This window comes from Myxocyprinus asiaticus, chromosome 11 (genome assembly GCF_019703515.2).
Source record: "Myxocyprinus asiaticus isolate MX2 ecotype Aquarium Trade chromosome 11, UBuf_Myxa_2, whole genome shotgun sequence".
Taxonomy (NCBI): domain Eukaryota; kingdom Metazoa; phylum Chordata; class Actinopteri; order Cypriniformes; family Catostomidae; genus Myxocyprinus; species Myxocyprinus asiaticus.
In genome coordinates this window covers 42,696,559-42,822,123 of record NC_059354.1, presented here as the reverse complement: position 1 = coordinate 42,822,123, position 125,565 = coordinate 42,696,559, and the positions used below count along the sequence as shown (strand labels likewise).

At 38.7% G+C, this 125,565-nt stretch overlaps 2 protein-coding genes across 5 annotated transcripts; both read left to right on the top strand.

The window, feature by feature from the left end:
- Nucleotides 1-5,403: 5,403 nt before the first annotated feature.
- LOC127447927 (tissue factor pathway inhibitor-like) lies at nucleotides 5,404-37,141 on the top strand. Of its 2 annotated transcripts, none has more exons than XM_051710149.1 (6): nucleotides 5,404-5,674; nucleotides 23,283-23,483; nucleotides 30,177-30,347; nucleotides 34,553-34,639; nucleotides 36,474-36,653; nucleotides 36,919-37,141. In XM_051710149.1, exons 1-6 carry the CDS (start codon nucleotides 5,593-5,595, stop codon nucleotides 36,984-36,986), a joined length of 789 nt encoding a protein of 262 aa, XP_051566109.1. In that variant the 5' UTR covers nucleotides 5,404-5,592; the 3' UTR covers nucleotides 36,987-37,141. The 2 variants fall into 2 exon arrangements, with proteins under 2 accessions (XP_051566109.1, XP_051566108.1); XM_051710148.1 differs by having other exon boundaries at nucleotides 5,407-5,674; nucleotides 23,280-23,483.
- Nucleotides 37,142-38,770: 1,629 nt separating this feature from the next.
- Nucleotides 38,771-101,741, top strand: LOC127447918 (calcitonin gene-related peptide type 1 receptor). Of its 3 annotated transcripts, none has more exons than XM_051710122.1 (13): nucleotides 38,771-39,132; nucleotides 87,589-87,675; nucleotides 88,760-88,913; nucleotides 89,152-89,265; nucleotides 91,799-91,911; nucleotides 92,011-92,102; nucleotides 92,203-92,329; nucleotides 92,835-92,988; nucleotides 93,105-93,165; nucleotides 94,305-94,371; nucleotides 94,936-95,154; nucleotides 96,996-97,037; nucleotides 98,818-101,741. In XM_051710122.1, the coding sequence occupies exons 1-13, from the start codon at nucleotides 39,064-39,066 to the stop codon at nucleotides 99,034-99,036; spliced, it is 1,518 nt and encodes a 505-aa protein (XP_051566082.1). In that variant the 5' UTR covers nucleotides 38,771-39,063; the 3' UTR covers nucleotides 99,037-101,741. The 3 variants fall into 3 exon arrangements, with proteins under 3 accessions (XP_051566082.1, XP_051566084.1, XP_051566083.1); XM_051710124.1 differs by having other exon boundaries at nucleotides 39,078-39,132; nucleotides 87,589-88,622; nucleotides 98,818-101,740; XM_051710123.1 differs by lacking the exon at nucleotides 38,771-39,132 and adding an exon at nucleotides 53,615-53,691.
- Nucleotides 101,742-125,565: the final 23,824 nt, after the last annotated feature.

Below are 125,565 nucleotides of genomic sequence, written 5' to 3'. Positions count from 1 at the left end.
ATATATATATATATATATATATATATATATATATATATATATATATATTCAACACAGCATTCTTGCCAGCCTAGCCAAGCACCTGACAACAAACAAAGCTAGTAACACAGCTCGACACAGCATGCTCCCATTCAACACATTTAGCTGGTCTGACCTTAGCCCGGAGATAATCGTAATCATGGAGCCTTCGATCACACAATTCTTAATTCAGAGAAGTGAATGAATGAATGTTGCATTTATATAGCACTTTTTTGGACACTACACTCAAAGCACTTTATGCAGTGAACAGGGGACTCTCCTCAACCACCACCAGTATGCAGCATCCACCTGGATGATGCAACAGCAGCCATAGTGCACCAGTATTCTCCAAACACTAGCTAATGGTGGTGAGGAGAGAGTAGAGATATAGAGCCAATTTATGGATGGGGATTATTAGGAGGCCATGATTGAGAAGGGCCAATGGGGGTAATTTGGCCAGGACACCAGGGTTACACCCCTGCTCTTTACGAGAATTGCCATGGGATTTTTAATGACCACAGAGAGTCAGGACCTCAGTTTAATGTCTCATCCGAAGAACTAAAGCTGCCATCCACTGCGGCCCGTGGAAGTGAAGAATCGTGGCGGATGAGTGACTATCGCAATCCTGAGCTCCAGGAAAACAGGAATGGCTGATCATGGTTGGGGTTGCAAGCGGCCTGGATTTTGAGGCTGTACGGTACATGGCTAGCTGTCAACAGAGCTGCACCTGGGTACGGGATATGTGCCATATCACCCTGTAGCTCAAGATGAGTTGCCCACTGAAGCTAAGCAGGGTTCAGCCTACCCAGTACCTGGATGGGAGACCTCCTGGGGAAAACTAAGTTTGCTGCTGGAAGAGGTGTTAGGGAGGCCAGCAGGGGGTGCTCACCCTGCAGTCTATGTGGTTCCTAATGCCCCAGTAGAGTGACAGGAACACTATACAGTAAAAAGGCACTGTTCTTCAAATGAGATGTTAAACTGTTAAATGTCATCTATGTAAAGAAGCAGATTTATTTCAGTCCATACAGCACATAGCAGCAATTTTATGCAGATGTTAGGAAATATTCCAGCTTCGGCACATGATTCTGCTGTGCATCCTGAGTTAAAAACTACGAATAAATAGAATACTTCAAATCAGCTATTAAATCTGTCAATAATGGTATCATAAATTCTACCTATATTACGCAAAGCAATTTCCTGGCTGGTATCCAACTTTTTCCTACGTCCTGTGATGCTTGGCGAGAAACATGGGCATTATTTCTGTTATCAAGTAAACAGCTGTTTTTGTGGTGTACGTCCATTCATTCTTTCATTGCGGTGTTGGGATTTTGAGGAGAGCGTGTGGGATTTCATGAGGACATACTTTGTGTCATCCTGCATGTTCAAATCAGACAATGAGGAGGAGCTGTGAAGTTCTCATCCTGGGTATTTAATCGCTTTTTCAAGTGTTTTATATCGGTCAGTTATTTACTTTAAATCCGCACGTAAGTTTAAACTGTTCGGCGGGTGATTGACTGGTGAGAGGTGGAGTTTTGCTGCCATCTAGGACGAATCAGGACAGTGTTTTAAACCTCAAATGCTAAGCAGTTTTGACTACCTTTTATGTGTTTTTTGTGACCCAATGGTAAAATATTTTGGCACCCTGTTTACATATATATTTGGTGCTGACCATTTGCCATAGGATCATCAGAAATGCATCTTATTACCAGCTGTAAACAGGGTCTCAGATGACTGCAGCCAGAGCTAGGGAATACCATAGAACGACTTCTGGCGGAAGTTCCAACCACTTTGTTTCTCCACTAAGATTCCCAGGAAAAGGTGGATAGCTTATGCACGTTCTAGAGATTGACAGGTGATGTCCGTATCTAAAGGTGATTGGCTCTTTAACTGTAAAGCGGGACTTCCCTTCTGCATCGGTTGACCATTGGGTGTTCATAGCTGCTTGGTTGAGCGTTCCGATTAATCCCATTCATTTTAATAGAGTGACATATCTGCTAAATAATCTCTATAAAGCGAAATTATTCAGTGTGCATGGCTCATGACAAGATATTACCATATCTTAAGGTGATTGGCTTACATATAAGGAGGTACACCTTTCACATACATGGGCCACCGGGTGCTAGAGCTCCATTGTTGGGCTTTCCAATCCTCACTTTAATTTTCAAAGAAGTGGCCCATCTCAGCTAAATTGTCTCTGGTAAGACTACCTTCAGATGCAGCAGCCATGTATATTCAATACACAATCTAAGTGGCAGGATTATTTAAAACAATTGCAACTGACCTCATGCCAGCTTGCCAGCTGAGGAATTGTTACCCAAGTCACTAAATGGATAATATTCAAGATGTCTCTAAGAGATCAGGCATGATATACTTCATAAGATCCACAGCACAAACTCCAGACAGCATGCGTGGTCACGACTAGGTGTGGAGAGAGATTGGAGTTTTATTAACTCAGATCATCAAGGTCGCCAGGATGTCAGCCTTCCATGACGTCTACCTCATCTAACTATTTTAATCACTTAACAAATTGACCGCCTTCAGCTAATCTCAACTGTTCACACAACCATGCTTGGCATTAATTAGCATGGAGCATGCTAATGTTAGAGAGTGAAACTGTAGAAACCAAGCGAACTCAACCTATATCGGCGCATTCAATGACTTGAGTTCCGAGAAATTATCAACGAATCCCATGACTATACAGTGGAGACCGTTCCTTCTCAAGAAACACTCTTACAGTGCTCAGTGCAATCCCTAACTTTATTATATTAAACCTTGATAGTTCGTCGGAAAGAGGAGGTGTAAATTTTGTGCTTTTAGTCATAGATCCCTTTTAAAATGAACTTGTATTTGTTTAATGATTAACTTGTTTTGACATGACATCTAAAATCTCATTGCTATTACAACAGAAGGCTAAGTCATTTCCATGATTCAACTTTTATTCGCTTTATTATTATGCCTATATGGTCAAATGGTATGCTACCACATCAAGCACATTTCTAAGTTAGCCATAGCATATATTTACTGATTTTATTCAAGTCAAAAATATTACTTACTGTGATATGCCTGAATCAACCTGACTACATTAGGTTACAACTAAAAAAAAAAAACAAAAAAAAAAAGAGGACCATAATTTAAGGGGCAGGGGCCGGATTTACAAAAATATTTATATGGAAAAAAATAAAAAATAAGAAGAATAAAAAAAGTAGAATATTTGTAACTTTTTTCTTATGTTCGAAAAAAGAATAAACATTTTTAGAAGATTTTAATTCTTATTAAGAATAAGAAAATAAATTAAAACAAGGTTGTTTTAATTAAAATAAAGCACTTGGGTTAAAAGGCCCTGCACTTGGGGTAAAAGGCCCCCAGGGGGTTTGTAGTATGCTAATATTCTGTAGACATAGAGGCAAGATGCTTTTTTGAATTACAAATTAAGATGCTTATTCAAAATAGCCACTTCAGAAAGGTGTTCATTTCAATCACACTTAACATTTTATTACATCTCAAGTATTCTATAAACAAATGAATATCCAGTGTCATTGGATCAGTCAAAGTGAGCTTTAAAAATTCTTCATAACAAATCTATTCCCCACACTGAAGGAAAATGTGTTTTATGGGGGGCCTTTAGCCACTGCAAAATGGGATCTTTTGACCCCAGATATTATCCATTCAATTATTAGACAGTTATTGAAAAATTTTTGATTTAATCACTTTGAACAAAACTTAAAAGAACTAATAATCATTTAGTCTCAAAGTAAATGTGATAAAACTCCATGAATTTGCAACATTTTAAAAATGATCAGAAATGTATGAATTAAAAAATCAACCTTTGACATTGCACGCAATAATCTCATGAATCAGGGAAATTTTGAAGTATATAGTGACAAAAAGTCCTGTGTTAGTTTTTGTTGCAATTTAGTATTTTGCGAGAAAATAAAATAAAAGGTGCCATTTACCCAGTGGGGCTTTAGCCCTGTTGTACCCTAAAATATATTCTGACCTATTTACAGTAAAACTAAATTCTGTTTCTAGAGCTAAACAAATGTTTAATTTGTTTAAAAATAGTAAGTTTAGGCTGAAAAACTCCCTTTGGTAGTTACTTGCAGATTCCTTGATCCGTTTTTCCAGACTGTGGATGCCTGTTCACTTCTGTTTTTTGTGTATTTCCATAAACTATAGGTATAAACCTTATTGTGTTCACTCCTTGATACCCAGCACCAGGAAGATGTATTTTCAATGTCCTCTCATGTAGAACTTGGAACAAAAGCACCAGTCAAGAATTAGTGACATCCATTCATAAAAATGGAGGTTCTCAATTTGCCAGCTTCTGGCAAATCTAAATTGCAATTAGTTGTTGGCTTTAACCTGGCATATGTTTTTTACTGCTGAGGTTGGAATAGCTGACATAATTGCATTGGTTCTGTGTGATTAAAGAATGAGATTTGCTGGGCTTATTAGAAAAGATATTAAAATTAAATCGACTCCGGATGAACAAGGAGCCTGGAAAATCAGTAAAAAAACAATTGTCAAAATGTTTCATAGGCCACCACAAATCTATTTACCAAATGAATATGTTTTGGCCATTTTATCTTACTAAATACATAGTAATAGCCTTTTAAAGGTGGATTGTGGTCTTGCCATGACGCTTAGTTTACTGAAACTAGACTTACTCTATATTCTTTAGTGACTCACTGCTTGTGCTTGGCCTTTTGAATAGATGGTCTGTAGTTATCTTTCAAGGAATACTGATTCACCATGAGAGCAAGTAATCCATCACAAGCAGTGATTCTCCATCAATTAAAATGGAATTAAGACACCTCAATCCACAGGGACACAAGTACCAGAAATCTAACCATGAAGTAGGCGCAAATGTTGCAGGCAATCTCGAAGAGTGCTCTAAATGGCTTTTAGAAGGTTGAAGTATTTACTCAGTAGTGGGAGATCTATAATGCATTAAGTTGTTAAAGGACATTTACAGCAGTTTATAGAAATCCCTCTCTCCTCAGTACACACACTTTCCTAATTTCTTCATGTTCCTCTTGTTGCATTTTGAGCACAATCATCTGTTTCACCATTTTTTGATCTTACTCCTTTTCTTTAAATAACACCATAGTTTTCTTCAAGATTGTGATGCATTCATTTCTAAGTTAGCCAACTAAGCAAAACATTTGACCATATAGGCATAATAATAAACCGAATAAAAGTTGAATCAAGGAAATGACTTAGCCTACTGTTGTAATAGCAATGAGATTTCAGATGTCATGTCAAAACATGTAAAGCCATCATTTAACTTATACAAGTTCATTTTAAAAGGGATCTATGACTCAAAGCACGAAATTTACACCTCCTCTTTCCGACGAACTATCAAGGTTTAATATAATAAAGTTAGGGATTGCATTGAGCACTGTAAGAGCGTTTCTTGGGAACGATCGGTCTCCAGGAAGTGCGTGACGTTTACTTAATCATAGTCATTGAATAGTAGGAGTAGATGAACAGTTGGAGTGCAAAGTCCGCAAACCAAAACACTCGCTACTGCAAATTATCCTCAAATTATAAGCGATTGTCTCATCTGCTGGAATGGCTCCACTACTGAGCTCGTCATGTAGGATGTTGCTTTTCTTGCTTCTTGTTGGAGTATGTTTCACGAAACTTACAAGGGGTAAGTTAATGGTATTACTTTTTTCATGATAATTATTAAGATTGCATTAACATAAGGATGTTAACTTAATCTGAGATGTTCTTAACGCGTTCAAGACGGTTTAAGGGGGCGTTCACACCAAAGACGTATTTTCTTCCCTCCCCGCTGTTTTTCAATTGTTTATCTATGTAAACATGTGCTAGTGGACTTGTTGTTGTTTTTCAGCTTCTCGCGCAGAAGCGCCCGTTTTTAGACGCAGTGTCAAGTTAAAATAACTTAAACTGACGCCTCCCGAGACACACGCGTTCTTTTCTATTCGTTACGCGGCGTCTATTCAGCGCAAGGACGGTCGGTCTGAACGGCCCCTAATGATAGAAGCCTCAATTGCGCTATTTAAACTTTAAACGCAGCTACAAAAATTACGAGCGTAATTAATTATTTAAGGTCAGATCTTGAAAGTATAAGCCCTCCCCTAATACGACCACTGCTATTGTCATGAGCTGTAAAAGCTGTTTGAAGTCAAATCTCATACAGTATTTCAACAGAGATAAAATTACTACTGTGGATGTTTTTAAAAAGTACTACAAAGAAGAAAGATTATGAAAGTTAAGGAAACTATTAAAGTGTATTTATTTGCTCTTTTTTTAGACAATGCATGTGTAGTTAAATTAATTGTTTGTGAAAACTGCGAGATTGCATACTAGATATTAGATTTCTCATAAGTTTCCCAGTACCAGGAGCTCAGCGCCATGGTGGCACAAAACTCTCAGCTCAACTGTGATGATTAGGATTTAATCCAAAATAAAGTTCAGGTTTCTTTTTTGTCAACACAATTTAAACCACAATTTCAAAGGTTTACAGATGGCTGTGGATGGTGAAACTCAAGGATTGAAGGGTTTAGGGGCATTAAAAATGCACATGAGCATATTTGTGACCTCTTTTGTTTTGCCTGCTGTCATAAATATGACTATCATATTCTAACTTTTGGGAACTGGAGTTTAATGTTTAACTTGAATTCTGTTGGTAGGTGTATTTAAATATCACAATCTCTACAATGCAAACAAGCCTGTGCGATTTGACAGACAGGCTGGTTTTAATATTTCTATAACTACTGATCTCCTGGCAGTTTCACGTACAACAGCCTATAGAATTTACTCATAATGGTGCCAAAAAAAAAAAAAACATCCAGTGAGCAGCAGTTCTGTGGATGGAAATGCCTTGTTGATGAGAGAGGTCAACAGAGAATGGCCAGACTGGATCAAACCAACAAAGTCTACGGTAACTCAGATAACTGCTCTGTACAATTGTGGTGAGAAGAATAGCATCTAAGAATGCTATTCTGAAATGCGGGTTGGCACTGTTTTGGCGGCACGAGGTGGACCTACAAAATATTAGGCAGGTGGTTTTAATATTGTAGCTGATCGGTATATATATATATACGTATACACTACCGGTCAAACGTTTAGAAACACTTACTCATTCTTTATTATAATTTTATTTATTTTTTCTTTTTTTTTTTTCTTTCACATTTTAGAATAATAGTAAAGTCATCAAAACTATGAAATAACATAAATGGAACTATGGGAATTATGTTGTGACTAAACAAAATCCAAAATAAATCTTAACTGTGTTATATTTTAGCATCTTCAATGATGTCACCCTTTGCCTAGAATTTGCAGACATGCACTCTTGACATTTTCCCAACTAACTTTTTGAGATATCACCCTGGGATGCTTTTTAAACAGTATTGAAGAAGTTCCCATCTATGTTGGGCACTTATTTTATGCTTTTCTTTATTATTTGGTCCAAGTCGTCAATTACAATTTTTTTTTTTTTTAATTAAATTTTAGCTTTATAATGAAATAAATTAATATGATGGCACAAATATATTTTTGTCAGCAAAACTAATTTCAAACATTTAAGCATACGCCTTCGGATCAAAAGATTTTTAAGATCATGAGAAACATTTCAGTCAAGTGTTTCAAAACTTTTGTTCACACACACACACACACACACACACACACACACACACACACACACACACACACATATATATATATATATATATATAGCTGAAGTCAGAAGTTTACATACACTTAGGTTTACATACAATTAAGTCATTAAAACTCATTTTTAACCACTCCACAGATATCATATTAGCAAACTATAGTTTTGGCAAGTCGTTTAGGACATCTACTTTGTGCATGACACAAGTACATTTTCCAACAATTGTTTACAGACAGATTGTTTCACTTTTAATTGACTATATCACAATTCCAGTGGGTCAGAAATTTACATACACTAAGTTAACTGTGCCTTTAAGCAGCTTGGAAAATTCCAGAAAATGATGTCAAGCCTTTAGACAATTAGCCAATTAGCTTCTGAGAGGAGGTGTACTGACTTGGAGGTGTACCTTTGGACGCATTTTAAGGCCAAATGTGGGTCAAACGTTTTGGGTATCCTTCAACAAGCTTGAACTGGTGTTTGTAGGAGGCCTACAAACCCTCAGTTACACCAGTTCTGTCTAGAGGAATGGGTCAAAATTTCAGGAACTTATTGTGAGAAGCTTGTTGAAGGCTACCCAAAACGTTTGACCCAAGTTAAACAATTTAAAGGCAATGCTACCAAATACTAACAAAGTGTATGTAAACTTCTGACCCACTGGGAATGTGATGAAAGTAATAAAAGCTGAAATAAATCATACTTTCTACTATTCTGACATTTCATATTATCAAAATAAAGTAGTGATCCTAACTGACCTAAGACAGGGAATGTTTTCTACAATTAAATGTCAGGAATTGTGAAAAACTGAGTTTAAATGCCGAGGGAGCGTTCGATCCGGTGGCGCTGGAGCCTCGTGTCAACTGGCAAATGGAAGAAACGGCTAAGGGGTCCAGTGCCGTCACCCGGCATCACGGACAGAAGCAGGACAGCGGGCCGCGGACCACTCGACGGCACATCTGGGGCCGGCGAGCTGCTCTCTCTCTCCTCTCTCTCCCCTCTCTCTCCCCTCTCTGCTTTCTCTCTACCTTTTGTTATTCCCGCCCCCCTTCCCTTTCTCCTCTCTTTCATCCTGTTCCCCCTCCCAGGCATGCACAGGTCAGATCCGGAGACCGCTGTGACCATTCGATGCTCCCTCCCTAGATATGGGGGGGGGGGAGCAGTAGGTCACAGGCCGGAGAAATCCCTGACCTGAGTTCGGCGATGGGAGTATGTGGTGAGCGGGGAGGAGCTGAGCGGCATCTGGGCAGAGCGAGGCCAGGAAGATAAGTGGCGAATGACTTTCACCTGCGTGCCACACCGGTCTCGCGTTCCAGTGAGGGTTGGTGGGAGAACTTAAGGAGAAGAGACAGCGGCAGACGAGAGAGAGAGACATGTGAAGCTGTCTGTGTGGGTCTGCATGTCAGAAGCGCGGGTGCTGAAAAGCAGTGCATATGTTGATTGTTCAGCTGAAAAGTCTTATTGTGGAACGCTGAAAAGTCTTCAACAATAAATGTCTATGTGCTTTGTCAACCCGGTCCCAGCTTCCTCCTTTCCCTCGTTAATTGTTACATTGGTGCCAAAGCCTGGGAAGGAGGAGGGATGCGCTGTCGTGGAATCCTCGCCACTGCTGTCCGCCCAAAGGAGCAGGGGATGGAGGAGTTGCTGCCGGCCACCTGGAGCGGTGGAGCTGCTTCCAGGGGCGGAGGGGCTTGCTCCCGGCCGCCAGAACACGGAGGGGTGTTCCATCCACCAAGGGTCGGAGGACTCGCTCCGGTCTGCCCGGGGAGGAGCGGCTGTCATCTGCCAGAGGGTGGAGGAGTGGTCGAGGACCAGGCAACGGCGTGTTGGGGAACCGGCGAGCATTTTTTTCTCTCCTCTCTCTCTCTCACTGTTGCTCCGCCTTTCCCTTTCCCTTTCCCTTTCCCTCTCCACTTTTCCCTCGCAGTCGCAGATATCACATACCCTCGGCGTACACATAGCCCTTCCAACCGCTTCTGTTTTTTCCACACAATCTATTCCTCCTGCCAACATCCTTCCCTCTGCTTCTTCTTATCCATGGGCCACTGGAGTGGATTCCCGTGTGAGGCTGCCTCTGCTGGAGAACCATGCCCCAGACCCATTCCCCTCTTCACTTTATCCCCCTCCTATCTATCATTCTAATCTCCCCTACTCCGGAACAATTCCTTGCGCGTGGCTGCCTCAGCAAGCGATTCCGGTCCCAAATCCTTTCCCAGCTAATCCCAACTTCCCAGCTCGCCAACCCACATTTACACTTCAAACAGCCATACCTCTCGCTATTCCCACAAACGCAGCTGTTACAGAACCCCAGCCAGTGTCCAACCACCTACGCTCTCAAATTCTAGCAGGTGCAGACACAGACCTCTCTTCTTTACTTTCAACAATTCCTCACGACAGTACGGCAGAACCATAGACTGCAGCAAGTTCTCAGTTAATCTAAAAATTCCTCCTGCAGCGTTTCTTGCACGCTCACCTTCGCCGAATTTTGTATCGCCGTTATACTGAAGTCATAGGCTCCATGTTCCCACTCAGATGGCGCAAGCTTAATGATTATCTATCCATCATCGCTGAACTGTCACTCTCCTACTCATTTTTTCATGTACCACAAGCTTTTTTCAGCTATATGTGCAGCTATAGTAGCGCAGTGGAATCAATGCCAGTACTGGGGAGCACTAGATTTAGATCTACATAATAGAGTGTTCCTGGGATGCAGGAGCATTTCATGTGCTGTCTGCAGGTCGACCGAACACCAAACCACGTCCTGCCCTACAATCACACCCCCCCAACCCATCGCCACAGCAAACAAACCCACTAACTACGTTCCTTAACCCAGCAGCAACCCGGCAGATTCTTCCATCAAAGACTACAAAGGCAGAACAGTGAGCTTTTCAGCAAGCAAACAAATATGCAATAATTTCAATGATTTCAGATGCCACAAATCACTGTGCCACTTTCTGCACATAACAGATCTCTCAGCCCCCCCCACATCCGTGTATCAACAGTCTCATCTCCATTGATGAATACTCTCTCCACTATCACGATGTCGATCAAGGAATTCGTATTATAAAAAATTAGGCAGGGAGGCATGGCTTGCTAAAGTCAACCTAACTTCAGCATTCAAAATTGTGCCCCTGCTCTCCGATTTCTGTCACCTCTTCGGTGTCCACTGGACAGAAAAATTTTACTTTGCCGTCTGCCTCACTTTTGGTTGCAAAAGCAGCCCCAAGATATTCGATAAGCTTTCAGAAGCGATCTGCTGGATTTTGTCTAATAACCACTCTGTGCCTTACCTCATTCATTTGCTCAACGATTTTCTCACCGTTTCGCCTCACAATTCCCCCCCAGCTCTCCATCTCACCATAGTTACAAAGGTGCTCTCCAACTTGGGAATTTCTATAGCACAAGAGAATCCATCTAATTTCTAGTCATCCAACTTGATACAGCTAAATTTCTTGCTTCTCTTCCTAAAGAAAAGATCGATAGGATTATTTCAATCACTTCAAACATCCTGTCAAATCCAAGTTGCTCAAAGCATGATCTCCTCTCCCTCCTCGGCCATCTAAACTTTGCCATGCACATCATTCCCCACGACCGCCCGTTCATCTCACACCTCCTCTCTCAAGCCTCTTCCATTCACTCCTTATATGACATTGTGGTCCTGGACCAAGCATGCCAGGCAGACATACAACTATGGCTAACTTTTCTCAGCCACTGGAACGGCATTTCCTTCTAGGTCACATAAACTACAACACATAGAGGCTGTATCAACTAGATATCATATTGAGACTGTGTCTGTTTCCCGAACTACCAAACATAAACCCCTCACTAAATCATTAAGGTAAAATTTGATTAAGGTCAAACTTAAAAAAAACAAAAAAACAATTGAAGATAAACATCATATAAAGATAGGGATACTAAACATTAGATCTCTTTCAACAACAGCACTAATTATAAATTAAATTATTACAGACCATAGTTTGGATATGGTATGGATGTCCCCTTTGCTAACAGTAATGCGGAAGAGCCCTTTGTGGAAAAAAAAAAAAAATTCTTACTTTAGTTTGGAACAACACTTCGAGTGGCTTCAGCTTCCCACAGTGCTCTTTAAGGGTGCAAAAATGCCATTTGAAAAACGCCCATGGTCTCTGATATAACTTGCAAAGCAAATTACCTAAGCCATTCCTAAGAACTGCATGCAATATCTTAACATTGCACAAACAATCAGTTGTCAAGATAGTCAACTTTTCATGACACTGTTCCAGTGGTGTGAATGTACTATGGAAAAACAGTATTGATTTCTCAGTTTGGTCAATACCTTGTTGGGTCTGTTATGATCTTATCACATCATATACTAGCACATGCAGTGGAGTTCTGCAGTCACATCTTCTGCATTGACATTTCAAGCACTGAACTGTATTCATGCATGCATGGATGAATATTAGGTCTCATCTTCCCTACGACCTTAAAACCTTTCCTAGCCGTAATTGATGATATTTTGCTACATTGTGTTATTTCAAGGGTAATCTTTGTCATTCAATAAAAGGCCACTTTTGGGTTATATTTGCGTTCCTGTGAAGTTTTCTGACTGTTTGTGTGGTCATACATTATGTGTGGAGATGCATTTATTTTAGAGCTGTTGAAATTAACACATTAATGCATTTGATTAATTTGCAAAACAAACCCATAAGACTTGTGACAAAAATGTCATTGCGGCCTATGTAAGATGGAATTTAATTGCCACAGAAGCACGTCAGCCTTTACCCTCACCTAAAACCCAAACACACGATACATAACACTGATGAGGGATGGAAGCAGCAGGTTAGCTTGGAGTTCTCCCGTGGAAAGTCTGTCAGCTATTACATGCACAGCAAACTAAAGCTGCATTCACATGACTCACTGGAGTGAAGCATCAGCGTTTCCCTGGCGGCACGTTGCACTTCTGTCTTACCGAACTATTTGGATAAAGTATGATTACGTGGGCAGTGTCTTCTTTTCTTTTCTAAGCAGGAACTAAATGCATTTTGAAAGGAAAAGAAGTATGTATAGTCAACTTTTAGCACTTTCAAAATCTGTGATTAACTATGAAAAATCATATGATTATTAATATACAGTATAATCAACTGACATACTAAACTAAAACTAAAATATTATAATCAACTGACAGCACTAATTTATAAAAATAATGAATCTAATGGTGGGTAATTTACATATTATATTATATTATATCATATCATATTATGAAATAAGAAGGAAAGAAATATAAAGAAATAAAACAAAGACAAATCACAAATGAGTAAATGAGAAATTTCTGTTTCTTCTAGACAGTAAAGACCTAAAATGAGAACAAATAAGAGACTTTTGCTGAAGTCTCCAGCTTCTCAGATTTTTCTCCCAAGATAAGCATGTAGAAATCTCTTATGCATCTTATATATTTAGAAGTGATCTCAACAAAATATTTCATCAAAATTTTAAGAATTTTAGGAGAAACATCTGAGACAAAATTGATACTTTAATTTTAACAAGACCCCCCTCTAAGTCTCCTAAGCAATGAGAGAGCCTCAGATCAGTAATATTTTACTCTTGAAGAGTAATAAACCTGAAATAGCTTTTGGTAATTAGGACAATAACAGAAGCAATAGGTATTAAACCTTAGATTTCATCAGCCTGTTTGTTAATTCCTCAGAGGTGTTAAGCATTAAACAAGCAATCAACTGCATTTACATGTTCTTGTAGGTTACAAACCATTATTTAATAGGAGGCCCTTAAACATCCAGCAACCATGCTGATGTATTTGCCCTACATGTACACCTGCCTGCACACAGTTTACCTTAAGGTGCGTCATTGTGGTTAGTAGGAGATCAATGGTCTTCCTATCAATTTCCTACTTTCAGTATTGTGTTGAGACTTACTGCAGCTTGCAGGGAGAGATAGAGAGAAACCAGTTCAGCCTTTTACCTTAGGCGGTTAACTTGCAATTCCATAAAAAGTTATCTCTAAGTGAGAGCTTATAGCATTCCACATGATGCTTTGGGGTATTTATCTCCTCTCAGCCATATGTTTAACGTATGTCCACATCAGGAGCTCCATATGGTCCAACAGACTGGTGGCCACACACTCATTTAAAGAGCCAGAATCCTCTCCTGCAGTCACCTGTGGGCCTGAGGATGATTAATTGGGGTGAACAGGATTTTTTGCTTCAGCGAGCTCTGAACTGCAGACCTCAGATAATTGCATGAGGTGACAGTGAGACGGATTTTCAGTCCCACAAGAGTTTCATGGGATCCAATACTATGTTGTTTACTGGGTCATCCATTTCTTTTATCTCTGAAAGGTAGTAGAATAAATAAGTTCTGATCTATCAGGGATTTTTATTTGTCAAAAATACCCAGGCCACTGAAGGAGTGGAGGATTTTGCAGATAAAGATGGTCTGCAATGACACTGGCAAATTAGTTCTAGACCTTGATCGAGTCTAGACACCTGAAAACAGCTAAATGAAAGAAAACTTCCCTGCTAAAAAGATTCCATACTGGCCATAACTGTTTTTTTGCAGTTAGTGCAGATCAAGAGTTTGGGCACTAGTTTATGCTGTTTAACAGCAACACTTAGCTGATGATGTTGGTCAGCCAGCACACCAGAATCCCGTGGGTGACTGTGATGTGGCCAAGTAAGACATGTTCCAGGATTAACATCCCTGTTGGCCCTGGAACAATATTCCTCTGAACCATTCAGATTGTATGGCAAGGGGAAAGGGTTAGAGAAAAGCTTACAGCTGAGTTACCATTCTTACCAACCTTTAATTGGCCTCATTTTAGGGGTAGTTTATGGTTAGGGTTGGGGATAGGGTATGTTTCTTTGACAGGAATGTTGTTCCAGGACCAACAAAAGATGTTGATCCTAGAACAGAGTTACCATATCCCATGATGGTCAGCCAGCAAACCAGCATCCAAACCACAATGTATGCTTGTCATAAAGCACACGCACAAAACACAACACATGCTGGGTCAGTACCACTGCTCCTTATACATTTACATTTATGCATTTAGCAGACGCTTTTATCCAAAGTGACTTACAGTGCCCTTATTACAGGTACAATCCCCCTGGGGTAACCTGGAGTTAAGTGCCTTGTTTAAGGACACAATTGTCGTGGCTGTGGGGATTGAACCAACTACCTTCTGCTTACCAGTTCAGTGCTTTAGTCCACTACGCCAACACCACTCCTCCACTATATACATATTACGCAGTCTGCGTAAGGCACCAACTCCTCGTGGAGCTCTGTGTAGGGCATCGATTTGGCCAACGCCGGACCTGTGCTGGGTAGACAATAAGTCAATGCACTTTATCAGTCTAACCTCTAGATAAACTAATCAAAACACCCATGTACTGTAGTTTTCTCTCAGAACTGCAATTTATGGAGTAACTGTATGTTGTGTAATGCATCATATTTATTATCAAGATAACGGCACAACTACCTTGCCTTTTCTTTTCCTTACAGTTTGACCTTAAAACAAGTCATCAACCAATACATGCAGCTAATTCACATCAGTTCAACAAACTTGAACGTGTCATAAACGACTGATGTTTCCCAAACTCTTAGTGTACTAAGATGTGACACAATTTTAAGTGCATCAAACTTCTGGCACCACTCCACTATGGATTCCTGTTATTCAGTACCTGTTGAACTTTGTAACTAAAAAAAATAAAATAAAAAAATACTTGTTAATTTAAGGAAATGTAAAATTTGCAAATTTATTAAAGAGAAAAAACTGAAATATCACATTGACATAAGTATTCAGACCCTTTGCTACGACACTTGAAATTTAGCTCAGGTGCATCCCATTTCTCTGGATCATCTTTGAGATGTTTCTACACTTTCACTGAAGTCCACCTGTGGCAAATTCAATTGATTGGACATGATTTGGAAAGGCACACACCTGTCTCTATAAGGTCTCACAGCTGAAAATGCATATCAGAGCAAAAACCAAGCCATGAGGTCAAAGGAACTGCCTACAGAGCTCAGAGACAGGATTGTGTCGAGGCACAGGTCTGGGGAAGACTACAAAAAAATGTGGCTGCATTGAAGGTTCCCAAGAGCACAGTGGTCTCCATAATTATTTAATGGAAGAAGTTTGGAACAACCAGGACTCTTCCTAGAGCTGGCCACCTGGCCAAACTGAGCAATTGGGGGAGAAGGGCCTTGGTAAGAGTGGTGATCAAGAACCCAATGGTCACTATGGTTGAGCTCCAGAGATCATGTGTGGAGAAGGGGGAAACTGGCAGAAGGACAACCATCACTGCAACACTCCACCGATCTGGGCTTTATGGCAGAGTGGCCAGACGGAAGCCTCTCCTCAGTGAAAGACACATGAAAGCCCACTTGGAATTTGCAAAAAAGCGCCTAAAGGATTCTTAGACTGTGAGAAACAAGATTCTCTGGTCTGATGAAATGAAGATTGAACTGTTTTTTGCAACTGATGCAAACTCAGAGACATGGGATTCTTCATGAGCCACTGTTCAAAGCATGGGCTCAGGATGGAGTTCACCAAAATTACCTGCCATAAGCTTCCAGCCAGACTGCGATGCGCCTCACTGAATGATACCTACAGTATATCAGCTTGAACAAAGGAGGGACAACACTTAATAAAAAAAAAAAAGAAAAAAAAGAAAGAGCTACATAGACAATTGATTAACCACTAACAAAAGTCTTCACCGGCCAAAATCAAAGGACAATGCATCTACGTCTATTTCCTCTGTTAATATGGGATGAATTCAAGGAATTTAGCACTAAAACATATAGTTCATACAAAATCATTTTGTATAACCATTGACCCACAACACTTACTTAGTTTACTCATTTTAACCACTAATAGTTACAAACATGACTAATATTGGCATTATATTTATTCCTTTTCTGTTATAGCATAATTTAATATACAGCTGCTTTGAAACAATGGCTGTTGTGAAAAGCGCTATACAAATAAATTTTACTTGACTTGACTTGTTTGGCCTCAATTCCAAGTGTCATGTCTGGAGGAAACCAGGTACTGCACATCACCTGCGCAATACCATCCCAACAGTGAAGCATGGTGGTGGTAGCATCATGCTGTGGGGGTGTTTTTCAGTGGCAGGGATGGGAGGCTGAACACAGCAAATGCAGATATATCCTTAATGAAAACCTGGTCCAGAGTGATCAGGACCTCAGATGGGGCCAAAAGTTCACCTTCCAACAGGACAATGACCCTAAGCACACAGCCAAGACAATACAAGAGTGGCTTAGGGACAACCCTGTGAATGTCCTTGAGTGGCCCTGCCAGAGCCTGGATTGAACCCAATTGAACATCTCTGAAGAGACCTGAAAATGGCTGTCCACCTATGGTCCCCATCCAGACTGACAGAGCTTGACAGGATCTGCAGAGAAGAATGGCAGAAAATCCAGGAGTGCAATACCCAAAAAGACTTGAGGCTGTAATCGCTGCCAAAGGTGCTTCAACTAAGTACTGAGTTAAGGGTCTGAATACTTATGTCAGTGTAAGTATGGCCAAAACAGTGCCAACCTGCATCTTAGAATACAGAATTCAGTGTGTGTGTGTGTGTGTGTGTGTGTGTGTGTGTGTGTGTATATATATATATATATATATATATATATATATATATATATACACACACTGCCGTTCAAAAGTTTGGGGTCACGTACTCATTCTTTATTATTATTTTTTCTTCACATTTTAGAATAATAGTGAAGTCATCAAAACTATGGAATAACAAAAATGGAATTATGGGAATTATGTTGCGACTAAACAAATCCAAAAGTAATAAAAAATATGTTATATTTTAGCATCTTCAATGTAGCCACCCTTTGCTTAGAATTTACAGATACGTACTCTTTGCATTTTCTCAACCAACTTCTTGAGGTATCACCCTGGGATGCTTTTAAAACAGTATTAAAGGAGTTCCCATCTATGCTGGGCACTTATTGGCTGCATTTCTTAATTATTTGGTCCAAGTCATCCATTTCAAAAACTTCTTTTTATTTTTTTAAATAAAATTTTAGTTTTGTAATGAAATACATTATGTTGGCACAATTATATTTTTGTCTACAAAACTAATTTCAAACATTTAAGCATATGCCATCAGATCAAAAGGTTTTTAAGATCATGAGAAACATTTCAGTGAAGTGACTTCAAACTTTTGAACGGTAGTGTATATATACAGTTGAAGTCAGAAGTTTACATACACTTAGGTTGAAGTCATTAAAACTCACTTTTTAACCACTCCACAGATTTCATATTAGCAAACTATAGTTTTGGCAAGTTGTTTAGGTCATCTACTTTGTGCATGACACAAGTAATTTTTCCAACAATTGTTTACAGACAGATTGTTTCACTTTTAATTGACTATATCACAATTCCAGTGGGTCAGAAATTTACATACACTAAGTTAACTGTGCCTTTAAACAGCTTGGAAAGTTCCAGAAAATGATGCCAAGCCTTTAGGCAATTAGCCAATTAGCTTCTGATAGGCTAATTGGCTAATTAGAGTCAATTGGAGGTGTACCTGTGGATGTAATTTAAAGCTTACCTTCAGCCTCAGTGCCTCTTTGCTTGACATCATGGGAAAATTCAAATAAATCAGCCAAGACCTCAGAAAAAAAATTGTGGACCTCCACAAGTCTGGTTCATCCTTGGGAGTAATTTCCAAATGCCTGAAGGTACCACGTTCATCTGTACAAACAATAGTACGCAAGTATAAACACCATGGGACCACACAGCCATCATACCGCTCAGGAAGGAGACGCGTTCTGTCTCCCTAGAGATGAATGTAGTTTGGTGCAAAAAGTGCAGATCAATCTTAGGACAACAGCAAAGGACATTGTGAAGATGCTGGAGGAAACAGGTAGACAAGTATCTATATCCAGTGTAAAACGAGTCCTATATCGACATAACCTGAAAGGCTGCTCGGCAAGGAAGAAGCCACTGCTCCAAAACCACCATAAAAATTCCAGACTACAGTTTGCAAGTGCACATGGGGACAAAGATCTTACTTTTTGGAGAAATGCCCTCTGGTCTGATGAAACAAAAATTGAACTGTTTGGCTATAATGACCATCATATTATTTGGTGGAAAGAGGGTGAGTCTTGCAAGCCGAAGAACACCATCCCACCCAACCATGAAGCATAGGGGTGGCAGCATCATGTTGTGGGGGTGCTTTGCTGCAGGAAGGACTGGTGCACTTCACAAAACAGATGGCATCATGAGGAAGGAAAATTATGTGGATATATTGAAGCAATATCTCAAGACATTAGCCAGGAAGTTAAATCTCTGTCGCAAATGGGTCTTCCAAATGGACAATGACCCCAAGCATACCTCCAAAGTTGTGGCAAAATGGCTTAAGGACAATAAAGTCAAGGTATTGGAGTGACCTCAATCCGATAGAAAATTTGTGGGCAGAACTGAAAAAGCATGTGTGAGCAAGGAGGCCTACAAACCTGACACAGTTACACCAGTTCTGTCTGGAGGAATGGGCCAAAATTCCAGCAACTTATTGTGAGAAGCTTGTGGAAGGCTACCCAAAATGTTTGACCCAAGTTAAACAATTTAAAGACAATACTACCAAATACTAGCAAAGTGTATGTAAACTTCTGACCCACTGGGAATGTGATGAAAGAAATAAAAGCTGAAATAAATAATTCTCTACTATTATTCTGACATTTCACATTCTTAAAATAAAGTAGTGATCCTAACTGACCTAAGACAGGGAATGTTTTCTACGATTAAATGTCAGGAATTGTGAAAAACTGAGTTTAAATGTATTTGGCCAAGGTGTATGTAAACTTCTGACTTCAACTATATGTGTGTGTACATAATGTAGTGTATATTGGCATGGCCAAGTTACTGTGCCCTTGGACTCTGGACTCTATCTATTGCTGATTGAATCAGATAAATGGAAGCATTACTTAGACTGGTAGAATCATACCCTTTGGCTATGAGTCAGACCATGCCTTTGGTGTAAGCCTTTCTTCCTATGACCAACACCCTGTACCAATCAACAAAACAAGGAAGAGAATAGCTCGTAATATGCCACATAATGAAAAGGGGGTGCATTTAAAACTGACTCACTCGTTACTAATTTACAAATGTCTAATATTGTACTGTGCCACTCATCTTTATAAAGTGTTACAGTTCAATCCACTGTTAGCTGTATTATTCACTGCACTGTTGCTCAAGTAACTAACAACAAACCTTAAGTAAACATGATATGTTGACAGTAACAAAGATATTAAAGGGATAGTTCAGCCAAAAAAGAAAATTCTGGCATAATTTATTTAATTCTCTTATAATTAACCTTATATTGCGCCAAACCTGTATGACTTTCTTTCTTCCGTAGAACACAAGAGATGTTAAGGCAGAATGTTAGCCTCAGTTACCATTTACTTTCATTATCTCTTTTTTTTATACAATGAAAATGAATCTGAGGATATCTTTCCTTCTTTTCGTGTTCCACACAAGAAAGAAGGTTATGCAGGTTTGCAAGGGTGAGTATGTTATTGATGACAGACTTTAATTTTTGAGTACACTTTCCCTTTAACATTCATTATAATGATCCTTCTTCTCTTTTATGAGATTAAGAGTTCCTAAATGTTCTACTCTTTTGAGATAGTGACTGATGTGCTGAATTCCAGCTTGCGATAAAATCAACACCTCGCATTCTTGACAGGTATATAAACAAGCAAGCAAGGGCTGAGTCTCGACATGGGGCAACCTGCCCAAGCGCTGCATTAGCAATGAGCTATGCAAAGCACCAGATGTGGGTAGTTCTATCCACTATCCAAATTGAGGTGTGTTGAAGCTGGAGTCAAGCAGTGCAGAACATTCCAGCTTGGCTGAAAAAAATAAAAAATAAAAAAAAACGCTGGCAGCTGAAATTTTAACAGCCTGATATGTTATTTCCATCAGTTCTTTCCGTTGCAGACATGACTTGTTTTGGAACTTTACAGGTCCAACTGCTGGCTTGAATAAACCTTTTTTTGATACTCAAAAGGTTGCATGTTTTAAAGTGGTATGTTTAAAAGAATTGATTGTCACACAGCTGCAAAAGTTTGTTGCATTAAACAGCTGTTTTGTGTATTGATATGGAGAAGAGAACAACAAGATGTTATTATGTTGGATGTTAGTATGTAGCTGGATAAATAGTTTCTCCAAGATAGCAATGATATTAAACAAAGAATAAATAGATTAGACAATGGATCCTTTTGTTGAAGTTTCTCTTGAGAAAAAGACCCCAGTAATCTCACATGTGTTAATTTAGAGTTTCAGAAGAGATCCCAACAATGTCTCATAGTACTGTGCTCAGATTTGCCAAGATACCAAAACAGAGACCATTTAGCCTGAGACGGAGCACTTGTATTAATTTAAAAGGTAGAAATTGGATTGCCCAATATGTGGCTAAGGGGTAAAAGAGCCAATCACCTTTTAGATACAGATATCGCCTGTCAAGGCGTGCATGAGCATTAGCTTGACCAGCCTGGAAATTAGTGTTTTTTAGCATGATCTGAGATAAAGTAGGTCAATGTATTATACCACTGTTGCCAGATTTTACTGCTGATTTGAAATATGTTCTTTGTTCATAATCTTGACCAACCGTTTTGAAGATTTCGGTCTTTTCCTATTGAAATGGATAGGAGCTGTACATTCATGCCGCTTGTATCACAAAATAGCTGCCCAGGAGCGTTCCCAAGATGGCCACCAAGTTGACTGACTTGCCTTGAAAGGGACTTTGATCAAAGTCTGCAATCAAAAAAGTTGGAGATTGGTCAGGCGAGATACATCACTGTTTACTCCTGGTCACTTAAATGCATGTCCCGTGACCACTTGTGTTCAGATTTCGAGGATTCAGATTATAACAGGGCAATAAAGTCAGAAATGACAAAGAAAGTGTGAAAGAACTGCCGCACTGTTTCTCAAAGATGCAGTTGAAATTTAATCTAAGCACAAATGCAACATTTAAAGCAGAATTATCTGTTTTAGTGGAATGCTCCAGATGGGTGTGTTTCTTTTGATATCAGACATGTTGAGGAAGATCCACGAAGTTCTTGTGCTTTGTCTGCTTTTCCAAATGTTCAGATCAGACGGTTATTTCCTTTTAAAGCCGTGCGTAACAGGCAAAGTTTAAACTCTTGTTTCAGCACAGCGGTTTATTGACAGGTGAGGGTGGTGTCAAGGCATTTTACTAGCCTATATATTTTCCCTTGAGAACGGAACCCATGACCTTGGCATTGCTAGTGCCATGCTTTTTTAGTTGAGCTACAGGAACAGGTCAATTCTGGATCAATATGTTGATCTAAAAGTAGTATGTTCTAGATCCATCAGTGAAAAACCTATAGGAGTTGCGTCTGATGCATTTCCCATAGGCCAAAAATACTTTTGTTTTGTTTGCTTGTGTGTCTGCACTACTGTTAAAATAAATGTACATTTTGGTGCCTTGAATGGCATGCAATGGCAAACCCTTGAAGGAAAGAAGTAGTGTATGGGTGTAGATTAGTCTTTCCGGCATATGTACAAGGAATAATTTTATCAATAGTCCTCTTCCACCAAAGGGCAGTAGTGAGAAGTATTTTAGACTGGCTGGAGAGCAGTAGGGCCAAGCCAAAGGGAGATGAACATCAGGATGTGACAGGATAAGTGATTCAACTGCCAGCAGGATGCTGTCACTCGAATCCAAGACCATCTGTTACTTAGTTTGTGGCACTGATTCAGTCCTTGTTGTGTGAGAAGGAAGGACCACTGAAAGATCACTTTACTCAGCATGCCTTTGTCTTAGAGCAGTTTATTGTAAAACAAATAATTCAGAATCTAAATTCTGATCTGACAAGCCGCATTTGAGATTCATCTTGAAGATATTCACATTCTCGGACACTGAAATTATTAATTTCTATGCGTATGTTTTGAGGCCACTGCAATTGTGTTTTTTTTTTTGTTTTGTTTTTTTTGTTTTTAACGTGATGTCATGACGGTTATATTAATGCCTTCATAAAATTCAGTTTCCAACTTCTAATAACTAGCTCAACTAAGACATTAACAGAAGTCGAAAACTCTTACCAAACTACATTTTACTCTTTAATGAACATTATTGGTGTATTTTATCATAGTACTGTTAACACTGTTTTGTAAAAGCTTAATGTTGTGTCTAACAACACCCCTTAACTGTGGTAAAATCACGTTAACGCGGCGTCTTGTGGCTTATTGCTTTATTATGATTCACTCTTGGTAGGGATTAAGTGTCTATTTCTGGGCAAAATGGGAAAATGTTTGATTTAAACTGTCATAGTTTATCAAGTAAGAGCATTTTTATCTTCCTTGTTGGCCTAAGAGTGGAACGGTGTAGGTGGTTCAGTCTGATATAAGCAAGTGTTAAAAAAAAACATCAAGGGCTAAGCTGTGATAGCCCTAATATCTAAAGAACTTCATGTCAACAAAATGTCTTTAAGCAAAGGTGTTGGATCTATTAAAGGCAGTTACTTTCAGATCATGCCTGAAAGCACTTTTACCCTTAGGTGAGAGCTTACAGCAAGCTAAAAATGACCTCACTGAGTTTTATGAATTTTAACGTCTGGCCTCCTTCCACCTTCAGCAGATGGAGTGAGGTCCGAACTCAACATCTTTCATCACTCATGTGCCCTGAAGAAGAATGAAGGGCCTTGCAAGGCAATGAAGGACAGGTTCTACTTTGACATTAACACAGGTCGCTGTGAGCCCTTTGAATATGGAGGTTGTCAAGGCAATGAAAACAATTTCGAGACCCTGCAGGAGTGTGAGGAAATGTGTCTTGTGAAAGGTAAGGCAATTTGTACCTTACTTGTGCTCTTTGATGACATATAAACAAAAAGAATAAATATATCAATGTTTGTCCTCAACAAATAGAAAATGTGTCAGAACTTGTTTAAAATAACCTTTAGATTCAAGAAATATTTTAAAATTAGGAAGTTTTTTGTGTACCTCCTTTTGCATTTTCACTCATTATATTGAATAGCCTGATGCAGAGTCATCTCTCATGACTGTATTCCACACAGACTATAAAACAGCATTCTGGATAAATTAATTATAGCTTCTAATAAAAGCAAAGATTGCTAATATAGATTGATGCAATAACGTACAAGAATATGTTGCCCTAAGTGCTGAAAGTCTTTTATTAAATGATTTCTGCATAATGAAATTATTAAGGACACAAACTTTCATTATAACATTGCTGAGCAAATTTATTAAGTGCCATCTTTTATCTAGACGATATATGTTACATTTTAATTTTACTTAATTTTATTGTGGGAGGGACAATCAAATATTTAGGCAATTATTGTAAGCATTTCAACCAAAAATGAAAACTCTCCCTCATGTTGTTCCAAAAATGTATGACTTCCTTTCCTCCATGGAACACAAAAGGATGTGCCAAGCAGAATGTTCAGTAAATGGTGACTGGGGCCATCAGCCCTTTACATTCTGTGCAACATCTCCTTTTGTGTTCTGCAGAAGAAAGTCAAACAGGTGTGGAACAACATGAAGGTGATCAAAAAATGAGTCGAATTTTCATTTTGGGGCAAAATGACCAAAGTTAAGCCATGAAACTCTATGTGGTTCAAGCTGATAGGTTCTTTGACTAGTTATCTGTTAGCCAAACGGCTCACTCATATGTGACATGTTAAGCCAATCGGCTTGGTCCTTTGACTTGTAATCAGGTAGCCAATCAACTTGCGTCTCTCTCTATGTCAGACATTTAAATGGCTCAGTTTTGTAGATAAGCTAGTTTCTCTGCAGCACGCTGCTAGAGTTTTTCACTGAAATCCACCTCCACCCCAGCTTCACTTGTCTAGATCTGCTACATGGGGATTGTTTGTAATGTCTATTTGTGCAGCAGCATGTCATGCATTCTCGATGCAGCAGGTCTTGCATTTTGTCTAATTGTGCAGCAGAAGCAGCATGTCCACATAACTCTGTATGTATGTGTATAATCTAGCAGTAGTAAGTTTTCATACTTGCTCTTCTGCAGCAGCAGCAGCAACAGCAGCATAGCAGATCTAGCCCACCAAGACCAATGTCCTATCAATATGTCATTCCTATATTTACATGCAAACATTTTCTGAGATTTATCATGACTGAACTGTCCCTCTACCTTTGGTTGAAGTTAAATTAATATAATTTATTGGTTTAATGCTTATATATATATATATATATATATATAGAGCCATAAATGCATTAATACATGCTTTTGTAGCCCTTCAAAAAAAAGTTTTAATTGATACAAAAGATGTTTCATCTTATTCGCAATATTGAGTTTAAATTTGAATAGAAAACCAAAAATGGAAATTGCTCAAGGAAACAGAATCAAATTCATGGCAGCAAACCACAATCAGACTAGAAAGGGTTCTGTCCAGAAAGATGAAAGATATAATTTAAACAATCTGATTATTTCTGCAAAACAAATTAAGAATGCTTGGCCATTTTCCAATTAAAAAGAGGACACATGTGCAGTAAAGCCAGGCCACATTGGATTATTTACAGCACTTTGATAGGGTGAGTCATATCTCATTACAATTTCCAGCAGGGGTCATTGTGAATTTGACAGGCCCCTGCTAAGTCTAAACTCTATAGCCTCCTGTTAGAGGTCACCATAATAATAATCACAAAACAGACTTGGCCATGTGACTGCTAAACAAGCCACAGAGTGGGAAAAACTGAAACTTTGCAGCTTTTTTGGACAAACACCTCCAAGGACATGAGCACTCAGAAAAGCCTGTGAACCAGTGCCAAAGATCCCCCATGGTGGGAGAAGAGGAAACTGACTGCTGTGTTTGGATTCATTTCTTCTGGTATCTTCACCACATGTCCCTGATTATTTTCCAGCTCTGCCAAGTCAGTTTCTAATTTCTGTGCCCCACCCAACTTGCCTTTTCTGGTACTAGAGGAAACACTTTAACCTTTTATACATATGCTGTAAAGATAATCTTTTTAAAAGATCGGTTTCGAAGGGAATCCCTAAGGGCAAGTACAAGATGTTAGACAATAAATCACTGACAGTGGGGAACAAGCGATATCTGTCTCCCTCTAGTGAGTCTAATGGTCAGTACACTTAAGTGAGGTTTGTTTTTGTCAACCTACAAATGGATTACTGAATAGTTGTCTCTTCATATTAAACTGGTATAGTTTAGCATTGAAAAAAAAAAAAAAAAAAAAAACGCTACTGGCGCAGAAATGGCACATTTCTCCTTTAAAGTCATAATGGTGAATCTCAAACAGTCCTGTCCTTTTCAAATGGAAAACAAGCAGTGAGGGACACTAGTAGGATACCAATAAAACACAATCTCCCAGCCTAAGTAGCACCCAAGAGTCTGTTAGCGCCTTTGAATTATTAATTTCAGTAAATTTTTTGTTTATTAGATTCACCCCATCCACACGTTTGAATGCTAGAAGAGGATGCATATTACAGTGCATCCGGAAAGTATTCACAGTGCTTCACTTTTTCCACATTTTATGTTACAGCCTTATTCCAAAATGGTTTAAATTCATTATTTTCCTCAATTCTACAAACAATACCTCATAATGACAACATGAAAGAAGTTTGTTTGAAATCTTTGCAAATTAAAAAACAAAAAACAAAAAAACAAAACCACACACATGTACATAAGTATTCACAGCCTTTGCTCAGTATTTTGTTGAAGCACCTTTGGCACCAATTACAGCCTCAAGTCTTTTTGAGTATGATGCTACAAGCTTGGCACACCTATTTTTGGGCAGTTTTTCCCATTCTTCTTTGCAGGACCTCTCAAGCTCCATCAGGTTGGATAGGGAGCGTCGGTGCACAGACATTTTCAGATCTCTCCAGAGATGTTCAATCAGGTTCAAGTCTGGGCTCTGGCTGGGCCACTCAAGGACATTCACAGAGTTGTCCCGTAGCCACTCCTTTGTTATCTTGGCTCTGTGCTTGGGGTCGTTGTCCTGTTGGAAGTTGAACCGTCGCCCCAGTCTGAGGTCCAGAGCGCTCTGGAGCAGGTTTTCATCAAGGATGTCTCTGTACATTGCTGCATTCATCTTTCTCTCGATTCTCTCGATCCTGACTTGTCTCCCAGTTCCTGCTGCTGAAAAACATCCCCACAGCATGATGCTGCCACCACCATGCTTCACTGTAGGGATGGTATTGGCCAGGTGATGAGTGGTGCCTGGTTTCCTCCAGACATGACGCTTGCCATTCATGGTGTGGGAGTCCTTCAGGTGCCTTTTGACAAACTCCAGGCGGGCTGTCATGTGCCTTTTACTGAGGAGTGGCTTCTGTCTGGCCACTCTACCATACAGGCCTGATTGGTGGAGTGCTGCAGAGATGGTTGTTCTTCTGGGAGGTTTTCTTCTCTCTACAGAGAAACGCTGGAGCTCTGTCAGAGTGACTATCAGGTACTTGGTTCCTTCTCCCCCGATCACTCAGTTCCAAACTTCCATTTATGGATGATGGAGGCCACTGTGCTCATTGGGACCTTCAATGCTGAGAAATATTTCTGTACCCTTCCCCAGATCTGTGCCTCGATACAATCCTGTCTCGGAGGTCTACAAACAATTCCTTGGACTTCATGGCTTGGTTTGTGCTCTGACATGCACTGTTAACTGTGGGACCTTATATAGACAAGTGTGTGCCTTTCCAAATCATGTCCAATCAACTGAATTTACCACAGGTGGACTCCAATCAAGTTGTAGAAACATCTCAAGGATGATCAGTGGAAACAGGATGCACCTGAGCTCAATTTTGAGTGTCATGGCAAAGGCTGTGAATACTTATGTACATGTGATTTTTTTTTCGTTTTTTTATTTTTAATTAATTTCCAAAGATTTCAAACAAACTTCTTTCACATTGTCATTATGGGGTATTGTTTGTAGAATTTTGAGGAAAATAATTAATTTAATCCATTTTGGAACAAGGCTGAAACATAGCAAAATGTGGAAAAAGTGAAGCGCTTTGAATACTTTCCGGATGCACTGTAACCTCAACTATTTAAAGTAACATAATCCATTTGCAGCATTTAGATTCAATTGCATTTTATTGCATTTATTAAGTGTCCTTTTGAACTTGAAATAATTTGTGATCACTGCTGTGAGTAGTCATTTGCGAAGCTTAATTAGCATTCATTTGCAGCTCTCGGTTAGGACAACTGTCTGGGACATGACAGTATCAGTATTCAGTATCAAATGCAGTGTGTTAAGAATTCTCCCACTTCTTTATGTACAGTTGTGTGTAAATTGTATAAGGGGTTTTCTCTTAATGTTACAAATAACGAAGTATGCTTGCTGTCATTTTGCACACAAGTTTTATCCAAAGCCACTAATGGTATACTAATTATTGGATTAATCCTGGAATCTTGTTATAGGCAACAACATAGATAAAAGATCTTAACAAAGGTCTTTGCTAATGTCAAACATGTTGTCCCAAACCTTTCTTTCTCCCTTGGAACACAAAAGTTGATGATAGAGAGAACGTAAGCCTCAGTCACCATTCACTTTCATTTAAATTTTTTCTATACAATTAAAGCGAATTGTGACTGAGGCATGTCTTCCATTATTAAAGCTGGCTCAATGAGCTTTGCTTTTTTCCCCATTCATTTTACTTCAAGTAGTCTTTCTCTACCTTCTTATACTGTCATTTGTTTTTTGCTTACTCACAGTTTTGGTCCTGACCCTTAATCACATTTTAAGTTAGCAACACCGCTATTAACGAATTAAATTTAAAAGTAGCAATCAGCAAAGACTGGATTCAATTTGTGTGGTCACTTTGTGATATACAGTAAATGATCAGGTTAGCACTGCTTATCATTCACTTCTAAACCCAATTTAGCATGAAGAAGAGGGGAAAAAACTAAATGCCTTGATTATTTTTCACATCTGATTGAATTAAAGCTGCCTTTCTTCTTGATGGATGACCACTTAAGGAGAATATTTAAATTAGCTGTGTAAATAAACAAATTCTGTATTACATAGTGAAAATACAGCCTTGGAATTCTGCCATTCATTTGTCAATAGGATATGTGCTATAGATGGAGCTAAAAGATATCAAGTTTTACTCCTAATTAAATGAATTGTAATTTTGAAACATATGTATAAAATCATGACCACTCACATGGGATGAGGACTCTAGCCATATCAGTAACCTTATAAAATCTGTTTTATTCTATATGGAGCAGGAGCACCCTCATTTAAATTTCTACAATGACATCTGTAACTGAAAACTGTTGATTTTGAATGATGCTGCATCCACACCACTAGGTGCCACTGTAAGTCCAAGATGACATGAGCAAAAAGTTACTAAGTGCACCTTTAAGGGTACAAATATGTAGGCCTACCAAAATAAGGTTACCACCCCAGTGACGGATTTGTACCTTAAACAGAAACTTTTTTTTTCTATGAGTGTTCATTTCCAATATTTGTCTAGATTAATTGTGAAATACCAAATACCTTCATTAATATTTAATGGTCCCTCTGTTGTGCAAATGTTCCCTGCATGTGCCTCTCTTATGCAGTTCATCTTGCATAAAAAAGGTATACATAAGCTTGTGTGATTTTATTTATTTTCTTAAATACTTTATAGTTTCACTCTTTATTTTAAAAATGTTGTAAACTTCTGCCATATTGCTAACTTTAACCACATGCCTTCTCTCCAAAGACATGTCAGCAAACCCAAATGCACTAAATAATTCGCAGGCAGAAAGTGTTTCTAATTAGCTAGTTTTCTGATTGGCTAAAAATCCAATGTGTCTGGGTTTGGCTGGTTAGCATGACCCATTTATCTCCTGCTGGTAGATCCGAAGATTAGACCCACAAAGCATCTTTCTAAACATATAAACAAATAAATTGCAAAGATTTCATTATATTTCTTAATACTTTAAAAAGTATCTGAAAATTATGGCATGAATTTCAATCCCATGAAGCATTGCGAATTATGTAATTGAAAACAATGGAAAAAAACAATATTACAAATAAGTAGTTTATAATGTAGTTTATAAGTTATCTTTAAAAGTTAATTCGCCTATGGAAAAAATGAATGGGATTTTTACTTCCGGAACCCGACTGTTGGACTCAATTAGTCAGATGGCTCATGTAATAAGCTCCAAAACAACTGCATCCAGAACTTATTGCCCATGAGCAAAGATGGCTTATTGAGCACCAGCCGAGCAACTGCCATTGAGATGAATGAAAATGCTAACAGATAACTTTCTTCATTATTATTGAGCTCCTTGAAAAAAGGTGCAGAACCTCTCCCCTGACTCGTTTTGCCTGCTTACAGAGCCTAGGGCTTTCAGGTGTTATTTCTCAGGACATCTATTTCTGTGATATTTGTCAGGCAGTTGGAACATTTTAAGCATGACATTCCAATAAAGAATTGCTTATGGCACTTTTCATTTGTTTTCCAGTCTGAAGCTGATGACAAAGAACTTTCCATGGTGTTAAATAAGGAAACACATGATTTATGGTCTGTCCTGTCTTTTTCCTTGTTTTTTAGAGAATAAGAGTCCATGCCACCTGGAGGATGAACCCGGGCCATGTCGAGGGCTGGTTCCTCGCTATTTTTTCGATCACAAGAGCCAGGAATGCAAACAATTCTTTTATGGTGGTTGCTTTGGGAATGCTAACAACTTCAAGACCAGAAAAGAATGCCAGGCCCGATGTATACGTATGTACCAGCAACAAAACATTTCTCTGCAGTTTTGAATAATGACATATTGTTTATATACAGTACAAGCTGTGTGATTTGCATGACAAGGTTGCAGCCTTTTGATATTCTGTGCTTTTAATAATGTTAATTCCATAGTACAACACTTTTAACTCTGACACAAATTTAGCCTTGCTGTTGTAATTCAGTCAACATTATCTGGTGCATAGATAGATTTGGTGAAACAGTAGTAAGGAAGAGTTGTCTCATGGTGATGGGTCAGAGAGAGAAGTAGATACTTCAGCTTGCGAATGAGCGGAGGAAGCTTTATAAGGCTTGGAGGAAGGCAGATGAGCAGGAGATGGAGGGCTTGAAGGTATTGTGGGATGGCATAATGGCTAGATTAGCCAATCCAACAGTGGAGAAGAAAGAAGGAGCATGAAAGGGTGAAATTCATCAAGGATTCTTTTAAGTTTGCCAGAAACCTGCTGGAAGAAGAGGAGTGGGACACTGGTGATGGCAAAAGAGCAAGTAGAAGACCACATGGAACAACAACTTGTTGAACTCTACAAAGACAACCCGCTTGGCTCCCCTGGATATGTCCCACGGCCAGTAGAGCCAGTAGTGGAATTTGACATAGATCTGCCTAAGCTGAGTGAGGTGAGGCAGGTGGTAGAAAACACCAGGGCAACTTCAGCCCCAGGCCTGAATGGGATACCATACAAGCTGTATAAGATGTGCCCTATGGTTCTTAAAATGTTGTAGAGACTGTTGAGGGTTACCTGGAAGAAGCAGTGCATACCCATGGAGTGGTGAAGGGCAGTGGCCATCTTCATACCCAAAGAGCAGGGATCCACCAACATTAGTCAGTTTAGGAGCATTGTTCTATTGAATGTGGAGGAAAAGCTTTTCTTTTCGGTGGTAGCAAGGAGGATGTCTGACTACCTCCTGAAGAATGGATACATATACACAAGCTGCCAGAAGGCAGGCGTACCAGGTTTTCCTGGGTGTGTGGAACATGCGTCAGTAATATGGGAGCAGATCCAATCTTCCAAGAGAGATAAGAAAGACATCCACCTAGTCTGGCTGTTTTTGGCAAATGCCTATGGATCAGTTCCACACCAGCTTGATAGCTACGTATACACTGGAGTTTTTCCATGTACCAGAGTGCATTAGGAGCTTGGTAGACAGCTACTATGGGGACCTGAAGATATGTTATGCAACACAGGACTACAATTCCAGTTGGCAGCGACTGGAAAAAGGAATAGTTATGGGATGTTCAATCTCTCCCATCCTGTTCACGGCTACATTCGAGATCATCCTAATTGGTGCAAAACAAATGGTCAGAGGAATCCGTTCACAATCTGAGGTGAGAGTTTGCCAGCTCTGAGCAGTGATATGGATGATGTCACAAGCATCCTCCAGACTGCTGCATGTACAAACCGACTCTTGAAAAGGCTGGAAGAGCTATTGGCATGGGCCAGAATGAAGATTAAGCCAATGAAATCACATTGTATTTCTACTAGAAAGGGGGTGAGGGATGATTATATTTCATTTGAGGTGCAGGGGGAAAGAATCACAGTTGTGGCAGAGCAGCCTATTCGAAGTTTAGGGAGAGAATACACAGCAGATCTTTCAGACAAACACATGGCAGAGTTGGTCCTGAAGCAACTGAAAGAGGGCCTGGATATGATAGACAATTGTCATCTCCCAGGCAAATTCAAGGTTTGGTGTTACCAATTTACACTCTACCATCACCTGATGTGGCTGCTAAAAATGTGTAAGGTTTCTGTAGTGGCAGTGGCAAGGATGGACACCAAGGCCAACAGTTATATCAGGAAGTGGCTTGGCCTGCCACGTTGTCTCTCAAATGTACCATTATTTGGAATAAATGCTTTACAACTGCCTTTAAAATCACTCACTCTGGGCTACAAGCAGGAAAAAAACAGGCTTGTTTTGGAGCTATGGGAATCGACAGACCAGGCAGTGAGGGCAGGTCAACTCCAAGTCCAAACAGGCAGAACTTGGAAGGCAGAGGAGGTTATAAACCAGGCTGTATAAAGACTGAAGCATCAAGCGATTTTTGGAAGAACACAGTCAGGAAGAACAGGCCTTGGATGGGTGGTGGCTTCCAAACTGTGGTCAGCAGCCTCCCAAAAACAGAGGAAAGCAATGGTAGTTACGGAAGTAACTAGGATGGAAGAGGAAGGGTATAAGGTTAGGGCAGTCAGCCAGCAGCAGCAAGGGTGCCGGACCATATGGGAGGGGACATCTGATAGAGAGTTAGGATGGGCCAGGCTAAGTTTTCTAATAAGATCCACCTACGATACCCTAGCAAGCCATAGGATTTTGTCTCTGTGGTATGGCAAAGAGGAGAGTTGCCCCTCTGTGAGGCCCCAAGAGCAGACATACAGTACATATTGGCTGGGTGCAAGACTGCCCTGGTACAAGGATGGTACAGGTGGCGGCATGATCAGGACCTGCGGTAGCTGGCTGAGATCCTAGAGGTGCATAGAGTTAAGGCAAACAAAAGCAACCATGCTCCCCGGAGGCAGGGTGTTGATTTTGTTAAAAAGGCAGGTGCCGCACAAGGCACAGCATGGAGGGAAGCCAGATCAATTTTGGCAACTGGAAGTGATTGGTCAATGATGTTCGACTTTGGCCAGCAGCTAAAATTTCCTACCGAGGTTGCCATTACCTCTTTGAAGTTGGATATAGTGTTGTGGTCGACTTCAGCTAGGACAATAGTAATGATTGAGCTTACTGTTCCATGGGAAGAGGGTCTGGAGCCTATGAGAGGAAGAAGCTAAAATATGCTGATCTGGCCACAGAGTGCAGGGAAAATGGATGGAGGACTGCCACCTACCCTGTGGAGCTTGGGTGCCGAGGATTTATGGGAACATCAATGCAGCACCTATTTAGAGACATTGGCATCGTGGAGCAGCTTTAAAAATGTCTCTGAACTAATTGGCAGAGGAAGCTGAGAAAGGGAGTTTCTGGCTATGGTTAAGAAGGAAGGACAAAAAGTGGGGGGTTCAGAAGTAGGAAACTGAGGTAAAGGGAACCTGGATGATATGTGGTGAGGGCTTGTGCTGAGGTAATATGCCATACGGAATGGGTGGCACTGAGTTACTGAGAGATACGGTGCCAGTGCCAGTAGGGCACTGAGTACGCATCTTGGTGCCAGTTGGCCAACGGGCTGGAGCATATGGTGGTGTCGAGGTATTATAACATATAGAACCCTGGTTGCCCCACCACCAGGAGATGTTCCGGGATTAATGGGGCGAAACATTGAAGATAGGTGGCTCCCGGCTGATGACCCCACAGCTGGGCTGACGGCACTGGTGGAGGTGCGGCAGGCAATAATGCCCGGCAGGTTATTACAGCTACCTGTGCATCTGTATGCATTTTAAAGCAGTAAGTTGAATAGTCAACTAGTCAGTGTAGAACTAGTAGAACTGCAAATGCAAATTTCTCAGCAAAGCATTAGTAGTGTTAACCAAGTGTATCTTTGTCATGGTTAGGCAGATCAGTGGTTCTCAGCTGGTAGGTCGAGACCCAGAATGCAACAAGGATAAACATTCTTTGTGCCGATCACAGTTTGTTGCTGAGTAAACCATCGTAATTCATTTTGACACCAAACAATCAAACTAAAGTTTTCAAGACAAAAGAAGAGTTTTTCAAAAGAAAGCAATTAGATCTGAATACATCACAACACATTACCAAAAAATAAAAATTAAAAATGTGTGTTTATATAAACTTCACCCTATGTCATGTTAATAATTTAGCATATTATTGGGCCTCTGCAGTTCTTGCAAATATTAATACATTTTAATGTTTGATTGTAAGGACATTTTTGCTTACTTTTGTATGATACACAATTTACTGTGTTGGGCCATCACTTGATGTCTAAGCAAAACCAGTTGAGAGGCCTCAAATGGTCTAATAGTTCAACTAAAAGTAGACACCGAAACCACCAAAAGCCTAAACTAAGACACCAAAACACTTCACTACTTTTATCTTGTTGAAAATCACTGAACAAAATTAAAAGAAAGTTTGTGTAAGCATACAAATATAGAAGCACTAAACCTGGACAGACAGACAGGAAATGTATTAATGGTACATGTTTGTGCTGCCTGAGAAAGAAAGGTGCCTCTGTCATGAGAAGACAAGTATTAAAATGTGTTTTTTTATTTACTTTTTTTTATTTTCTTTCCTCTTTTTAGTTAATTCGAACCACATGGAGGTAAATGCTCCAGCAAAACCAGAGGAAGAAGAGGCCAAACCTGCCGCAGAACCCTTTGCTAAACGTGGTATGCATGATAACTCACATATCCTTCTTATCAATATTATGTAAATAAATAAAACAATAATAATAATAATTTTCTTTGGATATTTTTCAATGATCTTTGTTTAAAGATGCACAAAGTAATTTTTTGTTACACGTTTTTGGTTGGTCTTTATACTGACACCTATAGAAGTATCATGCAAAAGCAAACGTTTTCGGTTATGAAGGCAATTGTAGAAATACCAGATTTGTAGGCGCATTTGTCACCCATGATTAATTTATGGCGGAGTAGTTTTCGGCTGGTCATGTAATCTCAATATGCCTGTCCCGATAAAGGTGGACCAACGTTATGTAAAAAAGCTTTTGTTGTCACTGAAGAGTACAATTTATGAATTTGCGTGCAAAAATTTGGCATAGCCACTGGTGGACCTGGGTTTGCCGGAATTGTATTAATTAGGCTATAGGTATTAAATAACTTCTAACCTGTTCATTAAAACTAGATCGAGTTGACATAAGATGCTGAATTAAATTAACTTAGGATGTTGAAATGCTCTCAAACTCCTAAAACTCAAAACTCCATCCACATTATTTTAAAAATAAAATAAAGTTAATTACAAATATCATATGGATGGATTGATTATGAAATGTATAGGTTATAACTTCAGTTCATTGCATCAAAAGCAGATTGTGACGGCATAAATAAGCTTCTCTGAAATAAATTATTTTGGATGATACGATATGCTCTCAAAACTGAATTAATTAATTTTTGAAACAGTCAGGTGTAGCTCTGAATAATTTTTCTCTACCTCAGAACCTCATTCCTTTATGCTTTTTGTCTCTTACCTCGCTATCGCAGCAGCACTATCTCTCCTCCACATTAACAAGAGTAGAATTGCAACACAGTGACACGATCAGAGAAAAAAAAGTCATTTTATTGACAGTAAACCATAGCAGAGACATAGCGACAATACTCCGTCGTTTTTATCCATCATTTTCATCTGTCCAAAGACAGCAGCAAATTCAGTTTGGAAAAAAATGACCAAAAATGGTCCATTCTATGGTTAAAATGTCTATTCTGTTTTTACATTTTCAAAAATCTCTAGGGTAAATCCTCAGAATCCCCTTATAATATTCGATATATCTTCTCAGCCACAAGGCCTCCTAATGTTCCATATGCATGTAAAAATGTCTGAATGTAAATTTCTGAATATTGTTTAATGATCTTTAAATATTCTTAAAACAGACAACCCATAGTAGCTAAATGTCCTACAGTATATATGCCCTTGACACAAGTCACACATCCCATACACATGCACGCAAAACATACAAACACACAGACATACATTGGCTGTGAAGTGAAGGCAGAGGCAGAGGATTCTAGACAGCTGTGCCTTAATGTCAGACAGTCTGTTTCTCTGAGTCCAGCAGGAAGTGTAGCAGCCATATTTTCTGCTTGCTTCTGTTTATTTTGACAGTGAGGAGCTGCTTTGTGCTCCACAGCCCCAGGGCACATGATATCCCTGTCTGCTACAGAGATATCGTCCAGAGACTGACTAGCATCAACAAACGAAATTACAAAAATAATCAAACTGATTCCAGAAAACTCTCTCTGGCTTCCATTGGTTGTACAAACTGTCTTTATTTAAAATAAATGCCACTTGGTTTGATATTTTGTTATGTAATTAAATTACATTCACTCATTTTTAAACGTGGCTTAAGTGTCCAAATACTTTTGGGTGCCACTGTAGGGGAAGATTTTACTGCTATCTTGTGGCTCATGATCTTGTAATATGTATGAAATATTATTTTAAGTTGGTAACTGGTATTGACATTTTCCTTGTATTGTTTTCCCATTTCAGAGTTCACACCCTCTGAAATCTGCATGAGTCCAATTGATAGGGGCGATTGTGATGGCTCAGAGAGACGATTCGCCTACAACTCCAGGATTGGGAGATGCCAGATGTATCGCTACAGTGGCTGTGGAGGCAACAAAAACAACTTTGCCCACAAGAGACACTGCATTAAGATGTGCATGAAAGGTGAGTTGCCTGTCGCCCTCGTTTATTTGTGTGGGTTTAATATTACCCATGCTAAGGGTAACAAAATTGCAGTTTAGTGATCTTGTTTAGTAGTACATCTACAGTAGTTTTATAATTGCAGTTATCTCCAGAGTTTGGGTTACTTTAGCATGGGAGACAATAATTGTAATAATTTATGTTATGTTTTTCTCTAATCTTTTGTATTGTATCAGTTTGCATTTACATTGCAAATTGCAGTTTTTGTTTCAAATTTTGTCTCTTTCAGATCACAACCGGAGAAAGCAAATACGAATCAAGATGAGGAACTCAAACATCTTATTACGATCTGTCTAGGACAAACAACATTGTATGCTTTGGGTATCATGGTAGAGAAAATAAGAAACAGTATCTGCCACATCATTGCCTCACACATTATTGTCATTCATAAATAATTTATGGAGTAATAATGGATTTCAACTTGGACTTCAAATAAAAAGAGATGTTGCGTATTTTAAGTGTACGACACAAGATAATTTTCAGCCTATACTCTATATTGTTTTCTGGGGAAAAAAGAACTAATTTACATTACATTTCACACTCACCCTTCACTAAATTTTACCCATGCAGTTTTTGATTATTCACAATGGGGCTATTTAACATAGAATAATTATGGCTGTTATAAATATTTGATGAGGGTTCTAAATCCTTTTTCTTTCTGTATTTATTTTATTTTATTATTATTATTATTATTATTATTATATTTGTAAAATTGTTCTCAATGTTTAAATTACCAATCCTTTGTCTTTTTATTACACGTATACAGTATATTTGTGACAGCAATGTGCTATAAAATTGCACTGTGGCCCTAAACTCTAGTTGTTTTGTAAAAAAAAAAAAAAAAAAAAACATCATGACTAAGGGAAATGATAACCCCAATGAGAATTGTGTCTGTTTGTAAGGTGCCCTAATAACATATAAACAAGCATACTTTAACAAAAGTAAAATATACAGACCATTCAAGACTCATTCCAGTCTCAACGATAAGGATGGTTTGGGGCCAGTGTGCGTTTCAGGCCAGTACTCAAAACAGTATAGAAATGATTGTGTATACACAATTTATATTTATCTACAAACATAATAATACTTTATAATAACATATTTAAGTGTTTAACTTAACCTTCACACGCGTGTGTGCACACACACACACACACACACACACACACACACAAACTTGTTTTTATATAAATGTGGGGACTCTCCATAGACTCCCATGCATTTTATGGATTTTATACAGATCTAACGATAATTTCTATCCCCTAACCCTAAACCTAACCCTCACAGAAACCTTTCTGCGTTTTTACATTTAAAAAAACAAAAAACAAAAAAAAACAAACAAAAAAAAAAAACATCGTTTGGTATGTTTAATAGGCCATTACCCTTGTAGGGACCGCTGGCTTGGCCCCACAAGGTAGGTGATCTCAGGTTTTACTATTCTTGTGGGGACATTTTGTTCCCACACTGTAGTATAAACACGCACGCACGCACGCACACACACACACACACACACACACACACACACACACACACACACACACACACACACACACACACACGATACTGCGCACAAACCATATAATCTGTTTTCTACACCAGATAGCGCTGTTGCTCCTAAGAAGATACTGGGGAGTTCACTACTAGGTAGTTTGAATAAAATGCCTTCAAACGCACTTTTAATTGAACAAAGGCATTTTAACGATCTTTAAAAAAATGACTCACTAGCCTATTGTTCATGTTTCTCAGAGCCTGCTGGTGGATATTCTAAAAAAGTTAAGCTAATGAAAAATGAGTGGAATAAGCAATTTCGATTATGCGTATCAAGGTGCACTTCAGTGATTAAACTCACATTATAATGAAGAATGAAAATTACTACACTTTGTGGTTATACAAATAGTGTTTCTTAATGCAAAGAAAATAGAACACAAGCAAAAAAAAAAAAAAAAAAAAAAAAAAAAACCGGTATGGGAGGTCACATTTAAAAAATATTTTTTTTCTTGACATTTAATAATCATAAATATTCTTGAATTTTTATTTATTATATATATAAGTTCCTTCCGTAAATAGGAATTTTGCAAGTAGCCAGACAGTAAAAAGATTAGCAATAGAACAGCTCATTCTCTTTTCGTTTTCTAATGTTATAAACATCAAACAGTGCGGGGAAAGTAGCGGTGTGCCAGTGAGGCGGGGATAAGCAGTGATGTAACAGGAAGCTACTACACTGAATATTTTACAACCTACCTGACAGCCGTCGTCATTCACATCTACGAGCAGCGCGTGCACGTTGTGTTTCTGCTGCGCTCGGTCAACTGGCGCTGTGACAGTGTTATGTTGTTACATGCCATTGTGACTTCATTAAGGAAACTACTGACTGTGTATGCGTTTAAACATCGAGAAGGCGCGCTTGTTTCTATTTGAACATCTTTGGATCTTACTTAATATACAGGTAAGGAAATGCTTGATACAGTTTACCAGCTGGTACATAATGCATATAGACAGGTAATTAAATATTCCAACAAGTCTTGGAGCCTCTCTTATCAAATGGACTTTATGTCATGTTATGATATTTGCAGAGCACAGTCATTGAATGGGCTTCCAGGCTACGTATGAACTGATGAGCGCTTCAACCGAGAAATAAACAGCGCTTGTGTCTATTGGACTGTTGTAGTTATTTCATGGAAATTTCTGAAATGTAGGTTTGGCTCTTGCAGATTATTATATTTTTTTGCCTTGTAAAAGCACACTGCAGAGATCGAGCGAAGGAGTTGAGTGTTCTGCGTGGGGGGCAGGTTTGTGTGTGTGTATGCTTGTTTATGGAAAGAGTAGAATGGTCGAAACTAGATTACACGCACAATACAATAAAATCTAATATATATATATATATATATATATATATATATATACACATATACATACATACATATATATATATACATACAAACACCAATCAGCCACAACATTTAAACCACCTGCCTAATATTGTGTAGGTCCCCCTCGTGCCGCCAAAACAGCACCAACCCGCATCTCAGAATAGCATTCTTAGATTATATTCTTCTCACCACAATTGTACAGAGTGGTTATCTGAGTTACCGTAGACTTTGTCAGTTCAAACCAGTCTGGACATTCTCTGTTGACCTCTCTCATCAACAAGGCGTTTCCATCCGCAGAACTGCCACTCACTGGATGTTTTTTTGTTTTTGGCACCATTGGGTGTAAATTCTACAGACTGCTGTGCATGAAAATCCCAGGAGATCAGCAGTTACAGAAATACTCAAACCAGCCCATCTGGCACCAACAATCATGCCACGGTCCAAATCACTGAGATCACATTTTTTTCCCCATTCTGATGGTTGATGTGAACATTAATTGAAGCTCCTGACCCATTTCTGCATATTTGTATGCACTGCACTGTTGCCACACAATAGACTGTTGGTGCCAGACGGGCTGGTTTGAGTATTTTTTTTAACTGCTGATCTCCTGGGATTTTCACACACTGTCTCTAGAATTTACTCTGAATGGTGCCAAAACCAAAAAACAAAACAAAAACAACAACAACAAAAAAAACATCTACTGAGTCTTAGTTCTGAGGATGGAAATGCCTTGTTGATGAGAGAGGTCAACAGAGAATTGCCAGATTGGTTCGAACTGACAAAGTCTACGGTAACTCAGATAACCGCTTTGTACAATTGTGGTGAGAAGAATAGCATCTCTATATATACTGAAAAGAAAGTGTCCGTTTTGATGTCAAACCAGTCAAACCTTAAACGAATGCAGATTAACAATGAACTTGTTTAGGTCACTTTAAATATAATTTTTTCTATGCCATCTTAGAATCTATGCTCTTATTATTCTACTTCATTAAGACCCACCAGTGCCAGGAACCGAGGCGATAATATAAAATACCAGAATCATGAAGTAACTGTAAATACAAGTGTTGACACCTCACCACAATACTGACAGAAGACCCCTGACAATCTCTCTCAGGAGGAAATTCTTTAGCCAAAAGATAGCCTTGGAATTTGTGAGTTTTTTTGGCTGAATGATTAAGCACCAGTCTGTAAAGGATAAAATGCTGTAGAGTTGGTGGGAGACAAATGACTAAAATGATCTTTATGGAATTGGCTGATAGATAGGAGTGTGATGCATTCACATGTCTCAGTTTGACAGGCTGTGTCTTACTGAGATCTTTTATGTGGAATTTTGTCTTATACCTATTACTAGTAGGCCTATTACTCACTCAGGCCCGTGCAGAATGTGCACGCATATAGTTTTGCAGAAAACTCCACATACACTCAATAAAATTATTAAAATTATTTTAAGATTTATGCATTTCAGTTTTATACCAAAATTCCATCAAATTGAATTGAGTTATCTTTAACAAAATTAAATACAAAAACCTAAATATATTGTAAGTTTTATACATTTAATTTTGTAACAAATTGCACAATTAAATTTGATGGTATTTGTAGAAATGAAAATTGAAATGTGTAAATCTTAAAAATGGGCTAATATATTGTGCATTTCTGCTGAATTTGGACACTCATGATTCACAAATTTCTACACATCCCCCACCCTTTGTGGGTTTGTTAATGAGATATTTTGGCTAATTTGATAATGTTTTCAGCAGGTATTAATACTTTAGTGTGCTCACCTCGTTTAACACATATGAACACATTTTACACGTGTTTAAATCTAATGCAGATTTAAAAAAAAATGTTTTTTTGGTCAGCACAAAAAAAATCCACTGATTGCATCTGGGCTTTGCTCATACATTGGGTTATGGATTTGAACAAAACCCTTAATGCTAAGTATTAAACTTTGTTGTGTAACTCATCCTACACTGTTTGTGCTTTGGACATGAATTCACATTCACACTGATGAGAGGTGTGCGCTAACTTTTCTAAGATATCATAATTTAATCTGGCGGATGATAAAATGGGAGGAAAACACATTGACGGAGGGGCCAGCATATCATAGAGACCTGGGAGTTGGCTCTTTTGAGTTTTGGATCAGTAAGCAACCAGCCAAAACACCCTAGCAACCGCATAACAACGCTCTGGCAACCACCCATAGGCACTATTAAAGCAAGCACTATTCACTTTTTGTCCTTTAAATATTTTTTATAATCTAGTCTAATCTCTAATATGGCTAATTTCCATAAAAAATGCAATATAATGAATAGTGCTGGGTGTGAAATATTTTTCTTTCTTTTTCTGTGAATTCAGCTGTAGTGCCTTAAAAAAATAAAAGGTTAGCGACTGTTCATCTCTGGGGATGTGATCTGGCAAAGGTACCTAATGAGAGCGGATTTGTTACTTAGATCTTGAAGAGCAAAGTAATCACCACATAGAATATGTTAAAGTGCTTAGGTAATTTCTATAGCCTTGCCATTTAAGTGCCTTTTGTGTGGATCTGAGTGTGGAGCCTCAAAGCATGGATGTGTTTCTTTGAGTTGAGTGGTGCTTTCAAGGAGGATTTAATGTCAGTGAAACAAAGCTGTGTTCATGCCCTGACATTGCATTTAGTTACTGTGCCATCACCATGACTCACCCCACACCTCCGTCACGGAAATGCAGAGAGCAGACAATAAACAATGCCAGAATGCTTTAGTGCAAATATAGATATCATGATCCTGTCCCCAGTATGAAAACAAAGCATGCTTGTTTCTCTGAGCAATCTGCTTATGGTTCCACTGGTTGGCTTGAAAGAATGTGTGCACACTGGTTATATAGCTGCACACCTACTAAGAATGTCACAAAATATCGCTATATTGATTATTGATTTTTGTACTTCTTCAAGAATGAACAAAGTGACGTCAAATTTAATGTAAAACAATGTGAGGTGCGCTCCGTGGTGCTGCAGAATTTTGTCCAGCCTCCGGATCCATAGCTGGTTGCTGTTGACAGAATTGTTAAGAATTTTAGAATGCACCATGTTGTGAGCTAGACGCGTCCGGTGTGCGACCCCCTTTCCAAAGTTGAGAATGACATTGGAAGAGACAAAAACTATTGTCCAAAGAGTAGCCCTATTTATGTCTGGAGAAAGTGCCAAAATAGATCGATAATCTTCGGGAAGATGTTTTAATTATCGATTTCCTAAGAAATCGTACGACTTGGCACATATGAAAATGTATGACTTTTATTCCCATAGAGACCAATCAATCAATAAACAGAATTTCAAATCGATACACAACAGTGATTTTCCTATTAAAGTTATAAGTTTAGGTTTTAGGGCATATACTTTATGGTGGGTTAGAGCATAACCTTAAGAAAAATGGTAATAACATTGTTTGTTGGTTCATTTATTTTTCTCTATGGAAGTAAAAGTTTTATGTTTAATAGAGACAACACGTATGATTTCTTAAGATTTTGCCATCTCCTACTATTATTAGGGCCTGTCATGAGACCAGGTTGGACAGTAAAATGGGAAAGGAGGGAGATCAGGACATGACCTAAGCCAGATTTGAACCTAAGTTGTGAGCCAATGGCTCTTATATAAGAGCAAGTGTGCTACATTCTGTGCCACAACTCCGACCACAAGCTGTTCATTATTGAAAGTAGCTTAAACTTCAGTAAAGCTACCATTAGTGACACTACAAACTTCTAATAAAGAAAGAAGTACAAAGAAGAACACTGCAAAAAAGCATTTGCACATGGACTCAAATTAATCAGTAAATATTTGTTTTTTCATTTGACTCTCCAAGCTTCATATGGGAGAGAGTGATAGGGTTTTTAAAAGAGAGTGTTTGATTGTTCACTAAGTTCACTTGACTGTAATATACCCAAAAATTATGTGCAATTTGTATTCTAAAAACAAAGTAGCATTGTGTCACATTACACTGTCACTCACTGGAAAAAGTAGCGTTACTGGAAATGCTACTCTTTTATAAAACAGCTGAGCTACTGTGACGCTATTGAAAAATGTAATTAGGTTAGTAGAGTTTCTGCTTTTAGTTAGTTAATCCCTTTTAGTTAGTTAATGTTTTTTTGCTTCACTTTATACAGGCCATGATATGTCATACATTTTTTTATTACCAGCAATGTCAGAGTTCATGAGAAGATATTTTGCATTAATGCAAGAAAACAGAGATTTATCCTCAGGGTATTGTTTCAGTTATAAAACTGGAGTCAGAATAATGGGACTATTTCATTTCCTCCCTCTAGATTCATTACATTTCATGTGCAGTGAAGTGGCAAACCTTTTATTGCATCCCGCTATGTAACAAATGCTGCAATTTCCATCATATCTATTTCAATCACCAATGTCAATGCGATCACATTGCATCAAACACAAAGGCGCTGATGTTTTATTTGTAACACTTCTTAATGAGATACTATATGGTAAAGAATAAGACCTCAAGGTAAACATCTCTGCCTTCTATATATATAGACTATTTTAAGAATGTAAACAAAAACAAAGGAATTAGAACGGTCCAAATGTATTTCCGGATCCTTTCAACAAAGTCTCTTTTTCAAGGTAAGTCAGTCCACTCGGCGGCTGTCTTTGGAACGCTCTTGGGCAGTTTGGACAGCTATTTTATCTATGTAAACAAGCATCATGAAAGTGATGCGCCTATCTACTTGAATGGGGAAAGACCGAAATCTCCAAAAAGGTTGTTCATGATTACGATAAAAGAACATATTTTAAATCAGCAGTAAAATCTGACAACACTGTGTGGCGGGGCAAGCAAGAAACGGACACACTGGTTGTGGCATCAGGCCTCGAATAGGCATTTATTAAAAATGTCCAAAACAAAGAGGAATCTGGGCCTTTGTGGTAGAAAGGACTATGTGAAGGAAGAGTAGTGAAGACAGGGGAAGGTCCAGGTGATACAGGGCGGGATGTACGTGCTTCCCTGGGCCTCGGCACTTGATGGGAATAGCAGCCCGGCATCCTGGCCCATCGGCCGCGATGTGGGCTCCAATCACATCACCCCGGGGTTCTGGGGTGCAGGTCCGGCGACACATATAACTCGCACCAGACAGTCCATTCCGGGACCTGCGAAGACCCAGCAGGTAGAGACTGGTCTCCTGAGGAGAGGCGCGCTTGGTGTTTAAAGGCATCGGTGATGAGGCTCTTCATTGGGTTAAGGGGAGCCCCATCAAGTGCCGCCAAACGGGCAGTTTGGGTGACGATGATCCACAGGAGGGGTGTGTCGTTCCGTCACAACTGGTTTAATAAATTGTGCGTTTTTAACTCGGATTATGCTAAAAAACACAATTATGCCATCTTGTGTAGCTAATGCGCATGCGGTTTCTCGATTGATTGACAGGCGATATCTGTATCTAAAAGGTGATTTGCTATTTTGCCTGTAAGGCAGGACTTCCTTTCTACATCCGTTGACCTTTGGCTGCCGTTGGGAGTTCCAATAGACCTTTTCACAGACTGTGTTGACGTGTTTCTGCCTTATTTAACAGCGTAAATCTAGCAAACTTTTTTATATGATAATTTTTTTTTAAATATTGAGTGTAAGTTTATAACATTATGCTTTGTGTTATATTACCCTGGAATTACCCTGGGGTTTCGATTACAGCTGCTCAGAGAGTGACAGTAAATTTGGCATCTTCTCCCATCTGACTGTCTTAATCCACCGCTCTCTATTTTTATATTTTTTTTAACTTCTGGAAAGTTATTTGTGACAAGGAGGAGGGTGTGGCCTTGCCGTGATAACGCGTGCCTGGAGCTGAGTTGACTAATCAGCAGGAGAGAGATAAGGAGCGGCAGGGACACCAGTTCGGAAGAGAGAGAAGCACGTTCTCAGGATGGGCAAGGAGGAGGCGGGAACCGGGTGAACAATCAACACAAACTTTTAATGCCACAAAGGAAATTAAACATAAACTGCTTTCCAACATAAAATAAATGTAGATGCACACACACAACACGTGCGTCTCTCTCTCTCCCGAACTGGTGTCCCGGCCGCTCCTTATCTCTCTCCCACTGATTAGTCAACTCAGCGCCAGGCATGCGTTATCATGCCACACCCTCCTCCTCGTCACATCATTTAAATGTAATAGTGGATTTTTTCTTTTGCTCTTGGAGCAAATGGGTAAGTGAAAATAATATTTGCTGTGGTCTCCCATTCACTCCCATTCATCGCTGTTGAAGTTTACCCTGCAATCGTTTACTTCCGCGTTCCAAAACCCAGAGTGTAAAAAAGGTCTATTTTTTCCATATGTTTTAATAGAAGCTGCCCTTCTCTGCTAAAAAGTCTCTGTTTTGACAAGGCAATGTTCATGGAACAATGACGTCACTTGACGTCACCAACGAACAGTCCTTGAAATGGCCTATGCACAAATTATATATGCTAGATAGGGATGGGAATCTTAAGAAATGTAATGATTCCAGTTCCTGAATGGTACCAATAATGATTATTTTAATACTTGGAAATAAGAAATACAGTTTTTATTACCTTAAGCAGTCTATTACCAAATGACGAGATCATGTAAAATGTTTGCAAAAGCTGTGTTTACACAGACTTTTTTTTTTTCTAAGAAATTGTATTCATTTATTTTCTAAAATACCACTAATTACAACAAAACTCATAATGTTTATCTTTTAACCAAACATTAGCCATATCAACAACCATCCGGTAATACTGTGTCTAATGAGTCTTAAGTACACATACAGTGACAGGTCTTGGTTCATTTTGAGTCAGACATGACAAAATAAATGTCTTGGGGTTAAGTTTATGATTCACTAAAAAGAACCAGCTGATAAAAGTCATTAGTTCAGGAGGTAGCGCTGTTTTTGTTTTTTTGTTTTTTTTGTGGTGAAGATTTAAAAGAAGTTGTCATTCTGCCTAGTGTTACTTCTAGAATCTACTGAAAGCCTTGTTAGATTTTCTGTTTTCAAATATTTTGTAGTGAATTGTTAGTACACATTGTGTAAATAAGTGTTCATGTAAATGTTGTTATCCTGTGTTAAATTGCATTATATTGACATAATTTTGCCCCTCCGCCACCCTGCTCTCAAGATATTGATGAGGGATGTGCAAAACTAAACAAATTCTAAATTAACTTATCAATGGGTTGCCTGAATGACTGGTCAACTAGTCAAAAGAAACCTAAGGATGGCCACTGCAAAACCCATTTCAGTCTACCACTATAAACAGGCTTACCAACAACAGTCATGTGAATATCTGTATGGATATTTGCAGCCAGATTTGTCCTGCAGTACACGATTAATCACGGTCATAAATGGAGCAGCTGACACAGTATGAATGGGACTGTAGTATGTATAAAAAGGCACCCTAGAGATGAAGGGCTTTGTGTGGGTTGTTGGACAGTGGAAATATTAACAGAGCTTTAGAATGAACGTTCCAAGCTGATTTATACCAAACAAAATGCTGTTGGCTGACAGAGGCTTTAAGATTTATTGGCTTGTGCCAATTGGAGAGAGGGGATCCTGGGAATTTATGTGCATGAAGTTAAGCCCACCCACTTCCAAGTGGGTCAGTCTTAAGTTATCTTGTGTTAGCCAAAAACTTCCTTTAACCTCCTGAGACCTGAGTGTGTCTGCTGTGTGCATTTTTAATTTCCCTTTTTGATTTGTAGCTAAGAGCAAATCTAGAGCAAATAGTTTTCCTAAAAAATTATTTCCACACATTTGGACAGCAGGACTACGTTGTGAAATATTAAATAATACCAAGCTATAGAATTCTTTTATTTTTTTATTCATTTTTTATTATGTTCCAGGAGTGTTGGTTTGAGACATTACAGCTGATTTTCTGAAAAGCTGCTTTGGAACAATGTGTATTGGGAAAAGCACAAATAAAAAAACTATACAAATAAAAATTTGCTTGATTTACTTTTATGTTACAATGTTTTTTTTTTTTCTACTTTGGCAACAAAATCTCAATGTTCTCTCTTTGCACAGTCAGACAAACAAGTGATAGCCAGTATTGAAGCATTTTACCCATCAGAAATTAGCATAAATAATTATGATTCAAAGTAATGGTCAGCATCATCCAATCACTGCCAACCATGTTAAAATAAATAAGGGCTGTCAAACAATTTTAAATTTTAATCGCGATTAATCGTTTTCTTGTAGTTAATGGCAACTAATCGCAATATCAGAATCAGAATGAGCTTGATTGGCAAGTGTTCTCACGTACAAAAGGAATTTCTTTGGTGATAGGAGAAACAAGTGCATACAGGACATAGAAGTGTAGTCTAGGGTATGTGCAGGCATACGCTGTATGCCAACCTATCTTCCTGAGGATTTTGCGTATGCCCACCTAAAATAAGTGATGATACGTATGGCCGCCAGAACAACGAGCAGGCTTTTGACCCTGAACTTTCAATCTACTAACACGGTGCAGCAGCACTGTTCAGTGATTTGTGTGGTTTTTTTATTTTTTTAAGTGTACAGTGATTCTCTCTAAACGCACATGGAGCAGCGGTAGGCGGGAGCGCAGCTGATGGTACAGACAAGACAGACAGTCCGACTAAGCTGATCCACCAATCAGAACGTTCATTTCAGACGCTCCTGGATTTTTGCTAACCAATCATATTTTCCGTTTCAGTAAGGGGCGGGACATTTCCATCTAATGCTGATGCACATGCGTGGAGTAACCATAATTTGCGCTGTAAATGTATTTCCCTGCTAAATGTGTGTGTGTGTGTGTGTGTGTGTGTGTGTGTGTGTGTATATATATATATATATATATATATATATATATATGTGTGTGTATATAATATTAGGGGTGTAATGGTACATGTATTCGTCCCGAACCGTCACGGTTTGGTGCATGCAGTCAGACGAAGAATACATCTGAGTCAGTCACAGGCGATCCACTCCAATCCAGAAGGGGGTGTCCACGGTAATGCAACACTGTTTGCTAACCGCCACAACAGGATAAAGAGCAGAAGAAGAAGAGACCATCAATATACCAACCCAAAACAAGAATGGCTTCTCCTAATGCACAAGTTTTATTTTTCATTATTCTATTTATGTTGTACTTTTATAACACAAGATATGCTTTTCAGTTTTGTAGCTGATTGAGACCAAATACCTTTTGTTCTTTATCTTTATCAACCCTACAAAAAAATATGGCCTATGCAAGAGTGCATTCTGTTTACTTCTTAGTGCTTAATACACTAAAGGAGGCTGTACTGTACCTCAAGGGGGACTAAATGCCACTAGGTGGAACAAACTTTTGTTGCTTTTATCCTGTTGTAACAAACTCGTATCTAACTGTGACCCCAAAACCGAGGTATGTACCGAACCGTGACTTCTGTGTACCGTTACACTTCTAATATACTATATTGCCAAAAGTATTCGCTCATCTGCCTTTAGACGCATATGAACTTAAGTGACATCCCATTCTTAATCCATAGGGTTATTATGACGTCGGCCCACCCTTTGCAGCTATAACAGATTTAACTCTTCTGGGAAGGCTTTCCACAAGGTTTAGGAGTGTGTTTATGGGAATTTTTGACCATTCTTCCAGAAGCGCATTTGTGAGGTCAGACACTGATGTTGGACGAGAAGGCCTGGCTCGCAGTCTTCACACTAATTTATCCCAAAGGTGCTCTATCGGGTTGAGGTCAGGATTCTGTGCAGGCCAGTCAAGTTCTTCCACACCAAACTCGCTCATCCATGTCTTTATGAACCTTGCTTTGTGCACTGGTGCGCAGTCATGTTGGAACAGGAAGGGGCCATCCCCAAACTGTTCCCACAAAGTTGGGAGCATGGAATTGTCCAAAATCTCTTGGTATGCTGAAGCATTCAGAGTTCCTTTCACTGGAACTAAGGGGCCAAGCCCAGATCCTGAAAAACAACCCCACACCATAATCCCCCCTCCACCAAACTTCACAGTTGGCACAATGCAGTCAGACAAGTACCGTTTTCCTGGCAACCGCCAAACCCAGACTCGTCCATCAGATTGCCAGATGGAGAAGCGTGATTTGTCACTCCAGAGAACGCGTCTCCACTGCTCTGGAGTCCAGTGGCGGCGTGCTTTACACCACTGCATCTGACACTTTGCATTGCACTTGGTGATGTATGGCTTGGATGCAGCTGCTCGGCCATGGAAACCCATTCCATGAAGCTCTCTACGCACTGTTCTTGAGCTAATCTGAAGGCCACATGAACTTTGGAGGTCTGTAGCGATTGACTCTGCAGAAAGTTGGCGACCTCTGCGCACTATGCGCCTCAGCATCCGCTGACCCCGCTCTGTCATTTTACGTGGCCTACCACTTCGTGGCTGAGTTGCTGTCATTCCCAATCGCTTCCACTTTGTTATAATACCACTGACAGTTGACTGTGGAATATTTAGTAGCGAGGAAATTTCACGACTGGACTTGTTGCACAGATGGCATCCTATCACAGTACCACGCTGGAATTCACTGAGCTCCTGAGAGCGGCCCATTCTTTCACAAATGTTTGTAGAACTAAGAACTGGCAAATGTTCAGTCTCTGGATAACAAGCTCTGCGAGCTGAAAGCGCGGATCTCTTTCCAACGAGAGACGAGGGACTGCTGCATTATCTGCCTTACGGAAACTTGGATGTCTGCGGAGATTCCAGACTCAGCCATTGAACCCGCGGGGTTCTCCATGCACCGAGCGGACAGAGCGAAAGACCTCTCAGGTAAAACTAGAGGAGGTGGTGTATGTTTTATGATCAACAAATCCTGGTGTGATCAGAGGAACGTACATTCCATCAAGTCTTTCTGTTCTCCTGATCTGGAATTTCTTATGCTTCTGTGTCGACCATTCTGGCTACCGAGGGAATTCACAGCGGTCATTATCACAGCTGTGTACATTCCCCCACAAGCCGACACAGACCGGGCACTCAAGGAACTGTATGGGAGTATAAGTGAGCAAGAAACCGCGCACCCTGAGGCCGCATTCATTGTGACCGGGGACTTTAATAAAGCCAGTTTAAAATCAGTCGCACCAAAATATCACCAGCACATTAGTTTCAACACACGAGGGGACCGGGTTTTGGATCATTGCTACTCTCCGTTCCGGGATGGCTACAAATCCCTCCCCCGCCCACCATTTGGCAAATCGGACCACTCTTCCATTCTGCTTCTGCCCGCTTACAGGCAGAAATTGAAACAGGAAGCACCCGCCCTCAGAACGATCCAGTGCTGGTCGGACCAATCAGACTCTATGCTACAAGACTGTTTTGAGCACACGGACTGGGAGATGTTCCGGTCTGTTTCTGATGACGACATCGAGCTTTACGCTGATAGTGTAATGTGTTTCATCAGAACGTGCGTAGAGGAAGTGATTCCGACCAGAACTGTACGAATCTATCCGAATCAGAAGCCGTGGATCAATAGCGATGTTCGCGCGGCACTTAATGTGCGGACCTCCGCTTTTAATTCCGGGAACGCGGAGGAGCATAAACAAGCCAGTTATGCCCTCCGAAAAACTATCAAAACAGCAAAACGCCAGTACAGGAGCAAGATTGAAGGACAGTTTAACACCACCAACTCTAGAAGCATGTGGCAGGGAATTAACATCATCACAGACTTTAAAGGGAATAAAAACTCCGCCATGAACACCGCTGCCTCTCTACCGGATGAGCTAAATACTTTTTATGCTCGTTTCGAGGGAAATAACACCGCCCTCACGGAGAGAGCTCTCACGGCCGAAGCTACAGAGGTTAGTTCACTCTCCGTCTCTGTAGCAGATGTAACCCGATCCTTCCGACGGGTGAATATCCGCAAAGCCGCGGGTCCAGACGGCATTCCGGGCCGCGTCATCAGAGTGTGCGCGAACCAGCTGGCTGGTGTTTTTACGGACATTTTCAACCTTTCCCTCTCTTTGTCTGTAGTCCCCACATGCTTTAAAACATCCACCATTGTGCCTGTTCCAAAACAATCAAAAATAACTTGTTTAAATAACTGGCGTCCTGTTGCTCTGACCCCCATCATCAGCAAATGCTTTGAGAGACTAATCAGAGATTACATCTGCTCTGTCTTGCCACTCAATCTTGACCCGCTGCAGTTTGCTTAGCGCAACAACCGCTCCACTGATGATGCCATTGCATCTACAATACACACTGCTCTCTCCCACCTGGAAAAAAAGAACACTTATGTGAGAATGTTGTTTGTAGACTACAGCTCAGCATTCAACACCATAGTGCCCTCCAAGCTAGATGAGAAACTCCGGGCTCTGGGCTTAAACAGCTCGCTGTGCAGCTGGATCCTGGACTTCCTGTCAAGCAGACGCCAGGTGGTTAGAATAGGCAGCAACATCTCCTCATCACTAACCCTCAACACTGGAGCCCCGCAGGGCTGTGTTCTCAGCCCACTACTGTATTCCTTGTACAAACATGACTGTGTGGCAACACATTGCTCCAATGCCATCATTAAGTTTGCTGATGACACGACGGTGGTAGGTCTGATCTCTGACAATGATGAAACAGCCTACAGAGAGGAGGTGCACACTCTGACACACTGGTGTCAGGAGCACAACCTCTCCCTCAATGTCAGTAAGACAAAGGAGCTTGTGGTGGACTTCAGAAGAAAAGACAGAGAACACAGTCCCATCACCATCAATGGAGCACCAGTGGAGAGAGTCAGCAGCTTCAAGTTCCTGGGTGTCCACATCACTGAGGAACTCACATGGTCCGTCCACACTGAAGTCGTTGTGAAGAAGGCTCATCAGCACCTCTTCTTCCTGAGACGGCTGAGGAAGTTTGGAATGAACCGCCACATCCTCACACGGTTCTACACCTGCACTGTGGAGAGCATCCTGACTGGCTGCATCTCCGCCTGGTACGGCAATAGCACCGCCCACAACCGCAAAGCACTGCAAAGGGTGGTGCGAACTGCCAAACACATTATCGGAGGTGAGCTTCCCTCCCTCCAGGAAATATATACAAGGCGGTGTATGAAAAAAGCTCGGAGGATCATCAGAGACTCCAGCCACCCGAGCCATGGGCTGTTCTCACTGCTACCATCAGGCAGGCGGTATCGCAGCATCAGGACCCGCACCAGCCGACTCCATGATAGCTTCTTCCCCCAAGCAATCAGACTTCTGAACTCTTGATCTCCCACGATCAAATACATCAGCACTGCACTTTATTACCCTTACTCTTATATCTCACACCGGACTGTCATAAATTATATTATTATTATATTATATTCTCTCTTAACAACTGACTATCAACCGACAGCCTGAATGTCAATACAGTACAATACTGTACATTCTATATATATATATATATATATATATATATATATACTTTTTTTATATATATTTTAATATTTATTGAATAATGTGTATCTGTATAGTAAAAAGCAAAAAAACAAAAAACAAAAACAGCATATTGTATACTGTACAGTGTATGTTATTATTTGTATATTGTTGAGTGTAATTATGTGTATAACAGATGTTTAAATTGTGTGGTGTTAATTTGATGTTTTAAGTTGAGTGTAATTATGTATAACAGATGTTTAAATTGTGTTGTGTTAATTTGATGTTATTGTAAATTGGTATATGTCTCATCACTGTCACGACTGCTATGTTGATCGGAACTGCACCCAAGAATTTCACACAACATTGCACTTGTGTATATGGCTGTGTGACAATAAAGTAATTTGATTTGATTTGATTTGATTTAGAAGCAGTCTGCATGCCTAGGTGCTTCATTTTATACACCTGTGGCCATGGAAGTGATTGGAACACCTGAATTCAATTATTTGGATGGGTGAGCAAATACTTTTGGCAATATAGTGTATATATATATATATATATATATATATATATATACATACACTGATGGCCAAAAGTTTGGAATAATGTACAGATTTTGCTCTTATGGAAAGAAATTGTTACTTTTATTCACCAAAGTGGCATTCAACTTATCACAATGTATAGTCAGGACATTTAATAATGTGAAAAAGTACTATTACAATTTGAATTTTTTTTTTTCAGAACTTCTTAAACTACTTCAGAGTGTTCTCATCAAAAAATCCTCCACGTGCAGCAATGATAGCTTTGCAGATCCTTGGCATTCTAGATGTCAGTTTGTCCAGATACTCAGGTGACATTTCACCCCACGCTTCCTGTAGCACTTGCCATAGATGTGGCAGGCTTTTCGGGCACTTCTCACACACCTTACAGTCTAGCTGATCCCACAAAAGCTCAATGTGGTTAAAATCCATAACACACTTTTCCAATTATCTGTTGTCCAATGTCTGTGTTTCTTTGCCCACTCTAACCTTTCTTTTTGTTTTTCTGTTTCAAAAGTGCCATTTTCTTTGCAATTTTCCCATAAGGATTGCACCCCTGAGTGTTCCCTTTACTGTTGTACATGAAACTGGTGTTGAGCATGTAGAATTCAATGAAGCTGCCAGCTGAGGACATGTGAGGCATCTATTTGTCAAACTAGTGACTCTGGTGTACTTATCCTCTTGTTTAGTTGTACATCTGGCCTTCCACATCTTTTTCTGTCCTTGTTAGAGCCAGTTGTCCTTTATCTTTGAAGACTGTAGTGTCAAAGACACCTTTGTATGAATTCTTCAGTTTTTTTTTTTTTTGGCAATTTCAAGCATTGTATAGCCTTCATTCCTCATAGCAATGCTTGACTGATGAGTTTCTAGAGAAAGCTGTTTCTTTTTTGCCATTTTTGACCTAATATTTACCTTAAGACATGCCGGTCTATTGCATACTGTGGCAACTCAAACACAAAGAAAATGTTTAGCTTCATTTAACAAACCAAATAGCTTTCAACTGTGTTTGATATAATGGCAAGTGATTTTCTAGTACCAAATTACCAATTTAGCATGATTACTCAAGGATAAGATGTTGGAGTGATGGCTGCTGGAAATGGGGACTGTCTAGATTTGTTCAAAAATGACTTTTTCAAATAGTGATGGTGCTGTTTTTTACATCAGTAATGTCCTGACTATACTTTGTAATAAGTTGAATGCCACTATGGTGAATTAAAGTACCAATTTCCTTCTGAAACAGCAAAATCTGTACATTATTTCAAACTTTTGGCCACCAGTATATATATATATATATATATATATATATACACATACACACACACACACACATACACACACACAGTACTGTGCAAAAGTTTTAGGCACTTAAGATGTTTCACAAAAACATTTGTCTTAAGATGGTTATTTATATCTTCAGCTTTAATGTGTCAATAGGAAAAATACATTTTAGACTCCCAAACATTGCTTATGCTAATAGAAAAGATTAGAATAGAAGAACAGGGCACTCTGCAAGAGATGGCATTGCCCCCACAGAGCCCCCCACTGAACATAGAGTCAGTCTGGTATTACATGAAGAGACCGAAGCAATTAAGGCAGCTTAAACAGATAGAAGAGGTGCATTCTCCAAGAAGCTTGGTACATCCTATCTGTCAACAACCAAGAAAAACTGTGTCCAGGTGTACCTAGGAGAATTGGGGCTGTTTTAAGGTGGCAAAGGTGGCCACACCAAATATTGATTTAACTTTTTTATGTTTACTGGACTTTGTATGATGTTAATTGATAAATGAAAACTATTCATCCTCACTATGCAACATTTTTCACAAGTGCCTAAAACTTTTGCACAGTACTGTGTATATATATATATATATATATATATATATATATATGTATATATATATATATATATATATATATATATATATATATATATATATATATATATATATATATATGCTATACATTTAAATGTAACTTGTGCAATTAAACTTTGTGAAAATGCAAACTTGCTAGTTTTTGATGCTCTTTGCAGATGCCGGATAACTGTGTCCCATAATTATATCAAATGTCTTTTTTTTTGTGCCTTTTACTGCTGTCGGTGGTGCCTTTTTTTTTTTTCGTGATAGAAATATAAATTTAAATGAATTGATAAGTAGGAAAATAATTTCACAGAAAAGCACATTATAGTACACATCTAAAACAAATAACCATTAATTATTATGTAGGCTATATATGGTAATAAAAGATAACGTGTTAACATGAAAATTACTACACTCATATGAGCTATACAAATGCTTAACAGTTTTTTGCGTATTGTGTATGAATTAGTTTATTAATTACTTTATTTATTTTATTTATTTTATTCATTTATTTGTCAGGGACCATGCACAAAAAAACATTAATCTCACAAGAGAAGAGATGCTTTGCACCAGATTTAGCTACTAGCTAATTTCCATCTGCAGTCCCTGGGCAGGTAAATAAAATACTATAGATAAAAAACATGCAAATGCATGTACATACATACACACATATACATTAACAGTAAAGTACTAACATTGTACAAAATTAATGATGAAAAGTTTGAAGTCCTAAAAGCCAATTTTTAACATTTCTGGAGAACGTATAAAAATCGACACACATTTTAAGATCATCAGGTAGCTTATTCCATTCTTCAATTGCCTTATATGAAAAAGCTGATTGTGCAAATGCAGAATTTCTTTTAGGAATTCTGCAATCTCTCCGTGCAGTAGATCTAGAAACCCTTGTCATCTGTTCTGAGCAAAGATGTACAAATCTTTTAAAAGGGGAGGAGCAATGTTATGAACTATTTTAAAAACAAACCTAACATTTGAATAGACAATTACATTTTCAAAGCTTAATAACCTGTATTTATTTAATATACCGCAAAGATGGTACAGCAAAGATCTCCTATCTAATACTTTTATAGCCTATTTATAAAGTGATATAATGGGCTTTAAAGTTATCTCGTTTGCTTACGACCAACAAGAAATACAGTATTTAATATGGGAAAATATCATTGCATTCAAATGAATCCATGATGCCTCGTAAGTAAGAGAGTTTCTAATATGTCTAAACGTCGCTATATTATATTTCAATGTATTAAAAATATTTTTATATGTTTTTTAAATGAAAGAGTTGAATCCAAGATAACCCCTAAATATTTCACTTCTTGTACATTATTTAATTTATGACCATCAACATAAACATACAGATGAGCTCTTGGTTTACATGTCTTATTAAAATACATGGTTACAGTTTTTTGAGTATTCAATGTAAGATCTGAGGACTTAAGCCAAAGTGAAACGTTTTGCATTATACATGAGAGCTTTGTTGCTACTTGATCTGCATTACTACCATGTGCATATATGACCTCATCATCTACATACATCAAAATACCTTCATCATCAAACACAGATGGAAGATCATTTATATACAGGCTAAATAACAGTGGCCCCAGTATTGATCCTTGAGGGACTCCCAAATTACATGATTTGGGTTGAGATAATATATTGTTAACCTTAACACACTGAGTACGTTCCATCAGATAAGATTTAATCCAATTTAACACACTAGAAGATAATCCATAATTCAGTAATTTAGTAAGAAGTATAGAATGGTTAACTGTGTCAAAGGCCTTACGAAGATCTAAAAACACTGCTCCCACTGTCCCACCTTTATCTAATTTAATCTTAATAGTTTCTATAAAGTAACAACAAGCAGTTTCGGTAGAATAATTCACATGAAAACCAAGTTGCATTGGATGTAATATATTAGCATTTTGTAGATGCTCTACTAGCTGCTCAGCAATCCATTTTTCCAACACTTTTGAGATTATTGGGAGAATACTGATAGGCCTATAATTACTTAGTTCTAATCTATCACCTGCTTTAAATAATGGAGTTACCACAGCTGTTTTAAAAACTCTAGGGAGTACACTCTCTTTCACTGACTGGTTTATAATATAAGTTATAGGAGTAATTAAACTATCCTTGTTTTTTGTTTTTTTTACCTCACTATTAATTCCCCAACTATCTTTTGCCTTTGAGTTTGTTAATGATAAAATAATTTTATTAACTGTTATCACTCAATATTCCACTACTATTCCAATCTTCAGATATTTGAGATTCAGTGAAATTCCCACCTAATTTATTAGCAGACTCAATAAAATAATTATTTAAATACTCTGCTATTATAGATCTATCATTTTGAAGCATCCCATCTATCTTAATCTCTGCAACTCCATGGTTTCGATGTCCTTTGCCTGTTAGTTTATCTATAAATTGCCAAATCACTTAAGTATTACCCTTTGCCTGTTTAATAATATCTAAATAAAAGGTTGCCTTAGCCTTCCTGAGCTCCATCGTAACTTTATTTCTAAGACCCTTATATACTAAACGATCCGAATTAAGACCGGTTTTTAATGATTTTTTTTAAAGCTGTGTCTCTCGATTTCATTAATTGCCACAAATCTTTTTTCAACCATGGTAAAGACTGTGTACGTTTATTATTCATATTTGTTACTTTAGAGTATTTATTTACAAGTTGCTGAAACACTTCCATAAAACCATCATAGGATGTCTGACTATTTTTACCTTGAATTACATCATTCCAATCCATTTGCTTCAATTCATTACTAAATAATTCAAAATTTATCTTTGATATATAAGGATTTTTTAAATTTCCATTTGTTTTGGCTATGTTTCTGTACCGAGTTTTAGACAATTTTCTTACAACTACTCTAAGATTATGATCCGACAAACCTGTTAAGTTATACGTTTTTAATATACGATCTACTTTATTTGATAAAACTAAATCTATCAAGGTTTGAGATAATTTTGTTATATGTGTTGCCCTTTTTATAACTTGGGTCAAGTGAAACTTACTAATAACTAACTTTAATTTTTTTTCTACCTCCGTTTATCTAGCCAATTAATATTAAAATCTTCCATTAAAATTATTTCATTAGCATCACACTTTTTAAGAACCCTAGAGAGTTGATCATAAAAATCCTCCTTAGCAGATGGAGGTCTATACAATACAATTATAGCAAAGGACATTTCCAAAGAAAGCATGACGTTAACTCCAACACACTCCGGCATGTCTCTGAGTGCTTCGATTTGCTTACACCGAATATCCTCTTTAACATAAATCATAACCCCACCACCCCTACCAGACTCACGATCGCATATATATATATATATATATATATATATATTATAACCTTGCACATCAAAAACACTGGAGTCAACCATGTTTCAGAAAGACACAAATAATCAAGATTTGAGTTCATTAACAATTGCTCAATTTGCTCAGTCTTAGAAACAATATTTCTAATATTTAAATGTCCTCCAAAAATCCCTTTTGGTTTAACTTTCGGGTCCCAGAGAATTTTAGCATGATTTACAGTTTGAAATAATTTTGTTTTTCGCTGTTTCAATATTGCTAGTTTTGTCGACCCCAGAATAGTGTCTTTGGTCTGTATATGTGAAGATGAACTAACTGACAACACATTTCCCACACTGTCATCTAAGCTTTTAAGACCCTTAATCATTTCATTTGTTTGTACTATACCAAAGGTCGAAAGTCCAGTCATGGAATTCACATAACTCGCAGCATTTGATACAGAGAGATGGAGACCCACCGACAAAAGATTTTCTGAATCGCGATTCAAGTTGGTAATACACTTAATCGCTCCACTTGCTTGTTCTGTAATGTTGCTAGACAATTCAGTAATTAGACGAAAGCAACTCACAACACCTGACGCTGCATCTCCATGAGGAGCAAACAGAGTACCATCCACTCTCACCTGCTGAAAATCTACAGGCCCCGGATTTACCTGAATATCTCTGCACAATAAGAGAATAAAGCAAAATAAGTTTGCAAATCTCCTTCGGTCAACCATTGATGAATTATATCCTTTCGAATGGTGAAGCTGTTGATATATCACTGCTCGCCCATTGTTTAGGATGGTAGAGAATGTACTGAATTGACTCCACATAGTGATAAGCGGGGAAATATTACTAGATATTTCCACACAACAAGTCTGGGAAAAGGAGATCCCACCATCGAAGGAACGAGCTTCCCACGACATTTCAGCAAGTTGAATCAATCGATGGTCAACGGAAACCAACCAGTTGCTCCACTTGGGTAGAAAAGCGACCATGAGCAGTTGCAAAATCAGGAGCATTATATGTAAGAAATCATAAGATCTTAATTCTCGTGTATCCAACAGCGGTGAGTTACACTTTGAGTTTCTGATGTTACATTTTTAATTTCTGATCTTATTGAAAGAACCTGACGGTTTCCTGGAGGCTTTTAAAAACAATGATGATGCAGCACCTGCCAAGCTGCGTCTTCCCACTATGGCCGCCATCTGTGTTCACTGTATTAACAATTTTCATAGAAGCCTAATGAAAGCAACATTAATGATACCTTTTAATTTAAATACATATTTAACATCAAGTTACCATACCATGGTTCGTAGTAGTGTACTGTACACCATGCCAGCAAGAAACTTACCCTGATATACATATACAAGTTCATGTGGGACTATGATTACAACAGCCAATATTTTTTTTATGGGAAAATATATATATATTTCTTACACATTTTGCTTTTGTGGGGGGTATGCTCACCTCTTCAGACACTACCACACCATTGACAGAACATTACAGTGAGACAAATAGGACATATACAACCCCTATTCCGAAAAAGTTGGGACAGTATAAAAAATGCTAATAAAAACAAAAAGGAGTGATTTTAAAATCATATTCACCCTTTTCTATATTGAAAGCACTACAACTAAATATTATATGATGTTTTACCTTGTGAATTTCATTGGTTTTTTGTTTGTTTTTATGTACAGTAATTTCAAATTAGATGATTGCAACACACTCCAAAAAAGGTGGGTTGAGAGTTTACCACTGTGAAACATCACCATTTCTTCTAATAACACTAATAACACTTAAGCATCTATTATGTAGGTCTTCAGCTGCACAATTGTACGGGGTCTTCGTTGCTGTATTGTGTGCTTCATAATGCATCACACATTCTCAGTTGGAGATTTTCAGGACCGCAGGCAGGCCAATCTAGCACCTGCACTTTCTGCTTATTCGGCCAGTATGTGATTTGAAGTTATCCTACTGAAAATTAATTAATGGTGCCTTCACAGATGTGTGAGTTACCCATGCCATTGGCACTGACACACACCTGGCGCATACAGACACTGGCTTTTTTAACTGATGCTGATAACAGCTTGGATTGTCCTTTTCCTCTTTGGCCTGGAGAACACAACGGCTTTGTTTATCAAAAACTATTTTAAATGTGGACTCATCGGCCAAAAAACACAGTTCCACTGTTCTACTTTTCATCTAATATGAGACCGAGCCCAGAGAAGTTGACAGCGCTTCTGGACAGTGTTGATGTAGGGCTTCTGCTTTGCATAGTAAAGTCTTAACTTGCATCTGTGAATGCAGCAGTGAATGATGTTGACTAACAAAGGTTTACTAAAGTAATCCCAAGCCCATGTTCATGTTCATGATATCCATTACAGATGAATGATGTTTTTTAAGACAGTGATGCCTGAGGGATCAGAGATCACACGCATTCAGAAGTGGTTTTCGTCTTGCCCTTAGTGCACTGAGATTTGACCAGATTCCTTGAATCTTTTAACTATATTTTGCAGTGTAGAGGGTGAAATGGCCAAAATCCTTCCAATTTGTCTTTGGGGAACATTGTTCTCAAAGTGCAGGATTATTTTCTGAAGTATCTATTGGCAAATTGACAAGTTTCGAACGATCCTTACTCTTGAAGGGACTAGGCTGTTTTTGGAGGTTCCTTATATACTATGACACAATTGCCTAACCTGTTTGTAACTTGCCCTGGTCGCCCCGCTCCGAACAGGATTTGAACCGGAGTCTCCGGCGTGGGAGGCGGGTGCGCTAACAAGGAGGCTAAAGGCTACAGCCTCTAGCGTCAGTCGCTAGCGCACCTCTTGAGGTCAGGAGGAGATTTACACACTGCACAGTTATCTACTAGCTGACTCCTGTTACATGTTTAACATCTCCTGTTTCACATTGCCTTGTTATTTTAACTCGTCAAATTGTTATTAGTCTTAAATTGACCGTCTAAAATTTTTTGGAGCGTGTTGCAATCATCTGATTTGAAATTACTGTACATTAAAAAAAAAACAATGAAATTCACAAGGTAAAACATCATATAATGTTAGTTGTAGTGCATTCAATATAGCAAAGGGTGAATATAATTTACAAATCACTTTTTGTTTTTAATAGCATTTTTCATACTGTCCCAACTTTTTTCGAATTGGGGTTGTAACACAGAATGGCGTGTGTAATGTGCAAATGGTAATGTATGTGCAAGGTAGGGGTATGTACAGTTATTGAATTAAATATGTGAATTTACATATGTACATGATATATTTATTTGCATTATTGCACTATGGGGGAGTCCTGAAGGCAGTTTAATTGTTCATGTGGAAAATGGCCTGAGGGTAAAAACTGTTCTTGTGCCTGGATGTCCTGGTGCTCAGTGCTCTGTAGCGCCGGCCAGAGGGCAACAGTTCAAAGAGAGAGTGGGCAGGGTGTGTGGGGTCCAGAATGATTCTACTTGCATGTTTCCTCACTCTGAGACGTACAGATCTTGGAGGTTGGGCAGGGGGCACCAGTAATCCTCTCAGCATTCCTGACTGTCCATTGTCGTTTCCTTCTATTTATCTCATGAATGAACAAAATATGCTTAATTCAGATGTATTTATTGTTTTTCAGTCATTTATACACAACCTACCCTACCAACAGAGCTGGTACAACAGAAAATAGATAGATATATAGATAGATAGATATAGTTGTATATGTATTATGACAGGACATATTTGCTTCCTTTTATGGTGTTTTAACAGACAGAATGTTTAGAGGAGCACATTGGAATTAAATAGCTCTGGTCATGTGACTATTTGCACCACTCATACGAAAAAGAAAAAAAATCTGCACTGTCATTTACAATTGAAAACTCTGTGTGACTTATATCAACAACTCCTTTTAGACCCCTTTCACCCCATTCGGTGGGATTAAATGGGACAGTGTAGATTACCTGCAGGGTTCTAGCATCTTCTGCTGTTCTACAATGTCTAGTGCGCTATCAAACACACTATTAGCAGAGACACTGTGACAGAACCTTGAAGACTGTGCGCAGCAGGGTTTCCGTTGCTGGAAATGTCCGACAAATGTAAAAAATTGTTTGTGCTGCTACGGAGGACTTTACAAATTTGTGTGCTTAGAGATGAGATGAGTGGATTTTTTTTTTTTTCTAATTTATCTGGCAAACTTTATCATTCCTGGACACGTTGGCCAGCATTAAAACTCTGGTGCGCAGTGCAAGGCAGGTGTACAAATGGCTGCTGCAATCATGTTACGGGCACTATCTAACTAATCTTTTCTGTGTGCTTCATTCTAAATGTTCCCCTACTTTGCTACATTGATAAAATTATTGGCACAGGTCTCAGCATAATGTCTCCCACCATCTGCTTTCACGACGGTCAATGCATGGTTTATTAAAAGGGTCATATAAGGACGTGCATTAACAACGTTAAATAAAATAGTGGCGTTAAAGGAATATTGTGTTGACGCATTATTAACGTGTTAACTTCGACAGCTCTAAAAATTATACATTATAAATTCTGAATCTATGTACTGATTACAATTGTCCAATGTCTGCCAAGCATGTTGAATGGTCCAAACATCATCTGCAGCCTGAAACTGAACTTTTGGTCTGATTTTATGAGTGAATGCACTTAGCTGCATAGGAAATCTATAGGATGCCCCCTTGCTCCCTATTTAGTGAAAGACTTAACTTCCAGTGTGATGTCTGTCTGCATTGGTCTCAGAACAGATCGAAATGCACCTTATTTTGATCATAACGCCATATAAAGCCTCTGAAAGCAAAAATGTTTTTGTCAATGTGAAAATGCACAGTAAATATACTGTAGTATTTCTAATGAAAAAAACTAGGGCTAATGTCCACTTTATTGGTCAGTGTTTTTAACAGCATGCAATTTTGCAATAAATCGCTCAAATATAAAAAATGGCATATCGGATGAAACTTGAGACCGTAATATTTTGACTCAAACAGGTTTCAATGTAGAAACTTAATTAGGTTTCTTACCAGATGTACTGAAGTTTTGCTGGCATTTCTCCCAAAGACAAGCTTCGCTGTGATTGAAGACATGTTGTTTTGTCACATGACTTTGTCCGTCGAAAGTTTAACCCTTTACTGATAGCACAAAGTCTGCAGTTGGTTTCAATTTATTTAAATAATGCGTTGCATATAGAGAAGTCAAAACACAATGTCCGTGCAGAAGGATGCGGGGTCGCCCAAGGTTAAAGTGGGAAGTAATTAATCATAGAATGCTTTAGGTGTACAAACTGGAACTGTTTATTGCAAAAATAATGATCTTAATCAGTATTGTGTCTTGTTTTCCAGTAAAAATGCCTAAACATCTTTAAAACAAGACATGTTTGTTTAGTTTAGACTTTTTTTCAGAGAATATAGGGCTAGGTAAAAATGCATCTAAAAAAATTAAAAAATAAAGATTAATCGCAATCTTAATTTAATTGATCCCGATATCATTTCTTAAAATCCCAAGATCTATTTATTGATCTATTCGAAAAATCTATTCTGATTAGCTGGAATGCATGTGTTAAAACTGTTTAATGCACAGGTAGTTCCAGTCAGTTTAATCACCTTTCTGTATTAATGCTTCTACTCTGCAAGTGTTTTATGTCTCTAAAGACCCGTTGATAAAGTTAGACGGTATTCATATTCATCCAGTCGAAATTTGCGCTACAAAAATCAATGACAGCTGTAACTAATTAATGCTGTAAAGTGACCATGATATAAGCGGGATAATCCACGGCTAGGTGTGCATTAACTACGGGATAATGTTCAGTTAGCCGTTTGTTATTGCAAAATAAACCCAAACAGGGTAATCAGGATATTTTATCACCCTGAAGGGGTTTATTTTGCGATAACAACTGGCTGACTGTACATTATCCCGATTATTACATGGCTACTAACCAAACAAATAAATACATGGACATTTTATATTGATTTGCATTGAAATTATGTAAATATGTGAGAAGAGAGAAATTGCTGAACAGCTAAAATCCACCACCGGTTTGCGTTGGAGTTGTGTTGGTGTTTATATTGTAATTAATGAACATCTGACTGCTCATTATGCATCTTATTACAAGACTGCTTGCCAAATAAATAAATAAATAAATGCACATGAAACATTGATTTGAGTTGAAATTATTTTATTAGCTTACTTGTAATTACTAATAATTCCTTACATTTATATAGCACTTTTCTAGGCACTCAAAGCGCTTTACATAGTATAGGGGTAATCTCCTCAAACACCACCAGTGTGCAGCATCCACCTGGATGATGCGACGGCAACCATAGTGCGCCAGAACACCCACCACACACTAGCTATTGGTGGAGAGGAGAGTAGAGTGATGTAGCCAATTCAGGGATGGAGATTATTAGGAGGCCATGATAGATTGAGGCCAGTGGGGAGAATTTGGCCAGGACACCGGGATTATACCCCTACTCTTTACGAGAAGTGCCCTGGGATTTTTAATGACCACAGAGAGTCAGGACCATGGTTTAACATCTCATCCAAAAGACAGTGCTTTTTTTACTGTATAGTGTCCCCATCACTATACTGGGGCATTAGGACCCACACAGACTGAGCACCCCCTGCTGACCTCCCAAATACCACTTCCAGCAGCAACCATGGTTTTCCCCAGGAGGTCTCCCATCCAGGTAATGGCCAGGCTCAGCCCTGCTTAGCTTTAGTGGGCAACCAGGCAAGAGCTGCAGGGTGATATGGTTGCTGGATGGACTTGTAGAGATCGCACAGTGATCTGGGAAGCAGGAAAGATGGCTGGCAAATACCTGGATGAATGGTCTGATAAGTGGATGTGCAGTTGTTACAGACAAATATCAGGCCTCTAGATGGTGGCATTGACCAATCAGAATCGAGTATTGCAGAGAGCCATGTAATAAACTATTTTGGTGGGTGGTTCTCTTCTCTACGTCATGCATTAAAATTGTTTAGCGCACACCAAGCCGTGGATTATCCCTTACATATCTGATTATCCATTACATTCATGTTAAATAAATAGAAATTGAACTGCATAGTTTGGTTTCTGTTGTTAATAATTTTAATTAATAAGAAGATTCTGTATAATTTACAGGTGAGAGATAATTCCTTTCATATGTAAGTAAAATTGACGCTATAACTGAAATACACCCAAATTAATCAATATCGAATCATATCACATTGCAATCTAATTGAGAATTTATTAATCGGAATTTAATCTGATTGGTAAATCTGCATTGATACCCATCCCTAATATAGCAAATCTCTTTTCTTTCTTACCTGTAAGACTAAAAGAGATGTTAGGCAGAATCTTAGCCTCAGTCAACATTCACTTTTATTGTATGGAAACAAGTTGCAACAAATGCAATGCGGAAAGTGAATGGTGAGACTAAGATTCTGCTTAACATCTCCTTTTATGTTCTACAGAAGAAAAGAATGTCATACAGGTTTGGAATAACACGAGCAAGGCCCTATCAATTTTTTTTTATTTATTTTTATTTTTTTTTATGTGGCAGCAGCCTCCTCATTGGCACTACCCCAGCTGGTGCCTAGAAAGGGCCCTGAACATTACAACATCTATTTGCAAAAGGAATGTTTGGGAGTCTAAAATGTATATTTCCTATCAACACACTAAAGCTGAAGATATAAATAACCATCTTAAGACAAATGTTTTAGTAAAACATTTTATGTGTAAGACATTTGCACCATACTGTGTATGATCTAAAAGCAAGTCTTTTTATCTTACACATTTTGGCTTCTCATGTAAAGTTATCGAAATTGAATGTTGTTTAGACATTTTCACTGGAAAATAAGACAGAAATACTCATTAAAACTTTATATTTTTTTAAAGTGCACCAACCTCCTACTTTTATTTTTTATTTATTTTTTTTCCCTTCTCTTCTGTTTCCAACTTGCATGGCTTGCTAGAACTGTTATCTGAGTTGCATAACTCATTGGACCACAGCCTTTCGTGCAAACCCACCAGTGTAACTCTCCCTCATTAGCTGCTGTTCAAGTTCAGGACCTTTCACGTGCCTTCTCTACTCCTGAAGGATAAAGGCTGAAGGTTTGCAGGTTTAAAAATAGGGGTGAATTTGATCACGCTCTCAGTATTATTTACATTGCTCCAAAGAGTCCTGGGAGCGCAGACTGGTGGCTTGCAGAGCAGAAGTCTTTCTGGTCCTGGGTTCATGGTCTGCAGAGGAAGTGGTCTCAAACCCTAGACACAGAACTGGCTGTCTGTACTCAGCAGGATGCCTTTGGGGATCTGCTATCAACACAACAGATGTTCTCCTAGTGACCTCTGAGATTGTTTCAGCTGTCTTGCTGTAATATAATGGAGATATGTTTGAATGCGTTTGGAAAAGTTTCCAAACAGTGTGGTAGATAGAAAGATCACAAGAGTATTGAGGTTCTGTTTCTGTGCTTTGAGAAACTCCTAATTGTATACACTGATCAGCCACAACATTAAAACCACCTGCCTAATATTGTGTAGGTCCCTCTCATGCCGCCAAAACAGCGCCAACCCGCATCTCAGAATCGCAATCTGTGATGCTATTCTACTCACTACAATTGTACAGAGCGGTTATCTGAGTTACTGTAGACTTTGTCAGTTCGAACCAGTCTGGCCATTCTCTGTTGACCTCTCTCATCAATTTCTGTAACTGCTGATCTCCTGGGATTTTCACGCACAATAGTCTCTAGAATTTACTCCGAATGGTGCCAAAACAAAAACATCAAGTGAGTGGAAGTTCTGTGGATGGAAATGTCTTGTTGATGAGAGAGGTCAACAGAGAATGGCCAGACTGATTCAAACTGACAAAGTCTACGGTAACTCACATAACCACTCTGTACAATTGTGGTGAGAAGAATAGCATCTAAGAATGCTATTCTGAGATGCGGGTTGGTGCTGTTTTGGTGGCACGAGGGGGACCTACACAAAATTAGGCAGGTGGTTTTAATGTTGTGGCTGATCGGTGTATGTGTTCCAGACAAGGCATGTGAAAGGAGAAAAGACAATTAAAATTGGCTTCATTTACTCATCCCCAGTTTTTTCCAAACTCGTATAACTTTGTTCTTTGGAACACAAAAGAAGATATTTATGGTAGAATGTCCAACATCACTCTCCTTCATACAATGCAATTTAAGGCTTTTCAGTGAATAACAGCTTACATTTCAATTCGTTGTCCTCACACAAAGCTATAATATGTCTTCAGAAGAGTTGGAATATAGTGCACAAGTCGTATGGACTTTGTACAAGTTGTTTGGTTCTTTTACTGTGTTTTTTGTCCTTCTTGGAGCTTGACTTGGTCACCATCAACTTTCATTGTATGGAAGACAACAATTTGGACTGACAGCAACTTGAAAGACAGCAACTGAACTTGGCAAGAAACGAGGGTGCATAAATGATAACATAATTTTCACTTTTGGGTTAACTCTCCTTTTAATAAGATGTGTTTTCTTAATTTATAGAAACTAGTGTGTTCCTGAACAATAGTGTAAAATCAGTATTTTAGTGCTGCATGTTAAACAAAAAGCTTCCTCCACTCCAGTGCAAGAGATCCTACATTATCTTGCATTCATCATCTGCGGTGCATGCTTTGAATAATTTATTTCCTATAAACTAGGTGAGAACGTTGCTTGTTTGGCTGCCATATCTTCACAGGATGTTCTTTGCTAACTTAGTTTCTCAGGTAGACTCTAAAAGTTACATTTTGCTTTTGGGAGGGGTTTTGGTTGACTAGTCCAGCAGGTAAATAGTCGGTATCTAGATTCTTTCTTATAACTTTCTATATTTTTAGCAGGGGTGCTTTAATTATCATGATGGCAGAGTGCTGTTCTTTAGCTGTTAAAAAAGTTTGCACTGTAAAACCCTTTTATATTCATCCCCTTTAAAGCACCAACGCTACAGCCATACACATAATATGGATATCTTGGGCAGTTGTGTCTCAAAATGCTTTTAGCCGGGGTTTTTTAAAACGTCCAAAGTGCAAAACCCTTAGTGTGTGCGTGCCACTGTTTTCTTATTTCTTTTACCCAAATGCAAAAGTTGTTGTCAATTTCCATTGTCCTTTTATTGTCTGTTGACTGTTTAAACAGACAATAAAAAAATTGCATTTAAAAGCCACTATAGGTACACAGTAAATCCCCATGAATGAACATATTATGATGTACAGATTTCAGATTTCATAGCACATGAATGTATCTTAATTTGTTTAGTGTGTAACCATCTCTCTATCATAATTATACTGCCAAAGAAACAATTGAATGTTTAATGTTGTAATATAGTAATATTGCATATTTCTGCATATTTCTTTCATCCCCATTATTATTAAAGCATCTTTTTGAGTTATATTAGGCAACTTATTATTTTTTGCAGTGCATAGATCTACTATTGTAGTATTACGGTTCACTTGCATTGTTTAAAAATGTATTGTCTTGAACTGAACTCAGACCATTAGATTCACCCACGCAGAAAAGCAGTGCTGAATCACTACTGACTTGAAATGTTCCTCCGCAAGTTGCTTGCAAATTTTAGGTTTTAACCACAGATGTCACTAGAGAGCACAACGTTACATAATGCAGCTTTCAGTCAGTTTAATTGACTATTCGTTTAAGCAACCCACAATTAGATTATTTTGAGAATATGTTGCCTTGCACATCGCTAGTATACTGTCATGACTAAATACTCTGAATATTCAGAACTACCAAATTATAATGTTCAAACTTTCCATCATAACATGCATCTGTGCCAAGATAGCTTTGAAGACACTTGAGAGCAAAATAAAAGAATAACTCTGGGGATAGATTATGCTTTGAGCCATAGGGGTTACTAGACCCTATTTAGGAGGGCTGCAGACCCCCTAAATTTCTGTGACTGCAATCAGCACGTAAATCTTTAAACAACAGCAACCGCAGAGTTGCATTGGTTTAAAGCATGAGACTGCTTTGGTGACTTTTCCCATCTAAAGACTGACTATAGCTTGAGCCAACAGCATTAGAGTGTGGTCTGTGAAGGAGTAAATAATTGGTTTGACCCACTGAGCGAACATTGCCCATTCATCCATTAGATTCATGAACAAGCGTAGATCAACACTTGAAATATTTTAGTTAGGTAATCTAATTTAACAAGGAGAAAAATGGGCTGGATGAATTAAAAGTGACTAATGACATTACAATGACATCAGGACATAATTAGTGCCTGACCGATATACCGGCCGGCCGATATTAGCCTTTCACCGATATATCGGATTTTACTGATATGTGCCGATATAAAAGCTTTTTTTCAGAACATATATTGCAGAAAACAATGCTTTAGAATTGGTGTCATTATGTAGTTTGTCCAGCAGAGCTCAGTAAGTGTCTCAGTAAGTTAACTAGTTTGTGAAATACATACTGGAAACTTAATAAACAATGACCCCATCATTTTCCCTTTTCAATATAACTAATATAACATTAACCTTGTCCCTGACAACCATGTCACTCATGTCTGTTTGCTGTTAGCCAGCTATAGTTTGTCAGTGCAGTAAGTAATGTAGCATATTGAAAGGTAAACATCAGTGCATTTTGTCTGTTGAGTGTTGATTTCATGCTATGTTGTTACCTAGTTGGTGAGACACAATGCTGGAAAGTAAACAACGTCTGTCTTTTATTCTCCATGACAACGAGCTTATAGCTAACTAGCTAATCACGTAGCTACTTTCATTGTTGTCAGCTGAGTGGAAGCTAATGTGTACACATGTATTCACCAAACTGTTTTGTTCAGGAGTCACAGTTTGGTACCCCCTTCAACCGAACAATTCCAGTTGTTGCATTTACAAAATGTAATATATAGAAGTCTGGTTTTCAACCGTTGAAAGTTTCCCCTGAACTTGTATAGCAGAATACGGTGTAACACCGCTGCCTTTCTCTTTATCTTGACTCAGCAGTATTAATATAGTCAGCATTTGACTGATACTAAACAGTACTAATGTTTAATTAGCTATTTATTTTATTTTTATTTTTATTTATTTTAATGGTCAGCATTTGACATACTAAACAGTAATACTGATGTTTATTTAGCTATTTATTTTATTTTTATTTATTCTTTATTTTAATGGTCAGCATTTGACTGATACTAAACTGTACTGATGTTTATTTAGCTGTTTATTTTATTTTTATTTATTCTTTATTTAAATGGTCAACAATTGACTTATACTAAACATACAGTACTGATGTTTATTAAGCTATTTATTGTATTTTTATTTATTCTTTATTTTCTCAGTGTTAATTTCTAGAATTTGTTGACAATGTATAATAATAATTTGAAATATTCTTTGATAAAAATATTTGTTTAAGAAAGCAGCCTTCTGAGTACCTTTGCATAGTCATATCGGTGCACAATCGGTGCACAATCCACATAGAAAAGATCTGTTTTCATTCCAGCTCAAAAATGAACTATTATCGGCCACCATATCGGTAATCTGTGAATTTTCCACCTCTAAAATCGGTATCGGTCTCAAAAATACCCTATCGGTCGGGCTCTAGACGTAATTAAGACATAATTATTTTAGGCTAATAATGTTGTCCTTTTTGCACAGCTTGATGGTCATGCTCAGCAGTTCACAAAATGATATGCTTTGTTGTCGTTTGCATTTAACACTCTGCTGAAGTCTCTTAGTAGACACGCAGATTTTAATAAATTGTAATTAGACTTGTTTCTATCCTGAACGAATCGGTGCTTTATCAATGGTTTAATGACTCACTCATACACACAAAAGATTCGGTGCCACTTACCAGCGTAAAAGTGTGATTTACAAAAATGGTCGAATGAACGAATAAGTGAACAAATCTGAACTAATCTTTTTTATTATTATTATTTCACCTTTATTTGACTTTGAAATAACTTTAATCAATAGAAGTTGCAAAATGTTGTTTTGTTCTATTATAAACACATTTTTTTTTTGTTAACAAATGGAATATATATATATATATATATATATATATATATATATATATATATATATATATATATATATATATATATATTCTTTGAATGGTTCTTTAAGTGGTTTCAGTCATTTTTATGACTTTATAAGCGATATTAGCTGGCTGTTGAATGATGTAAACACAGTTTAAAGTACAAAAACAAAACACTATCTGTGCAACAGAGTGAAATACATTAAATGCGCACATCTAATAGTGTCATTGGAGGCTGAGCCCCCATAAGATTGAAATCCTAGAATCTCCCCTTCTTTGAGCCCTGAAATAGCTGAAAATATTTATTTACTCTGGATGTGTTATTCTGGGGCAGTTTGTGATGGCTTTATTTTTAAATGTGTATTCTTGTAACTGTATATGACTGGCTTGGCCTCCTTGTTTTATTTCTGTTCTCCACAGGCTGTTTGTGTATCTGTTAGTCAGTAGCCAGTGCCACACTAGAGGACAGTATAATGACCGCCCCTGGGGCACTGCATGTCCAGCTGTACTATCTGTAGCAGGAAAGGGTGGTCCAGACCATATTACTGTGCATCAACACAAGCAGATTTGTTCAGGTAGTTAGGTGCAGTGTTCTGTAATGGCAATTTGGTGACCTGATTTGACAGAAATTGAATTGACACTAATCATGGTAGTAGCTTTCAATCTGAATAAAACATTCATACTCTACTACTATTTTATAGGCTACTCTTCATACTATTTGGCTCTATTTTAAGTTAAAGAGCTAGTGTATACATTAGGTTGTGTTGCAGTGCTTGTTTTCACAACCTCTCTTGTAAAGTCAAGCAGCAATCTAGACTAACCTGATGTTCAAGTTTGCACAAAGTCCAGATACAAGTTGAATGTTTTTTTTTTTTTAAAGAGAAATGGCTTCTTTTACACTGAACACTTTCACTGGAATTACTGTCAGTTTTGCTGCTGCATCCAGTAGACTTTTTTTTTTTAATTTTTTTTTTTATAGGCTACACATTTTGTATACAATAGTTTTTTGTTTTCTGTATTGAATAATGAAATAATGTGTAGTTAGAAGTTAGTCTTCTTTCTGAATGAGGTCTAAACTGATTAAGAAAAAAAACCCACTGGTATCGCATCGGTGCATTCCTAGTTTAGTCATACATGTTTGGAACAACATGATGGTGAGTAAATGATGACAGAATTATCATTTTTGAGTGAACTATTCCTTTAAATCTTTGTTTCAACAACCAACCCACATGTTGACCAACCCAGCGGGAAAAGTGGGTTGACCGTCACATGTGTTGTTGAGCATGTAATGGAATATTGTTTGTCAGGGACGTGGAAGGTTTCTGGGATCTCAGAGGATGACAAAGCTTGGCGTTTTCTCATGGGCTGTGCTACTATTCACCCACTCAGGTTTTTACACGACATGCCAAGACTACGCAAAGCACTCTGGAGCAGCTCTTTCTGTCACAGTATCGCCAGCAGTGTTTTCCAGCATCTGTATGACTTCATCATGATTTGCTCGTAAAGCTCAACATCTGGTTGTGCCCAAGGCAAGCTGTGAGCCAATATTAGCTAAATTCTCATGATGCTAATGTACATCAGCTGCAACCACAGAGAGGCAGAATCCACATGAGTGGAATCACATGAAAGGGTTTTATTAGAATTTGAGGTGCCATAAGAAAACAGAGGGATGGTATCAGTGTGTAAAGGAGTGAATAGCACCTGTAGCCTCTGGGCTGTTATGTGTGAATAAAGTGGCAGGTTACAGCTGGGAATGTGTTGTGCAAAGACAGCTGATGCCTTTTATCTTTACTCGAACATATTCAGGGGCGTCACTTTGCTTTACTGCTTTACATTTGTGCAAATATTTTAACATGATTTTTTGTAAATTATTGTTTTGATAAATGCAGTGTAGGCCTATTGCTCTTGAGATTGGGTTTTAGTAGAGCATTTGCACATTTCCCATTCAAAATTGTAAACAAGAATATGTTGCGTTTATGAATCCCTAGATAAACCACTCTCATTTACAATATGCAGTCAATTGTGCATTGATAAATATTTTAACTATTACATTTTATTAAAATGCTTAACATATTAGGAGCTAAATAATGGAGAAAGGAGTCTTGAAGGCTAAATCAGGTAAGGTTAGCCACTCATTGTTTTGTGTGAGACACGAGCCATGAAAAGACAAGCAGATAATAAATGTGAGTGTCTTACTCAAAAAGGAGAAATAATGAACACATTTTATCAAACTTTTCTTGACACTTTTCAGAATTGTTTTTAATGTTGAAATGCATTTAGACATAAATCTAGACAGAAGATTTGGTACTAAATGTTTATGTTTGGACTTAAAAGTGTTAGTTCACCCAAAAGTGAAAAATGTGTCATTATTTACTCACCTCAAGTTGTCCCAAACCTGGTATTTTCTTTCTGTGGAAAACAGATCACTGTATTTTTTCAGCAAATAACAACTTCAATTTCTGTCTTAAAAGCTATTGTATGGCTTCAGACCTCTTGGAACATGATTCATATGGACTATTGTTATGGTATGTTGTGGTGTTTTTGACAGCCATGGTCATAATGAACTGTCATTCTGTGGAGGACAGCAGCTTTAAGATTCTTCAGAATTTATCCTTTTGTGTTCTATGGAAAAAATACAGCATACAGATTTGGAATGACATGAGGGTGAGTAAATGATGACAGAATTAGCATTTTTTTGGGCGAACAATTTCTTGAAGATAACCATGAAAAATAATTTAAGTACAGATTGCTTCTCTTGAGTGCCCAGTTGCAATGTACTGTATGGACATACTGTATTTACTTTCAAAGCCATGCCACTAGTCTTTGCCTTGCATGTAGTTGAGTGATAAGACTTATCATTGCAGATAGGGCTGTGTGATATGGTAATATGGTGATATGTATTGTGGTGATGATATAAAGTGTCAGTTGATACAGATTTTGCTATGTCGTATCTATGTGCGCAACGTGGGTTTATCTATCAGGGGCATCAGGTGCACTACCTCTGGAGCACACAAGTGCGTGCATGTCCAGCAGGCTTCCCAATATTTACAGCAGAGCGCAGAGCGGAATCACTCATGGTACTTAATAATTTTTGACCCAGGAAAAACCCTGTCAAAACATCTCCATATAATGGAAGAACTCCCAAACAAGTCCAGAAAATCTTGAGAAGCTTGTTATTAAAACAGGTGCAACATGTTGTGTATATTCACAAAAAAGCCAACACAGATCAGAAAAATGTAATCTGCAAACTATCACACAACGATAATCAATAGTAAGCAATTTGTTCCCTATCTTTCACTCACTCGACATTGTGTCGATGTAGTGACACTAGGGGTCACTCTTGGGAGCCCAAGACACCTCTGGTCTTTGATAAAAGGCCAATGAAAATTGGCGAGTGGTATTTGCATACCACTCCCCTGGACATAAGGGTATAAAAGGAGTTGGTATGCAACCACTCATTCAGATTTTCTCTTCGGAGCCGAACGGTCATGCTCACTGAGCGGAATTCCCACGACTGTTCATTCACCTCTGCTGGATCTGACGGCGCATTTCAGCTACATTGGCACATCAACTGCCTCTAGTTGCTGGCAATTCTGCTCGCCCTGAGGAGGTTTCAGCCGTTGATCCAGGGCAAGCACGTGTTGGTTCGGACAGACAACATGGCAACGGTAACATATGTCAACCGTCAAGGTAGTCTGCGCTCCCGTTGTATGTCACAACTCGCCCGCCGTCTCCTCCTCTGGCGTCAGCAGCACGTCAAATCGCTGCGAGCCACTCACATCCCGGGCGACCTCAACACTGCAGCGGACGCGCTGTCACGGCAGGTTACCCTCAGGGGAGAGTGGAGACTCCACCCTCAGGTGGTCCAGCTGATCTGGAGTCGATTCGGACAGGCACAGGTAGACCTGTTTGCCTCCCAGGAATCCTCCCACCTCCCGCTCTGGTATGCCCTGACCGAGGCACCTCTCGGTATTGATGCGCTGGTACACAGCTGGCCCCCTGGACTGCGCAAATATGTGTTTCCCCCAGTGAGCCTACTTGCACAGACCCTGTGCAAGGTCAGGGAGGACGAGGAGCAGGTCGTCCTGGTAGCACCCTACTGGCCCACCCAGACGTGGTTCTCGGACCTCACGCTCCTCACGACAGCCGCCCCCTGGCGAATTCCCCTGAGGAAGGACCTTCTTTCTCAAGGATGGGGCATCATCTGGCACCCACGACCAGTCCTCTGGAATCTCCATGTCTGGCCTCTGGACGGGACGTGGAAGACCTAAGCCCTCCTGACTGCGCTCACTTCCATCAAGAGGGTAGAAAACCTGCAAGCGTTCTCTGTCAGCAAAACATGCCTGGAGTTCGGCTACTCTCACGTGATCCTGAGACCCCGACTGGGCTATGTGCCCAAGGTTCCCACAACCCCTTTTAGGGACCAGGTGGTGAACCTGCAAGCACTGCCCCAGGAAGAGGCAGACCCAGCCCTGACGTTGCTGTGTCCGGTGCACGCTTTACGCATCTGTTTCTCCTCGTGGTTGCTATAATGTGGTTTGTTCTCAGTGGGGCATGTGGTGAGTTGAGAGTGGATGTTGAGGGTGGATGTCTCCATGGCAACAAGCCACGTAATAAGATGCGCAGGTTGACGGTCTCAGATGCGGAAGCGAATCACTATGTGACCACAAGGATTTAAAAAAGCAGATTGGGAATTGGACATTCCAAACTGGGAGAAAAAGGTAAAAAAAATAAAAAATACTTTTTAAAAAAAATTGTCAGGGTACATTTGTTATTGCTAAAGCAGACTGCAACTCTGAACAGATAAACAGCATCTATGTATTGTTTTTCTATTTTGAAAGCATTGGCAAGCTGCTTAAAATATGTTCTTTTACATTTTTTTTCCACAATAAAATGTGCAATGAAATATGAAGTTATTTTGGGCAGTGAAATGTTTTGTTTATAATTTTATTATAGATTGGGTGACCAAACATTTATTACACAGGACAGTCCTGGTTTTTGGTAGGGTCACTGATTTTTTTCTTCTTAAATTAAATCTCCTCATTGTCCTTGTTGATTTGACGATACATTCAATCTAGTCTTCAGCAAGTCAGCTGCAATCTGACTGGTTACCATGGTGTTGACGTCATGCGCTCTATGTTGTCCTGTCAGTCAGCCCAAATGCCCAAAATAATGCAAAAATGTGTTTTCAGCAACGAGCTGAAAGAAGCCGATTCATGTCTTTACGCAACATGTGAAAATGTTAGCGGGGTGTTTTCCCCACGAGTTCTCCCCACGAGCACGGAGGTAAATCAGACAAGTGTCACATTCAGACAGCTACACTGCACATTTTACATAGTACAGGCACTCAAAGGAATATTCTGGGTTCAATACAAGTTAAGCTTAATCAACATTTGTGGCATAATGTTGATTACCACAAAAATTAATTTTGACTCGACCCTCCTTTTCTTTAAAAAAAAAGCATAAATCGGATATACAGTGAGGCACTTAAAATGGAAATGAATGCGGCCAATTTTAAACATTAAAATACTTACTGTTTCAAAAGTTTAGCCACAAGACGTAAAGGATATGCATGTAAACACGATTATAGTGTGATAAAATCACTTACTAACCTTTTCTGTGTAAAATTATAGCCAATTTTACAACTTATTTGCCCTGACAATGTAATGTCAACAAACCCTAAAACGACTGTAAAAATGACTATTTAAACAACTTTACAGCTCAAGTAATACATGAGTTTTAACAATAATTAATTTAAGTGCTTTTATAAAATTATAATCTTCACATTTCTTCCTTTTAAACTCTCCAAAATTGGCCACATTCACTTTCATTTTTCCCCATTCACTTCCATTGTACTGTAAGTACCTTACTGTGACAGATTTTTGCTTTTTTTTTTTTTTTTTAAAGAAAAGGAGGAACGAAATTATTTTTTTGTGATAATCAATATTATGTCACAAATGTTGTTGATTGAGGTTTCACTTTCTTTAGTTTATGTCTGAGTGGAGGGGAAAAAGCAGCAAATAACTGAAATGTCAACAGAACGCAATAAGAAGTGTGTTGAAGGACAGTTTTGTCTTCATACACCTAAAGCATATGCTTTCATTCTGAATCCACTTTGAAGTTTGTTCAGCAGGAAACTCATCAGAAAATATAGAGGTGTTATTGTTACATTTACATTGACAATTGTTTTCTTAGTTGTGAAAGTTAAAATAATCGTAAAATATTGATGTTGAGTTTACGTTACAATATGAATTCAGATTCATTCGGACTCAACTCGGACTCGGCCTGTTATGGACTCGGTCTTGAGTCTGACTTGGCCCCTTTTGGGACTCGGACTCGACTCGGACTCGATTGTTTAAAGACACGGACTTGACTGAGACTTGACCAAGGTGGACTTAAACCCAACACTACAATTACTCTAAAATGTGGAAAATAGTAATAATAAAGAATGAGGTTTGTGCCAAACTTTTTACTGGTAGTGTATAATAACTTTGTTGTAGAATTAATAATGTTAAGATCTCTTATTTGAATTCTACCCTCCGTAGTCTTATGTAAATAAACAGACTTCCTATGAGTGATCAATGAATGTATGATATAGTTGTGTTAATAAGTAACACACACCTTAATGTCTTATATATCCTGATGAGGTATTATGAGACAAATTGATCTTTTTGTCTATCGATTGCAATTGTGATAAGTTAACACACAAGCAAAAAAGTTTGAGTGCTCAGGCATTTATCAGCCTGCCAGCTTGCAGACAAGGAAATTGTGTCTTATTCTCTCATGAATAATGGTCCCAACATCATTGTATTAAAGGAAACATTATTGGATTTCTGTTTGGAAGAGTGAGGAAGGATGGACACGACTGGTCATCACTCAAAGGAGCGTGCGTCTACTTAGTCCTCGATGATTTCCTTTTCATTCAGAATTGTTATCCACTTTATGTGTCACAAGAAAGCATACTGGAAAAGAGAAATATTGCACTGACACCCTCTTCTTATTCACAACCCCAAAACTCACCTTTAGGGATAATTCACCTAAAAGTTACAATTCTTTCATCATTTGCTCAACCTCATGTTGTTTCACTCCAATATGAGTTTATTTCTACCGTGGAACACAAAAATGGACTTAAGGCAGAATGACAGCCTTAGTCACTGTTGACTTCAATTGTATGGATAAAATATGCAATGAAAGGTAATGGTGACTGAGGCTAACGTTCTGCCTAACATATTTTTTTTTTTTTTTTTTATGCTCCAAGGTGACAAGAAAGTCATGCAGGTTTGGAACAACATGAGAGTGAGTAAATGAAGACAGAATTTTTTTTTTTTTTTTTTTTTTTTTTTTTTTTGTGTGAACTATCCCTTTAAAGTATTTTGACAACTTGTTCACAACAGTAATAGTCCAGGGTTAAGTGTTATCATTATCATAATACAATCATAATATAATACCTTTGCCTTAATCTTGCAGAAGGAATGATTATTTTTTTCTCACTGTGGCCTTATCTTTCTGGAAGTATGAGAGTTAACGATTGCTGTGTTTCTTATTTTTAATCATAAATCAAATTAGTTATGCATTAGTTTCAGTGTTGGGTGTAATGAATTACTAAGTAATTAATTACTGTAATTAAATTACTTTTTCATTGAAAAAGTAAGGGATTATTCTTAATTTTTCAGCAATTTAATTACAGTTACTTATGATGTAATTGTGTTAAATACTGTATAGACTATAGAACAATTCTATATAAAATAGTGAATTTAAAATTGAAATTTAACATCTAATGTTAAAATGTATGTTTTCTAATTTAATGCAGCCTTAAATTTTTGGCCAGTTTATGAATAATTTATTTAATTTTATATGATTTATTTGAAAGAATTAAAAGAACAATTTCATGTCTATCCTTGTATTTTTCATCTGGTCGAGGTTGATAAGGGTTTTAGAAAGTAATAAATAATGAAATTACTTTTCAGACAGAGTAATTAGTACAGTAATCTAATTACACTGTAGAAAATGTAATTAGTAGTTAGTAATTAATTACTTTTTTTTTAGTAACTTACCCAACACTGATTAGTTCACATATTTAATTCCTTCAATGGCACTGAAGTACTCACATTGGAAGTGGGGTGGCCTTATCCAACTTCTCAACTTTTTTATCATATTTTATTTCATTACATTTTCTGAAATGGGCTTATTTATCATCAATTTACATTTCCACTAGGGATGGGGAAGATTACCCAAGTATTCAGAATTGATAGCAATGAAAAGACATAAATTCTGTGACTTGATTTTACACCAATCTAAGTCCACTAATAACTATACGCAAACATTTTGTGATTTATTATCATGCCGTTTTGAGCAGTACCTTCACCTTGCAGTATGATTGCTTAGAAGGGAGCGGCAAATTGCAGTTCAGGGTAACAGCGCTCAACACAGTATGGGCAGGATTAAAGGGCATGTATGAAGGTAAATCAGTTGCAAAACTCGAGCTTGTAGATTTGAATTTGAGAACTTGTACAATAAATATTTGTATTGGTAAGTTGAAATGTACACTCACAGCAATGATGTGAATACTTGAAAAATAAAAATATGAAGTTGAATGTTGCAATCTGCACTCACAGACAATAATCAAAAACCTGTGTTTTGAATTCAAAGTTATAGACAAATAGTCACAAATGTGTAAAATGACATTCACATAAATACAATGACAGACACAAACTTGTATTACATATTTACTTTTGTACTTATGCGCCAGAAAATCTAGCGCGCAGCCATCTTGTACATTTTGTCTCGGAACTTCCATTCTAGAGGTTCTATATAGATATCTATGGTGTTTATGTAAAAGTGTAATTAGATAGCAAAGTGGATTTACAGGTTATAGAGTTGTCATAAGCTATTATGAGTATTTTAAAGTGTTCAGGGGATGTCATAACAGCTGGAAGCTGAGCGGGGAGATTTTAAACCAAGAGTACTTCATTCATAAATACACAAGATCCTACCTTCAAGCTGTGGACGTACTGATGTGCCTCTGTGCTCATTAAACTCCAAGAGACAACACATAGTCATTAAAAATATCTCTGTATGACACCTGACCATTTTCTCATGTCATTTATCCATGGGGTTATAGTTAAGGTAAGCAGAGTTTTTGAGCGTTAAATCGGGACAGGGAAGGATTGACACTAGTGTTGGGTTTGAGTCCACCTTAGTTGAGTCTGAGTCAAGTCCGAGTCTTTAAACAATCGAGTCCGAGTCCAAATGGGGCCGAGTCGGACTCAAGACCGAGTCCATAACAGTCCGAGTCGTGTCTGAATGAATTTGTTCATGGATCTGAATTCAAATTGTAACCGTAAACTCAAAATCAATATTTTAACCTTATTTTAACCTTCACAACTAAGAAAAACTATTTGTCGATATAAACGCAGCAAAAACACCTGTGTTGCATTTCATATTCACATTTTTGATTAGTTTCTTGCTGAACAAGCTTCAAATTGGTTTCAGAATGAAAGCATATGCTTTAGGTGTATGAAGACAAAACTGTCCTTCAACACACTTCTTGTGTTGTGTTGACTTTTTCAATTATTTGTTGATTTTTCCCCTCCACTCAAACATAGACTAAAGAAAGTGAAAGCTGCGTTAGTCATTATTATTTAAATTTTAATTTAGTTTTTTTTTTCTACTTCATTTTCAATTTGTCCATTCAATTAATTTAGTTTTATCTAAAATGATGGGTGAAACACATGTAATGTAATTAATTAAATACATCCAGTGTGTTTAATACATTTAATAAATTGTAATTTAAAAAAAAATATATAATATTAAAACAATAATGCAGCTTGTGCGCGGGCGAGAGAGAGAAAGTACTTTGAAAGTGTGCGTGCTGGCGCTCTCAGCCAGAATCACACACAAGGACACATACACGTGAAAACGGATGCGCAGTATCAAATACACAGAATATATAATAGTACTAATTGTATAGAGCACATCTTTATTAAAACAAAGCTGGACATTTAGAGGCAATTTTGAAATCTTGGCCAGACGCTTTTTTCAGGTCTGAAAAAGAGGACGTGTCTGGTAAAAAGAGGATTTATGGCCACCCTATGTAATGTTATTTGTTTGCTTGTTTGTTTGTCATTGCATCACAAATGCCATGGAAAAAAATCCCGAGTCCTAAAGGCTCGAGACCGAGTGAAGTCCGAGTAAAAATGCATCTGAGTCCGTGACATGTCCATGTCCATTAAAATTGGACTCGAGTCCGAGTCTGAACTTGAGTACCCCAACTCTAGTTGACACTATATTTATACACGCATACACATGTGAAAGTGTATGTTTTGTTTATATTCCGTTTACAACAATTTTAATCACATTTAAGCCTCTAAAAAATGTAGGGTGACAAATTAATTTTAAAAAGTGCAATTGTAATTTTCTTTAATGTTGAACTTGCATGTGTAATAATGTGAGTTGTCACTGTTGGAAATTTCATATCAACTACATTTGAACACAAATTATTAACAATTTGAAATTAAGCAGAATTACAAGTATAACAATTAAATGCTTGTATTGGGAAAAAGTGCAGTGTATCATATCTGTCAGGAATCAGAATTTATCTGCCAGGCTCAATTTACCTCCGCGGGTGAAAAAAAACGAGTGACAGAAAAAATGCCTCACTAGCATTTTCACGTAGTAAAGGGGTGCTGTGTAGACTCATTAACTCTTGGTGAAAAATATTTTCTGTGCTCCCACACATAATCCATTTTTATCAACTCTTCTTAGTAGCTTCAATACAAACAGGAAGTTAGATGACAAAATTCGGAAGAGTGGATCACGGAAAAGGGGCGGGGCTGAATAAATTGTATAAACAGCCATATCAATGTCTGCTGGCATGATTACTATTCCAGTCAGTGAATTAAATATTTAAATAATTATAAAGTGAATATATATATATATATATATACTCAGCAAAAAAAGAAATGTCCCTTTTAAAGATAATTTTGTAAAAATCCAAATAACTTTACAGATCTTTATTATAAAGGGTTTAAACAATGTTTTCCATGCTTGTTCAATGAACCATAAACAATGAATGAACATGCACCTGTGGAATGGTCGTTAAGACACTAACAGCTTACAGACGGTAGGCAATTAAGGTCACAGTTATAAAAATGTAGGACACTAAAGAGACCTTTCTACTGACTCTGAAAAACACCAAAAGAAAGATGCAAATCTGGTGCAGTCCATGAGGAGATGCACTGAATTACTTAATGCAGCTGGTGGTCACACCAGATACTGACTGTTACTTTTGATTTTGACTCACAAACATTACTTTTGCAAATAGAAAGGATTAGAATAGAAGAACAGGGAGCCCTGCAACAGATGTCATGCCCCCCACTGAACATCGTGTCAGTGTGAGATTACATAATGAGACAGAAGCAATTGAGACAGCCTAAATAGATAGAAGAACTGTGGCGAATTCTCCAAGAAGCTTGGTCCATGTGTACCTAGGAGAATTGGTGCTGTTTTAAAGGCAAAAGTGGTCACACCAAATATTGATTTAGCTTTTTTTATGTTTACTGGACTTTGTATGACATTAAGTGATAAATGAAAACTATTTATGGCATTATTTTTGAAGACATCCTCACTATGCAACATTTTTCACAAGTGCCTAAAACTTTTGCACAGTACTGTATATGTTGAGAATATATGAATATCTGAAGGCAAACATGGCCGGTTTGTTTACTAAAATGTAATATCTTTCGAACAGAATTTAAGTAAAGGTGATGTTTAGTTTAAAAACACTTTATTTTGGCACACAACAGTGTTGTAGCTTTCATCTAATTCAAATGGATCACATAAGTTTTGTGGTCTTTGTGCAATTGATCCCGCTCTGCATCTCCTGTCACTGGAGCACAAATATCGGGAAGCCTGCTGGACTATCCAGAGATAGCGTGTGACATTCACTTGAAACACAGATGCGAGTGTCAGATGAGAAGCAAATTAAGCGCTTATGAAGAGCTTATCCTATCGCCCAGCCATACAATGGACATCCATCTGACACCATGTTTTAACCAGGTGTGATGTGATAAAGCAACAAGTAATAAAAAATACAGTATCTCTTGCATGTAAGGTTTTTGTCTTACCTGACAATTTCATTATTTTATTATGAAATCTAATTGGTCCAAAATTGTACTCTAAATATCACATATCTTCTGATTGGCTGTGATTGTATCACACAACTTGTTCCTTTTCCCCTGACCCCTAAGTAGTCAATTACTCAGTTTATTTATCTGTCAAGTGCTCAAAATGACCAAAATGTGGTAATTTCATACAATTTCAGATAATTTCCTCCATTGTGCTTGTATCAGCATGAAAAAAAAAAACCTGCTGTTTGTTCAAATAGTGCATACATAAGCAGAAGATAAAATAGTGTAGATATAAATAGAGTACCGATATCAGCGAGGCCAGTTTGCAGAATGGCTCACAAAGGCTCTTTGGCAGTAACCTGCATGTTTATTCCCTCAAATGGAAAAGTAAACATAGCATTATTTCAGCTACAGCCAATGACGCAGCAACACACTGTTCTTTCAGTGGCCCTGTGGGATCTGCCAGTTTCATGATGTGCTGCATTGTGTGTAACAGAACAACTGGTTTTCCAGTCTGTTTCTAATTTGCAATCCCCCGCCTCCACTTCTCTCCCGCTAGAGTGAGACGTGATACGATAAGAGTAAGTCCAAATAGACCTGAAGAAATGCCATACCCCCCATATGAGCAGTCAAGGGGCATTATTTTGTCATATCAGGGGTTTCAGAAACTTTAAGGAAAGGGGGTGTTACATACCAGAATGGAAATTGGTGTGTATGGACGGATTTGGGTGGTTTACGAGGGCATTTTTTTAGGTTACAAACTGGTAATTACAAAGGTATTATGCTATAAATGTGGTTTATGAGGACATTTCTAGTGTCCCCATTATTCAAATCGCTTTTTTTTTTTTTTTTTTTTTTTTTGTTGAAAATGTTAAAATGCAGAACGTTTTTGTGAGGGTTAGGTTTAGGGGCAGGGTTAGGGTTAGGGGAAAGAATCTATAGTTTGTACAGTATAAAAATCATTATGTCTATGGAGAGTCCTCATAAGTATAGCCGCACCAGTGTGTGTTTGTGTGTGTGTACCCACTTTATATTAGGTTTCTTTAACTACTGTGTACTTAAGCATTGGATACAATATGCCTCTTATGTAAATGTGTTGTTGCATTGTACTCACATTTAGATTACCTGTATTTAATTGCATCTCTATTTACACTGTTAACCCTAATCCTTCTACTAAACCTAACCGTACCTCAACCTCAGTAGCAGCAAATGTGAATCTTGTGAAAATTTTGCAGAACAACATGCAGTAAAACATTGTATTGTATGTATTTTAATGTTAGTACATGCTTGTTGAAGACACACACACACACACACACACACACACACACACACACATATATATATATATATATATATATATATATATACAGTCATGGGAAAAAGAAAGTACACTCTCCTTGAATTCTATGGTTTTACATATCAGGACATAATAAAAATCATCCGGTCCTTAGCAGGTCTTAAAATTAGGTAAATACAACCTCAGATGAACAACAACACATGACATATTACACAGTGTCATGATTTATTTAACAAAAATAAAGTCAAAATGGAGAATCCATGTGTGAAAATCTAAGTACACCCTTACTGCTTCCATAGGAATTAAGAGGCTAAGTAGTAGCCAGGTGCTGCTAATCAAATTTCCTTGATTAACTAATCATCAGCAAGTGTGACCACCTCTATAAAAGCTGAAGTTTTAGCAGTTTGCTGGTCTGGAGCATTCAGGTGTGTGTTAACACAATGCCAAGGAGGAAAGACATCAGCAATGATCTTAGAGAAGCAATTGTTGCTGCCCATCAGTCTGGGAAGGGTTATAAGGCCATTTCCTAACAATTTAAAGTTCATCATTCTACAGTAAGAAAGATTATTCACAAGTGGAAAATATCCAAGACAGTTGACAGTCTTCCCAGGAGTGGACGTTCCAGCAAATTCACCCCAAGGTCAGACTGTGCAATGCTCAGAGAAATTGCAAAAAACCCAAGAGTTACATCTCAGACTCTACAGGCCTCAGTTAACATGTTAAAAGTTCATGACAGTACAATTAGAAAAAGACTAAACAAGTATGGTTTGTTTGGAAGGGCTGCCAGGAAAAAGCCTCTTCTCTTTAAAAAGAATATGGCAGCACGGCTTAGGTTTGCAAAATTGCATCTGAACAAACCACAAGACTTCTGGAACAATGTCCTTTGGACAGACGAGACCAAAGTGGAGATGTTTGGCCATAATGTACAGCGCCACGTTTGGTGAAAACCAAACACAGCATATCATACCAGCAAACAGCTCATACCAACTGTCAAGCACGGTGGTGGAGGGGTGATGATTTGGGCTTGTTTTGCAGCCACAGGACCTGGGCACCTTGCAGTCATTGAGTCGACCATGAACTCCTCTGTATACCAAAGTATTCTAGAGTCAAATGTGAGGCCATCTGTCTGACAGCTAAAGCTTGGGCGAAATTGGGTCATGCAATAGGACAATGATCCCAAGCACACCAGCAAATCTACAACAGAATGTCTGAAAAAGAAAAGAATCAAGGTGTTGCAATGGCCCAGTCAAAGTCCAGACCTCAACTTGATTGAAATGCTGTTGCGGGACCTTAAGAGAACTGTGCATAAACGAATGCCCGCAAACCTCAATGAACTGAATCAACGTTGTAAAGAAGAGTGGGCCAAAATTCCTCCACAACGATGTGAGAGACTGATAAAGTCATACAGAAAACGATTACTTGAAGTTATTGCTGCTAAAGATCATTCTACAAGCTATTGAATCATAAGATGTACTTAGTTTTTCACACATGGCTTTTCCATTTTGGCTTAATTTTTGTTAAATAAATCAAGACATGGTGTAATATGTCATGTCATGTGTTGTTGTTCATCTGAGGTTGTATTTACCTTATTTTAAGACCTGCTAAGGACCAGATGATTTTTAATATGTCCTGATACGTAAAACTATAGAATTCAAGGAGGGTGTCCTTTCTTTTCCCCATGACTGTATACACACACACACACACACACACACACACACACACATATACACAGCATTTAAGAGCTGTCAGTCGATTACAAATTTTAATCAAATTTATTACATAAGATGCCAATTAATTAATCGAATTAATCACAAATAATCACATTTATAAATATTTGCTGAGAAAGGCAATAATTTAATATATAATTTTTGATCATTATAAATAGTTATAATTAAATAATAAGAAATATATATATATATATATATATATATATATATATATATATATATATATATATATATATATAACAGTTAGTCATTTTGCAAATGAATTCATCAATCTGTCTGAAATTGATTTATAATGAGGGCTTTTCTCAGCATCAATATACACATGCTTAAGATGAACACTTTTGGAGCATCTCACTTTGGTTGCATTGCGTCACTGACACAGTGTTTTTAGGTCGCTGTGTCAAGTTAAACGTAGTTTGAAACTTAGGAAAAGACATCTCGAGGTTCATGCATTTGAAATTGCGATCCGTCCAGCTGTTTGAATGCAAGAATACGCTCTCAGCTTGTGCTGTCGCTAGTGTCAAGCAAGACGAGTGTGGTTTGTGTATATATATATATATATATATATATATATATATATATATATATATATATATATATTAGGCTAATATATATTAGGCTAATATATATTAAAGCTAAAAGAATATTGAGATATTTTTAGCTATATCACTCAGTCCTACTTCCATATGTGATGATCAGTGCTACATGAACAACATTATGGATTTTTTTTAGCAGCTGAGTGTGTCCGGCTTGATTGATTTGTATGTGTATATGTTTGTGTGGGGTGTGAGTCTATGTTTGCAATAGGCTAGAACAGAAGACAAGTACTTCTGCTTGTGTCAATAACAGCCAAAGAGCCCTTATATCTGTGCAGTGTTTTATTGAATTTCTCTTCCTTGCAGATCAATAGTGGATCATTGGAAATGACAAAGAAGATAATAGCTAGCTGTTGGATGGTTTACCTGTTTCTGCTCGGATCTGTCACAGAGGTGAAAAAATTCCCAAAATACTTGCCATTTATAAGCATCTACATGATTTTGGAACCTTTTGTAGGTTAATGTCTTTGTCATCTCATGTTGACAGATTTAGCAAAACCGAAGGAGCTGCTAATGTGAAATACAGAATAGGAGATAGGGAGATTTGTTTTGATGTTAAGCACTATAATATTTGCATATAATTATGTATTATATTATGAGTGGCTTTAAAATGTGGATTAAGATGGTATGAGACAGGATTTTTACATTTTTTGATCTTGTGGGAAAACTTTAAATTAAAAAAAATTAAGGCAGTATTTTAATTTATATTTACCTATATCATAGAATGTTTAGTTTACATGACAGAATCTTCAGGGCTTTCACGTAGATGGGAATATCAGGGAATTTTAAAATTGTGATTTTCAGGACTGAAAAAATCATTGAAATTAAGAAAATCCTCAAAATGTCTGTGGTGAATATAAAGTTTTCTAGTTATGTTAATCAGTAAAATACTTAATTGACTAGAAATTGCTCTTTGTGAGTTCAATCTCTATAAAATGATTGCTAAAAATTTACAGTAATAATGAAGTCATGGGGGGGCCTGGGTAGCTCAGCGAGTATTGACGCTGACTACCACCCCTGAAGTCGCGAGTTCAAATCCAGGGCATGCTGTGTGACTCCAGCCAGGTCTCCTAAGCAACCAAATTAGCCCGGTTGCTAGGGAGGGTAGAGTCACATGGGGTAACCTTCTCGTGGTTGCTAAAATGTGGTTCTCGCTCTCGGTGGGGCACGTGGTGAGTTGTGCGCTCACGCTATTCTCCGCGGTAACGCGCTCAACAAGCCACATGATAAGATGCGAGGATTGACGGTCTCAGACACGGAGGCAACTGAGATTTGTGCTCCGCCACCCGGATTGAGGCGAGTCACTACGACACCACGAGGACTTAGAACGCAGAAAATGGGTAAATAAAAAATTAATGAAGTCATGGAAATTCATTGGTCAAAAGGTGTAGGAACCCTGAAGCTTGCCAACACTAGTTGCTTTTAAAATCAGACTTTACTTTATATAACATATACAGTATGTGCCTGTTGTATGTAGCTTATCGTTCTGGCCAGCCCTGAGGTGAACGAAAGCCAGCAACAACATCCTCAAAATGTGTACCATGACATTGGCGTGACCAGAAACAAGATTGTGACTGCACAGTTTGAGTGCTATCAGAAGATCATGAAGGACAACAATCCAGACAGAAGAGGTAAACACTCAACAGTGTAGTACAGTCATGACAAGACAGAGACAAAGAAAATGTATCATTCTGTATCCTGACAATGTGGTAAAGCTGATGTATTTTTTCGATGTTAATGGTTTGAATGATTTTTAGAAATCCTTTTCCAGTAATCACAAACAACTGGAAAGTTCATGGAAAAGTCCCACATTAAAGTGGGAATTCTTAGAAACCAATTAAGTGTTCTGGTCTATTTTTAAACCTCTAGTTGGCCCAGTGTGCAACAGGACATGGGATGGATGGTTATGTTGGGATGACGCTGATGCTGGCATCACCTCTGAGCAACACTGCCCTGACTATTTCCAGGACTTTGACCCCACAGGTGAACATAAATTAACTTCAGTTCAGCATACGTATCCATTCTCCCTCGAATCTGAGCCCTTTCCAATATTTTATACTTTCATTATCTTTTGATTTATCTCAGCGAGTTAAAATGTTGTTAATTTTTTTCCACCTCATCTCTCACTGTCAAATCATGCAAAACTCCGAGGCTAAATGGCTTTTAAAACTTTGATAAAAGGCATTCTTTTGAATATTAACTTACTATAGTTGGGATTTTCAGTTTTCATTTTGACCACAATCTAATGCAAAAAAAAAAAAAAAAAGAAAAAGAAAAGAAAGAAAGAAAGAAAAAGAACATGTGTTGTCAAAAGTGCATAATACAACATTTGTCCAGGGAGATAATTGAAATGGATTTTGCGATAAAGGTATTAATCACTCTAATAATTTGTATTAATCACTTTAATCACATATACAGCACACTCTCATAACGATATGTCCCCATAGCAACTTTTTGCCTGCACTACCAAAATGTCTTCCTTGGTCCGTTGTCACTCTGATGCCATATTTAACTCATTTAGGAAGATCTCAATACTTTATCCAAGGCTATATTAAATGAAATTAAAATTCTGTCCACATAAACTCATTGATTGATTGATTTATTGCTTATTAGTTCATTGTTTTCTTTGCCATGGGACACAAAGGAAGTCTGAGTTGCAGCTCAGAATATGAGAAAAGCACCATAAAAATGATCATCAAAATAATCCATGCTATTTGTGTGCTGTATTCTAGATCTTAAGAGGCCATGTGTGAACAGATCTAAATTTAAGTCAGATCCCAATCCGCTCTCATTTAAACATTCATAAGTGCTGCCTCAACAAGTGTTTCGACAGCTTTTACGCCAGTGATGTTATGTGCCATTGGCTCTCACGTGTCTTGTGACGGATTGTAAGATGCAAAGGTTTTGATATACAGTTGTGCTCAAAAGTTTGCATACCCTGGCAGAAATTGTGAAATTTTGGCATTGATTTTGAAAATATGACTGATCATGCAAAAAAAAAAAAAAACTGTCTTTTACTCATATGTGATCATATGAAGCCATTTATTATCACATAGTTGTTTGGCTCTTTTTTAAATCCTAATGGTAACAGAAATCACCTAAATGGCCCTGATCAAACGTTTACATACCGTTGAATGTTTGGCCTTGTTGCAGACACACAAGGTGACTATTAAAGGTTAATTTCCAATTAGTGCATTAGTAATTGCATTAAATTGCAATTAGTGTCTGTGTATAAATATTGCTCCTTGAAGAAACCACACCATCTTTCTCCAGAGCAGCATGTATTTCTCCTGAGGTTACCTGTGGGTTTTTCTTTGTATCCTGAACAGTTCTTCTGGCAGTTGTGGCTGAAATCTTTCTTGGTCTACCTGACCTTGGCTTGGTATCAAGAGATCCCTGAATTTTCCACTTCTTAATAAGTGATTGGACAGTACTGACTGGCATTTTCAAGGCTTTGGATATCTTTTTATATCCTTTTCCATCTTTATAAAGTTCCATTACCTTGTTATGCAGGTCTTTTGACAGTTCTTTTCTGCTCCCCATGGCTCAGTATCTAGCCTGCTCAGTGCATCCACGTGAGAGCTAACAAACTCATTGACTATTTATACACGGACACTAATTGCAATTTAAAAAGCCACAGGTGTGGGACAGTGACCTTGTGTGTCTGTAACAAGGCCAAACATTCAAGGGTATGTAAACTTTTGATCAGGGCCATTTGGGTGATTTCTGTTATCATTATGATTTAAAAAGGAGCCAAACGACTATGTGATAATAAATGGCTTCATATGATCACTATCCTTAAATAAAAGACAGTTTTTTGCATGATCAGTCATATTTTCAAAATCAATGCCAAAATTTCACAGTGTCTGCCAGGGTATGCAGACTTTTGAGCACAAATGTATATTTTTGAATGAGATGTGACTGCCTTCACATAGAGGAAGGCTTTCAGTGATTTAAACCTACAATTTCACTCTTTTCCTCACACAGCGCTAACGTATGCTTTCAGAAGACTTTGAATGCACCATGAGTCATTTGGAATATAGTGCTTTTTTGTCAATTTTAGAATAAATTATTGTGACTGTAATTGTTTCTGCTTATGTATTTTATATTGTTGGTTGGTTGTATTTTTGTTATATTATTGGTTGGGTTTAGCCATAGGGGTGGGGTTAGGTGTTCAAAAAAACAAACAAAATGACATTACAGTAATCTTGGAAATCATGCTCTGAAAAATTAACTATTGTTTAAATATTTTTAAAGTGAACCAGATATAAACACATCGGGACTCATTTACTTCTATCTGTGTATAAGTGTTCTTATGTGCCCTAAAACATTTCTGCTAAATTCACAACAGTTCTATCCATATTCAACAGTTCTAGATAGATAGATTGATAGATAGATAGATATATTTTTGTGTACTTCTTGTTTGTGTTGGTTCTAAATTTTATGGTTTGATTTTTAAATTTTTAAATGTCAGTGCAAACTTGGCACCATCATCATACTCTTTTACTCTGTGCAGAAATGGTCACCAAAATATGTACAGAAAGTGGGCAGTGGTTCCTGCATCCCGAGAGCAACCGAACCTGGACAAATTTCACCAGATGTAATTTGCACACTACTGAAGGAAGACGGGTATGAAGAAGAACACTACAATGGCTTGAGATGAATAAACAAATGTGAATTGGCTTGTAATATAAACATTCCATGATTCTATTGTCTGTTGTGTTGCAGACCGCAATGAACTTGTTCTACTTGGCACTGATAGGTCATGGACTCTCATTAACATCTTTGTTTATCTCACTTGGCATATTCTTCCATTTTAAGTAAGTCTCTTGAACTATTGTATTTATGTCTCAAAGTGTTTTTCACATGTATTACAATAGTTTCTTTTTATTTTGCTTTCTTTTTTTTATGTACCTATAGGAGTTTGAGCTGCCAAAGAATAACCCTGCACAAAAACCTGTTCTTTTCCTTCGTATTAAACTCTGTCATCACTATCATTTGGTTAACCGCAGTGGCAAACAACCAGGAGTTAGTGCAGCAAAATCCAGTAAGCTTGTACTGTACTGACAGTGATTTAATGATTTAAAGGGATAGTTCAACCTTAAAATGAAAGTTCTGGCATCATTTACTCACTTACATGTTGTTACAAACCCATATGACATTCATACTTCCATGGAACACTAAAAGATAAGTTTAGCCTAATGTCCAAGCTGCTCTTCTCCATAATATGAAAGTGGATGTGGACCAGGGACTGTCAAGCTCCAAAAAGGACATAAAAGCATAATTGAAGTAGTCCATCTGACTTGTGCACTATTATACAAGTCTTCTGAAGTCATAGGATAGCATTGCATGAGGAACAGACTGAAATTTAATTAGCTATTCACTGAAAATCCAGCCTTAAAAATATTGCTTGACAGCCATGATATCTAATCTATTAACTTTTATTGTCTGGATAAAGGCATTTATTTTTGGGTGAACTGTCCCTTAAAGGCATTTACAGCAGATGTCATCAATCTGCTGTACTAATAATTTAAATGGTGCTTTCTTTTCAGATCAGTTGCAAAGTGTCACAGTTTATCCATCTGTATATCTTTGGATGCAACTACTTCTGGATGCTGTGTGAAGGAATTTACTTGCACACACTCATTGTAGTAGCTGTGTTTGCTGAAAAACAGCATTTAATGTGGTACTACCTACTAGGATGGGGTGAGTTTTCTAATAAATCAATGCATTTCATCAGTAAACATTTGTAGTAATATCTGTGTACTGTAAAGACAAAAAGAAACATCTTTTATTTCCTTTTTTCCCATTTTTATTAAAAGGTTTCCCACTTATACCAGCTACAATACATGCCATAGCCAGAAGTTATTACTACAATGATAAGTGAGTATACTTCTTCATTTTTTTTCCGTAGTGACTATTTGCACTCCAGTGTAAATAGCATCTGCCACATAGTGCAGCTATTTGCACCCACAAAGTCTGGTGGAATCACAGAAATATAAGACAAACTTGACAATAGGTGTTGTTGCAGTGGCGTGGGGTGTAAAGACGGTGTGAACGTGTAGTGTTGTCCTAGCAACCTTTGTAGTTACTATAATTTTACTACAAAATACTATGGTGAAACTATGCTTACTGTAGTAAAACCAAGGTTATTTTTTCTAAGGGAAGGTTAAGGTTAGGTTTAGGGATAGGAGTTGTTGTAGGGTGTCTATAGGACTCTAAATAAACACAATAAACATGCTGCAGTGATGCCCATATACTGTATGTTAGTATTTAAGTATGGTTGCAAATAGTATCTAACACTATTTGCACCAGGGTTGAGGTGCAAATAATATCTCTCACTATTTGCACTGTGGTGTAAATAGCATATACCATTATTTGTACCAGGGTGTTTTTTGTTTTTTTTTGTTTTTTCTTTTCTTTTTTCTGTAGATTTAATTAGTAATTGGGTATTTGAGATTAAATACTTTTGGGAAGTCTTGCAGTGTTACATGCTATGCACATTCTAAAGCTATATTAAACAGCATTTTGCTTATTCTTTTATAATTATTATTAATTATGAATTATGTAATTTTTGTGACTTTATTGAAAGAGAGACTACATGAAATATTTGTACTTTTAAAAATTAATTCGTAACAGATTTTAAAATGAATGCAAAAAAAAAAAAAGGGGAAAACTGTGAAAAATGAGAAAAGGTGACCAGTCACAGCACCTAATATAAAGTATACACTTTCCCTTATGCATTTTAACCCAAAATCGTGAAGTTCATTAAAAATAAGTTAATGGATATCTTGCGTCCACTACCCAATTATTAATGCTATTGCATGATATGACTGACTACAGGTTTTTTTTTTTTTTGGTTTTTTTTTGTACTCTAATAAGCTTAAATAGATACATGTTTAAAAACATGTAAATTCCTTTTCTTAATATGCTTACCTAAATCTCATGAATTAAAGTAATTAGCATCCAATATAAAACTCCATATCAAATGTTTGGCTAATCCTTACCCTCCTAATCCACAGTTGTTGGATCAGCTCAAATACTTCTTTGCTATACATTATTCATGGCCCGATCTGCGCAGCTCTGTTGGTAAGACATCTAAATGATTTTGCCTTATATTATATTTTTACCACTTTTCCTTCTAAAATATATCATCCTTTGCAACAATGATTATAATGTTTATAGTTTGAATTTATATTTGAGTAATTAAGTATGTTTAAGAGTTAGGGAACTGCAGGGATATTGTAACACATTTTGGTTTTGCTCATTTAAGCAGATCATGTTAACCTTTCTCTTTGCAATTTTGCCTCAAACACCACTGACCTGTCAGCAGGCATTACCAGTTTTCAATTACATGTATTTCTTAATTGAGAAAGACACAATTAAACTGGAAGAACACAAAGGTTGATATTACTTTAATAACACCCATGCTGACAAACTGTAACAGTGTTATGTGATAAATGTAACAACAAATGAAAAAGCTCTATATTGTGAATTTGTACATTTAAATTGTAAAGTAATGCTAATAATTACACAACACACTGCATTGATCCCTCATTTCAACTGTTCTAATAGCAGCTGTTAACAAACAAGATTACTGCAGTTATTTGCTCTTGATTTGCCTCTCACCTTGCGTGGCATCTGTCTTTCCAGGTGAACTTGTTCTTTCTGTTGAACATTGTACGGGTCCTCATCACCAAACTGAAAGTGACACACCAAGCTGAGTCTAGTCTGTACATGAAAGCTGTCCGAGCCACGCTGATTCTTGTTCCACTCCTGGGCATTCAGTACGTTCTTCTCCCTTACAAACCCGGGGGGCGTGTTTCCGCTGAAATCTATGACTACATTATGCATATCCTAATGCATTATCAGGTAAGGGTGTCTTAGGGAGCCTACACTAGAGTTTACACTGTCAAAGTTAATGTGAACCACAAGGATGCGCATTACAAGGAGGTAAAAATGCGTTGTGTGATGACAATTTTTGCTGCAATGCACTCTAATGTACTAGGCATCTGTTGAACAATGAAAATTTGAGAGGCAAGTCCAGATGTGCTTTCGGAAATTAATTTCACTGTATTCCCACGTAATTTCAAACTGGCTTTGCTCAATCCACGCCTTCAAAATCAAAGTAGTTTATTGTCAATATTACAGGTACAACCAGGGTCCAATTGCAATTTGGGTTTGAACTAAGAAGCTTAGAAGAAATATCCATAAATATGTATTACCAGCCATGAAACTATGATGAACTGTCATTTTCTCTCTCGCAGCATCATATACAAGCTAGTCTCTTGTTAAAACTGCACCTGTCACAAAAACATCACGACCCGTTTTGATTTTGCTCCTCATATTTTTTTTTTGTTTCGTAGTGTGAGGAATATTCCACATATGTGTCTCGACTTTGAATTCTGGAGACACACTTTAAGCATCTGATATAAACCGACACTAAATTTTCCTCTTAAGTAAAAGCTGATAGAAGACTTGTGAGTCAAAACAGAAGTTTTCTTTATTAGTTGTTTCGTATATCTTGTATCAATCTCTCATCACTTAGATCGGTGAGGGTTAGACTTTTGTGCTTACAATTTGATTTAAACCATATATTATGTTGCAGTTCCTCATTAAGTTACTGGCCAACTGGTGAGTACTCACCAGAGAATTACTTGCCAGTGCCAATTGTAACTCACATTTGGCGCTTAGCAAGTGTAAATTTTGGATCTTTCACACAACACTGTTGTCATTGCAAGATATGATTTCCTAATCTTTGTGAATGGCAGAATGTCAACAGCCTACAGTAAATTCAAGTTTTGTTTGTCATTAGTTACTTAAACAGCTTTTAAAACAAATGATAAAAGAGTGTTCTGCAGTACTGAAGATCATAGCTAGAGATGAAATCTAGAACAAAGCAAGGGCTCTTGAAAACATTTGAGAAGGAAGTCTATGGCTGATCTGGTATTGTGGCATGTTTGAAATTCTGATATTCAAGTCACTGGCCTCTTAAACTTTGACTCCTAAACGTTTATTTTGAGATCGGTAGGTATTCAGCAGGAAGGATATAATCATTTGTAGCCTGTTGTGAATAAAGCTGCAAAGCGAGAAGCCTTGGACAGCTGATGCCGCCAGACCTAGCTGAATCGGCACAATGAATAATTCAGCAAAACAGGCTTGTCATCCCAGATGACTCTTCATGCGCATTAAAAGTACTTGCTGCCAAAATGCATCAAAACACAAAAGAGAGCAGCACTCGACACCAGCCCAGAAATAGTGAAGTGGCTGCGATATGGGAGGTTATGGTTTAGCAATGCAAGATTAAAAAAATGCAAATTTTGCATTAGTGCTATTGGGACTATTGTCATTTTGCACATGTTATTATTCTGTATATATACTGTGTGTGTGTGTGTGTGTATATATATATATATATATATATATATATATATATATATATATATATATATATATATATAGATAGATAGATATATATATATATATATAGATAGATAGATAGATAATTTACTTAAATGCTAAATTAAATATTGTATCTTATGCATATTTTGCTGTACTTTCTGTGTTGCTCAATATTTACACTATATTACAATTTATACCTCATTCCTTTAATTTGAATTTAACCATAATTTACCTATATACCATACTAGAATTTGTACTTCTGGTAAGATGCCATTATGCCCATTACTAACATGTATTTATAATTTTATTTTTAGGGACTGTTGGTGGCCACAATCTTCTGCTTTTTCAATGGAGAGGTATGAGTTTACCCAGCTGAAATAAAACATTTCCTGTTTATCTGCTAGGAATTATAAAGATTTGGCAACATCCCTTTCCCTGAAATCGAAGATCAGATGTTGAGATTGTCAGTGTGGTGTATTGTCTGTTAAAAAGAAATCCATGGCAGATATCCACCGGGGAGTAGTTTTCGAGGGGGGCGAAGTTTCACTGCCCCTTTGGGCTCCTAGAATGGTGCCCCTCTGGAGAAAGAAATTTCATTTGTATATATTCATAAAAAATATATATTTTGACGCTTTTTACAGTGTCAAAGCAATTAATATAAAATTAATAGTGCAACACTGTCTATGTGATTTTTTTTGTATTGTTGGTTTATGTAAATAACATGCATTAGACAGCCGTCTTCGGCTGTTGTGTCGCATATCTGTTTGGCAGGGCAGCTGATCAGGAGCGATACACTTGACTGGGTTTAATTGCATCAAAAACGCACATTAATTAGCACTGACATTACTTGAGCGGGTCCAAATGTGTTAAAAACACGCATTAATTCATAAGGTGAATGATCACATCACAGAGCTAATGTAAATCTCCAAAAATGAATACTTTTCTTTAAATTTGTTGTTACTTAAAGATGTAGGCTGTCCAATTACCATACATAGGAATCACTTGGGTCCCCCAGTGAATCTCGGCCATTTTCGGCACTGCTGATTTGGCAAGCCTGACACAGAGGGATCTTGTCCAAATTAGCATTTTGTATTTCTGCAGCAGCTACTGTATAATGGACAACATTACCAGTTCAGCGATAAATATGGTAATTATGCTGATATATATCGTGGAGGACATGAACTTAGGCTATGGTTAAAAATAAAGCTTATTTCCTTAAAATGAATTTGAGAATAAAAAGGCTAGGTGAAGGAGATCAATGTGGTTTGAATTTTATATGCTCCTAGGTCAGTATATAGCTATGATCAGCAAGGTCAGTGGTTCTCAAACTTTCCAGGCCAATTACCAAAATAGTTTTCCCTCTGATGTTTCAGCAGTGAGCAAATTAACATCTCTGCAATCTTAAAGGAATAGTTCAGCCAAAAATGAAAATTCTGTCATCATTTACTCACCCTCATGCCATCCCAAATTTGTATGACTTTCATTCTTCTGTAGAACACAAAAGAAGATATTTTGAAGATTATCTTAATTATTGTCCAAACAAGATAAAATCAATGGGGTCCAAAATATTTTATTATATTAAGATTGCAAATAGATTGGAAATTAGAATATTTGAAAAATAAAAAATACCGATTAAAATAAAATCTATTTATATGTTTTGGAGTATAAATTTGGTATGTGTGGCACAGTTTAATAATAATGAGCTAGGTGACTTGTGACAGACATTATAGGATTTTGAAACAGCACACTTGTGGACATATGAATGGAGGAAATTGTAACTATAACTTTTTGATATAGGCAAATTGCCTGTCAGTTTTCATTGGGAATGAGAATGCGCATAGCTGGATCAACCTGAAAGATAGCGTTTTAACCTGATATGAGCTAAAGAACTAAAGTTATGATACCATTGTTGTCAAATTTTATGGCTGATTTGAAATACTTTATTTGAACGTAATCTTGACCAATCGATTTGGAGATTTTGATATCTTCCTATTCAAGTAGATAGGAGCTGTACGTGTATGACTAGAAAATTGCAACCCAGAGATGTTACGAATATGATGGCAGAGTTTGTTTGCTTGCCTTAAAGGTACATTGCTTGGGATTACTGAGAAAGTAATCTGTGCAAACCTTCTGCAGGTACAAGCGGTTTTGAGAAGACACTGGAACCAGTACCGCATCCAGTTTGGAAGCACCATCACACACTCTGATGCTCTGAGGTCTGCCTCGTACACTGCTTCCTCCATTACGGAGGTCCAGGGCTGTTACAGCATTGATGGCCACACAGAACACTTGAACGGCAAGAACTGCCATGACATTGACAACACTATCCTAAAACCAGAGAACCCCTTCGCCTGATGACATTCAATGTGGCAGTGCACCGTTTAAAATACTGCTGATTACCATGACAGCTGACTTGGACCTTTTGCCCATAATTCACTACTTGTGCTCTCGGAGGGGGTGAAGGTGAAAAGCCATTTCTCCAAGTATTTACACTGAAAAACATTTCACTATCTTCTGTGTTGTTAAATGGACATATAAGCATTTTCGGCCTTGTCTTTGTGCCATAAGTATTGTAGTTTATTTTACCGCTATGTGCAGTGGAATTAAGTGTAAATATGTTGCTCTTATTCAGATACCACGTGTAATGCACTTCTTTGTCTTATAGGATCAGCCCTCTGATGATAAAAAAAAATATTTGTGTAATTATAAATCTAACCTAAATGAAGACCACACATATTAAATATCTATATATTTTTACTACAGAACAAAAGGGAAAATTGAACAGTCTACGCAACCGTTCCCAAATACAACCAGTGCCCCTTTTTATAATGATTATTTTTATGTAAAGCTTAATTGTAAGTTCCTGTGACGTGTGAATACTTGGACTGCAAAATAGCCAAATGTTGTCTTTATTATCTTGGAGAACAACGGAATTGAAACTTCAGTCAAATATAAATGAGAAAATATTCTGTATGCACAACTTTGGTCCTTAATTGCTACATATCAGAAGGTGTCTAGGTATGGACTGGATACATCCATTTAAAGGTGAAGTGTGAATTTTTCTTTGTTAAAATACTTTCTCATATCCCATTTTAATGTTCAGAGACAGCTATTAGTAAGACATTTTTAGATTGATTTTTCCGAAAAGGGTTAACACAGTTGAGCATCCCAACCAGTCAGACATAAAAGCACTGACTAGACCAATGGCGTGAGTTTGGATCTCTTTGGCCAACCAATGGAAGATGAGAGGAGTGTTCAAGAAACCTGTTTGAAAACAACCATTATTTTTGCAACTCTATTTGGTTGCAAGTGATGCAGAAATTACACACTTCACCTTTTATTTCAATACATTAATGTTGTTATCTGATACAAATCAGAAATATTGTGAATCTTCAACATAATTACTAAAGAACACCAATTTGTGTAACATTTCTAGGTTTTGTGACAATTCAGTTTTGTGAAAGCCTAACAGCACGATGACATGCTTATCATTTTATTCAAGATATATTTCTTAACATGATCTAATTTATATGCTTATTTTTAACATTAAAATTTGCAATACAAATGCCACACTTTTATTGTTGATTGGACTTTAGACTTTATATTTCTCACTGTTCTTATAATGCTTATCATGTACTTTTTTCTTTTCAATCTGTGGCTTTTGACATAAGGTACAGTATTTTACAACCTAGAATATATTACTCAAGAGCCTTTCTTATAACACACTTGGAGTATGAAAGATATCACTGTTTTTGTTAGAGGCATGGATTCGTATGTGACAAAATGAAAATAAAATAAAAAAATGTTCGCCCCTTGTTTTTCAAGGTGCATTAATGTAATTTAACCTCTAACCATACTGCCTAAATTACTAACATTCCATATGTGCCCAGTGTTTATTTCCTTTGATGATTATGTGCTCACCTGATTTCACGCTGTTTTTGATTAACTCTCTGACAATTGGCATGTTTTCTTACTTCTTAAAGGGAAAGTTAATCAAAAATGAAAATTCTGTTATCATTTACTCACCCTCATGTCATTCCAAACCTGTATGACTTTCTTTTTTGTATGAGGAAAACAAAAGAGGAATTTTTGAAGAATATTCTGGACTCTGTTTTCTGTATAATGAATAAGAATGAGCATGACTTGCTCACTGTATTACAAGTCTTATGTATCTTACAAGTGAAGTCATATGATAGCTTTGTGGAACAACATGAGGGTGAGTAAATAATGACAGAATTGTCATTTTATGTGTACACTATTCCTTTAATTCCTGCTTTTGTACATATCCCGACAAAAACATGCTTATATATATATATATATATATATATATATATATATATATATATATAGATATATAGATATATATAGATCCTGCAAACGGATGTGTTGACAGACAATGTTACAAATGTGAGGATGTGTTTGTACAAATGATGTAAATATTATTTTCCTTGTGATCACATTTGAAAATTTAGTAGAGGTGTACTTCGGCCTGGCTTTGCAATGCAGTTGTCATTTCTGAATATTTCTTCTATTCTAAACAACGAGTCACTTTATTTTCAGAATACATCAGTATTAATATTGCAAACCGTAGCATTTCACAACAAATGCCATTCAAACATCCACTGTATCGTTTGGTCAGGTTATCCCAGGCTCATAGCAATTCAAACCTAATTTGCTTCTTAAATGTACTTTATTTTGTTGTGTTGTTTGTGATCATTTGTGTGTTTTAGGGAAAACAAAACACTCACTGCAGGACAGTTTCATATGTGTTCATATGTATTTAAGGTTGCACTTTGTGCGAAAATTGCTTTCTAAATCGGTATCAGAATGTTAGAGTTGTATTGTGTATATGCTGCATTTTAACCAACCACTTCAAATTTTCTTTTCTGTATGAATGCAGTTTGTTTTTGTTCTCCTGAGGCATATCCATGTTACATTTATTTAATAAAATATGGGCAGTGTTGCAATTATGTGTATTGTATTATACTGTAATTACAGAGGATTATTTCAAATGTCTTTTTGTTTGCATTTTATTGTGTGTTTCTTTAAAAGCACTGGGGTGGGGAGGTAGACTTTTATTAAATTACAAAAGCATATAAAATCTCCCACTTTTCATACTGCACAAAGGATTTAAATTAATTTGGCAAGGTCAATCTAATGACATCCATTCACAAAAGTCATGTTTGTCCTTGGGGCACTATAGAAACTACTCATTAAACATGTCCTTCTGTTGTTTACATTTGAGTACATTTTTAATAAGGTGATGAGAGGGCTTAGGAACAGAGACACATAATACTTTAGGGATATTAAAGACTTTTCTTTAAAAGATGAAGCCAGTAGAAAAATATTGCTCTGAGCTACAGGGTTAGAGGCAGTCTAACAGCTACTAAAATATTACATTTCAATCAATAAATAATCTACATATCTGTTTACCTATAAAAGGCCTGTCTGGCTGCCTGAGAATAGTGTCAACTGATCAGGATCAACTTATCCTGAAATTATCTTTTAGTAGATAAGGTTTATATATATATATATATATATATATATATAGTTTTCTATACAGTTGTGCTCAAAAGTTTGCATACCCTTGGAGAACTGGTAATATGTGTACCATTTTTAAAGAAAACATGAGTGAGCAGGCAAAATACATTTCTTTCATTTCTTATGGGATTCATATTCAACTGTAGGTTATAACAGAATGGCACAATCATAAAACAAAACATGGCAACAAAGAAACTAATTAAATGACCCCTGTTCAAAAGTCTGCATACCCTTAGTTCTTAATACTGTGTATTTCCCCCTTTAGCATTAATGACAGCGTGCAGTCTTTTGTAATAGTTGCCTATGAGGCCCCAAATTCTTGCAGGTTGTATAGCTGCCCATTCGTCTTGGCAAAATGCCTCCAGGTCATGCAAAGTCTTTGGTCGTCTTGCATGAACCACACGTTTGAGATCTCCCCAGAGTGGCTTGATGATATTAAGGTCAGGAGACTGTGATGGCCACTCCAGAACCTTCACCTTTTTCTGCTGTAACCATTGGAGGGTCAATTTGGCCTTGTGCTTAGGGTCATTGTCATGCTGGTCTCGTCACTCCAAATTACAGTGTGCCAGAAGCTGTGAGGCGTGTCAAGGTGTTGTTGGGCATATTGTAAACGGGCTTTTTTGTGGCATTGGCGCAGTAAAGGCTTCTTCCTGGCAACTCGACCATGCAGCACATTTTTGTTCAAGTATCGTCATATTGTGCTCCTTGAAACAACCACACCGTCTTTTTCCAGAGCAGCCTGTATTTCTCCTGAGGATACCTGTGGGTTTTTCTTTGTATCCCGAACAATTCTTCTGGCAGTTGTGGCTGAAATCTTTCTTGGTCTACCTGACCTTGGCTTGGTATCAAGAGATCCCTGAATTTTCCACTTCTTGATAAGTGATTGAACAGTACTGACTGGCATTTTCAAGGCTTTGGATATCTTTTTATATCCTTTTCCATCTTTATAAAGTTCCATTACCTTGTTACGCAGGTCTTTTGACAGTTCTTTTCTGCTCCCCATGGCTCAGTATCTAGCCTGCTCAGTGCATCCATGTGAGAGCTAACAAACTCATTGACTATTTATACACGGACACTAATTGCAATTTAAAAAGCCACAGGTGTGGGAAATTTACCTTTAATTGCCATTTAAACCTGTGTGTGTCACCTTGTGTGTCTGTAACAAGGCCAAACGTTCAAGGGTATGTAAACTTTTGATCAGGGCCATTTGGGTGATTTCTGTTATCATTATGATTTAAAAAGGAGCCAAACAACTATGTGATAATAAATGGCTTCATATGATCACTATCCTTAAATAAAAGACAGTTTTTTTTGCATGATCAGTCATATTTTCAAAATCAATGCCAAAATTTCACAATTTCTGCCAGGGTATGCAAACTTTTGAGCACAACTATATATATAGTCTGGTCGATTTGAAAAGTAAACATTTCGATAGCACAAACAATGCAGAATGAGTTACAGTACACACCAAGTTTTAAAACTTAGGTTTAGAGCTTTGTTCAAATCCCTAACCTTAAGTTTGAGGAATCATAGTAATTGTGATGTTTGCATTAGCACACACCTTTATTTAAAGATGCTTATTTAAAGATGAAAGGAATGCACTTCATATCCTTTATTATTTATGAATCTAAGGGGAGTCATGCTGCGAGAGAATACAAAAAAAAGTTATATTAAGAAATATTGGCTGCCAGATGTTTCCTCTGACATGCCACAGTTCAGCATTAAATTGAGAACATACGCAGTCCACTATCTTGGACAGTGTTAGGTAAACAGGGCAATCCCAGAGAGCTTTTTGATGTCTTCAAAAGATCTAAATGCAAAACAAACTGAGAAAGTGTTGCGTATTTAGCATTTATTTATTTATTTAAGTCATTTTCCAGTTATTAAAAATTAAATAAAAAATCTAAATGATTTCAGAAAATGTTCAGCCAATTTCTTTTTCTTAAGTTCTGTTGTCATGTCTATTACACCATACTCATAATAATTCGAATAAACTAATCTCATTAAAATTGTAAGATATAATACAAAATCTATGACTTTTACTCCTATTAAGACAAATCAATCACACAATTTTGAATCAATACAGTAAAGGCATACATTTTTAGCTGACTTGATATCCAATTCTTTAAAGGAATAGTTCACCCAAAAAATGTTAATTCTCTCATTTACTCACCCTCATGCCATCCCAGATGTGTAACACAAACAAAGATTTTTAGATGAAAATTTCAGCTCTGTGACAACTGGTTAACTCAAAATATATTCAAAGTACAAATTAATACTAAGTTCAAAATGACACTGGGATGTCTCAATAGATCTTATTCACAGTAGTGCCATAATTCTCAACATGACTGTGAGTGACAGACTTTCAGTGTCTTCAATGGGATTTATTGCGGTTTAAAATGTTTTTTTTAATCATTCAGCTGATGAAAAAAAAAAAAAAAAACATCTTTCCAGGGAATTTCAGTGGACATTAAATTCCAGAAAACAGAGTTGTGGAAAATTAGATGTGATCTAGGAGCTTTATACAGCTGTATACAGTGCATGCATTGAAGAGAATGTACGTCTGTCCCTCAGCCACGATGTAATTCCCTCAAAAATCTAATATGGCACTGCTGTGAATAAGGTCTTTTTTATTATTGCCAAAGCAATGTAGAGAAATTTATTAATTTTAACCATAGAAATTTGAAAAAGGATCCAGTTTAGACCTTATGACATACAAATATAGACTGACATAATATGTTATAAAATAACAGCATACAAATTATGAGCATACTGAATGTGAAAGAAATGTGATTATAAATAGTCCAAAGCAACAGAATGTATGAAAAAATTAAATAAAAATAAAAAATAAAAAATCCATAGTGTCTAGTCATGTATTATGCATAATGGCACATACTATATATTAATGATGATGTGGCTATAGTATCATCCCTTCCAATATGGCAGTTCAGAAATATAAATAGTTGTTATTTTCTCTAAAAATTTAATTTGCTTTCTCCCTATATTTTCATAAATCACAGCACTGTTTTAAATCAGATGGAATGTCCAGTGAAACTGGTGTAGCACTGGTGCAGGTGGGCTAACAGAGAAAAGCACTTGACAAACAGAAGATAAGCACTTGCTCCTCTGCCCACACAGATGTGTTTCATCATATGTTTTGCTTTAGCCAAGACTTTTACTGCACTTTCAAAAGCAGCCCACCTTAAACAACCAGTTCTGTATGCAGGGAGATACAGCTGGCATGTCATGATGGTTCTGCTAGGTAAAAGAATGAATGCTGTTATGAAGAGACTGGGATGATTTTCCAGCAAAGGCTTGAAAAAAGAACCAAAGGAACCAAAAGGTGTTTTCACAAGACTGATCTGATGATCTTTCACTAAGTGGAATACAAGTTTATAGATTTATTTCCAGGTTTAAAACAACGTCTTAGTATATTACAATGTCACATATAGTTAAATCCATGACCTTCTTTAAAACACTGAAGAACTAGTTAGTTCAGTCATTAGTTACTCACCCCCATGACGTTCCAACCCTATTCCATCGGGAATCACCATCCAATTTCATAAAATGAACAAAAGAAGCTTGAACACTGTTCCTAAGACCTCCTTTTGTGTTGCACAGAAGAAATCAAATAATAAAGAGTTAGAATGACATTAGGGTGAATAAATGCTATAACTTTGGGAGAAGTTTTACTTTATACGTTACTCTCACTGTGGAAAGCATTTGGAAAACTGGAATGAATAAGAAACTGTTATGAGTGCAACTGATGTCCAACTTTCTCAATATGTTTTAAGGAATCTTAAGTTTTATTTGAATTCAATGGCAAAGAGAAGGGCATACAGAAAATGTCAGATCAAAGTGAAGAAATGATAACAGAACCGTTCCAGCTGCAGCTCTCTTGGGAGACTTTACATATTACACAATGACTGCAAATGATTACTGTAAGTACTGTACATGGGTTTGACTTATATAAGCTGTTTCAAAAGCTAACATTTCCTACAATACTGGTCACATTTTACAGTGCATCCGGAAAGTATTCACAGTGCTTCACTTTTTCCACATTTTGTTATGTTACAGCCTTATTACAAAATGGATTAAATTCATTATTTTCCTCGAAATTCTACAAACAATACCCCATAATGACAACATGAAAGAAGTTTGTTTGAAATCTTTGTAAATTTATATATATATAAAAAAAAACAAAAAAAAAAAAACAAACAAAAAAATAACATGCACATAAGTATTCACAGCCTTTGCTCAATACTTTGTTGAAGCACCTTTGGCACCAATTACAGCCTAATGTAACCCCAGCAGCAGCAGAACCCCATGTGAGGCAAGAGAAGATGACACTACAAGACGACCCAGAGGCCTTCATGGAGCTCTTCGAGCACACAGTCAGAGCCCTGAAGTGGCCGCACTCACAGTGGGCGGTTCATCTGCTACCGCTGCTGTCTGGGGAAGCCCAACTCATGGCACAGAACTTCTGGTGGCCAACCTCCTGGGGTATTCCGATTTGAAGAAAGCCATCCTGCAACGGGTCAGCCACAGCCCGGAACAGCATTGCCAGGGGTTCTGCACACTGACGCTGAGCGAGGTCAGCTGCCAATTCGCCTTCGCACAACAGCTGCGCGACACCTGCCGGCAGTGGTTGCTGGCTGAGGAGAAGGGTGATGCCGACAATGTCATCAACATCATGGTCCTGGAGCAGTTCATCTCCCGGCTGCCGAAGGGGATGGTGGAGTGGGTCCAGTGCTACTGTCCAGCATCGCTGGAGGAGGTGATCCAGTTGGCTGAGGACCATATAGCGGTGTATCCACGGGACGGCGAGCCATTTTCTCTCTATCTCTCTCTCTCTCCCTCTTTCTCCCTTCCCTCCCCCTCTCCTTCCCCGTGTCCTGTTCCCCGGAAATGGGGAATTCCTTCCCCAAAACCAGTCCCCTGGTCCCGTGGGCTGTTCATCCCGCTGATTTCCCCTAACCCTCTCCGCTGTCCCCCACATGCTGGTGAATCTGCTGCCACGGGTGTGGGCATGAAGTCTGGGCTGGTCTGTTGGAGCTGCAGGGGTCCTGGTCATTTCCAGGACCGATGCCCCACGATGAAGTTGGAGACATTGGTCCGGGTGCCTGACGCACCACAGGCTGCCCCTGATCGAGCAGGAGTGTACCGGATACCTGTGAGTATAAAGGTGGGTACATATCAAGACTTGTTGGATTCAGGTTGTAATCAAACCTCCATTCACCAAAGCTTGATTCAATCCAAGGCTTCTGATACAAGCCGGTGGGTGAAGGAAAGGTGTGCGCACAGGGATATTCACAATTACTCGTTAGTTATGGTCATCATTCAATTTCGGGGACAAAAGCATAGTGTGGAGTCTGTGGTTAGTCCCTGACTCACCCATCCACTAATCTTGGGGACGAATTGGCTGGCATTTACTGCTTTATTGAGGGAAATCTGTGTGGATGGGTCCTCTAACAGAGTGTCTCGGTGTGTGGTTTGCAATGCACAGGGCTGGGGAGGCAGAGCTGGGGCCATCTACGTCAGCTCTGCATCAGGATGACGTAAGGGAGAGGGAAGTGTCAGCTTCCCCAGCCCTTAGAGGATTCCCTGCAGGGGATTTCCCTCTGGAGCAGATGCGAGACGAGACCCTTAGGCACACCGTTGATCAAGTGAAAGTGATTGATGGTCAACGTCTCCAGCCAGACATTGCACTCGCATATCCATATTTTTCAATTATCAAGGATCGGTTGTAACAAGTGACACAGGACTCTCAGACAAAAGAAAATACAACCCAATTGTTAGTACCGAAAAGCCGTCAGGAAATGTTATTCCAGACGGCTCATTTTAATCTGATGGTAGGTCACTTAGGGCAGGAAAAAACACTGAACCGTCTAATGTCCCATTTCTATTGGCTGGGCATTCAAGGGGATGTTCACAGATTGTGTGGCATGCCATGAATGTCAGCTGGTGAATCCGCCGGCCACACCAAGAGCGCCATTGCGCCCCCTTCCCTTGATCCAGGTCCCATTCGAACAAATTGGCATGAACCTTGTCAGACCATTAGAGCGGACGGCATGCGGGCAATGCTTTCTTTTGGTTCTTGTGGACTATGCAATGCGATATCCGAAAGCAGTGCCTCTGCACAACATCTCAGCATGCAGTGTTGGGAGGCACTCTTCAGAATAATCTCCCGAGTGGAGATTCCAAAAGAAATCCTCACTGATCAGGGCACAACATTTATGTCATGTGCACTATGCGAACTGTATGAATTATTGGGGATTAAATCGATTTGGACCAGCGTTTACCACCCCCAAACAGACGGCTTGGTATAACAATTTAAACAGACACTAAAGAATATGATTCGTAAGTTCGTGCATGAAGACACTTGAAACTGGGACAAGTAGCTCAAGCTCCTATTATTTGCAGTACGAGAGGTCCCGCAAGCCTCCACAGGGTTCTCCCCATTTGAATTATTGTATGGGCGTTGACCACACGGCATGCCTGTACTTGTTTGTGTGTGTAAGTGGGCATCATTTGCGTGTACAAAAAACATTAGAGTGAGCAAAAATAAAGATACCTTTTGAGTTTGATTCGCCGTCTCCAGCTTCCTCCTTGAGAGATTGAAAGAACCTTTTCACAGATCACAATCAGGATTTCAGGATAACATATGATTAATATACTGTTCCTGTCATGGAACAAGGTGTTTGAGGGAAGGACCCAAGCACAGATAGGCAAACAATGAGCTTTTATTTTAATAAACAGAAAACATACATAACAAAAACTCTCTCAATGGAGTAAAAGAAAACAAACCAAACTATAATTAATACAAGAAGTACTGAACCGACAGGGAAGGCAGACAGAAAACATAAGCACACGACGACAGGAGCAAACGAAACAATCCAGCACAGGACAGCATACACAAGGACCTAATATAGGGAGAGAAATCAAACAGGTTAACAAGGGGCAGGTGAAACAATTGGACTAATAATGAGCAGACAAGGAGGCGGGGTATGACACAAGACTGAGAGACACGTGGCAATACGGAAACAAAACAAAGCCACGCACTCTCACAGTATGGTGGCCAGACGTCCCGTTTTTCCTGGGATAGTCCCGTATTTAAGCACTTTTTCTAGTGTCCCGACTTATTTAAAAATAAATCGTGTTTTGTCCCATATTTCTCCTCTCCTAAAATGTCTCTATTGCCTAAGCGGCTTGCTTAGTCACATGAGTATCCTAATCAAAAGAGGATCTTCAAAAAGAGTTTACATTTCTAAAAAAGGAGTCACAGACAGAGCCTAGTAAAGTGAAGTGTGAGATTTGTGGAGCTCACTTTTCCATCGGCCATGGAGGCGGCACCGACATCGTGCAGCATGTTTATACAAAAAAGCATGTGGATGCTGTTAAAAGTGTGCCACACCAAGTGTTAGCGATTTTTTGTGTGAAGCAAAGTTCTGAATCTGACAAGGTGCATGCAAGTGAAGGACTTTTTGCTTATCATTCTGTTGTGCATGGCCATAGTTTTCAGTCGGCTGACTGCACTGTGAAATTGATCAAGAAATTGTATGATCTGAAATTTTCTTCTGCCCGCACCAAATCTGAAGCTGTCATATGCAACGTATTAGCTTTTGTGCAGCTGGACTATCAGAAATTACTGCAGCATGGCAACACACATTTCCTCTCTCTTGGTCCAGCTCTTGAAAGAATACTACACATTTTCAATGGTCTGTGTGCATACTTTCTTTCTCAAGAAAAATGCCCAAAGTTTCTAAGAGACATTTTCAGCGATCCTTGCACTAAATTTTGGATTGGCTTTGCACTCAAGCAAACAGCCACTTTTAACCGTGCACTGGAGACAGTAGAGCAAGACGACATATCAGCCACAGAAGTGGCTTTGCACATTCATGACCTGCGAAAAGTCTTACATGCCAGGCTGGAGGAATCATTCATATCCTCTGTCATTAAAAAGCAGTTGGATGCCCTGGTTGAAGCTGGTGACATGCGAGTGGATGATTTATTTTGTGCAGTGAGAAACTTTTATTCAGCATCAGTGTTTTACCTCCAAAATTGGAGCCGCTCATTGGAGAACACAGAAAAACTTGAGTGGGCCCTACTGAGAGACATCCCAGAGTGGAAAGACATTAAGAGCAGCCTTGAAAACTTCTACTCCAGAATCCCCACTCTCAGTTTGATTGACGAAACCACGCTCTTTGATTAGTGGGCTTGCGTGAAAAACATTGTCTCTTGTCACATCACTGAGTGGAACATGAACAAGACGGCCATGTCTGAGAGATGGACAGATGTTTTTCGTGAGCTGGAGAGCAAGACCATCAACTTCGGAGTCTTAGCCAAGGTCGTGGAGTTTGTTTTATGCCTCCCTGGGACATCTGCATCTGTGGAGCGTGTGTTCTCATTAATGAACGCAGCATGGACACCGGATAAATCTTGACTCAGTGTAACAGTCATGAAGGCAATGCTTTTTGTACTTCTTAATTTTGGACTGGACTGCTCTGCATTTTACAATAGACTCTTGAAAGACAAGCACACACTGAGAAAAATTGCTGCCAGTGAAAAGTACAAGGTGACAACAGTTACAGATGCGGATGCACTTTCTACTTTGCATTGATCTGCGCCTAGGTAAGGATACATCAATTTCATTTTTTTCTGGGAGGGGGCTGTCCTGTTTTCCACAAGCAGGAATCTGGTCACCCTATCTCACAGACACAAACACACGAATGACACGACCGCATATCACCAGAGACTACAAGGCAACATGCGCCCAAGCCAAGCCAAACGACAGATGAGACGGGACATTTGTTCGAAGGTTCGGCCACAAATAAACAGGTACCAAGACAGAAGCGGCCGAACACCAGCACAACATGACAACATATCACGACCCGGATGCACAGCGCAAAGCAAACGCAACGCAAAGCGTATCCGAGGTCATGAGAGACAGTTGACACGAGTGCATGCCACAAGGATGACATAAGAGCAATGCACTCATGCCAATAAACAACAAGTCAAGAGAACGCATGACAAAGCCAAAAGGACGAGCCATGCATTCTCACACAGAATAGATGAGACACTAAACATGAGTCAGAGTTCAGCCACAAAGACAATAAAAACATAATCAACAGAAGTGGCTGAACCCTGACAGTTCTTTTTCCATCTTTCACACACGTTCACAATCCACAACTGTTCTTCTGGTGTCTTTTTTTTTTTGAATATACAGTACATTGGGTTTCAAAAGTCCACATTGAAAATCTGAGATTGAAAATATAATTTAAACCCTTAAAAAAAAAAAGAAAGTTTTAGGATTTGTATCTAGGATTTAGACATATAAAACAAAGAAACAAGATGTAAAATTAATCTGTTCAGCAAGATGTTACAAGTAGCATGTCCCCCCGCCTGAGACATTATATTCCTATTAACCGTTGTCATGCCTAAATAGGTTAAAATGTGTTTGCATTATTTAATATATTGAATAACACCATAGTGATATTAATATGTCTTGAATCTTCCACAATAGAGATAATGCAAAAAGGTTAGTATCCATTTTAAATCCCATATTTCAAGATTACAGTTACTCCTAAATTATCTCAATAGCAGACAGGCACTCTAATAGGATATAATACAGGGTGGGGGTTGCCTGAGGCCAATGTCGCCTGCATTTAGCTTCAAAGTCAGATGAAAACATACTTTACACCAATTCACAGATGGGTAAGGAGACCTCTTTCACACTCATCCGCCTAGGCAAAGACATCACTGCAGCACAGTAAACAGAACATACAAGAGCCCTTTCTAAATTTTGTTTATTTCACTAATTTAACAGTTCTTAAAAGGCCAAAAATTATTATATTGTTTAAATAATTGCACAATTGCTTACAATAATGATCATGGCCATTAATACTGAAACCAAAACAACATGCAAGGATAAAATGAAATGCATGTTAATAGCATAATGCAAAAATCAGCTTTCTTTCAAGTGTTGTTGAACGTGTGAGCTCCAGTTTCAGGGTGAAATGTGCATAGGATATGTGAGTGCCAAAAGCACAACCTAGTCTCATAGAATGAACTTTACTATACCTACATTTTTGCAAACTGACATTTACGTGCCGCGTTCTACGTTTTGCTGCAGTTTGAAGAAATTAACACTAGAGGCGCTACAACAACTGTGTGTTTTATTCACTTTCACACAAATCACTAGTACTACGGCTGATTATGATTTTATAAACACATATTTTTCGCACTATTATTCACACACTGCTATGTTTTGATATTAGGAAAATCTTGTTCGAAACCAGTCAAGTACTCAAGCTGACACTTGAGACGAGAGTGTCATAGAAGCGACACAAGATGATGTGCTTGCTTCAGAAAATGTGCTTTTTATTTCTCATTTTGTTTTTGAACACTACTGGTTAAGGGTAAGGATGTCTGTTTTGTGTAACCTTATTTTATTTTAGATAACTATTGTTAGGTATAGGTTAAAGTTCTAGGTTAGGGAGGTGCGTTTTACTTATTTAAACCTCCAACTAATATTCACCTTAAAAGCTTGTCTGATTACGACACCATTTCACTTGCTTTTGGCACCCCCTGCTGGACATTTCTCTGGGAAACTGTAGCCAAACATGTACTAAAGCACATAATTTTGTTTTAGCAAAAACATTGCCATGGTCACATAATGTTCATGAGACCAGGCTAAAAAAGCAAGTTGTTTTTAGCTGTAAAGAATGTAAAACAGTGAAGAGGAATGCATGCTGACTTTCCGTGTGATCATATTGTTAAGATGAAGCAAGCAGGATCTTATGCCAAACGCTTGCATCGCTATTGGACAGAACAAAAGCTGTAAATACTCTGGATAATGCCCATGCAGAAGTTTCAACAATAAGGAAGTGGGAAGCAGGTTGGCAGTCCAGGTAAATCAAGCCTGGATGGTTTTTCCAGTCTAACAAACAGTCTTTGGCTCTTCAGCTTCACAACATCTACTTTAGCTTCAGTCATAACAGACAATATAAACTCATAAATATTTAAGTTTAACAGATTTGCAGCATTTAACTTCACAAAATGTCAGGTCTTTGTGACTGGGACTCTCTCTCTCTCTCTCTCTCTCTCTCTCTCTGGCGTTCTCGGCTGCCTTTTCAAGCCCATCTCCATCGTCACTGTAACGAGACACAGGTGTTACATATCATTAATAACCAGGTGATGGCCCTTACAGCTTCCTCTCTCCCCAGTGACAGACACATGACCACATCCCGCTCCATAGCCCACTTACCTGTATTCAGGGTTGGGAGGGTTACTTTTGAAATTTATTCCACTACAGGTTACAGAATACATGCTGTAAAAAGTAATTTGTAACGTATTCCGTTAGATTACTCAAGGTCAGTAACGTATTCTAAATACTTTGGATTACTTCTTCAGCACTGGTAGATTTTTTTCACTTGTTTTGACTATAAAAACTCTGCCAGTACAGTAAGACAAAATACATGTTAAAAATACACTCTCTGAAAAACCTAAATATCTTATGCAGTGTTGCTTCTAAAACAAGATGAATCAAGTGTATCATTTTTGAAGGATTTTCAGATATTTTTACAGGATTTTTGCCCTAATATCAAAGGTCTTACTAGAAAAAAAGAAACTATGATCCAGTGTGAATTTTATTGATAAAACAATATGATCGTGCCTGGTAACATGTGCATGTAAAAGGCTAGAAATAACATTTTAGCTTAGCGTAAAGCTCACAATTTCAGCAAGGTTTATTTCTATTTCTTCTGCTTCAAACTTACTTCAAACTTACTTCTCTGTCTGCTCGTATGAATGTAACACATCATAAGAAAGTGTTTCACCGCTGTTCAAATGCACTTTAGATCGCATCATTTATATGTATAAATGTTTTCCATCTGAAAGGACTAAATATTAAATGAAACAAATGACAATAAAATGCAAAGTAATCTCTTCAGTAATCTAAATACTTTTTGAATGTAACTGTATTCTAATTACCAATGATTTAAACTGTAACTGTAGTGGAATACAATTTTAAATACGTAATCCCATTACATGTATTCTGTTACTCCCCAACTCTACCTGTATTTCATCAAATCAGCTAGGAAATCTGGCTGAACGTCACATCACCTGATTAATATTCATGAGCCAGACTCTCCTGAAAAAGTATAGCAAAGAACCTAAGGCACATTCATGAGAACATCCTTGAGTAGGAAATTGAAATTTTGTACTAAACTGCACTATTGGACTTTGAAGCATTAATCTATTATGACGGATGGCCATGCTAATTATACAACAGCATGAGAAGCTCTGTCATTTGAGTTCTCCAACAAATATCAGGGCTATGAGAAAACCATCTAATATTGCAATGAATGAGGACTATTTTGCCAAGAAAATTACAACTACATTATATCATAATAAATTCTTAATACACTTTTAACTTTTTGGGCATTTTATAAAACATTGGATATTGTTGTTGTTGTTATCTAGCAACAAGAAATAGCAAATAGCCATATTTTAAAAAATCATTCAGTCTGGATATGGATTTCCATATAGGCCTATGCAGATATGAATGGAAAAAAAATACATTGCGAACCCAATGCAACTGGATTAAGCAAACTTACATTTACAAACTTGAACTGAGTGCATGCAATGAAATTATGTTACAAAATGTTAAAGAATTAAGTTGCATTAGCTCATTTTAATAACTAAATGAACAAGCAGAGAGAGAAAAAAAAGCAATTTTTGAATCAAGGATAAGTGGGTCGTGTTTCGAAGGGAACAGGCATTCATTACAAACCATTAAAAAGTATATAAATAATTCAGGAACACTAAGTAGGACAATATTGTTTTCAGAGTGCATATACTGGGGTCTTGATCTCATAGTGACCTGGGCAGCACAAAGTAGATCAGGAAACAAAGGCGCCAAATGTGTGTTTGTTCTATCTAATCAAGCCCTGTCTTTGATAGCACAGGAAATGGGTAGAGGGGAGGGTCTTTACTCAATGAAAACAAACAACTAAGACCACGCAGTAGCACCAGTTCATCCTTGGGTATGCCACCAAGATTCCTCCCTTAAGGGAGTGAACTGTTTACTTGCACAATTCCTAGTTATCAGTAAAATAAACAAGCCATTAGAATAAAAGGGGGGAATAGATCCAAAACTCCTTCCAAGGGAAAAAGGGACCATTAATTATTGTAGTTATATAGTTATCAGTTGTTCATCTTTGAAGCCGAATGTACTGTTCAAGCATAGCTAATCTGATAGGTGATTCTAATTAGTTTTTCTCCCTGAAATGCCTGTTGGGTGATCTGCTCAGTTTTACAAATTTTCAGATGGTACAACAAGGGACCTTAAGCAAGTTAGAGAATGCAGAAGTGAGATTATGCAGATATTCTCAAAAAATGGAAGCAAAACAACATCTAAAGTACTGCAACACAGACACAAGGAACAATTTAAAAAGGGTCATGTACTGTATCATCCCCTCTTGTGGAACACAAAAGGAGATGTTAGACAGCATTCTAGCTTCAGTCTCCATTCATTTTCATTGTATCTTTTTTTCCCCATACAATGTAAATGAACGACACATGGAATTGGAACAACATGTGGGTGAATACATGATGACAGGATTTTCATTTCTCGGTGAACTATCCCTTTAATGGGCTAAATATATAACAGCATTGCACTGTAATTGTACCATTGATGTCAAGAGACATCCAAATGTGTCACACATGGAGAGCACACATTAAACCTTAGCCATTTTTAAAGTGACTAAAACTGTGTCCCATACTCTACGCAAGGTGGATATGCCACTGTTCCCCTGTTTGCACCCCCAGTTTAACCCTAAAGTAATAAACACAGGGTTCATGCTGTTATCAGATGTTTGACCAATGCATTCTGAGAAATTGTGCCTCTCTCACACACTTCCCTTGAGAGTTCAGTAATTTGAGAGCCAGGGGTGTATAGGCCACAGCTTTAAGGGAAGGAGCACACTCGTTACTCATGTTGTTCCAACCCTGTATGACTTTCTGTCCTCTGTGGAAGGATTCATGAGAATGCTAGCCTCAGTCACCATTCACTTTGATTGCATCTTTTTTTCCATATAATGAAAGTGAATGGTGACTGAGACTAACTTTCTGCCTAATATCTCCTTTTGTGTTCCATGGAACAAATCATATGGATTTGGAACAGCAGTAAGTACAGAACAGAATGTAGACAGCAAGGTAGCTCACTAGATTTTGGAAAAGAGCCATAACGTGTGATTAACATTTGCCAAAGGCACTACAAATTACCTTCTAAGTCACCATGAAACAACATCTTCAACGATAAAGACCAGCATTTGGTCAGCAAAACTGGCTGGGCCATGCTAGTGCTTTTGACAATTTTGAAAAGAGAATCACCAAGTATTTACTGCATGCTTGCCTTATTAATAAATGCTAATTTAAATGCTCTCGAAATCTTGCAGAAGCAATGCTTAGTATTGAAAACTTAGCTACACATCAAAAAGGATGCAGAAAAAGGGCCATGCAGCTATCAGATTTACATGGAAACTTGTTTCATCACTGGAGCCAACATGTGTCAGCCAGTGAGCTTGGTGACGATTGCTGAGGACTGACCTTGCGTAAAGACAGGTGTATCATATTTGACACTCTTGACACTGAATGGCTGATGGGAAACAGACACAGGATGAACATACTTCTGTAAGTCGCTTGAAAGTAGCTTGAGCTACATTACAGTAATGTGTCCTCATTACGGATGGGTCATGATGGTCAACTAGTTGTCTAGTCGATAGATCAGCATTTTTTTCTTTTTATCTTTTTGGTTGATAGTTTTAGCGATGGTACATTAAATAGTAGGCTATGCTAACAACGTGCTGTGCTTAAGCTGTTTGAGAGATTGCACAGTAAAATCCTCTCGGAAATGCACCGTTGCTACAAGCTATATCTGTACACATTTAGATGAACTTTGCACTGTTTTTGTAGTGCCTCGCCATTTGCATTGTATGAACATCGCTTAGTAACCTTATCCGTGTAAAGTTATATCCATTATTACACCTTTGTTGTCATGACAATGTAACGCCGTTAAACCCTGTCATCTGATAAACGCTGTAACGCCAGTAAATCCCTGATTTATCACACTAAAATCATGTTAACATAATGTTTATATCTCATGACTATACTAGTTGGACTGGCCCGATTTACTTCCATTGTAAGTGCATTACTAGCTATAATTATTTTTGTGGTAATCAACATCATGCCACAAATGTTGGCGATTGAGCTTAACTTATATTGATCCAGGAACATTCTTTTAAACATAAAAACACGTCTTATGTAATTACCCCCCAAGAAGCATGTCTGATTGGAGTCAGGTAAATTCAAAATCTGCCTAATTCTACAGAGCTTCCATAAAACTGATTAGATGACTAATTGTTCAGAAAACAAACCGACTAGTTGATTATGAAAATATGTAGTTTTGCACATCCTCACTGACTCTAAAATAAATCTGCCAATTGGTCACCGAAAGGAACTAATGCTAATGCTCCCCGCAAAAAAATTTCTGGCACAGACATCCACAACAACCTGGAAATGATAAGTTAGACAATAGTGTCTCATCAGTTTGTAGATGGCAACAATCTAACTGTTCTGTGCCAGATTTGTGTCTTTGTCTCTTGTTGCTCAGACACTAATGCATGAAAAAGGGGTTCCCTGCGGGAATTCTTGCATAACAGAGAGTTGGAAAGTTGTCAAGTACATTTGAGTGTTCTTTCTCTCTCTCTCTCTCTCTCTTTCGTTCTCACTCTCTCAAAGGCAAACAGGTTTGGAACGACATCTCACAATCACATTACATGGATCCTTACTCGTATTGCAGCAGTTCCGAGCAATAGTATACATCTGCAGAGCCGCATAGCCACATGTCACAGCAGTTTGAGGCCAGCAGCGCCAGGCCAGAGGTTAGGGTGGAGCTAATGACAAAACAATAATCATGGCGGAGAACAGGATGAGTTGTTGTCTTTGTAATATTTTAATAAATCTATCATTATTTGGTGAACAATGAATCCATATATTAATGCTTAGTTTTTATTTGATTACTACTGAATCTGTAGGTGTGTATCTTGTTATTCTTCTTGAATATAATTTTTTTTTTGTCATGCTTTATTAAATAAAATATTTTTCTGGGGACATTTCAATTACCCTTTGGATTGTATTTTGGAAACAAACATTGCCATAAAGTCACTGAAGCTTTTTTTAAATATTTCTGAATATATATGGGTTGTTCCCTTTTGTTTTGTTTTACTTAGGCCTACGGTTTGTGAGTTTATGGTAGCTTACTAATACTCTTGAGTGCTGTAAGTATTCTGTTACGTTGGTCAAAGTTCCCGAAATTGAGCTTTGTGTGTGGTGCATTTTCCCCCTTGTAGAGACATATTACGATTTGGAGAGGTCAAAAATTACATCAGTTGCAGAAATACAAAACCTGTTGCAGCAATTTTCACTGCCCTTTTTGCATGGCAAGTGTGTTTAAACAGACAAGACTGGACAAATTAAAATTGCATCTCCAAAGCCACTCCAAGGCAATTGTCAATGGAGACATCAGCACCTTGTGTTGTTTGTCAATAGATGTAGCACAAAAATGTATATTTACTTTACTTTTCACAGATGTGGCTTGGGCTGTAGAGCACCAATCCATTACCACTGTCTGTATAAAGCAACTACAGTTTTAAGGAGAGACTATTTTAAAAATCATTCACATGTTTGTAAACATAAACAGCATCCCACTTCAGCCAAAAATGCTACCAACCACCAGTGCAACAGTGCCCACGCCAGTGGTCAGAGACACACCATCAACCAACAGTGCCCACGCCAGCGGTCAGAGACACACCATCAACCACTAGTGCAACAGTGCCCATGCCAGAGACACACCATCAACCACCAGTGCAACAGTGCCCACGCCAGCGGTCAGAGACACATCATCAACCACCAGTGCCTACGCCAGCAGTCAGAGACACACCATCAACCACCAGTGCAGCAATGCCCATGCCAGCGGTCTGAGACACACCATCACCCACCAGTGCAACAGTGCCCACGCCAGCGGTCAGAGATACACAATCAACCACCAGTGCAACAGTGCCCACGCCAGCAGTTAGAGACACCCCATCAACCACCAGAGCCAACACCAGCTGTCAGAGACACACATTCAACCACCAGTGCAACAGTGCCCACGCCAGCGGTCAGACTGTGGGGTTGTCATATTAATGGTAAGGAATATAGAGAAAACATGTTTTTGACATGAATAAACCTATAACTGGTGTGCTTTATAACTATTTGTTGGAAGAAAGAATAAGGACACATGCATTTACATTTATGCAATAGGCAGATGCTTTTATTGAAAACAACTTGCAGTGCATTCAATCTATTGACATGGGAACCCAAAACTTTGTTGTTACTATCATCCTTTCTCTATCTCTACTGGTTGAAAGCAGGAGTTCTGTAGCTCAACTGGTAGAGCATGGATCATGTTTAAACTGGCATATACGATACTGTAAACACATATTTGCATAGTCATTTTAATGCAATTTGAACTGTTCTTGAAATTGTTTTTAATTGTTGTTTTTCAGTATTCTCTGCACATTGGGTGCACCCTTTAATTTAATTAAATATATATATATATATATATTTATATATATTCATATACTCACATTTATGTAATCAGCTTATGTCTATTCTTTATATAACATTATCACTGTATTAATGTTCCATGTATTCCTTATATTCCCATCCTTGTCCTCCTGTGTTTATACATTCATGTTACCAGACGTAAGCCTTATATGTTCAATATGTGTGTTAGAAGATTACTTCATGCTCTTTCTCTGTCCTTGTATATGGTTTGTGCCTTGTGTGTCCAATGTTCCCATGAGAAACTGGAGCATGCGTGAGACCAAGTATATTAATTTTGGACTTCTAGTATATGAGCTTGTTACCCTTTTGACCTGATGAGGTTTCAGAGCTGGATGCAGAGAGAGCTTAGTTTATAGTTAGGTTATTGTTCCAAGCAATGTACAGACACGAGTCTGCGAACACAGGATGTCTCTAAGACACCTGTGTTCTTATTTTGCTGAGATCATGAAATTTATGAGCACTTGGCAAAGATATATGCACGAGCTATTCTGCAACATATTCCTTCCACTTAACCGCAGTATTCACACTTCAATAGGTCATAACAATATGACCTGACACCTTGAGTTACAACTTCAACCCGTGCAGAACTCGCTGTACCAAAAAAGGACGTTTTTTTTTTTTTGGCACAGTCTCAAGAAGGTATAAGACCTTAACTAATCTTTGATTGTCAGACTAATATCTCAACCCTCTAGCTCTTCGCATATGATCTCCAACTTTGAGGCCTCATCTTGACTCTCTGTACTTTAACTTTTTTCCATTTACTTAGTTCATTATACAAAGACAAGACTTTGTATTATTATGTTTATTCCAGGACTTAGTCCTTGGATATATACTTAAGATATATCTACTTAACATTTTATAATCAAACATTTATTTTCTGTATTTTCGCATTTATACAGTATTAATTATTTCATTTGTATTCATTTATTAATTTCTGCAAATTAAAAATTGTTCCCTATCTGTCACTCACTCGACATTGGTGTCGATGTAGTGACACTAGGGGTCACTCTTGGGAGCCCGAGACACCTCTGGTCTTTAATAAAAGGCCAATGAAAATTGGCGAGTGGTATTTACATGCCAAGGGAGCTGGTATGCAACCACTCATTCAGATTTTCTCTTCGGAGCCGAAAGGTCATGCTCACAGAACTGAATACTACTGTTCATTCACCTCTGCTGGATCTGATGGCGCATTTCAGCGGCTTCTCCCTCCTCTGCACTGGTGCACTGCAGAGAATGCCCCTGGGCGCTTCGGCAGAAAAACTAGAGAGTATATTTTCTGAAAGAGCATTTTTCCCCTCTAAAAGAATATATATTTCTCTAAAAGAGCGCACACACGGAACGTCTTTTTAAAGACGCGTCTTTTTAAAGATGCTTTTCCGATTGTGTGTTATTCCTGGTTGTGCTCGTTATCTCTCGCCTTCTAACGGTCACGATCACTGTCTTTCGTGTCTGGGCACTGCTCACGCGGAGACAGCGTTCGTGGATGGTCATGTTCTCATTGCGAGAATATGTCCATGGCAACGTTGCGGTCGCGGCTCGCCTTCATAAGAAAGCGAGCCACCCCAGAGGCTCCCGCCTCGGTCCTTTTACCCATGGGTTTGAGGCCAGCGCGGCTAGCACTGGGGGCGACTTGGGGACCCCAATGGGCCCGCCTCTGCCGGGTATCCCCCCGTGGACCTCCCGTTCCCCAGCACGCTTGTCTGCCCCGATCGGGCTTCTGGGTGAGTCCTCCGGCTCGTCTCACGGCGAGTTCGACCTCTTATTCGGAGCCCGTGAAAGTGATGAGCTCCCGAGCGCAGCATCGGAGAGCGGGCTCGTCTAGTCGGAAGCCTCAGCTGGGCTCCTCCCTTCGGGGTCGATCGCCCAGTCACAGGCTGACGCGGAGATGACGACATGCTTTCCCTGGCAGCCGTGTGCGTCGGTTAGAGTGGATTTCACCGCACTTCCCTGAACCCTCGCGGCTCGGTGATTGGTTCCTGGGCTCGCGGCGCCGCTCAAAGCCACGCCCCACCCCGTTCCTTTCTTCCCGGAAGTGCATGAAGAGCTGACAAGGTCGCGGGAGGCACTTTTTACTGCCCGGTCCCGATCTTTTCAGCTTCCCCGCTCTCACTACCCTCAATGGTGGGGCGGCCAAGGGTTATTCGGCAATCCCCCGGTGGATAAAGGCGCTCGCGGTGCACCTATGCCCGCAGAGCGCCGCCACCTGGCGCGGGTGCCCAAAGCCCCTGTCCAAGGCCTGTAGGTTTATGTCGTCTCTGACGGCCAAGGCCTATGGTGCTGCTGGACAAGCCGCCTCCACCCTGCACGCCATGGCTCTCCTGCAAGTCTGCCAAGGCGCTAAAGGAACTGCACGAGGGTAGTTCCACCCCGGGATTGATGCAGGAACTGCGCTCAGTGACCGACCTCACTCTCCGAGCGACGGAGGTCACGGCACGGTCTCTCGGGTGGATGATGGCCACAGTAGTGGTCCAGGAGCGCCAACTTTGGCTCAACCTGGTCGAGATGGGTGAGGCCGACAAGACACGATTCCTTGCTGCCCCCATTTCCCAGGCGGGCCTATTCGGCGACACCGAGGACTTTGCCCAGCAGTTCTCGATGGTAGAGCAGTAGATGGATGCTAGCCAGCATATCCTGTCCCGGCTCGGCTCAAGATACCACACCCCATCTACTCATCGCCGAGGGCGTCCCCCTGTGGTGACTGCACCGGCTCCGCCGCAGCCCGCCCCTTCGGCCTGGCCCCGGCATGGAGCCCACCGCAGGAAGCAGATGCCACCCGTCTCGCGGCCGCCCAGAACCCGTGAAAGGCTTCAGAGCGCCCTTGAGACGGGCGACCCAGGGACAACGAAACCCGCTGCTCTGGAGCTGGTAAGCAGATCTTCATCTTTTTGTTACCTTTTGCATTTAATTATGCTGCATGCCCAAGTGGCTGCAGTACTCAAGAGCTCAGCAAGAGTGGTTTCCTTGTTCCCTGGGTCACGTATCTGGTGTGTACGGCTGGCATCACAACCACCGTCCACCACTCCATTTGGCAGGTTGGCGCTCCAGAGGCAGTCTCCCGCCCTGAGCGCCCAGCTGTGGCACAAATCCGCCCCCGATGTGACAGTCTCCACGGGTCACGAGGACAGGCCTCTTCCTCCCCCATCCCAGGCTGTTCCGGGGGTGGTCACAAGGAGCCAGGTAAGTGCTTCGATGTCCTTGGACTCAGCACGGCCATGATGTGGTGTGGCACCTCGAGCTCCGCCCCACCACGAGGCCCCACCTGCCGGTACATCCGATAAAGTTGTCCCTTTGGTCCCCCTTGCGCGGAACTTGGATGCATGGCTTGCGCCTTGTAGTCCGTCACGAGGGCTGGTCCGGACCGTCCGACTCGGCTGCGCGATTCACTTCGCCGGGCATCCGCCCAGGTTCAGCGGTGTCCACTTCACCTTGGTGAAAGACGAAAATGCTGCTACCTTGCGCGGAGATTGCAACCCTCCTACGGAAGGACGCGATAGAACCTGTCCCTCCAGCCGAGATGAAGAAAGGGTTTTACGGCCCCTACTTCATTGTACCAAAAAAAGGCGGTGGGTTGTGGCCAATCTTGGACCTGCGAGTGCTGAACCGGGCTTTACACAGACTCCCGTTCAAGATGCTGACGCAAAGACGCATTCTAGCGATTCTAGCATTCTAGCATCAAGATTGGTTCGCGGCGGTAGACCCGAAGGATGCGTACTTTCACGTCTCGATCCTTCCTCGACACAGACCCTTCCTGCGGTTCGCGTTCGAGGGTCAGGCGTATCAGTACAAAGTCCTCCCTTTTGGCCTGTCCCTGTCTCCTTGCGTCTTTACGAAGATCGCAGAGGCTGCCCTTGCCCCGTTAAGGGAGGTGGGCATTCGCATTCTCAACTGTCTCGACGACTGGCAAATCTTAGCTCACTCTCGAGATGTGTTATGCGCACACAGGGACCTGGTGCTCTCACACCTCAGCCGACTAGGGCTTCGGGTCAACTGGGAAAAGAGCAAGCTCCTCCCGGTTCAGAGCATCTCTTTTCTCAATTTGGAGTTGGACTCAGTCTCCTTGATGGCGCACCTTACGAACGAGCGCGCCCAGTCGGTGCTGGCCTGTTTGAAGGCGTTCAAACAGAAAACAGCAGTTCCACTGAAACTTTTTCAGAGGCTCCTGGGGCATATGGCATCCTCGGCGGTGGCCACCCCGCTCGGGTTGATGCATATGAGGCCGCTTCAGCACTGGCTCCGGACTCGAGTCCCGAGACGGGCATGGCACCACGGGACACACCGCGTGGCCATTATGTCGGTCTGTCACCGTCTTTTCAGCCCTTGGGCCGACCTCTCGTTTCTACGAGCAGGTGTTCCCCTAGAACTGGTCTCCAGGCACGTCGTGGTCATGACAGACACCTCCAAAACAGGCTGGGGCACTGTTGGCAATGGGCACGCAGCCGCCGGCCTCTGGACGGGTCCACGGCTGCGTTGGCACATCAACTGCCTCGAGTTACTGGCAATTCTGCTCGCCCTGCGGAGGTTCCGGCCGTTAATCCAGGGCAAGCACGTGCTAGTTCGGACAGACAGCACGGCAGTGGTAGCATATGTCAACCGCCAAGGCGGTCTGCGCTCCTGCTGTATGTCACAACTCGCCCGCCTTCTCCTCCAACGGAGTCAGCAGCACCTCAAGTCGCTGCAAGCCACTCGCATCCCGGGCAACCTCAACACTTCGGCAGATGCGCCGTCACAACAGGTTACCCTCAAGGGAGGGTGGAGACTCCACCTTCAGGTGGTCCAGCTGATTTGGAGTCGATTCGACAGGCACAGGTGCACCTGATCGCCTCCCAAGAATCCTCCCCACTGCCCGCTCTGGTACGCCCTGACCGAGGCCTTCCTCGGCATAGACGCGCTGGCACACAGCTGGTCCCCTGGCATTCGCAAATATGCGTTTTCCCCCAGTGAGCCTGCTTGCACAGACCCTGTGCAAGGTCAGGGAGGATGAGGAGAAGGTCGTCCTGGTAAGCACCCTACTGGCCCACCCAGACATGGTGCTCGGACCTCACGCTCCTCGCGACAGCTCCCCCCGGGCAAATTCCCCTGAGGAAGGACCTTCTTTCTCAGGGAAGGGGCACCATCCGGCACCCGCACCCAGACCTCTGGAATCTCCATGTCTGCCCCCTGGAAGGGACGCGGAAGACCTAAGCTGTCTCCCACCTGTGATGGTAGACACGTTCACTCAGGCTAGGGCTTCCGCCTGTGTGCCTTTTAAGTGGCGTCTGTTTGCTAAGTGGTGTTCTTCCCATCGGGAAGACCCCCAGAGATGCGCAGTCAGATCAGTGCTTTCCTTCCTGCAAGAGAGGTTGGAAGGGAGGCTGTCCCCTTCCACCTTGAAGGTGTACGTTGCTGCCATAGCAGCACACCACGACGCAGTCGTCGGTAAGTCCTTAGGGAAGCATGATCATCAGGTTCCTAAGAGGCGCCAGGAGGCTGCATCCCTCCAGGCCGCACCTCGTTCCCTCATCGGACCTCTGTAGTTTTTCAGGGTCTACTGAGAGCCCCCTTTGAGCTTTGCAGTCAGCCGAGCTTAAGGCACTCTCCTTGAAGACTGCCCTCCTGACTGCGCTCACTTCCCTCAAGAGGGTAGGTGACCTGCAAGCGTTCTCTGTCAGCAAAACGTGCCTGGAGTTCAGTCCG

Excerpts from the sequence above, each read along its gene's own strand:
- LOC127447927 (XM_051710148.1), top strand. The coding sequence starts at position 5,593 with ATGGCTCCACTACTGAGCTCGTCATGTAGGATGTTGCTTTTCTTGCTT. Across the intron at positions 34,640-36,473 it reads AGAACCCTTTGCTAAACGTG|AGTTCACACCCTCTGAAATC; the intron begins GTATGCATGATA and ends TTCCCATTTCAG. Across the intron at positions 36,654-36,918 it reads CATTAAGATGTGCATGAAAG|ATCACAACCGGAGAAAGCAA; the intron begins GTGAGTTGCCTG and ends TGTCTCTTTCAG.
- LOC127447918 (XM_051710122.1), top strand. The coding sequence starts at position 39,064 with ATGCGTTTAAACATCGAGAAGGCGCGCTTGTTTCTATTTGAACATCTT. Across the intron at positions 92,330-92,834 it reads AGTTAGTGCAGCAAAATCCA|ATCAGTTGCAAAGTGTCACA; the intron begins GTAAGCTTGTAC and ends CTTTCTTTTCAG. Across the intron at positions 92,989-93,104 it reads GTACTACCTACTAGGATGGG|GTTTCCCACTTATACCAGCT; the intron begins GTGAGTTTTCTA and ends TTTTATTAAAAG.